Genomic DNA, 114,564 nt, shown 5'->3' on the forward strand with positions numbered 1-114,564 from the left:
AAAACGTGTATCATTAGGGTCTTTTTGTTAAAAAACAATCTCCAGTCACATCGTCCAGTCATTCTGTTTTCCTATGTCTGTTACACTGCATTTGACAGGCGCCCTCCCTCATGGCCTTTTGTAAGGGCCTGAAGACGTGGCTCTTCGAGCAGGCTTTCAACTGAGTGCTATGTTACTGGAAATGACAACCGGAATGAATTTACGACTACGAGATTGATTATGATTCCATAATATGACGCAGCGGATTTTTAGTGTAATTTAAATGTTGTGTATTAGTGATGTTAGTTTGTTGTCCTGATTGCTTTGTAAAGTGTCTTTTTTGTATTGTACACCGCCACGAGTCGCCCTAGGGCTGAGAGCGGCGGTTAATAAATGCAAGAAATAAATAAATAAAATAAATTTGCAAATGCTTGCTCAAAAAGCAGTCTTGACTTTTTTTCAGAATGTTAAAAGGAAGGGGGTTAATCTGATATCCCTGGGGATGGCATTCCATAGCTGAGGGGCCACCATTGAGAAGGCCCTGTCTCTCGTTCCTTCCAAACGTACTTGTGACAAAGGCGGTAATGAGAGCAGGGCCTCCCCAGATGATCTTAAAAGTCCTGGAAGGTTCATTGGAAGGGATCACGGGTTTAGGGTGCGGGGTCCCTTTTCTAAAAAATCCACAGAGTCCAATAGGTTCAGGTAAGGAAAGGAAGTAAGAGGGAGGGGAAAAGAAAGGGAAGGAGGGGGAGTGAAAAGAAGGAAGGAAGTGGGGGGGAAGCAAAGGAGAGGGAAAAAGAAAGGAAAGGAGAGGAGAGGGAGGAAGGAAAAAAGAAAGTAGGAGGAGGGAGGGAAGAAAGGGAGGGGAAAAGAAAGAACGAAGGAAGGAAGAGACAGGGAAAAAGAAGGAAGAAAGGAAGTGGGGAGGAATGGGATGAGGAGGGAGGGAAAAAGAAAAGGAGGGAGGGGAGGGCGGGAGGGAGGGAAAAGAAAGAAGGAAGGAAGTGGGGAGGAAAGGAAGGAAGAGGAGAGAAAAAGAAAGGGAAGGAATGAACGGAGAGGGGGAGGGAAAAAGAAAAGGAAGGAGGGGGAGGGAGGGGAAGGAAGTGAGGAGGAAAGGAAGAAAGAGGGAGGGAGGGGAAAAGAAAGGGAAGGAGGGGGGAGGTAGGGAAAAGAAAGAAGGAAGGAAGTGGGGAGGAATGGGATGAAGAGGGAGGGAAAAAGAAAAAGATGGAGGGGAGGGAGGGAAAAGAAAGAAGGAAGGAAGTGGGGAGGAAAGGAAGGAAGAGGAGGGAAAAAGAAAGGGAAGGAATGAAGGGAGAGGGGGAGGGAAAAAGAAAAGGAAGGAGGGAGAGGGAGGGGAAGGAAGGAAGGAAGTGGGGAGGAAAGGAAGGAAGAGGGAGGGAAGAAAGGGAGAGGGAGGGAGGGAAAAAGAAGAGGAAGGAGGGGGGAAGGAAAAGAAAGAAGGAAAGAAGTGGGGAGGAAAGGAAGGAAGAGGGAGGGGAAAAGAAAGGGAAGGAATGAAGGGGAGGGGGAGGGAAAAAGAAAAGGAAGGAGGGGGAGAGAGAGGAAGGAAGAGGGAGGGAAGAGAGGGAGGGAGGGGAAAAGAAGAGGAAGGAGGGGGAGGGAAGGAAAAGAAAGAAGGAAAGAAGTGGGGAGGAAAGGAAAGTAGGAGGAAGGAGGGAGGTAAGGAAGGAAAGAAGAAAGAAGGAAGGAAGGAAGGAAGAGGGAGGAAGAAGGAAGGAGGAGGGAGGGAAGGAAGAGGGAAGGAGTTGAAAAGAAGGGGGGAAGGAAGGAAGGAAGGAAGGAAGGAAGGAAGGAAGGAAGGAAGGAAGGAAGAGTGAGGAAGGGAAAGAGAAGGAAGGAGGAAGGGGAGGGAGGGAGGGGAAAAGAAAGGAAGGAGGGGAGGCAGAGGGTGTGAGGGAAAAAGCAAGAAGCAAGTAAGCCTCCCTAGAGTCCCCCTCCCTCTCTCTCTGCCCAGATCCCTGAGATCAAGCCTCGCCCTTCTATGGTTCTCCTGCTGCCCGCTGCCGCCATGTTTAGACCGGGCGGAAGTCCAGAGAGGAGGAGGAATGCTCAAGTTGGGGCGATAGGTGGCGCCGTTCCCTCTGAGGCCACTTCCGGAGGAGGAAGATGAGAGGGGAAGGAGGGAAAGAGAGGCCTTCCGGAGAGAGAGAGAGAGAGGAAGGAAAGAGGAGGAGGTATGAGTGTTGGCCTCCAGGCCCTTCTTTCCTTCCCTTTTTGGGGGGCCTCAGCAATGGCAGGGATTGGCGAGCTGGGTGCATCTTGAGCCCTCCTCCAGGTGTTTTGGACTCCAACTCCCAACATTCTGTTAGGAATGGTGGGAGTTGGAGTCCAAAACACCTGGAGGAGGGCCCAAGTTTTCTCAGTCCTGCTTTCTCCCAGTTTGGGGATTCAGGTAAGAAATCCCCCCCCCCCCCCGACCTTGCTGTATCTATTCCTATTTAGATCACCCCTCATCACCAACATATACATATACATATTTATAACATTATAATATAATACAGTACACTAATAATAGTACAATATTATAAATATATATATTATATGACATGTAGTATTGCTAATAATATTACAATATAATGGTATAGTACAATACTGTAATATATAATACTGATATTATGTGATGCTAATAATATAATATATTGTTCAATGTATTGTCGAAGGCTTTTGTGGCTGGAATCACTGGGTTGTTGTAGGTTTTTCCGGGCTATATGATCATGTTCTAGAGGCATTCTCTCCTGACGTTTTGCCTGCATCTATGGCAAGCATCCTCAGAGGTAGTGAGGTCTGTTGGAATTAGGAAAATGGGTTTATATATCTGTGGAATGGCTGGGGTGGGGCAAAGAGCTCTTCTCTGCTGGAGCTAAGTGGGAATAGGTTCTTGTGGGTTTTTTCGGGCTATATGGCCATGTTCTAGAGGCATTTCTCCTGACGTTTCACCGGCATCTATGGCAAGCATCCTCAGAGGTAGTGACGTTTCGCCTGCATCTATGGCAAGCATCCTCACTACCTCTGAGGATGCTTGCCATAGATGCAGGCGAAACGTCAGGAGAAATGCCTCTAGAACATGGCCATATAGCCCGAAAAAACCCACAAGAACCTAGTGATTCCGGCCATGAAAGCCTTCGACAATACTAAGTGGGAATGTTTCAACTGACCACCTTGATTAGCACTTGAAGGCCTGGCTGAGCCTGGGGGAATCTTTTGTTGAGAGATGTTAAGATGTGCCTGGTTGTTTCCTCTCTGCTGTTTTGCTGTTGTAATTTTAGAGTTTTTTTTAATTTTGGTAGCCAGATTTTGTTCATTTTCATGGTTTGCTCCTTTCTGTTGAAATTGTCCACATGCTTGTGGATTTCAGTGGCTTCTCTGTGTAGTCTGACATGGTGGTTGTTGGTGTGGTCCAGCATTTCTGTGTTCTCAAATCATATGCTGTGTCCAGGCTGGTTCATCAGGTGCTCTGCTATGGCTGACTTCTCTGGTTGAAGGAGTCTGCAGTGCCTTTCCTGTTCCTTGATTCATGTTTTTTAATAATAATAATAATAATAATAATAATAATTATTATTATCTCTTGTAAGCCGCTCTGAGTCCCCTTCGGGGTGAGAAGGGCAGGAAATCAATGTCGTAAATAAATAAATACAAATATATTTATTATTTATTTTTTAATTTACAACATTTGTATGCTGCCTACTCACCCTGAAGAGCGGCTTACAAGTAAAAAGTAAATACAATATATTATATTATTATCATAGCACAATATTAATATTATATATTACATTGTACTTTAACATTATACTGTAATATTATTAATAATATTGCATTTAATATAAAATATATAATTATAATATCATTTTATTAGTAGTAGTATATTGTATTACATTAGGAGCGGCTTAAGGAGCTGGGCATGTTTAGCCTGAAGAAGAGAAGGCTGAGAGGAGATATAGCCATGTATAAATATGTGAGAGGAAGCCACAGGGAAGAGGAGGGAGCAACCTTGTTTTCTGCTCCCCTGGAGACTAGGATTCAATGGGACAATGGCTTCAAACTACAAGAGAGGGGAGTCCAACTGAACATGAGGAAGAACTTCCTGACTGTGAGAGCCGTTCAGCAGTGGAACTCTCTGCCCCAGAGGGAGTGTGGTGGAGGCTCCTCCTTTGGAAGCTTTTAATCAGAGGCTGGATGGCCATCTGTCAGGGGTGATTTGAATGCAATATTCCTGCTTCTTGGCAGAATGGGGTTGGACTGGATGATGGCCCATGAGGTCTCTTCCAACTCTAGGATTCTATGATTATAATATTATCAATATTATATGTGTATACAATATATTATATTATATTATAGTATATTATAAGCACAGTGCAGGAGACAAGATGGAACTGACTTCCTGGCCCCTCTCTTCATTCTGATCGTGCTGGGGGTGGGTGGGGGGCTCCCAACCGATGACACTGGAGGCAAGATAGATGTTGGAAGTTGTGGTTGACTAATATCTAGTGACTATTGCACAGCCACCAATGATTGTTAAGGAGCAAACATGTCACACATCACCAACATGACCAAATATAAATACTGGCTTGGGTTTGGTTGGGAAATTGACCCACAGTTTTGGATGATATGGTTCATCCACACTCAAATAGCACTGTGATCCCAACTGATGATGGACCTGTCCCAAACTTGTACTGTGGGCTAAGCTGCACCGAGTCCCTTGGGAAGATGGTAGTGGTATAAATAAAGTTGTTGTTATTATTATTATTATTAAACCAAGCATGACCACCCATCCTCGTTTGGGTTCAGAGTGATCCCTGTATGTAGGTGAACTACAATTCTCCCAAATCAAAGTCTAAACTCCTCCAGTATTTTCTGTTGGTCTTGTTGGTTCTGTGTGCCAAGTTTGGAACAGATCCATCATCAGTTGGGTTGATCATGATCTTTAGATGTGGGTAAACTATAACTTCGAAAATCCAGGGCCAAGTCCCTCCATTCTCTGCAGCAGGGATTCCCAGACTCCAGTTCTCCCCGTTCTTGGCCTTCAGCTCCCAGAAGCCTCAGCTGTTTTGGATAAAGATTGGGAATTATGGGCCATTGAGTCCCCAGGAGCTGGGAGGGCAGAGCTTGGGAAGGAAGGAAGGAAGGAAGGAGGGAGGGAGGGAGGGAGGGAGGGAGGGAAGGAAGGAAGGAAGGAAGGAAGGAAGGAAGGAAGGAAGGAAGGAAGGAAGGAAGGAAGGAAAGAAAGGAGGGAAGGCCATTAAGGGCGCTCAAGAAAGAAGGATTTTATGGGGGTGGAGGGTGGCTTGAAGGAGGAAATAATAACAACAACAAGAACAAGTGACTCGGGGCAGTTTTCAGACAAAAAATGGCAAACATTCAATGCCATAGTAACAAACTGAATACACAACACAAGTCAACACTTATTTCTCATCAGATATAATTTTAGGTCATTCTTACAAAGTTTTTTGTGCTATTTATTTATCTTGTCAGAAGCAAACCAAGGGTACAGTTGTGATGTTTTTTAGAAAACACAAAATTTAAAAACTTGGCATTCTATTAAATGTCCTTTGACTTGGAGTGCCTATAAGAAGGTCCCCCATTGCGCATGTGGCAGGGCTCAGGTGGTTTTAAAAAGGTAATTTTCAGATATATTCCCAATGCCCATATGTCATGATTTACTGCCATGTTGGCCTATTTCTGCAGTAGGCCTTTGTTCACAGAAAATGCTGATTGTTTGAGAAATTAGTGCTCCAAAGAAGAAGTTACTATTCAAGGGTAACAACATATCCGGACAAAACCAGCTAGCTGTTTGCTAGATAGAACCCCCAAGTTTCCCAGTCGCTCTGAAGCCATGTTTGCAACAGACTAACAGATACGATACAGTCATGGTCAGAGAACAATGGACCATAGTTATATTATAGCTGTGCCATTGTTAGGATCCCACGTGTGCCATAATGTCAATCAAAATCACAAACAACTAATGAACAACTGCATAGCTAACTTAGACCAATGAAATGATTTGTCTTTGGGAACCAATGAGATGATTGATTTCTATGTACCAATCAAACTGTTTTAATGAAAGTCATAAATAATCAATGCAACCAACTTTAGGTTGGACAAACCCCTTTATTGCATACCCATATGCATGTTTGTCACTATTGCTTCAGCTGCGCAATAAATAGCATTTTGCAGTTTTAAAGATTCAACTTTCGTGGTATCCTTCCTCGCCCTCCTTGGGAAGGGGCAATCTGCTCTTGGATTTTGGATTTGTGGACTATCTTTTTGGTTTTTGCCCCTACATTTTCTGGAGGTTCCACCGAGATGTTGCATATTTGAGGGCGTTCTTTTTGGAAGGCACTAGCCGAGAGAGGCATTTGGGGCCTCCGGCTCAGGTGCTTATCTCTTGGCGGCAAGAGAAGGGAAGGAGTCATCTGCGTGTGTGCTTGGGCCCAGCCGCCGGATTCTCCATCTTTTGGCTTGCCGCCCAAGAGTGGGCCGAGCCTGGTTGAATTACTGCAAAAGCTTCGGGGAGGGTAAGTATGAGATGCTATGAGATGCATTGAACTGGTGACTCTGGTGGGAATTGGTGATTGTGTTGGGACCACACTCGTATAGTTAGCGGGAAGTTTCTATTAGCTGCAGTAAAAAAACATCCTTTGGACTAGAGTGTGGGGGAGAGTGAAATCGGATGCTCTGACTTCACTTCCCAGGGAAAACAAACTTTTAGTACTGGCTGGAGAAAAGCCAGACGAAATCCTATAGGAACGTGGCCACTTGTGTGTGTGTTTCCATGTGCACAAGGCTGTCTTGTCTGCACACCACCTGTCTATATGTCCTGTTTCCACACTTATGTGGGGGGATTTAAGATTGATGTGATGTCGAGTTAAAAATGACAAACTGCCTATGCTGATGTTTTTTACTAATGTTGATGTCTTAAACTTTTGTGTTGAAATGTATTGCAAATGCTGAGGTGCTGATTTGGTTGCAAAGATACTGTGTTAACTCTTGAGTGTGCATTCTGAGGCTGGAGAGGGCTTCGCCTCAGTGATTCTGGAAAGGAAAGAAATGAGAAGCTGTTTTGATGTTGTGTGTATGATTTGAATTTTCTGCAAAAAGCTTTGGATTTTAGTTACCTGTTTGAAAAGGAGAGATAGTATTTGTGTTTCCTTGAGTCAAAGATGACAGGAGCAGTGAGAATTTATAAAAGGCATGATTCTTGTATTTTTAGCCCTCTGTAGCTTTCACAAGCTCCAAAGTGGCTTCTGTCACACAGTAGCACTGGCTTCCTTTTACCATCAAAACCCCAAGGAAGTCACCTACAGACGCAGTCAGTCAGTATGGGACTTTGGACTAGAGCTGTGTGGGAGAGTGGACAGATGCCTCTGAAGAATCAATTCCCGATTTGAGAAAAAGATTTGAGAAAATTATGTGATACTCCCTGGGAATTGTCAATTGTGTGAAATTCCCTGGAAACTAGGTTCTGTGAGACCTTGTGTTGTTGGAGGTATTTGTGATGTGCACATGTGATCTTGAGTGAGTGGCAGCAAAGATTATCTATGTGTTGTAACACTGGGTTGAGATTTGTGCAAGCACCGCTGTGTAAAAAGAATGAGTACCTGATTTAGTTTTCCAAGAGTGCTGAATGAAAAGATTTTAAAGAGAAACTGAGAACTGTCTTGTGTAGATGGATTATTGTTGTTTCAAATGGGGGGACTCGTTGCTCAAGTGCTTGGGAGAAGATAGGAATGTGGAATACAATGATGTGTAAAAAGAGAGCTTTGTGTCCTGAACTTTGGCATGGAAAAAATATATAAAAAGTAAGACTGCCTGAAAAGTTGGCAGGTGATTTGGCTATTTTGTCCTTGTATGTGTGCCTAAATGATACGGGACTGAGTTTAAAATTCTGTATATTTCATTGATGAAATGAAGGCTGGGAACGAGAGACACTCAGACATGTTGAGTTGAAAAGTAAATATAGAATGTTAATTGTGGAAAATGAATCTATGTTCAAAATGTGTCTTTTTGATATTTAGCAACATACCCCTAATGCTGCAATTTGAAAAGCTGTGTTCTTAAAATGTAAGAAGAATGTGTATTATGACAAAATGGGTGATCTTTAAAAGTTTGATGTTTTCAATAATTGTTTTGAATTTTTATGTTTATGCTCTGTTTTGTGTGCTGTTTTCAAATGATGTGTGTGTGAACGAGGTTTCTCTCTCTGTGTGTGAATGTGTAAAAGTCCTAACCACTAACCACTAATCAACCTATCCTTTGCAGATTGAATGTGTGTGAATTTGGAGAATGAATATTATGCTATGTGACATTTTCTGAAATGCTTAAAATCCTGATTTGTTCTGTGTCTATGGGGAAAAATGAGTCTTGCATTATGAATTTGTATCTTTTGAAAACATGAAAATTTGCCTGCATGGGCTGTATAAATAACTGTATGGAAAAAAAAGAGCAAAAACCTGATGTCAAGGGTTTTTGTGTCAAGGGTTGTGACTGGCCAAAAGAGTTTTTCACTGAAAGAGGCCAGGGCACATCAAAATGAAAATTTGAAGACTGATAGAAACTCATTGTCTGTGTTAAAAATGTTTAAAAGCAGGCTGTTTAAAAACTGTTAAAAACTGATGTTTTACAATGCCCTGAATGTACAGTATATTATGGAGATAAGAACTTAGATTGGTACCAGCCAGGATGGAATCAAATGAAATGGACTGACTGTGTTTTAAGAGTGCATTTTTAAAACTGAAGTTCTAACTTTATTTTTGCTCAAGAACATGAAAATAATTCTTATGTTTAAGGCAACTGTATGTCATGAGAGAGTGAAATCATGTGCCGGAGTTTTAAAATGTTTTTTTAAGAGCCGTTTTAAAATGGATGCTATGTGGAGGGCTCCTGTTTTACAGAGCCAGAAGAGAGATAACAGGAAAAGAACATGGTGTTGTCTTGCCATTCTCTGGCAGAAGAGAGAACAATGGTTATGAATGGTACATTTTAAAAGTATCTAATACCGTTTTGGATTTTTTTGTGTTCAAATTTATGAATGTTTACCAGAGCTCCTTGTAGCTTTCTGGTTCAAAGGGGAAAATGTTTCATTTTGCCCTCCCCTTCTCTATGAACTGCTAATAGACATTAACTCTTTGCAGGTTGGGACATTTTGAGGCTTGTGACGAAAGGGAAAGTTACATCTGTGTGTAGACAAAAAGTTTAAAGTTTGGGTTGTTATAAGTTTTTCAGGCTGAATGGCCATGTTCCAGAAGCATTCTTTCCTGATGTTTTGCCTGCATCTATGGCAGGTATCCTCAAGTTGCCCCAGGGGCACAGTGGGTTAAAACCCTTTGCCGGCAGGACTGAGCTCCTTCTGTCAACACCAGCTCCCCATTGCGGGGACGTGGGGGAGGCCTCCCACAGGGATGATAAAAACATCAAATCATCCGGCCGTCCCCTGGGCAACGGCCTTGCAGACGGCCAATTCTCTCACACCAGAAGCGACTTGCAGTTTCTCAAGTCGTCCCTGACGAAAGTTTTATTTTGTTACCCAGCAACCTTTTCTTGGAAAGAGGCACAAGATTTGTGTCTAAAATTGTTTTGTGCCAGAAAGTTTTTGGTTAGAAAGTCTGATTTTGTCCCAGAACAACAGCTTAATAGAGGCTGTGGAATTTATAAATGCATTTTCTTTTGAAGAAGGGTCTAAGATTGAGGCATTGGTTGATGGACAGAACTCTTTACATTGTTTTTTTGTTTGATATTTAGTTCAAAAGAAACCTTATAATTGATTTTGACAGCAGAATTGATTTTTTATGTGGATACAATAACGTTGGACATGAGTTATAGTTCTTAGCCCAAAGTGACTAACTTCACAGCTTTCCTTCAAACATAGGGCAAAGTACCTCTACAAATTTTGCTACTTTGGCCCAAATTCCTCTACAAAGTTACTGAAAGAGGTAATTCTGGAACAGGACATTAGAACAGGTAGATAGGGCAGCTTGCCCAGAGATTTTTGCCAGATTTAAGAGACAATGCCTAGCAAAAGGCCCCAGAGATTTTTGCCAAATTTGAGAGACATTGCCAGTTAACAGCTCAAGAGACATTTTTACAGTTTACTGTTTTGATTAAGTTGGAAAAGCAGGTCGCAGATGGAATGGGCAACCGAGAGTGCCAGTATACATTGCTAAAGGATTGCTTACAGCAGATGGATGGAGGAACTATGAGATAAATCGTGGAGAGGAACCATGAGATGAATCGTGGGGAAAACTGTGGAGAATTGTTTAAAAAGGATAAAGATTGGTCGAGAGGACTTCAGAGTGGGAGATCGTAGAGGCCCGCCAATGGATGTAGAAGCGAAGGATGTTGATGGAGCTGACGACAGAACTGGCCAAAAAGACTACAACAGATGGGTAATCAGTATCCCCCTCCCCCTTTCCTCTCACTATCTTTCTGCTTATCTCTTTCAGCTCCTGAACTCCTGTATGGGACCCCATTCCTAAAATTGGATGAGACCCTGTTCCTAAATTGGATATCCGAAAGGCACCACTGCCATCCTGGAAAGCCAAGCCTACCCAAACCATCACCAACTGGGTAGAGCGAGATCTAAAAGGCACCACTGCCAGCTAGAAAGCCTAATGGGAGTCCAAACCACAGGAACCAAGCCCACCCAAACCAGGAGTGCAAAACGCAGGAGCCAAACCACCACCAACTGGGTAGGATGAGCTAAAGACTTGTGAGATATGAAGATTTTATTTTACAGACTTTCCTGGATACAGACTTTCTTTACACAGAGACTGACTTTAGAGACTAGATACTTTGCTAGATACGGAGACTTTTTGGACTTACAGACTTTCTTCATTTTACCTGGAATTTAATAGACTCATTTCTTCAATCAAGAAGGGGAACGCACCCCCAGTTTGACTCAGATTGCTTTTGTATGCCAGAGACTGAAAGGACATGAAAGTTGGATACATATGTGTGCAGCCACATTTGGGCCTGATGAGGACTGGATTTGATACATATGTGCATGGCCACATTTGGGCCGCTGACAGCAAGAACTGGACTTGATCAAAATTTTACTGAAGACTATATCCTTTCTCAAATTGATTGATTTATGTTGCTGAATTGTTAAAGTGGTTATTGTTACCATTTAGTTTTGATTGCTAGCTTGATAAGCTTTCATTTGTTTGTGCTGTTTCAGCCAAGTGTTTAAAATTATGTTTTGGAAAGAGACAGAGATGATGTCATTTACAGCCTGATGCCACACCCCATTACAGCAGGATGGGAGAAGGACACACTCCACCAGTTGGTAAATGCCATTGCAGAAAAATTAGAAGCACGGGACTGTTGGGTATGTTACTTGCAATCAGCCCGCTTTCCAAACACCACACAACAGACAACTGATCATACAGATGACCCCAGTTAATTCATTTTGAAGAAGGGGAGGTCTTCACCCCCCCTTGACCCTTTTGTACACCTTTGTGCACCACTTAGCTCAGCCCAAACATCACTTACAAAGACATCTTACTATGACCATGCCCCATGTCCAATTGGAACAATACCCTAGATGCGACACCACAGTACTCCTGTCAGATACACAGGACACAGACGTATACAACCAAACAGAATTTGACATGTGCAGACGATTCCGCATTACATTGCAACATGCATACAAAGTCGCTGGCAAGATTGGCCAGGACACTATTATATTTACAGAAGTTGGGCAGAAAGGAAAGATACTGCCCCAGTCTGGAATGGCACATGTGCAACTGAAATCCCTGATTCCTGCGAGATTGAGATTCTTTGATATACAACAGCCACTTGGGGCATGAGACAAAACAATATGGATGGGCCAGAGTTTAAAGGAGCACACAGTGACACATAACAATACAACATACTTGACAGAATCATTGGTGCTATCTTGTTTCCATAGATTGGGATAGCACTAACTGGCGCATTTCTGCGCAACTAGAGAAACTGGCAAACTACACAATAAAAGGTTTGGAATCCCTCCAAATAAGACACCCGAATGCAACACAGATTGGCAACAGACCACCTGTTCAGAGAAGGAGGTCTATGCAGTTTGTTGCAAAATGAGAATGTTTCCAAGATACACCAAATAGTCAACACAATCAGTTGACAATCAGTACACTGAAGACTCAGATTGGCAGGGGTGGCTCACATCATGGATGCTTGACTTGCAGTGGTTAAAAGATTTAGTTATGTCTGAAATTGCAATTATCATGATGCTGTTGATATTATTGTGCTGCTTCACTTTGATAACATGTGTTTATAGAGTTACGCTGCCCTCAGCCTTGGCCCCTAAAAAGACTGAACAGATAGAACTCTTGGATGTCAACCCAGTTAGGATGACAACAGAATATACATCCTTAGGGTAAAAGAAACATCCCAAGTGGACACAAATGATTGGTCAAAAATAAGGGGTCATTGTACAACAATAAGATTAACTGCTTTTTTGCTCTGCTTTTGTAAAACCTGCTTGATTTGCTTCGCTGAAAAGATTTCATCTCAGCAAAAGAGAAAAAGTGTGGAATGGAAGGGACGTGGTTTTAAAAAGGTAATTTTCAGATATATTCCCAATGCCCATATGTCATGATTTACTGCCATGTTGGCCTATTTCTGCAGTAGGCCTTTGTTCACAGAAAATGCTGATTGTTTGAGAAATTAGTGCTCCAAAGAAGAAGTTACTATTCAAGGGTAACAACATATCCGGACAAAACCAGCTAGCTGTTTGCTAGATAGAACCCCCAAGTTTCCCAGTCGCTCTGAAGCCATGTTTGCAACAGACTAACAGATACGATACAGTCATGGTCAGAGAACAATGGACCATAGTTATATTATAGCTGTGCCATTGTTAGGATCCCACGTGTGCCATAATGTCAATCAAAATCACAAACAACTAATGAACAACTGCATAGCTAACTTAGACCAATGAAATGATTTATCTTTGGGAACCAATGAGATGATTGATTTCTATGTACCAATCAAACTGTTTTAATGAAAGTCATAAATAATCAATGCAACCAACTTTAGGTTGGACAAACCCCTTTATTGCATACCCATATGCATGTTTGTCACTATTGCTTCAGCTGCGCAATAAATAGCATTTTGCAGTTTTAAAGATTCAACTTTCGTGGTATCCTTCCTCGCCCTCCTTGGGAAGGGGCAATCTGCTCTTGGATTTTGGATTTGTGGACTATCTTTTTGGTTTTTGCCCCTACACTCAGGAGCTGGGAGGGCAGAGCTTGGGAAGGAAGGAAGGAAGGAAGGAGGGAGGGAGGGAGGGAGGGAGGGAGGGAGGGAGGGAGGGAAGGAAGGAAGGAAGGAAGGAAGGAAGGAAGGAAGGAAGGAAGGAAGGAAAGAAAGGAGGGAAGGCCATTAAGGGCGCTCAAGAAAGAAGGATTTTATGGGGGTGGAGGGTGGCTTGAAGGAGGAAATAATAACAACAACAAGAACAAGTGACTCGGGGCAGTTTTCAGACAAAAAATGGCAAACATTCAATGCCATAGTAACAAACTGAATACACAACACAAGTCAACACTTATTTCTCATCAGATATAATTTTAGGTCATTCTTACAAAGTTTTTTGTGCTATTTATTTATCTTGTCAGAAGCAAACCAAGGGTACAGTTGTGATGTTTTTTAGAAAACACAAAATTTAAAAACTTGGCATTCTATTAAATGTCCTTTGACTTGGAGTGCCTATAAGAAGGTCCCCCATTGCGCATGTGGCAGGGCTCAGGTTGCATTGTAGTGGGTGTTCTGTGGTTTGTTCTTCTTTGTACTTGTATGTTGTGGATGCCACTTTGTGGCCTCATTTCTTAAGGTTGGCTCTGCATCTCATGGTACCACAGCGCAGCCTGTTTAGTGCCTTCCAAGACACCCAGCCTTCCAAGTCTCTCCAAGTTGCCCAGCCTTCCAAGCTTGAATCTCTCATTCGGTCTCAGCCACTGATTCAGGTTCTGGGTTTGAGCCTGCCGCTTTTGGACTCTTGCTTGCTGAGGTGTTCCTGCGAGTATCTCTGCAGATCTTAGAGAACTATTTCTTGATTCTGCTGAATGGGATGGAGATGTTGCTGCCTTGGTCCTTTCATTACTTGCTGCTCCTTCCTGGCGGATGTCCAGTGGGCAGGAGGCAATGCAATACGAAGACACCCATTATAGGGAGAATGACGAAGGGAGATGCAATATCACTCTCCAAAAGCGCAACAGAAAAGCCAAGTTTTGAGGTTCTTGAAAGTTTTTGAAGTGGGGGCTTGCCTAATCTCACTGGGCAATGCGTCCCAGAGTCAGGGGGCCACGGAGAAGAAGGTTCTCCCCCTCATTCCCATAAGTCGTGTCTGTGATAATGAAAGGGGCGAAAGGAGGGCCTCCCCTGAAGAATGAAGGGATCAGGCAGGTTTGTGGGAGGAGATACGGTCAGTCGACTATGATGGACTGCTTTTAGGATGACAATCCAAATCGGCCATTGTTTTTAATGTTTTATAATATTTAATATTGTTTTTATTATAATACGTATATGTGTTTTTGTTGTGGGCACCATGTTGTGCTTGTTGTTAGCCACCCTGAGTCTCTCTGTGGAGGTTGAGATAGGACGGGATATAAATGCCCTAAATTATAATAAAATAAATAATAATAATGAGCGAGGCAAGATTGTGTGCGGAGGTCAAGAGCGCCAGAGAGCAAGGCTGGCGGAGCAGCAAGGGCAGCAGGCAGCCTTTACCTGTGCAGAGGCTGCTTCCCCGAAGCCTCACCTGGCCTGAATGCGAGGCCCCAGGGAGGAGAGAGACAGCAAGGAGGAAAACAGAGTCTGAAGCAGGAGGAAGGAAGGCGAGCCTCATTGCAATTCTCTGAGGAAGAGCCTTGTTTTTATTCTTCCAAGCCAGAAGCAGCCACGGCACATTGGGTATTACGGAATGTTGGATAAGCGAAAGTTGGATAAGCAAGACTCTCCTGTATTACTATTAATATTGTCATCCTTATTTCTTCTGGACAAGCATCCCATACTCGTGAGGATGACCTGGGAAGTTAATAATAATAATAATAATTATTATTATTATTTTCCGGTCCCAGTTCATTTTCCGTTCATTTTCCTGTCCCAATTCAAGGTGCAGGTGCTTACCTACAAAGCCCTAAACGGTTTCGGACCTGCCTACCTGCGAGACTGCATCTCCGTTTACGAACCCGCACGCTCCCTTCGATCATCCGGAGAGGCCCTGCTCACGGTCCCACCTGCATCGCAGGCGCATTTGGTGGGGACGAGGGACAGGGCCTTCTCTGTGGTGGCCCCCTGACTCTGGAACTCTCTCCCCAGGGACATCAGACAAGCCCCAACGTTGGCTATTTTTAGGAAGAGCCTGAAGACCTGGCTATTCCAGTGTGCCTTTCCGGAATAGGAAACTCCTAGCTTAAGTCCCAAATGCACCTTATTAGAGATTCAGGAGTATCTGCACATGCACCTACCTCCAAATACCTCCTCATATTACCTGTCAAGTCCAGCACTTTTAAATTGTGTTCATTACATTTGGCCCGGCCTGGTTTTAATTGCGTCACGGTGTCATTGTTACTGTTTTACTGTTTTGCTTGATGTTTTATTATTTGTTTATGAGTCTATTGTGTACTGTGTTCTGTATTGTTGGCGGCCTTGGCCTTTGTAAGCCGCATTGAGTCCTTCGGGAGATTTTGCGGGGTATAAATAAAGTTAATAATAATAATAATAATAATAATAATAATAAATCCTTATTTGTATCCCACTTTTCTCCCACACAGGGCCCAAAACTAGGCCTGTTTGATCAAGAAAAAAATTGTTTCTAAAATCGATTTGTAATTGGGGTGTTTTTTTGTTTCGTTATTTAAAATATTTACAAAACTTTCCAAAAAAAGTTTTGTTATTTACGAAATTTCGTAAATATTTACAAAACATTTTTTAAACTCCATTTGCCTAGTTTCCAACAGACCTCTGAGGATGCCTGCCATAGATGTGGGCAAAATGTCAGGAGAGAATGCTTCTGGAACATGGTCATACATACAGCCCTGAAAACTCACACAACCGGCCTCCGCGCGCCATCCAATCGGCTCCGGCTCCTGCGCCCTCCTCCTCCTCATGCGTGCGCTCACCCTTACAACCGGCCTCCGCGCGCCATCCAATCGGCTCCGGCTCCTGCGCCCTCCTCCTCCTCCTCCTCGCGCGCGCGCTCACCCTTACAACCGGCCTCCGCGCGCCATCCAATCGGCTCCGGCTCCTGCGCCCTCCTCCTCCTCCTCCTCGCGCGCGCGCTCACCCTTACAACCGGCCTCCGCGCGCCATCCAATCGGCTCCGGCTCCTGCGCCCTCCTCCTCCTCCTCCTCCTGGCACTTCCTGCAACACAGCTGGGAGGAGGAGGAGGAGGAGGAGGGCGCAGGAGCCGGAGCCGATTGGATGGTGCGCGGAGGCCGGTTGTAAGGGTGAGCGTGCGCGCGCCATCCAATCGGCTCCGGCTCCTGCCACGGTGCACTGCTGGGGTGCTTGGGAGCGCCGGATTGGCTCCCAGGCACCAGCAGCACTCAGCAGCCTCCATCCCATTAACGACACGAGCTGAAGCTCGTAAAATATATGGGGCTGCTGTTTCGATATTTTTAAACCCTTCCGGGTTTGAAAATGTGTTTTGAAATCGCGTCGGATGTGGTAAAAATAACGAATTAATAACGAAATAACGAATTAACGAACGAAACCGCACAGTCCTACCCAAAACGGCTTACAACATATTAAAATCATGTAAGCAGCAACCCAAATACATCTATAATAAGTATAAAACACCATAAAATAAACAGTTTAAAACAACAATAATATACATTCACATTCTTGTGGCATCATGTCAGATTATATCACACTTTGTTCCAGTCCATAACATTATGGTGTTTCTTATCCCCCCAGATTAGTTTCCTTCACTAAAGGCCTGTCTAAACAGGAAAATTTTTAATGGTTCTTGAAAGAAGAATGGGAAGGAGCTGTTTTAATTTCTTTTGGGAGGGTGTTTACCAGGGTCAGGGTGCTCTCTGAAAATGCCCTCTTCCTTGTCAACATCAGTTGCATTTGCGACGGTGGTGGAAGTGAGAGTAGGGTCTCACCAGAAGATCTTAAACAGTGGGCCAGTTGAGGAGATGCAGTCAGATAAATAAGTTGGAGCTGAACCATTTAGGGCTTTAAAGGTCGAAACCAGCATCTTGAATTGGGCTCAGAAACATATTGGCTGCCAGTGCAGATGCTGTAGCAGAGGGGTTGTACGCTCTCTGGGTCCATCACCTGTAAGTAACCTGGCTGCAGCTCTTTGAACTAACTGAAGTTTCTGGGCACCCTTCAGGGCCAGCCCCATATAGAGCCTGTTACAGTAATCAAAGTGGGATGTAACCAAGGCATGGACCACCATGGCCAAGTCTGGCTTCTCAAAGGACGGGTGGAGTTGGTGCACAAGTTTTGATTGTGCAAAGGCCCTCCTGACCACCGCCAACACCTGGGCCTCCAGCGATGAGTCCAGAAGGACTCCCAAACTGCAGATCTGAGTCTTCAGGGGGAGTGTAACCCCATCCAACATAGGTTGCCACCCTGTACGCTGATCTGCCTTATGACTGCTGTTTCTGAATTGGCTACCGCTAGTCAATGTCCTTTCTAAAACTGGCTGAATTGAGCAGAACTGGACAGACCACATTTCTCCCATCCCAACCCCACATGTTGCTGGACTCCAACCCCCACTATCCCGTCTGTTTGCGTGGAAAAGGTTGAGTGTAGAAACATCTGGAGGGCAGCAGGATTCAGACTCACTCTGAGGCCGCATCCATCAGTCTCCTCTAGGCCGCTTCTCTCATGTACTGCTGCTAGACTGAATACCTTCCTTCCTGTCCTTCTGCATACCTGTCTCTGTTTTTGTGACTTAAGTATAGAATTTTGCCTCTGCCTTTGCTTTTCTCTTTGCAGTTGTTCTGCCTCTGCGTTTGTTCATACCTTTGTGGTATAGTTTTTGTAAGACTGCAACCTGTCAAGGGAGCTTTGCTGTCTGCTATGCTGTCAATATCTCCAGGTACCTTGCTTTAGAAACAGGGGGCAAGAACCATTCTGCAAGGATATAGAAGAGCAGGAACATTTTTTTCTGGCTCAAAAGAAATCCACACAAGGCAATGAAGTGTTTTTCTCCCAAGACTGATCGCATAGGTTACTCTGTTCATACAGGTGGTCACACAAGATCTGAGTTGCCAGATATCAGAGGATCTGGAGAGGAAATGCTTTTGCAACCTTATCTTCATTTTGTGCTGGCCATATTGTAAGATCTCATTTTTTTTTACAAGGGTTAAAGTGTTAACAAAGTGCAGTGCAAAAAAAAAACCACAACAAAAAACACCTTACATAGAGAATCGTGGGTGACTTTACCTTTGTATCTGAGCAGGGGTCATTCTTCATTGGGCAGGTGTTAAAATATTTCTCACCTGGCTACGAGCTCGTCTCAATTGGTCCATCTTTCTCCTGCCTTCCCCTTGGTTTACTACAGCACTGGGGTATTGTTCTTGATGTCCAATCAGATCTTTCCATGTTCAAATACTGTTTTTCCTCTCATTCATCTGGCAGGTAACCTGTGAATAAATCTTGCAAAGAACACCTTGTCAGAGCTCTGCCCTAGGGATGCTCTAAATCTAAAATGAATTGCAGGTACACAGCAATGGCAAGAACAAGAAATAAATAGAAGAAACTATATTGCAGGCTACATACTCATGTAATAAAAGGGGAAATGGAAGATTGTGCTATGAAAAGAGGGGCTTAGGAAAGAGACCAGAAGAGTACAGCAATGCAAAGACTGAGAAGAAGAAATCCTATTCTGTTAAAGAGTTTGTATCTGTGCCCTTCTAGCTAATATTTGAATCATAAATTAAGAGGAATGGAAAGCCTTCTACATCTCTATTCCACATTACACTCAGGGGAGAAGATACATAAGTGTATGGAATGTGGGAAATGTTTCACTGGGAGAAGTTATCTGACTGTACATCAACGGACCCACACTGGGGAGAAGCCCTATGAATGCATAGAATGTGGAAGGAGATTCAGTCGAAGTGATAATCTCTTTACTCATCAGAGGACCCACACTGGGGAGAAGCCATATAAATGCATGGAATGCGGGAAGAGCTTCAGTCGGAGTGATGGTCTTCATTCCCATCAAAGAAGCCACACTGGGGAGAAGCCACATAAATGCATGGAATGTGGAAAGGGCTTCTGCCGTAGTGAAGATCTGTGTTCACATCAAAGGACCCACACAGAGGAGAAGCCATATGAATGCACTGAATGTTTAAAGAGGTTCAGTTTCAGTAGCAATCTGTGTTCCCATCAAAGGACCCACACAGAGGAGAAGCCACATAAATGCATGGAATGTGGAAAGAGCTTCTCTTCTAGCAACAATCTGCATTGCCATGAAAGGACCCACACAGGGGAGAAACCACATAAATGCATGGAATGTGGAAAGAGCTTCTGTCTCAGTGGAGATCTCCGTTCACATCAAAGAATCCACACAGGAGAGAAGTCATATCAATGCATGGAATGCAAAAAGACCTTTAGTTCCAGTAGCAATCTCTGCTTGCATAAAAGGACCCACACAGGGGAGAAACCACATAAATGCATGGAATGTGGAAAGAGCTTCTGTCTCAGTGGAGATCTCCGTTCCCATCAAAGGACCCACACTGGAGAGAAGCCATATCAATGCATAGAATGTGGAAAGAGGTTCAGTAGGAGTAGCAATCTGTGTTCCCATCAGCGGATCCACACTGGGGAGAAGCCACATAAATGCATGGAATGTGAAAAGAGCTTCTATCACAGTAGAGATCTGCGTTCACACCAAAGGACCCACACTGGAGAGAAGCCATATCAATGCATAGAATGTGGAAAGAGGTTCAGTAGGAGTAGCAATCTGTGTTCCCATCAGCGGATCCACACTGGGGAGAAGCCACAAAAATGCATGGAATGTGAAAAGAGCTTCTATCACAGTAGAGATCTGCGTTCACATCAAAGGACCCACACCGGAGAGAAACCCTATCAATGCATAGAATGTGGAAAGAGCTTTGGTTCCAGTAGCAATCTGTGTTCCCATCAAAGGACCCACACAGGGGAGAAGCCATAGAAATTCATAGAATGTGGAAAGACCTTCAAGAAAAACTCACATCAACCCAGCTTCGAGAAAGTTCAAAATACACTAGACATTGAAGAACTCACACATAGCTAGAGTAGGAGGCCTGCCTTTGAGTTTCCTAGTTCTCCACAAAAGAACCTTTATATTTCCCCAGACAAGGGTCCTATCCCTCCCTAGGTGGATAAAGAATGGGAGGATGGAAGGAATGAAGAAAGCAACAACCTTACCATCTGTCATGGAATGCAGTTTGAGTATCTTAGCTTGACTACTGCTGGGGACAATTCTCCCACAGAGGAGGACTCTTCACAGTATTGTAGTACATTTGGAAATGGTTAACTTGACCTCTTCTTCCCCGGGGGAAGCATCACAGACTTCTGGGATGATCTGTGAAGGCTGGGATGATCTGTGAAGGCTTTTGATAAAAGGGCTCTGTAATAGAATAGCGCTTTGGTAGCAGATGATGTCATACCTTCATACACATGTCCTGTCCCTTAGCTCTACTGCTCCTCAGTTAGCATTCTGGAGTCTGATGTTGTTTGTATAACCCTGTTCTGGACTCTGTTGTATTCTTAATCTTTGAATATAAATTCCGGACTGACTTCCTGGCTTAATTTATGGACCTGGAGTCGGTTTGTGTGATGGATGAATGAAGGAATGAAATTTGATGATTGGGTCTGGCTGAGGCCTGTTAAGGTTGGACAAGACTGAAGACACCATCCTAAAAATAAAACCTGAAAATCCCATTATGGAGGAGATAAAGGTTTAGATGACATCTTATCAAGTTTGCAGATGACACCAAATTAGGAGGGATAGCTAATACTCCAGAGGACAGGATCAGACCTTAGCAGATTAGATACCTGGGCCAAAACAAAGGGGGAGGTTGGTGTAGGGGCAGTTTCACAAGCTCGCCTTGTAAGCACAAGGGAGAGAGCTTTTTCCTCTGTGGCCCCCCGACTCTGGAACTCATTACCTGGAGAAATTAGGAAAGCCCCTACCCTAGAAACCTTTAAAAAGAACCTTAAAACCTGGCTCTTCCACTGTGCCTTTGGTGAGTAGGTACACAACCTCATACTATTGCTTAGCCTTAACGTTTTGCAATTGGAATATACGCCCCCCCCCCTTTTTGTGGGAAAGCTTGATTCCACAACCCTCGTTTTAATGAGCCCCCCTCCGCAAATAACCTGCTTCTCCTTTATCTCACCCGAGTTTTTAGTCAGTTTTTAATTAGTTTTTCTTTTAATCATTACATGTAGCCTGTGCATTGTCACTGTGATCGTGTTTATTGTAATTTTATATCATAGAATCATAGAATCAAAGAGTTGGAAGAGACCTCATGGGCCGTCCAGTCCAACCCCCTGCCAAGAAGCAGGAATATTGCATTCAAATCACCCCTGACAGATGGCCATCCAGCCTCTGCTTAAAAGCTTCCAAAGAAGGAGCCTCCACCACACTCCGGGGCAGAGAGTTCCACTGCTGAACGGCTCTCACAGTCAGGAAGTTCTTCCTAATGTTCAGATGGAATCTCCTCTCTTGTAGTTTGAAGCCATTGTTCCGCGTCCTATTCTCCAAGGAAGCAGAAAACAAGCTTGCTCCCTCCTCCCTGTGGCTTCCTCTCACATATTTATACATGGCTATCATATCTCCTCTCAGCCTTCTCTTCTTCAGGCTAAACATGCCCAGTTCCCTAAGCCGCTCCTCATAGGGCTTGTTCTCCAGACCCTTGATCATTTTAGTCGCCCTCTGGACACATTCCAGCTTGTCAATATCTCTCTTGAATTGTGGTGCCCAGAATTGGACACAATATTCCAGATGTGGTCTAACCAAAGCAGAATAGAGGGGTAGCATTACTTCCTTATCATTACGCATTCATATGCCTTATGTAATTATGATGTTGTTTATTGTTTGCATTTTTGGTTTTATTTTGCTGTAACTTGTTGTTTGCGCTTGGCCTCATGTAAGCTGCCCCAAGTCCCCATTGGGGAGATGGTGGCTAGGTATAAATTAAGATTATCATTATTATTATTTGGTGCATGGAGCGTGGTCCTCTTAGCCTGGGGATGTGGCAGCCCACCACATTCCTAGGCTGAGAGGAGACAAACTAATAATAATAATAATAATAATCTTTATTTATACCCCGCCACCATCTCCCCAAGGGGACTCGGAGCAGCTTACATGAGGTCAAACCCAACAACACATCAGTAAAAACAACAAAGCAATAAGCAAATAAAACAATACAATTAATATAACTCACATATAGACAATAACACGCAAAGATTTAAAAACATATGGCCGGGCCAGATGTAATAGACTAATTTTGGGCATGAACAGAGGTATGATATATCTAGTAGGAGGGTTTTTAAAAGAAATGTAGGGAGAGCAACCCAACGGGTAGTTAAAGTGCTTCTGAGGACATTTTGCAGGGAATTGTTTCTTTATTGGGGAAGGCACACTGGAACAGCCACATTTTCAGGCTCCTCCTAAAGACTACCAATGTGAGAGAGCTCTTGGCAGCCACATGTCTCGGAAAGGGGGTAGAGAGGAAGAGGGAAGGGAGGAAGGGGGAAGGATGGGAAGGAAGGAGGGAGGGCGGAAGTAAGGAGGGAGGGAGGATGGGAAGGAAGGAGGGAGGAAGAAAGGGGGGAGAGGAAGGAAGGAGGAAAGAAGGAGCTAGGGAGGAAGGAAGGAGGTAGAGAGGAAGAGGGAAGGGCAGAAGTAAGGAGGGAGGAAGAATGGGAAGGAAGGAGGTAGGAAGAAAGGGGAGAGAGGAAGGAAGGAGGAAAGAAGGAGCTAGGGAGGGAGGAAGGAGGTAGAGAGGAAGAGAGAAAGGCGGAATTAAGGAGGGAGGATGGGAAGGAAGAAGGTAGGAAGAAAGGGGAGAGAGGAAGGAAGGAGGAAAGAAGGAGCTAGGGAGGAAGGAAGGAGGTAGAGAGGAAGAGGGAAGGGCGGAAGTAAGGAGGAAGGATGGGAAGGAAGGAGGTAGGAAGAAAGGGGGAGAGGAAGGAAGGAGGAAAGAAGGAGCTAGGGAGGGAGGAAGGAGGTAGAGAGGAAGAGGGAAGGGCGGAAGTAAAGAGGGAGGAAGAAAGGGGAGAGAGGAAGGAAGGAGGAAAGAAGGAGCTAGGGAGGAAGGAAGGAGGTAGAGAGGAAGAGGGAAGGGTGGAAGTAAGGAGGGAGGATGGGAAGGAAGGAGGGAGGAAGAAAGGGGGGAGAGGAAGGAAGGAGGAAAGAAGGAGCTAGGGAGGGAGGAAGGAGGTAGAGAGGAAGAGGGAAGGGCGGAAGTAAAGAGGGAGGAAGAAAGGGGAGAGAGGAAGGAAGGAGGAAAGAAGGAGCTAGGGAGGAAGGAAGGAGGTAGAGAGGAAGAGGGAAGGGTGGAAGTAAGGAGGGAGGAAGCAGGGAGGATGGGAAGGAAGGAGGTAGGAAGAAAGGGGAGAGAGGAAGGAAGGAGGAAAGAAGGAGCTAGGGAGGAAGGAAGGAGGTAGAGAGGAAGAGGGAAGGGTGGAAGTAAGGAGGGAGGATGGGAAGGAAGGAGGGAGGAAGGAAGGAGGAAAGAAGGAGCTAGGGAGGGAGGAAGGAGGTAGAGAGGAAGAGGGAAGGGCGGAAGTAAAGAGGGAGGAAGAAAGGGGAGAGAGGAAGGAAGGAGGAAAGAAGGAGCTAGGGAGGAAGGAAGGAGGTAGAGAGGAAGAGGGAAGGGTGGAAGTAAGGAGGGAGGAAGCAGGGAGGATGGGAAGGAAGGAGGTAGGAAGAAAGGGGGGAGAGGAAGGAAGGAGGAAAGAAGGAGCTAGGGGGGAAGGAAGGAGGTAGAGAGGAAGAGGGAAGGGTGGAAGTAAGGAGGGAGGATGGGAAGGAAGGAGGGAGGAAGGAAGGAGGAAAGAAGGAGCTAGGGAGGGAGGAAGGAGGTAGAGAGGAAGCGAGGGAGGAAGGGTGGAAGTAAGAAGGAAGGTGGGGAGAGAGGAAGGGAAGGAAGGGGGGAAGGATGTAGGAGGATATAAGGCACTAGGGAGGGAGAAAGGGAAGGGAGCCTCTTCGTTGGCTGGCTCACTCTCATTTTACAGTTCTTTTCACACTAAGCTTGAGGAAGTAGAGAGAGAGAGAGAGGGAAGCCTTCTCTTTCCATAGAGGCCGGAAGTGCTGCTCAGGGAGGGGAGGAGACCGTGACGCACTTCCCCCTGAGCTCACTTCCGGAGGAGGGGTGGGGGCGGAGCCAGAGTCTTTTCTCGAGAGAGGAAGAGGCAGGGGGTCAAAGGGGAGGGAGCCTGGGCTCCGGCGCCATCTTGACCAGGCCTGGCCCAGCGTGGGCCTCCCTCCTTCCCTCCCTCCTTCTCTCCGGGTGTTGAGGGCTCCGGCTCCCACCACAACCCCTCCAAGAGCCGGTGAGTGTGCCCAGGACTGATTTCTCCTCCTCTCCTTTCTCTCTGCATCTCAGCCAGGGCGCCTCCATCTTGGGACCTTTCCCCCTATTCTTATCCCAATCCCAATGGCCAACGCTGAGATCTCTTCGGCCCACATCGGGCTTCAATGTATTTCTAATTTGTCCAGATGTGTCCAGAGGGCGGCGACTAAAATGATCAAGGGTCTGGACAACAAGCCCTATGAAGAGCGGCTTAAGGAGCTGGGCATGTTGAGCCTGAAGAAGAGAAGGATGAGAGGAGATAGGATAGCCATGTATAAATATGTGAGAGGATGCCACAGGGAGGAGGGAGCTGATCAAGAGTCTGGAGAACAAGCCCTATGAGGAGCGGCTTAAAGAGCTGGGCATGTTGAGCCCGAGGAAGAGAAGGATGAGAGGAGATATGATAGCCATGTATAAATATGTGAGAGGAAGCCACAAGGAGGAGGGAGCAAGCTTGTTTTCTGCTTCCTTGGAGAATAGGACGCAAGGGAACAATGGCTTCAAACTACAAGAAAGGAGATTCCACCTGAACATGAGGAAGGACTTCCTGACTGTGAGAGCCGTTCAGCAGTGGAACTCTCTGCCCTGGAGGGAGTGTGGTGGAGGCTCCTTCTTTGGAAGTGTTTAAACATGGCCATCTGTCAGGGGTGATTTGAATGCAATTTTCCTGCTTTTTGGCAGAATGGGGTTGGACTGGATGGCCCACCAGGTCTCTTCCAACTCTAGGATTCTATAATTCTAAATTTGTTTTCAAACATTTGTATTCCATCCTTCCCAGAGGGCGGCTTACAAATGTTTTTATGTTGAATGTTTTTATATTGTGTAAATGCTATTTTAGATTGTAAGCCGCTCAGAGCACCTTGGTGGAGAGCGACTGATTAAGAAATGAGGTCAAGTGAAGAAATGGCCGCCATTAGAATCCTAGAGTTGGAAGAGACCTGGTGGGCCATCATCCAGTCCAACCCCCTTCTGCAAAGAAGCAGGGAAATCACATTCAAAGCACCCCCAACAGATGGCCATCAGGGCTCTGCTTCAAAGCTCCATAGAAGGCACCCCACCACACTCTGGGGCAGAGATTTTGTTTATTTATTTATTTGCTTTATTTCTATACCGCGTTTTTTAGCCTAATTAGGCGACTCAATGCGGTTTACACAATGCAGGTTATTACAACAATAAACAGTTAAAAACACATCATGCACAACAACAAAATCAACAATTATTATCAATTCATGACGCCTCGATAACAGAGCAAAATCCATTCTCGTAATCCTTGTGCCATTCCTATGTTCAATTTTACCGTCTTCCTGTGTTCAGTTGCACTGTTTAACCGAACGCTTGCTCGTAGAGCCAAGTCTTAACCTTCTTCCGAAACGGCAGCAGTGAAGGAGCCTGTCTGATGTCTATAGGTAGGGCATTCCATAGCCGAGGGGCCACCACCGAGAAGGCCCTGTCCCTCGTCCCCGCCAACCGTGCCTGTGACGCAGGCGGGACCGAGAGCAGGGCCTCCCCGGACGATCTTACTCACAGTCAGGAAGTTCTTCCTCATGTCCAGGTGGAATCTCCTCTCTTGTAGCTTGAAGCCATTGTTCCGTGTCCTAGTCTCCATGGAAGCAGAAAACAAGCTTGCTCCCTCCTCCTCCCTGTGGCTTCCTCTCACATATTTATACATGGCTATCATATCCCCACTCAGCCTTCTCTTCTTCAGGCTAAACATGCCCAGCTCCTTAAGCCGCTCCTCATAGGGCTTGTTCTCCAGACCCTTGATCATTTTAGTCGCCCTCCTCTGGACACATTTCAGCTTGAGATGAGTTGCAACTGTGTCTTACACAGTTGCAACCCATCTCAAGCTGAGAGAACAGATGGACAAGAAATAACAATAATAATAATTATTATTTCCAGACTTTTCTAATTGGTGACACTCTTTTTGAAACAGGTCTCTTGGAACACAGTAATTCAGTTTTACTAGGAAATTGGAGGTTAAACGAAGCCCTTCTAAGAATTACAGACAGAAACTTAAAATGAAATAATGGAACGTGTGGGAATGCATGGAAACTGTGGATACGGAGGTCTGACTACACGCTGTGATTCTTCCTTGCTTTGATTCAGAATTTTGTAGCTTGAAAGCATGCCCCATGGACCTTCCACCTCTCTAAAACCATAGGAATACTTAGGAATATTTTGAGGCACGTTCTTTTCCCTCGTTGGAGTGCACTTTCCTCAGCCCTGGTCAAAGTGAGCTGTGTGAGGATGAGGAAGAGGGCCTTCTCTTCCATGATCTCCCCCATTATGGGATGCCCTCCCCTGCAAAGTCCGCCTAGTGCAGATGTTGATGTAACTCCAGTCTCCAGGTCTTTCAGGTTGCTGTATCTCTTAAATTGTTCAACCTTTGAATCACTCAATTGTTTAATATGTTCTTAGATGCTTTACATTTTAAGTTCAAAATGCTTGAACTGATTTGATTGTATGCTACCCAGAAATCTTATGATATTCAGTGAGATGTAACTATTTTATCTTTTATTATTATAATTAATGTTAGAATCATAGACTCATTGAATTGGAAGAGACCTCATGGGCCATCCATTCCAACCCCCCACCAAAAGGCAGGAAAATCGCATTCAAAGCATCCCTGACAGATGGCCATCCAGCCCCTGCTTAAAAGCCTCCAAAGAAGGGGCTTCCATTACACTCCGAGGTAGAGAGTTCCACTGCTGAACTGCTCTTACAGTCAGGAAGTTCTTCCTCATGTTCAGATGGAATCTCCTTTCCTGTAGTTTGAAGCCATTCCTCCATTGCGTCCTTGTCTCCAGGGCAGCAGAAAGGAAGCTTACTCCCTTTTCCCTGTGACTTCCTGTCACATACTTATACATGGTCCTCTCCATGTCTCCTCTCAGCCTTCTCTTCTTCAGGCCATGCCCAGCTCTTTAAGCTGCTCTTCATAGGGCTTGTTCTCCAGACCCTTGATCTTTGAGTCGCCCTCCTCTGGACACTTTCCAGCTTGTCAACATCCCCAATTGCGGTGCCCAGAACTGGACACAGTGTGAATCCAGATGTGGTCTGACCAAGGCAGAATAGAGGGGAGCATCTAGACCAGTGGTTCTCAACCTTGGGTCCCCAGATGTTTTTGGCCTACAACTCCCAGAAATCCCAGCCAGTGTACCAGCTGTTAGGATTTCTGGGAATTGTAGGCCAAAATCACCTGGGGACCCCAGGTTGAGAACCACTGATCTAGACATTAGACTCCTATTTATGCAAACCAAAAACCCATTGGTTCCCCCCGCTGCATGACATTGCTCATGTTTATCTTCCTGTTCTCAAGGACTCCCAAGACCTTTTTCACACATACTGCTCTCGAGCCAGGCCTCATCGTCCCCCATTCTGTCTCTTTGCATTTCATTTTTTCTGCCTAAGTGGAGTGTCTTGCATTTGTCCCTGTTGAACTTCATTTTGTTAGTTTTGGCCCATCATCTCTCTAATCTGTCAAGATCATTTTGAATCCTGCTCCTGTCCTCTGGAGCCTTGGCTCTCCCTCCCAATTTGGTGTCGTCTGCAAACTTGATGATCCTGCCTTCTAGTCCTTCATCTAAGTCATTAATAAAGATGTTGAACAGGACCGGGCCCAGGACGGAACCCTGCGGCACTCCACTTGTCACTTCTTTCCAAGATGAAGAGGAAGCATTAGTGAGCACTCTCTGTGTTCGTCCACTTAACCAATTACAGATCCACCTCACCGTAGTTTTGCCTAGCCCACATTGGACTAGTTTCCTTGCCAGAAAGTCGTGGGGGACCTTGTCAAAGGAAGGCCTTCCTGAAATCCAGGTACGCTACATCCACGGCATTCCCCACATCTACCCAGCTTATAACTCTATCGAAAAAAGAGATCAGATTAGTTTGACATGACTTGTTTTTGATAAATCTGTGTTGACTGTTGATTTTATTTGTTACCAGCCTCTCTTTATGGCTTGAGATGGGATACAACACATGTATTGCTTTTATGAAAAACACAGAACAAAGCTTAAAACACCTTTATTTCTTCATTTATTTACCTTATTTATGCCCCACCGTTTTCTTCCCTGGGGCGGGGGGACCTAAGGCGGCTTACAAATGGCACCTACACAGTGCCTTAAAACATACAAAATTCACCTAAAAATGGTTTGGATTAAAATTACAATATAATAAACATGTATTTATTTATTATGTCAGGAGCAAACCAAACAGTTGTATTGCATTTTTTAACAAAAAACAAACAAACAAAACACAAAGCTTGCAGGGTTGGCATTCAATGTCCTTTGACCAGTATCTGGCCCCTTGGAGTGCCTCTGGTGTTACTATAAGAAGGTCCTCCCTTGTGCATGTGACAGGGCTCAGGCTGCATTGCAGCAGGTGGTCAGTGGTTTGCTCTTCTCCACACTCGCATGTTGTGGATTCCACTTTGTGGCCCCATTTCTTGAGGTTGGCTCTGCATCTCATGGTGCCCGAGCACAGTCTGTTCAGCGCCTTCCAAGTCGCCCAGCTTTCTGTGTGCCCAGGGGGGAGTCTCTCATTTGGTATCAGCCATTGATTGAGGTTCTGGGTTTGAGCCTGCCACTTTTGGACTCTTGCTTGCTGGGGTGTTCCAGCGAGTGTCTCTGTAGATCTTAGAAAACTATTTCTTGATTTAAGTCGTTGACCTGCTGGCTGATACCCAAACAAGGGATGGACCGGTGATGTCTCTGCCTTGATCCTTTCACTATTGGCTGCTACTTCCCGGCGGATGTCAGGTGGTGCGATACCGGCTAAACACTGTAATTTATCCAGTGGTGTACGGCGCAGACACCCCGTGATAATGCGGTATGTCTCATTAAGAGCCACATCCACTGTTTTAGCGTGGTGAGATGTGTTCCACACTAGGCATTCATACTCAGCAGTAGAGTAGCATAGTGCAAGGGCAGGTGTCTTCACTGTATCTGGTTGTGATCCCCAGGTTGTGCCAGTCAGCTTTCATATGATATTGTTTTTAGCGCCCGCTTTTTGTTTGATATTCAGGCAGTGCATCTTGTAGGTCAGAGCATGGTCCAGAGTGACTCCCAGATATTTGGGTGCGCTGCAATGCTCCAGTGGGATTCCTTCCCAGAAATCCAGGGGGACATGAGAGAAGCCTCCTCGCAGGATTGCAAAGGAGGGCTTTTGCACAACTGAGACTTGTGCACCAACTGCGACCGTACCTTGCAAAGGTTGATCTGGCCAGGGTGGTCCACGCCTTGGTCACCTCTAGATTGGACTACTGTAATGTGCTCTACGTGGGGCTGCCCTTGAAAACAGCTCGGAAATTCCAAAGGAGGAGCCTCCACCACACTCCGGGGCAGAGAGTTCCACTGCTGAACAGCTCTCACAGTCAGGAAGTTCTTCCTAGTGTTCAGATGGAATCTCCTTTCTTGTAGTTTGAAGCCATTGTTCTGTGTCCTAGTCTCCAAGGAAGCAGAAAACAAGCTTGCTCCCTCCTCCCTGTGGCTTCCTCTCACATATTTATACATAGCTATGATGTCTCCTCTCAGCCTTCTCTTCTTCAGGCTAAACATGCCCAGCTCCTTAAGCCGCTCCTCATAGGGCTTGTTCTCCAGACCCTTGATCATTTTAGTCGCCCTCCTCTGGACACATTCCAGCTTAGAGTCAATATCTCTCTTGAATTGTGGTGCCCAGAATTGGACACAATATTCCAGGTGTGGTCTAACCAAGGCAGAATAGAGAGGTAGCATGACTTCCCTGGACCTAGACACTAGGCTCCTCTTGATGCAGGCCAAAATCCCATTAGCTTCAGACATGCTTTTAATATCAATTCAGCAGGTGCTGTTGTTTTTCACTTTGAATATGATTTAATGGTTTTTAACTGGAAATGTTTAACACTGTTTATATTTCATCCTGTTTTAATGTTTGCATATTTGCATATTATAAATTGTATGCTGATGCTTTTATTTTAAGCCACTTTGATTCTCCTGCAGAAGAGATAACGCCAAGTATTTTAAAAAAATCTAATAATAATAATTCTTAATGTTCAATGAAATCTTTCTCTGTTCAACTCCTGAAGAGATTTTCCTTTTATTCATCTGGCAGGAAACCTCTAAAAAAGTTTTGCGAAGAACACCTTGTGAGAGCTTTGTCCTAGGAAAACTTTAAGACTAAAGTGACTTGAAGATACAGAAGAAGAAGAAAAAATAAGTAGTAGAAAATATTGTGCTGTAAAAGGAGAGGCTTGGGAAAAGCAGCAGAAGTCTACAGCAGTACAAAGACTGTGCTGTTCGGGAGGTTGTATCAGTGAACACCTGGCATAATATTTCAATTATAAATACAAAATAATGGCAAGTCCTCTACCTCTCTATCCCAAATCACACACAGGGGAGAAGTTACATCAGTGTTTGGAATGTGGGAAAAATTTTGGTTGGAAAAGTGCTCTTACTCTACATGAACGGACCCACACAGGGGAAAAGCCATATAAATGTATGGAATGTGGGAAAAGCTTCAGTCAGAGTGGCAGTCTACGTACTCATCAAAGGATCCACACAGGGGAGAAGTTACATAAATGTATGGAATGTGGAAAAAGCTTCAGTCGTAGTGACAGTCTGCGTTCTCATCAAAGGACCCACACAGGGGAGAAGCCATATAAATGCATGGAATGTGGAAAGAGTTTCAGTCACAATGGAGAGCTGCGTGTGCATCAAAGGACCCACACAGGGGAGAAGCCATATCATTGCATGGAATGTGGTAAAAGCTTTAGTCAGAGGAGCAGTATGAGTTCCCATCAAAGGACCCACACAGGGGAGAAGCCACATAAATGCATGAAATGTGGAAAGAGCTTCAGACGGAGTGACAGTCTACATTACCATCAAAGGACCCACACAGGGGAGAAGCCATATAAATGCATGGAATGTGGAAAGAGTTTCAGTCATACTGGAGAGCTGCGTGTCCATCAAAGGATCCACACAGGGGAGAAGCCATATCATTGCATGGAATGTGGAAAGAGCTTCAGTATCAATCAACATTTGCATTCCCATCAAAGGATCCACACAGGGGAGAAGCCACATAAATGCATGGAATGTGGAAAAAGCTTCAGTCATAGTAGCACACTGCGTTACCATCAAAGGATCCACACAGGGGAGAAGCCATATCAATGCATGGAATGTGGAAAGAGCTTCAGTCGGAGTGACAGTCTACTTTCCCATCAAAGGAGACACATACGAGATTTTAGAGATCATAACCTTTTGGAGAAAGATGGCATTCGCAACCATTTGAAAAACATAACCTTTTGTAAAACTATGATCTTCCAGAGAACATCCAAAAACTAATTTTAAGTCTTCATTGGTATATAACATGTATTTATGCAAGACAATTTGGTTTCCAGTTGTTAGACTGATGACTTAGTTGTCTCTGATCTGTTAGGAACAGAGATTTATGCCAGTGAACAAACTATAGCAATTCCTCAGAAGTATTTTGTTTCAGTTGCCCAAAAATACAGCTACTCTCCCATGAAATATCTTGTTTCTATATCATTCTCTGAAGAGACAATATTAAAGTAGACTTCATTAAAAGTAGCATCTTTGGTTTACTCACAGCTTTTGTTTATTCAGCATGCAGCTACAGATAGAAGTGGTTTCTCTGTGCAGATAACACAAGGCGTCTTTCATATAATCCAGAGCAACATGAGTTTGCTCTTAACAGTCCATAGTCTACATGGCGTCTTTTAAGTCTGAGAGTCTAAAGACTCTCAGAGAGATAATGGAGTCGGTACTCCTAAATGGAGTCTGAGCAGTCTCAGATCTGATCATGTTGTCTGCAGCCCCTCAACAATCATAGAGCAAAGGGAAAGCTGCATACCAAAACATACATATACAATACAATAAGCAACACAGAATCATATACAACCAAATTACTAGTGGAGGCTTGAAGAAGGTTGCTATTTCCTACAGGAGAGAATCTGTATACATACATGGAATGAGGAGAAAGCTTAAGTCGGAGTGACAGTCTATGTTCCCATCAAAGGGCCCACACAGAGGAGAAGACACATAAACACATGGAATGTGGAAAGAGCTTCTTTCAGAGTGGACATCTGTGTTCCCATCAAAGGACTCATACAGTGGAAAAGCCATATCAATGCATGGAATACGGAAAATTTTCAGAGAAAGTTCAGCATGCATTAGATATCAAATAACTCATCATAGAAGAGGAGCCCTGCCTTGGAGTTTCCTAGCTCTCTTGCTCTACCATCAATCACAGTTTGTGTGGCCCTGATCGACCGCTACTATGGGTCGATCATCACTCAGGGGGATTTTTCTCAGTATAGCAGCAAGCTTTGAAGGGGTTCACCTAACCTCCTCCTCACGGAAACCCATCACAGTCTTCTAGGATGATCTGTGAATGTTTGCTGAAACGAGAAGCGGCTGAGATTGCTGGATTAAGGGGTTCTGAAGAATAATAATTCTTTGTTAGCAGATACCAACATATCTTCATACTCTTGTCTCAAGCCTTGGCTGTAGAGAATTTGTGCTCTATCTTGTACCTGCAACCCTTTTCTGTTGTATCCTGGATTGTGGAATGTAAATTCTGGACTGACTTCCTGGTTTCATTTATGGACTTGGACTTTATTTGTATCCCTCACTTTCTGGGTTGAGTTGCTGCAAGTTTTCTGGACTGTATGGCCACGTTCCAGAAGCATTCTCTCTCAACCTCTGATGTGGGTGAAATGTCAGGAGAGAATGCTTCTGGAGCAAGGCCATACAGCCCAGAAAACTCTCAGCAATCCAGTGATTCCAGCCACAAAAGCCTTTGAACATTTCTGAGCTGACTTTGGAATTATGAATTCTGTTTGTACTCTTGAATTCTTGGCTGTTTTTAAATGAACTCCTGGCATGCGACTATTGGACTGTCATCGTGGGTATTGTTTAGTCTTACTCCTGACCTGGATCTGCACTATTCGACTTGTCTGCATTAACTGGACTCCAGACCTTGACCTGTGTTCATCGTTACTCCAACTGTGTTGCTGCAATTGTATTATTTTAGCCAGACTCAAGACTTTGTGGCCTTTTATGTAGTTTTGTTTTTATTGTGCAGATGTGTGTCCATGTTCTCTTTTTTTATATATTTGCTAAGTAGTTGTCTTTTTTTTTAAAAAAATACCAAAATTGTAATTTCTGTAAAATATTTTTAATACTAAAACTGTACTTTGTGTAAACATGCTTTGGTTGGTTTTTCTTTTCTTTTTTTCTCTGTGATTTTTTAAAAAAAGAGTGTGGGTTGTTGTAGGTTTTTTCGGGCTATATGGCCATGGTCTAGAGGCATTCTCTCCTGACATTTCGCCTGCATCTATGGCAAGCATCCTCAGAGGTAGTGAGGTCTGTTGGAACTAGGAAAAAGGGTTTATATATCTGTGGAATGACCAGGGTGGGACAAAGGACTCTTGTCTGCTGGAGCTAGGTGTGAATGTTTCAACTGTCCACCTTGATTAGCATTGGATGGCCTGGCAGTGCCTGGGGCAATCTTTTGTTGTGATGTGATTAGATGCCCTTGTTTGTTTCCTCTCTATTGTTGTGCTGTTGTAACTTTAGGGTTTTTCAATACTGGTAGCCAGATTTTGTTCATTTTCATGGTCTCTTCCTTTCTGTTGAAATTGTCCACATGCTTGTGGATTTCAATGGCTTCTCTGTGTAGTCTGACAATGTGGTTGTGAGAGCGGTCCAGCATTTCTGTGTTCTCAAAATAAAATGCTGTGTCCAGGTTGGTTTATCAGGTGCTCTCCTATGGCTGATTTCTCTGGTTGAAGGAGTCTGCAACCTGGACACAGCATATTATTTGAGAACAGAGAAATGATGGACCACTCTCACAACCACCATGTCAGACGACACAGAGAAGCCACTACCAGTATTAAAAAAAACCTCTAAAATTACAACAGCACAACAACAGAGAGGAAACAATCAGGGACATCTAATCACCTCTCAACAAAAGATTTCTCCAGGCACTGCCAGGCCATCCAATGCTAATCTAGGTGGTCAGTTGAAACATTCCCACCTAGCTCCAACAGACAACAGTCCTTTGTCCCACCCTGGTCATTCCACGGATATATAAACCCTTTTTCCTAGTTCCAACAGACCTCACTACCTCTGAGGATGCTTGCCATAGATGCAGGCGAAACGTCAGGAGAGAATGCCTCTAGACAATGGCCATATAGCCCGAAAAAACCTACAACAACCCAGTGATTCCGGCCATGAAAGCCTTCAACAATACATTAATAAGAGTGTGATGCAGCAGCTAAAAAAAGCCAGTGCGATTCTAGGCTGCACCAATAGGAGCATGAAGTACAACGCCCCTGCTGTCCCAGCTCCACTGGCTGCCGATTCGCTACCGGGCCCAATTTAAGGTGCTGGTGTTATCCTACAAAGCCCTAAACGGTTCCGGCCCAAAGTACCTTACAGACCGCCTCTCGGTCCCGCCTGCCTCACAGGCACGTCTGGCGGGGACGAGAGAGCGGGCCTTCTCGGTGGTGGCCCCCCGGCTGTGGAACACCCTCCCTGCTGAAGTTAGACAGGCGCCCTCCTTGATGGCCTTTCGCAGGGGCCTGAAAACATGGCTCTTCGAGCAGGCCTTCAACTGAGTGTATCGTGAAACGACTCTGGAATGAACTAGGACTATGAATCTCGGCTATGACCCCAGGACCTGACGAAGCGGATTTTTAGTATAAGTATATGTTATGTTGTATTGTCTGGTTTGTATTGTCTTCATTCACTGTACACTGTCTTTTTGTTGTTGTTCACCGCCCCGAGTCGCCCCTAGGGCTGAGAAGGGGCGGTCAATAAATGCAAGAAATAAATAAATAAATAAGTCTAGATCCGGCTAGGTTTTAGTAGACTCTATTCTATACTTATTTTATTTATTACTACTCACCGGAGCGTCATGCAGGGAGCATACCCATGTGTCAGCTCCACTGGCTGCCGATCCAGTTCCAAGCACAATTAAAAGTGCTGATCTTGACCTATAAAACCCTATACAGCTCAGGCCCAGCGTACCTGTCTGAATGTATCTCCTTCTATGTCCCACCTAGGAATTTAAGATCTTCTGGAGAGGCCCTGCTCTCGGCCCCACCCTTGTCATAAACGAGACTCACGAGGACGAGGGACAGGATCTTCTTGGTGGTGGCCCCCCGCCTGTGGAAATTAGATCATCGTCATCCCTCCTCTCTTTTAGAAAGAAATTAAAAACATGGATATGGGACCAGGCCTTTGGGTAATCTGGCAGACCGACAAGGACAATAACGACATTATTATTATTATTATTATTATTATTATTATTATTATTATCTTAATTTGTACCCCACTAGCATCTCCCGAAGGACTCGATGCGGCTTACAAAGGCCAAGGTCTCAAAACACAACATAACAATACAAAACCTAAAGCAAATTAAAAACAATTAAAGCAATATAAACAACAAGCAATAAACAATACACAAAGATGGCAAAAAAAGCCAATGGGATTTTGGCCTGCATCAAGAGGAGCCTAGTGTCTAGATCCAGGGAAGTCATGCTCCCCATGCTCTATTCTGCCTTGGTTAGACCACACCTGGAATATTGTGTCCAATTCTGGGCACCACAATTCAAGAGAGATATTGACAAGCTGGAATGTGTCCAGAGGAGGGCGACTAAAATTATCAAGGGTCTGGAGAACAAGCCCTATGAAGAGAGGCTTAAAGAGCCGGGCATGTTTAGAAGAGAAGGCTGAGAGGAGACATGATAGCCTTGTATAAATATGTGAGAGGAAGCCACAGGGAGGAGGGAGCAAGCTTGTTTTCTGCTTCCTTGGAGACTAGGACATGAAACAATGGCTTCAAACTACAAGAGAGGAGATTCCATCTGAACATGAGGAAGAACTTCCTGACTGTGAGAGCTGTTCAGCAGTGGAACTCTCTGCCCCGGAGGGAGTGTGGTGGAGGCTCCTTTGGAAGCTTTTAAACAGAAGCTGGATGGCCATCTGTCAGGGGTGCTTTGAATGCAATATTCCTGCTTCTTGGCAGGGGGTTGGACTGGATGGCCCAGGAGGTCTCTTCCAACTCTTTGATTCTATAAATTTGACATCGCACTCCAAAACTCTGGTGATCTCTCTCATGGTTTCATGTAAATGTTGAACAGCATGGGGGACAGAATTGAGCCCTCAGGGACCCCCCAGGCTGCTGGTCAAGGAGTCGAACAGGAGTCCCCCAGCACCACCTTCTGGGTCCGATCCTCCAGGAAGGACCGGAGCCACTGTAAGACAGTGCCCCCCCCCCCCAAGCCCCATCCTGGAGACATGGGCCAGAAGAAGACCATGATTGATGGCATCGAAAGCCACTGAGAGGTCAAGGAGAACCAGTAGGGAGATGCTCCCCCTGTCTAGCTCTCTTTGTAGATAATCCGTCAATGCAGCCAATACCATCTCTGTCCCGTGGCCAGGCCTGAAACCAGGCTGAGATGGATCCAGAAAATCGGTGTCTTCCAAGAACCTTTGGAGTTGTGAAGCCACCACCTTCTCCAGAACCTTGCCCTTTTAGAAAAGGTTTGATACTAGCCTATAGCTGTTAAGTTGGCTGGGATCCAGTGCCTGTTTCTTTAAGAGGGGTCATACTACTGCCCCCTTGAAAATACTTGACATTACACCTTGAGTCAAGGAGGCACTCACCGGCACCTTCACCCACCCTGCCAGTCCCCTCCGGCTGATTTTATGAGCCAAGATGGGCAAGGGTCTAGAGTAGTGTTTCTGAACCTGGTGTTCAGGACCCCTGAGGGGGTCGCGAAGGGGTGTCAGAGGGGTCGCCAAAGACCATCAGAAAACCCAGTATTTTCTGATGGTCGTGGGGATTCCATGTGGGAAGTTTGAGCCAATTCTATCATTGGTGGAGTTCAGAATGTTCTTTGATTGTAATGAACTATAAATCCCAGCAACTACAACTCCCAAAAGTCAAGGTCTATTTTCCCCAGGCTCCATCAGTGTTCACATTTGCGCATATTGAGTATTTGTGCCAAGTTTGTTCCAGATCCACTATTGCGTGAGTCCACAGTGCTCTCTGGATATAGGTGAACTATTATTATTATTATTATTATAACTTTATTTGTACCCCGCTAGCATCTCCCAAGGGATTCGATGCGGCTTACAACGGGCCGAGGCCCACACAATACAACAATACAGTACCTAGCAAATAAAATCAGTTAAGCAAAAACAATAACAAAAGCGGTACAACAAGACATTATTAAAAACTGAGCCGGCCGGAGTAGGGGTACAGGATTAAAAGTGCTGGTGTGTCGGAGGGATATGGGATTATAGTATAAGTGCGGTGTGCGGTGATCTTGGTTCTAACTAAAGTGTTTCTGGGATTTGGTACTGGGGTTCCTAGTCTGAAAAGGCACATTGGAATAGCCAGGTTTTCAAATTCTTCCTGAAGACTGCCAATGTAGGGGCTTGTCTGAGGTCTTTCGGGAGGGCGTTCCAGAGGCGGGGGGCCACCACAGAGAAGGCCCTGTCTCGTGTCCCCACCAAGCGCGCTTGTGACGCGGGCGGGATCACGAGCAGGGTCTCTCCAGATGACCGGAGTGAACGTGTGGGTTCGTAGACAACGATACGGTCACGCAGGTAGGGTGGTCCCAAACCGTTCAGGGCTTTGTAGGTAAGCACCTGCACCTTAAATTGGGCTCGGAAAATAAACGGCAGCCAGTGGAGCTCCTTAAACAGGAGGGTTGACCTCTCTCTGAAATGAGCCCCAGTTAACATCCTGGCTGCTGCCCGTTGGACCAATTGGAGTTTCCGAGCCGTTTTCAAGGGCAGCCCCACGTAGAGCGCATTGCAGTAATCCAGTCTGGAGGTGACTAAGGCGTGGACCACCCCGGCCAGATCAGCCTTAGCGAGGTACGGTTGTAGCTGGTGCACAAGTCTCAGTTGTGCAAAGGCTCTCCCGGCCACCGCCGACGCCTGAGCCTCAAGCGTGAGCGATGAGTCCAGGACGACTCCCAAGCTGCGGACCTGTGACTTCAGGGGGAGTGTAACCCCATCCAACACAGGTTGCCACCCTATACCCCGATCTGGTTTACGATCGACCAGGAGGACCTCTGTCTTGTCGGGATTGATCTTCAGCTTGTTCGTCCTCATCCAGATAGACACAGCGGCCAGGCACTCGTCTAGCACCCGAGAGACCTCCTTGGAATTAGGTGGAAAAGAGTAGTAGAGTTGTGTGTCATCTGCGTAGAGGTGGCACCCAACTCCAAAAGTCCAGATGACCTCTCCCAGCGGTTTCATGTAGATGTTAAAAAGCATGGGAGATAAAATAGAGCCTTGCGGGACCCCACAGGTCAAGGGCCAGGGGTCCGAGCAGGCATCTCCCAGCTTCACCATCTGGGTTCGTCCCTCCAGGAAGGACCAGAGCCACTCAAGGTCAATACCCACCAAACTCAAAGTCAATACCCACCAAACCCTTCCAGTGTTTTCTGTTGGTCATGGGAGTTCTGTGGCAAATTAGGTTCAAATCCATCGTTGGTGGAGTTCAGAATGCTCTTTGATTATAGGTGAACTATAAATCCCAGCAATTGCAACTCCCAAATGACAAAATCCTCCCCCAACCCCACTAGCATTTACATGTGGGTGCATTGGGTATTTGTACCCAGTTTGGTCCAGTGAATGAAAATACATCTTGCATATCTGATATTTACATTATGATTTATAACAGTAGTAAAATGAAGTAGCAACAAAAACAATGTTATGGTTGAGGGTCACCACAACATGAGGGACTGTATTAAGGTGTCACAGCATTAGGAAAGTTGAGAACCACTGTTCTAGAGAACAGGTGGTCGCCTTCATTTCTCCCAAGATCTTGTCCACGTCCTCGGGCTGCACAAGTTGAAAGAACCCAATACACAATGGCAAGCAGATGCCTCAGCCACATACACGGAGACTGCATCAACACTGACGTCTAAGTCGGAACGGATCTGAGGGACTTGTAACAGAAGACCTGTTGGATAACATGACTCCTCTTGTGAGATGTTTTGAACCATATGGAAAAGTGGCAGGCTTCAGGGTTCATTAAACAAAGGAAGGAAACGTTGACGAAGAATACAACAAAATAAGAAGGTCTTGGAGCCGGAAGAGCCATCTGGACACAAAGGGGCCAAGAGAGCAAGTGATTTAGGACTAAACTCATGTTTTACTCAGAGATGATTATGAAAAGACACAGAAAGGGGATCGCTTGTGAGGATGCCATTTGAAAGGTGAAAAGTAGGCAATGTGCAAACACACACAGAGAGAGAACATTTGTCATCATTTCTTCTTCTGCTGTGGTGTTGAATTCTTTTATTTCTGCAAAGAGATTATTTTGGAAGAGTCCAACCTTCCTCCCTTGCGAGTCTCCTGCGTGCTAGAAATCAATCCAACAGCAGTAATAATGACTGTGGGTGTTGGGTTTTTGGGGTCCCATTCCCAACAGGGTCAAGACATAATCAGTCAAGAGCTGCCATTCAAGGTGAGTGGAACACGGTCAAGCCAGGCCAGGCAGGCGATCCCTGTTCCTTTCCCGACACACATAAATTTAGGATGCCATGAGGAAGAGGGTCTTTCTTTCAGGCTTTGGGAGACTCCTTTTTCTGGGACTCCAACTCCCAGCATCTCCAACCCTGGTGCCAGGCCCTCCTGCAGGGATGATGGGAGTTGTAGTCCAAGGGGGCATTCCCTCCACTCTCTGCAGCAGGGATCCCCAGGCCCCAGCCCTCGTCCTTGCTAACCTCAACTCCCAGAAGCCTCAGCTGCCTAGAGCCAAGGTCGAGGATTCTGGGTGATGGAGTCCTAGGAGAGGGGAGGAGAGGAAGGAAGGAAAGAAGACTGGCAATTGACTAAAGTTATCGACCACATGTGCAGACTGAGTTGGACATGATTTCATCTTGACGAACTGGCTTTTATGTATTTTAGTCTATACGTATTTTAATTTATTGTTGACGTACAATGTTTTAGATTGCATTGTTAGCACTGAATCCTTGCTGTTAGCCGGTCTGAGTCCCTCTACGGAGGTAGAGAAGACCGGGATAGAAAAGTTTTAAATAAATAAATAATAAATAAGGAACAGATTAATTTAGATCTACGGAACGATGAGACGACACGACAGAAAATGATTTTATTGATGAGACGCTGAGGACTAGTGTTTGATGGTTTTTATTGTTATATTGCTTTTCTATTATCTATATTATATGTTGTGTTTTAATTATATTTTTGTGCTTTGGAGACATGGACTGCTGTCTGTAAACCGCCCCGAGTTTAAATAAATAAAGGAAGGAAGGAAGGAAAAGAGGAGGGAGGGGAGGGAAAGGGAAGGAAGGAAAAAAGGGAGAAGAGAGGGAAAGGGACAGAAGGAAGGAAAAAAGGAAGGAGGGGAAGGCAAGAAGGAAGGGAGAGAGGAGACGGGAAGGGAGGAAGAAAAAAGGAGGGAGGGGAAGGCAGGAAGGGAGAGAGGAGAAGGGAGGGAGAAAAAAGGAAGGAAGGGGGAAGGAAGGATAGAAGGAAGGAAAAAAGGGAGGGGATAAGGGAAGGGGGAAAGGAAGGAAAAAAGGAAGGAGGGAGAGAGGAAGGAAACAGGGAGGGAGGGGAAGGCAGGAAGGAAGGGAGAGGGGAAGGAAGGAGGGAAAAAAGAGAAGAGAGAGGGGAAGGGAGGAAGTAAGAAAAAAGGAGGGAGGAAGGAAACAAGGAGGGAGGGAGGGGAAGGCAGGAAAGGGGAGGGGGTGAGGAAAAAGGAAGGAGGAAGGGGGAGGGAGGGAGGAAGGAAAAAGCGAGAGGGGGGAAGGGAGGAAGGAAGGGAAATAGGAAGGAGGAAGAAAGGAAGGAAAAAAGGAAGAAGGGTGGGAGGGGAAGGCAGGAAGGAAAGGGGAAAAAGGAGGGAGGGGAGGGAAAGGGAAGGAAGAAAAAAAGGGAAGAGAGGGGAAGGAAGGAGGGAGGGGAAGGCAGGAAGGAAGGGAGAGGAGGAGAGAGGAAGAAAGGAAGGAAGGAAAAAAGGAGGGAGGAAGGGGAAGGCAGGAAGGAAGGGAAAAGGGGAAGAGAGGAGGGAGGGAGGGGAAGGCAGGAAGGAAGGGAGAGGGGGTGGGAGGAAAGAAGGAGGGAGGGAGGGGAAGGCAGGAAGGAAGGGAAGAAAGGAGGGGGGAGGGAAAGGGAAGGAAGGAAAAAAAGGGAAGAGAGGGGGGAAGGGAGGAAGGAAGGAAAAAAGGAGGGAGGGGGGAAGGAAGGGAGGGAGGGAGGAAAAAGGCCTTTTCGGTGGCTGGCTCCCTCTCCCTTCCTTGGAGATGAGAAGTTAGGGCTTGGGAGGGAGGGAGGGAGGGAGGGAGGGAAGGAAGGAAGGAAGGAAGGAAGGAAGGAAGGAAGGAAGGAAGGAAGGGAAAAAGGCAGGCGTGGCTGGCCCTCCCTTTGCATCCACTCCTCCGGAGTCCTGTCCTTTTAAGGCTAAGCCGCGCCTTCCTTGGGGCGCTTGCCCTGCGGCCGCCATCTTTAAGCCGGGCAGAAGTAGAGCGAGAAGGAGGTCTCCTCTTCCCAGAGAGGCAGGAGGAAGTGCTGGGGGGGAGGCCGTGACGCACTTCCTCCCTCCGAGCTCACTTCCGGAAGAAGGGGGAGCCACAGAGGGAGTCAACCTGTTGACGTGGCGCACTCCCTCCGCCGCCATTGTCACCTGGCTTAGGAATCCCGTGAAGCTCTCTCTCTTTGGAGCCCACCCTGGCTTGTGAGGTAAGATTAAAGGGTGAAAGGGTCTCTGGGCATGTGCAGAGTGCTCTGTGTGACATCACCCTGGGAAAACTACAGAAGGAGGGTCTCTGGGCATGTGCAGAGTGCCATTCAGTATTAGATACAGGGAGAAGCTCACCCTCTCTCCAATGCAAAGAAGTTGCCCAGGGGACGTTGCCTGGATGTGTTACCGTCTCTCATGTCATACAATCAAAATATTGCATTCAAATCACCCCTGACAGATGGCCAGCCAGCCTCTGTTTAAAAGCTTCCAAAGAAGGAGCCTCCACCACACTCCGGGGCAGAGAGTTCCACTGCTGAACGGCTCTCACAGTCAGGAAGTTCTTAGAATCCTAGAATCAAAGAGTTGGAAGAGACCTCCTGGGCCATCCAGTCCAACCCCATTCTGCCAAGAAGCAGGAATATTGCATTCAAATCACCCCTGACAGATGGCCATCCAGCCTCTGCTTAAAAGCTTCCAAAGAAGGAGCCTCCACCACACTCCCTCCGGGGCAGAGAGTTCCACTGCTGAATGGCTCTCACAGTCAGGAAGTTCTTCCTCATGTTCAGATGGAATCTCCTCTCTTGTAGTTAATGTCCCCACATGGGAAGCTAGAGCTGACAGATGGGAACTCACTCCACCTTCCAGATTCAAACCACCAACCTTTAGGTCAGCAGTCTAGCCAACAAAAGTGTTTATCCCACCGCAGCTATTATTATTATTATTATTATTATTATTATTATTATTATTAGAAACACAACTTGATGAGCCCACAGCAGACACTCTGCTGGCTGTTGTATTGGGTCACATGTCAAACACTTCCCAAGTGCCCAGGACTGTGTGATGTATTGGTGAATGATGTGTGCAGATCCCAATAAAGTGGCCTTTTGTAGCTGGCAGATGGTAATTTTGTCAGCACCAATGGTGTTTAAGTGCAGGCCAAGGTCTTCTTCGATTATCAAATGTCTCAATGTCATCAGGCTTTGTGAAAATTATTATTATTATTAGAAACACCACAAGATGTATTTATTTGTCATGTCAGGGCAACCAGTCAATTGTATTACATTTCTAACAGAACAAAGCAAACAAACAGACAAAATACAAAAATTGTGAGTTTGGTAGTTGATTAAATGTCCTTTGACCAGTATCTGAACACTTGGAGTGCCTCTGGTGTTGCCGCAAGAAGGTCCTCCATTGTACATCATGTGGCAGGGCTCAGGTTGCATTGCAATAGGTGGTCTGTGGTATGCTCTTCTCTGCACTTGCATGTCGAGGATTCCACTTTGTGGCTCCATTTCTGAAGGTTGGCTCTGCATCTCGTGGTGCCAGAGCGCAGTCTGTTCAGCGCCTTCCAAGTCGCCCAGTCTTCTGTGTGCCCAGGAGGGAGTCTCTCATTTGGTATCAGCCATTGATTGAGGTCCTGGGTTTGAGCCTGCCACTTTTGGACTCTCGCTTGCTGGGGGGTTCCAGCGAGTGTCTCTGTAGTTCTTAGAAAACTATTTCTAGATTTAAGTCTTTGACGTGCTGGCTGATACCCAAACAGGGGATGAGCTGGAGATGTCTCTCCCTTGGTCCGTTCACTATTGGCTGCTACTTCCCGGTGGATATCAGGTGGTGCAATACCGGCTAAGCAGTGTAATTTCTCCAGTGGTGTAGGGCGCAGACACCCCGTGATAATGTGGCATGTCTCATTAAGAGCCACTTCCACTGTTTTAGTGTGGTGAGATGTGTTCCACACTGGGCATGCATACTCAGCAGCAGAGTAGCATAGCGCAAGGGCAGATGTCTTCACTGTATCTGGTTGCGATCCCCAGGTTGTGCCAGTCAGCTTACGTATGATATTGTTTCTAGCACCCACTTTTTGCTTGATGTTCAGGCAGTGCTTCTTGTAGGTCAGAGCTCGGTCCAGGGTGACTCCCAGATGATGAGTCCACAGCAGACACTCTGCTGGCTGTTGAATTGGATCACACATTGGACCCTTCCCAAGTGTCTAGGACTGTGTGATGTTCGGCGAATAATGCGCGCAGATCCCAGTAAGGTGGCCTTCTGCAGCTGGCAGGTGGTAATCTTGTCAGTGCCAATTGTGTTTAAGTGGAGGCCTAGTTCTTTAGGCACTGCACCCAGTGTGCCAATCACCACTGGGACCAACTTGACTGGCTTGTGCCAGAGTCTCTGCAGTTCGATCTTTAAATCCTCGTATCGTGTCAGCTTTTCCTATTATTATTATTATTATTATTATTTGCAAACTTTTCATACTGGTGACACTTTTTAAAATTGTATCATTCAGAACACAATAATTCAGTTTTACTAGGAAATTGGAGGTTAAACCAAATCCTTCCAAGAATTACCTAAACTGAAATAGCGCAATGCATGGGAATGCAGCGTATCTCTTGGAAATCTGTGGATACAGAGGTCTGACTACACACTGATTCATAGAACCATAGAGTTGGAAGAGACCTCTTAGGTAATCAAGTCCAACCCCATTCTGCCAAGACACAGGAATATTGCATTCAAATCACCCCTGACAGATGGCCATCCAGCCTCTGCTTAAAAGCCTCCAAAGAGGGAGATTCCATCTGAACATGAGGAAGAATTTCCTGACTGTGAGAGCCGTTCAGCAGTGGAACTCTCTGCCCCAGAGTGTGGTGGAGGCTCCTTCTTTGGAAGTTTTTAAACAGAGGCTGGATGGCCATCTGTCAGGGGTGATTTGAATGCAACATTCCTGCTTCTTGGCAGAATGGGGTTGGACTGGATGGCCCATGAGGTCTCTTCCAGCTCTTTGATTCTAGGATTCTAAGGAGCCTCCACCACATTCCAGGGCAGAGAGTTCCACCGCTGAACAGCTCTCACTGTTCGGAGGTTCTTCCCAATGTTCAGGTGGAATCTCCTTTCCTGTAGTTTGTTTTTCCTTGTTTTTACTCAGAATTCTGCAGCTTTGAAGCATGTCCCATGGATCTTCCACCTGCACAAAAACCGTAGGAATATAGTCTGTGAGTAGTTAGGAATATTTAGGGACACGTTCTCTTCCCTTGTTGGAATGGACTTTCCTCATCCCCAGCCAAAGGATGTGAGGATGAGGAAGAGGGCCTTCTCTTCTGCCATCTCCCCCATTATGGGATGCCCCCCCCCCCCCGGCAAAGCCCACCTAGGGCAGATGTTGATGTAATTCCAGTCTCCAGGTCTTTCAAGTTCCTATAACTTTTTAATTATTCAACTCGATTGTTTAATATGGTCTGGGATTCTTTAAATTTCAATTTCAAAATTTATTTATCGTGTCAGTATCAACCAGACAATTGTATTACCTTTTAAACAAATTTTTAACAAACAGACAAAACACAGAGTTTGCAAACTTAGTAGTTGATTAAATGTCCTTTGACCAGTATCTGGCCCCTTGGAGTGCCTCTGGTGTTGCCGCAAGAAGGTCCTCCCTGGTGCATGTGGCAGGGCTCAGGGTGCATTGCAGCAGGTGGTCTGTGGTTTGCTCTTCTCCGCACTCGCATGTCGTGGACTCCACTTTGTGGCCCCATTTCTGAAGGTTGGCTCTGCATCTCGTGGTGCCAGAGCGCAGTCTGTTCAGCACCTTCCAAGTCTTCTGTGTGCCCAGGGGGGAGTCTCTCATTTGGTATCAGCCATTGGTTGAGGTTCTGGGTTTGGGCCTGCCACTTTTGGACTCTCGCTTGCTGAGGGGTTCCAGCGAGTGTCTCTGTAGATCTAAGAAAACTATGTCTTGATTTAAGCTGGTTGATACCCAAACAAGGGATGAGCTGGAGATGTCTCTGCCTTGGTCCTTTCACTGTTGCCCGCTCCTGCAATACCGGCTAAACAGTGCAATTGCTTCAGTGGTGTAGGGCGCAGACACCCCGTGATAGTGCGGCATGTCTCATTAAGAGCCACATCCACTGTTTTAGCGTGGTGAGATGTGTTCCACACTGGGCATGCGTACTCAGCAGCAGGACAGATGTCTTCACTGTGTCTGGTTGTGATCCCCAGGTTGTGCCAGTCAGTTTTTGTATGATATTGTTTCTAGCACCCACTTTTTGTTTGATATTCAGGCAGTGCTTCTTGTATGTCAGGGCACGGTCCAGAGTGACTCCCAGGTATTTGGGTGCACTGCAATGCTCCAGTGGGATTTCAAAATGCTTCAGATGATTTGATTGTATGCTAGCCAGAAATCTTAGGATGTTAGGGTTTGTGTGTGTGTGTGTCAGGAGTGACTTGAGAAACTGCAAGTTGCTTCTGGTGTGAGATAATTGGCCGTCTGCAAGGACATCCAGATGTTTGATGTTTTACCACAAGTCCCCACATGGGGAGCTACAGGTTACAGGCGGGAGCTCACCCTCCCGAGTGAAATTAGATCTGCTGCATCCCTCTTGACCTTCCGGAAACAAGTAAAATCCTGGCTATGGGATCAGGCCTTTATAGATTAGGCTGACTTGCTGACGTGTTGACTTATATAAAACTGATGGACTGCTTCTTGGGTGATGATTTAAACCGGTGACCGCTGATTGATTGTTTTTATATTGTTTTATACTGTTATTATATTGCCGTTAAATTGTGTATCTATGTTTTTGATGTGGGCGCCATGGGGTGCTGATTTGTTAGCCGTCCTGAGTCCCTCTGCGGAGGTTGAGATAGGACGGGATATAAAAGCCCGAAATAAATAAATAATAATCGTTCTCATAAAGCTTTTCCTTGATTTGAGTCTCCTGGGAGGAGGCTGGCAGCCATGTAGTGAATGGCTTTCACAGTGTTCAACCTTATTTCTCTCACATTTCGCAGCAACATTTAGCAGTGATTATTCTGCATGTTTCATTCAACGCTATTTATTGATTTATTTGGAGTGCTTCTACCCTGCCCTTCTCAACCCCCTAGAGGGGACTCAGGGCGGCTTACAAAAGGCACAATTCGATGCCCAACAATTTACAAAATACAGTACAATATACAATACACAAATTTACCATATAATGTCAACAGTTATAACTAATTAAAACAATCAAACTATACTAGAGGCAATAAAATCATCTTGTGGTCTAGCATCGTCATTATCCTTTCCTACTCTGGTCATCATTGGTTGTCTTTGTCCATCTGCCAGCTTACCCGAAGACCTGGTCCCACATCCAGGTTTTTAGCTTCCTTCTGAAAGCAAGGAGGGATGTTGATGACCTAATCTCCCCCGGGAGTGCATTCCACAGGCGAGGGGCCACCACCGAGAAGGCCCTGTGCCTCGTCCCCACCAGTCTCGCTTGTGATAAAGGTGGGGCTGAGAGCAGGGCCTCCCCAGCACCTGCTATGTTCACCTGCTTTGCATGGGCAGACCTATGCCAAACAGGGCAGGCATACTTAGCAGTTGAGTAGTTTTAGTTTATTCAATGCTTAGACCATAGGTCTTTCACATACAAGGCAAGGCAAATAAATAAATAAATACATGAACAGATTGTTACATACAATATAAAATACACAATAAAATCCTATAAATCATTAAAATGCTACATATATTGATGGCAAGGTACAACTTTAAAATACTACATAATGTATAGACTCACACCTGCGTAATTAAAAACCAAGTAAAAGCAAATAGATATAGCACTATTAAAACTACATAAACAGCCACTATTAGTTGAAAGCATCCCCAGCACAGTCAACTGCAATATCAGAGATTAGTTTTGCCCGGATTTTCTGTGCTGCCAGGGCAAAAAGAGACACCGTTTGAGTAACCACGGGGTTAGTGTCAGCCAAGAGATAGAAAATCTTTTCGGACACAGTGTTGATCTGAAGGAGGTGAAGAATAAACCACAGGATTTTGGTTCTCGGTTCAGAGTACAGAGGACAGAAAAGCAAATAGTGAGGTAGGTCCTCAATTTCCGGGCCTCCGCAAACACATAAGCGAAGAGCCAGAGGGGTGCCCGTATATCTGCCATCAATCACTGCTGTGGGCATACTTTGAAAACGAAGGATTGTGAAGGCTTGTCTAAGTTTCGGGAATGTGAGCCTAGTCAGGTAGATAGCCCTATCATGGTCAAGTTTATATAGTCTAAACCAGTGGGAGAATTTGGAGTTATTAATAGCCTGCCTATCATGGTGGGCACAATTGTTAAAAATATATTCCTGTACCTTCTCCCTTGAGTTCAAGATAGAAGGCTTATCAGACAGAGTGGGGTGAAATTCCAGTAGCTTTTGGTATCTAGTGTTCCAGACTTTGCATTTTACTAGCTGTTCAAAACATCCCTTGGGAAGGACCCTGACCAAGGAGTCTTTTACATTTCTCCAATAGTTAAATAGGGTAAAATGAACACGTGATCTAATGGAGGGGAGACCAACCTCCGCCCGGACCAAGGCTGCCGGGGTGCCTGGTGGGAGTCTCCGTAGTTTCTTAAGAAATGTATTCTGGAGGACCTCCAGTTTTGCTGTCTGAGACTCATCCCATCCCCAAACAGCAGCACCACACAAAATTTGGGCTATAACTTTACTCTGGAATATTTTAAGGGCTGGGACAACTAGGTGACCCCCTACAGTGTTGTGGAATCTGAGTATTGCTCCAACAGATTTCAAAGCTACTGCTTTAGTGTGTTCCATATGGGGATTCCAGGATAATCTTTCTGTGAAATGGATTCCAAGGTACTTAAATTCCTGGCATTGTTCTATTTGGTGACCCCTGATGGACCATCTGTGTTGAGAGTGTCTTCTTCCAAACACCATTACCTTTGTTTTATTATAGTTGATGTTCAGCTTTTCTTTATAGCAGTACGCCCCAAGCTTAGAGAGCAGTCTTCTCAGGCCAATTTGGGGGAGTGAAATTAGAACCATGTCATCTGCATATAATAGGATGGAGATTTTCTTGGATCCTACTGCAGGTGGAAAAAAATTTGGCCCCGAGAGTGCAGGTATTATATCATTCAAGTAAAGATTAAAGAGTATTGGTGCCAGTAGACACCCTTGTTTTACTCCTTGATTAGTATGAATGAGGTCAGTCAATGAGCCAGAAATACCAACTCTTATTCTAGCTGTGGTGTTAGAGTAAAGTGCCTTGATTAGGAACAGTAGGCGCTTATCCATATTGGTGCTGGCCAACTTATTCCACAACAGATTTCTATCAATGGAATCAAAAGCTGCTGCTAAGTCAACAAAGGCAACAAATAGGTGTTTGGTAGGTCCAGCAGTTGCTTGTTGGGCTAAGAAATACAAGGTCAGACAGTGGTCAATCGTACTCTGTCCTTTTCTGAAGCCAGCCTGTTCTGGGTGAATGATTTGGTTATTGAATTCCCAGTCCTCTAATTTGTTTAGCAGGTGTTTACTATATAATTTAGAGTCAATATCTAAGAGACTAATAGGGCGATAGTTGTTGGGATCTTGTTTATCACCCTTCTTGTAAATGGGGACAACTATGCTCTGTTTCCAGCCCTCTGGGATTATGCCTGTGTTATTGATTTGTGAGAACACTTTGGCTAATATTGGAGCCCACCATTCTGAAAAATGTTTAAATATTTCTGGGGGCATCATATTTTCCCCTGGGGCTAGCAGTTGAGTAAGACAAGGCCAGGGCTCATGTTCTTATTAATTTTGGGTCTGCACGCCATGTGCTGACGGTAAGTTTACACAGGATGTTATTGTGTGCAGCTACTTTGTACTTGATGTTCAAGCAGTGTTTCCTATATGCTAGTGTTCGATCTAAGGTGACACCGAGATATTTAGGATGGAAACAGTGTTCAAGCTCTTGACCTTCCCAGGTGACTTTCAATTTCCTCTTGGCTTCACGGTTAGGCCAAGATTATCAGCACACATAAAGCTCTTTGTAAGTGGTGGTTGTGGCTAATCGTTACTAGAGATATTAAGCAAGAACGCTGCCTTGGGGTAAGCCATTCTGTTGCCTCCTCCATCTACTTTTCCTGCCCTGAAACTCCACATAGAAGCTACGGTTTTCTAGGAGAATCTGAATAGTTTTTGTGAAATCACAGTCTTGGGCAATATGGTAGACTTTCTGCAGCATTTTCCTATGTTGCACCGTGCCATAGTGTAAGCTATGTGTAAACTAAGTGTAAGCCAGATATTGTAAAGTTGGAACAATTAAAAATATTGTTAAAAAAAGAGAACAACAAAGAGGGCCTTCCCTTCTGCGATCTCCCCATGATGCGATGCCCTCCTCTTCAAAGTCCACCTAGTGCAGAGGTTGACGTAATTCCAGTCTCCGGGTCTGCATTATCATGCCTTTCTTTTAAGGAGGCTGTCGAGGTCCTGAACCGTTGCTTGGCCGCTGTGACGGTCTGGATGAGGGCGAACAAATTGAAATTGAATCCAGACAAGACAGAGGTACTCCTGGTTAGTCGCAAGGCCGAACAGGGTATAGGGTTACAGCCTGTGTTGGATGGGGTCGCACTCCCCCTGAAGACGCAGGTTCGCAGCTTGGGTGTGATCCTGGACTCATCGCTGAGCATGGAAACCCAGGTTGCGGCAGTGACCAGGGGAGCATTTGCACAGTTAAATCTTGTGCGCCAGCTGCACCCATACCTTGGGAAATCTGACTTGGCCACGGTAGTCCATGCTCTGGTTACATCCCGTTTAGACTACTGCAACGTTCTCTACGTGGGGTTGCCTTTGAAGACGGCTCGGAAGCTCCAATTAGTCCAGCGTTCGGCAGCCATGATACTAACAGGAGCGGAGCGCAGGGAGCATACAACTCCTTTGCTGCAAGAGCTCCACTGACTGCCGATTTGCTACCGGGCTCAATTCAAAGTGCTGGCATTGGCCTATAAAGCCCTAAACGGTTCTGGTCCAAGTTACCTATCCGAATGTATCTCTGCCTATGAACCCACCAGGACTCTAAGATCTTCTGGGGAGGCCCTGCTCTCGATCCCGCCTGCATCACAGGCACGGCTGGCGGGGACAAGGGACAGGGCCTTCTCTGTGGTGGCCCCTCGGCTGTGGAGCGCCCTTCCCATGGACATTAGATCAGCCCCTTCGCTAATGGTGTTTCGAAGAAAACTAAAAACCTGGCTGCTTGAACAGGCGTTCGGATAAATAGTGCAATGAGCACGATGAATATAGGAAACGGAATTATGGATGACGAATTGGATCACGATTTTAGTTACGAGACGTTAATGTGTTGTTATTGAGATGTCATTAGTTTGTATTTTATACTGTTAATGGTTTTAATATTGTATGTTGTTGGATTGTCTTTTGCTCTTGTTGTGAACCGCGTTGAGTCGCCTACGGGCTGAGAAACTGCGGTATACAAGCAAAGTAAGTAAATAAATAAATAATAAAGTAAATTACAACTCAGGAACCATTGATAAGAGAAGGTTAAAATAGTAAAACGTAAACAACGGGCGGTGGCCAGGTTGTTAACTGGTGCTCCTTACAGGGAGCGGTCAACCCTTCTGTTTAAGGAGCTCCACTGGCTGCCATTCATTTTCCAGTCCCAATTCAAGGTGCAGGTTCTTACCCACAAAGCCCTAAACGGTTTGGGACCCGCCTACCTGCGTGACCGCATCTCTTTTATCATCCGGAGGGGCCCTGCTCGTGCTCCCACATCCATCGCAGGTGCGATTGGTGGGGATGAGGGAGAGGGCTTTCTCTGTGGTGGCCCCTCGACTCTGGAACTCACTCCCCAAGGACATCAGGCATGCCCGAACTCTGGCAGTCTTTAGGAGGAGCCTGAAAACGTGGTTGTTCCAGTGTGCCTTCCCAGAATAAGGAAACTCCCAGCAATATGTCCTTAAATGGGTTGTCTGCACGCCCTATCCCTCTCCGAAAACTCTATCCTAGTCATATTTCACCTGTTCATGCTCAGCATTATCTTTAAAGTTTTAATTATTACATGTGGCCCAGACATAGGTTTTTTAAACGTCGTCGTGTTACTGTTAATGTTTATTGCTTATTTTTTTTGTTATGAGTTTTATTTTATTGCTTGTATTGTTGTTGTTATTGTTTGTATTACTGATGTATTGTGGGCTCGGCCTCATGTAAGCCGCACCGAGTCCCTTGGGGAGATGGTAGCGGGGTATAAATAAAGTTTTATTTTTATTATTATTAATTGTGTTTTGGGAACACAAGCTAATGTTGTAAAAAAACACACACACATACAGGAGCTGGAGGAAATATGTGAAGCCCTGGGTGGCTGCAACACATCCACTGCTCTCCAGTAATGACCAAAGGAAGGCTGAGATCAGGAGGAAGAGGAGGGCAGAAGGTCCTATTAAGAAAGGAGAGGAGAATGAATGGAAGGATGAAGGAGAAGGCTGAAAAAGCTACACAGGACTTCCGAATGGTTAGCTTCTGGCCTTCCAAGCAGGGTTTTATTTATTGTGACAGGCAACCGAATAGTTGTATTACATTTTTGACAGAACAAACAAACAAACATACATACAAAAGACACAGAGTTTACAAGTTTGGTAGTTGATTAGATTTCCTTTGACCAGTATCTGCCCCTTGGAGTGCCTCTGGTGTTGCCGCAAGGAGGTCCTCCTTTGTGCATGTGGCAGGGCTCAGGGTGCATTGCAGCAGGTGGTCAGTGGTTTGCTCTTCTCCACACTCGCATGTCGTGGACTCCACTTTGTGGCCCCATTTCTTGAGGTTGGCTCTGCATCTCGTGGTGCCAGAGCACAATCTGTTCAGCGCCTTCCAAGTCGTCCCGTCTTCTGTGTGCCCAGGGGGGAGTCTCTCATTTGGTATCAGCCATTGGTTGAGGTTCTGGGTTTGAGCCTGCCACTTTGGGACTCTCGCTTGCTGAGGTGTTCCAGCGAGTGTCTCTGTAGATCTAAGAAAACTATTTCTTGATTGAAGTCGTTGACGTGCTGGCTGATACCCAAACAAGGGATGGGCTGGAGATGTCTCTGCCTTGGTCCTTTCACTATTGGCTGCTACTTCCCGGTGGATTTCAGGTGGTGCAAAACCGGCTAGACAGTGTAATTTCTCCAGTGGTGTAGGGTGCAGACACCCCGTGATAATGCGACATGTCTCCACTGTTTTAGCGTGGTGAGATGTGTTCCACACTGGGCATGCGTACTCAGCAGCAGAGTAGCATAGCGCAAGGGCAAATGTCTTCACTGTGTCTGGTTGTGACCCCCAGGTTGTGCCAGTCAGCTTTTGTATGATATTGTTTCTAGCAACCACTTTTTGCTTGATGTTCAGGCAGTGCTTCTTGTAGGTCAGAGCATGGTCCAGAGTGACTCCCAGGTATTTGGGTGCGCTGCAATGCTCCAGTGGGATTTCTTCCCAGGTGTTCCTCAGAGCTCAGGATGCTTGTCTTTTCTTAAGGTGAAAGGCACATGTCTGTGTTTTAGATGGATTAGGGATCAGCTGGTTTTCCCTGTAATAGGCAGTAAAAGCATCTAGAGCTTTGGAGAGCTTCTGTTCAATCATCTCAAAGCTCACTCCTTTGGCGGTGATGGCACGATCATTAGCATAGATGAAGCTCTCTGTCCCTTCTGGCAGTGGCTGGTCATTTGTGTAGATGTTGAGTAAGAGCACCTAGAGCTTCAGAGAGCTTCTGTTCAACCATCTCAATGCTCCCTGCTTGAGCAGTAAAAAGCAGGAAAAGAGTGTGCTTCTCCTTTAAAATCCTGGGCTCCTTCCTGCAGGATTCAAGAGTTTGTAGTTTAGGGAGGCCCAGAATCCCCTGTCAGATCATTATTAATAATAATAATAATAATAATAATAATAATAATAATCTTTATTTATACCTCACCACCATCTCCCCAAGGGATGCGGAGCGGCTTACACGAGGCCAAGCGCAATAACACATCAGAACAGAAAAGCGATAACAAACAATACAAATCAATACAAAATAATATAAATCACATATAACAATAACACACAAGATTTAAAAGCTTATGCCCAGGCCAGATGTAATGATTTAAAATTTTAAAAAATAATGCTGGGTATGACAAGATAGGATATGTCTCGTAGGAGGGTTTTTAAAAAGTGAGGGGTACAATTCAATGCAATCCAATGGTTAAAGTGCATTTGTAAGGACATTTTGCTGGGAGTTATTCCTTTATTCCGGGAAGGCACACTGGAATAGCCACATTTTCAGGCTCCTCTTAAAGACTGCCAGTGTTGGGGCATGCCTGATATCCTTAGGAAGTGAGTTCCAGAGTCGGGGGGCCACCACCAAGAAGGCCCTCTCCCTCGTCCCCACCAATCGTGTCTGCGATGGAGCTGGGAACACTACGTTTTCAGGCTCCTCTTAAATACTGCCAATGTTGGGGCATGCCCGATATCCTTAGGAAGTGAGTTCCAGAGTCGGGGGGCCACCACCGAGAAGGCCCTCTCCCTCGTTCCCACCAATCGTGCCTGCGAGGGAGGCGGGAGCACGAGCAGGACCCCTCCGTAAACACATTGCAGTGTAAGAAATCACATAAACAGAATCTTCTGGCCCTCTGCCCTTTGTATCTGAGGAGGGATTGTTCGTTGTTGGGCAGATGTTAAAAGATTTGCCACAGGACAACAGGCACCTTCCCTCCTACCCTGGCTTGCTACGGCACTAGGCTACGGTTCTGTTTGGCTGACCGCATCCCCTTGCACGAACCTGCCCAGGCCCCGAGACCTTCAGGAGAGGCCCTTCTCTTGGTCCCACCTCCATCCCAAGCTTGGTTGGTGGATACGAGAGAGCAGGCCTTCTTGGTGGCTGCTCCTTGACTCGGGAACTTTCTTCCCAGTTAAGCCAGAATAGCCCCCTCCCTGTTGTCCTTCCGTCCGCACGCTAAAACCTTTTTATTCAGACAGGCTCTTAAAGATAAAGGTTTCAAAGATCAATTCAGCAGGTGCTGTGGCTTTTAACTCGAATATGTTTTAATGGTGTTTAATTGGGAACTTTTTAACAGATTTCATTATTTATTTAATGTTTGCCTATTTGCATATTATGTATTATATGCTGATGCTTTCATGTTAAGCCGCCTTGAGTCTCCTGCAGGAGAGATAAAGCGGGGTATAAATATATATAATAACAATAATTCACATTCAGTGAGATCTTTCTCTGTTCGACTCCTGAAGAGATTTTCCTCTCATTCATCTGACAGATAACCTGTGAACAAGTCTTGTGAAGAACACCTCGTGAGAGCGTTGCCCTAGGAATCCTGTAAGCCTAAAGTGACTTGAAGATACACAACAATAACAAGAAGAAAAAATGAGTAGTACAAAATCTGTTTCAAGCTATATACCTCGGGCTGAGAGGGGCGGTCAATAAATGCAAATAAATAAATAAATAAATACCTGTATAGATTGTGCTATAAAAAGAGAGTCTTGGGAAAGCCAACAGAAGTCTACAGCAGTACAAAGACGGAGCTGTTCAGGAGGTTGTATCTGTAAACATCTGGCATAATATTTGAATTATAAATATAAAAGAATGGCAAGTCCTCTACCTACCTATCCCAAATCAAGCACAGGGGTGAAGTTACATCAGTGTGTGGAATGTGGGAAAAAATTTTGTTGGAAAGGTTCTCTTACTGTACATGAACGGACCCACACAGGGAAGAAGCCATATAAATGCATGGAATGTGGAGAAAGCTTCAATGAGAGTGGCACTTTACGTGTCCATCAAAGGACCCACACAGGGGAGAAGCCCTATAAATGCATGAAATGTGGAAAGAGCTTCAGTCACAGTTCAAGTCTGCATATCCATCAAAGGACCCACACAGGGGAGAAGCCATATAAATGCTTGGAGTGTGGAGAAAGCTTCAGTCATAGTCACTCTCTGCTTTCCCATCAAAGGACCCACACAGGGGTGAAGCCATATAAATGCATGGAATGTGGAAAGAGCTTCGGTCAGCGTGGAACGCTGCGTTCCCATCAAAGGACTCACACAGGGGAGAGGCCATATAAATGCATGGAATGTGGAGAAAGCTTCAGTCAGAAAAACAGCCTACGTTCCCATCAAAGGACCCACACAGGGGAGAGGCCATATAAATGCATGGAATGTGGAGAAAGCTTCAGTCAGAAAAACAGCCTACGTTCCCATCAAAGGACCCACACAGGGGAGAAGCCATATAAATGTATAGAATGTGGAAAAAGCTTCAGTCAGAGTGCGGGTCTGAGTGCCCATCGAAGGACCCACACAGGGGAGAAATCACATAAATGCATGGAATATGGAAAGAGCTTCAGTCACAGTTCAAGTCTGCATATCCATCATAAGACCCACACGGGGGAGAATCCACATAAATGCCTGGAATGTGGAAAAAGCTTCAGTCACAGTAGCAGTCTACGCTCCCATCAAAGGACCCACACAGGGGAGAAGCCACATAAATGCATGGACTGTGGAGAAAGCTTCAGTCAGATTGGCCATCTACGTACCCATCAAAGGACTCACAAAGGGGAGAAGCCATATAAATGCTTGGAATGTGGAAGGAGCTTCATTCGCAATGACAGTCTACGTTCCCATCAAAGAACCCACACAGGGGAGAAGCCATATGAATGCATGGAATGTGGAAAGAGCTTCAGTCACAGTGCGGGTCTGAGTGCCCATCGAAGGACCCACACAGGGGAGAAGCCATATAAATGCCTAGAATGTGGAGAAAGCTTCAGTCGGAGATACCATCTACGTTCCCATCAAAGTACCCACACAGGGGAGAAGCCACATAAATGCACAGAGTGTGGAAAGAGCTTCAGTCGGAAATACCATCTACATTCTCATCAAAGGACCCACACAGGGGAGAAGCCATATAAATGCATGGGATGTGGAAAAAGTTTCAGTCAGAGTGGCAGTCTACGTTCCCATCAAAGGACGCACACAGGGGAGAAGCCATATAAATGCATAGAATGTGGAAAGAGCTTCAGTCAGAGTAGAAGTCTGCGTTCCCATCAAATGAGGCACATAAGAGAAGCCACATAAATGCACATAATGTGGAAAGAGCTTTAGAAAAGGTTCAGCATGCAATAGACATCAAAAAACCCATGCAAGGCTAGAGGAGACCTGCCTTTGAATTTCCGAAATCTCTTTAAAAGAACAATGAGTCACAAAGAAAATTTTGATTCAACAGATATGAAAAATTATAAACCAATTTCTCTTCTGAATCTTGACTACAATATTTTTACCAATGTACTGGCACAAAGTCTAAAATTATTTTTAAATGAATGGATCATAAAAGATCAAATGCCTTTATCCCCATTGTTATTTATAATGGCTCTTGAAGTATTGTTAAATAATATAAGAGAAGATAAACAGTTATTGGGAATGAAAATAAGAAAAGAGACATAGAAAGCAAGAGCCTTTGCGGACAATTTGGTTTGTACAGTAGAAAATCCAAGCGAAAATATTCAGAATTGTAAAATAGAAGAATTTGAAAAACTAGATTTAAATTAAAGAGATCTAAAACATAAATCCTAACAAAATATATGTCAAAAAAGAATCAAGAACTTCACAAAAAGACTGGCTTACAAATGGAGAAGAAAATAAAGTATTTAGGTATTTATTTAACACCAAAAAAAAAATCACATCTGTTGAAGAACAATTATGAAGCAAAATAGAATGAAAGTCGCCTTCGGGTTGATATGAGCGGGATAGAAATAGCGTAAATAAATAAATAAAATTAATAAAAAAGACTTAGGCAATTGGAAACATATGAATTTGTCCTTTCTTGGAAGAATTGCTCTAATAAAAATCAATGTTCTACCGAAAATTTTATATTTGTTCCAGATGATATCAATGTTAAGAAATATGCAGATATTTCAACTATGGAACAAAGAAATAAGAAGATTTATCTGGCAAGACAAAAAAAAAAAAAACCAAGAATGAAGTTTCCCAATTTGATAGACCAAAAGAAGAGAGGTGGCTTGGGTTCATCAGATCTCCAGCTATACTGTGAGGCATGTAGTTAAGAACACATCATGCGATGTGCGGGGCTTGATGAATGCAAGGCTGGGGTGAAAATTTCTGGAAGAAACATTAACAACCTCAGATATGCAGATGACACCACTCTGACGGCCGAAAGCGAGGAGGAGCTGAGGAGCCTTCTAATCAAGGTGAAAGAAGAAAGCGCAAAAGCCGGGTTGCAGCTAAACATCAAAAAGACCAAGATTATGGCAACAAGAATGATTGACAACTGGAAAATAGAGGGAGAAAACGTGGAGGCCGCGACAGACTTTGTATTTCTAGGTGCAAAGATGACTGCAGATGCAGACTGTGGCCAGGAAATCAGAAGACGCGTCCTTCTTGGGAGGAGAGCAAGGACCTATCTCAATGAAATAGTAAAGAGCAGAGACATCAGACTGGCAAGAAAGATCCATTGCATAGTCAAAGCCATGGTATTCCCTGTAGTAACGTACGGATGTGAGAGCTGGACCTTAGGGAAGGCTGAGCGAAGGAAGAGAGATGCTTTTGAGCTGTGGTGTTGGAGGAAAGTGCTGAGAGTGCCTTGGACTGAGAGAAGATCCAACCAGTCCATCCTCCAGGAAATAAAGCCCGACTGCTCACTGGAGGGAAGGAGACTAGAGTTAAAGTGAAAGTCCTTTGGCCACATCATGAGGAGACAACAAAGCCTAGAGAAGGGAATGATGCTGGGGAAAGTGGAAGGCAAAAGGACGAGGGGCCGACCAAGGGCAAGATGGATGGAAGTGACTGGCTTGACCTTGAAGGAGCTGGGGGTGGTGACGGCTGACAGGGAGCTCTGGCGTGGGCTGGTCCATGAGGTCACGAAGAGTCGGAGATGACTGAACGAATGAACAACAACAACAGTTAAGTTGTATAAAAAATATGGTCAACTTTAAAAAGCACAAAAATTCTGGCACTTCAACCTTAGGTTTGGCACTCATACTTGTGGTATGAAAAAAAAAAGTAGAAAAGAATTTTGGAAATCACTTCATTAGATTGGATCTCACAGCTGCATTTGACACCGTGGACCATGACTTGCTGATTCATCGATTGGCTCTGTCTGGTGTACGAGGAGGTTTAGCCCTGATATGGTTCAATTCGTTCCTCGGGACCGGAGACAGAGGGTGGAGTGGTCAGGCCAAAGCTCTGAGAGCTCCTGCCTTTGCTGTGGAGTGAGTTCCCCAGGGTGCCATCCTCTCGCCCGTGTTATTTAACATCTACATCCGACCACTTGCTGGACTGGTGCGGAGCTTTGGCATAGAGTGCTACCAGTATGCAGATGATACCCAGCTACTCTTGCGTCTCAAACCTGGGACAACCGCGATTCCTGAGAACTTTTGGAAGCAGTGATGAGTTGGCTACGAGCGAGGAGACTCAAAGTGAATCCTGCAAAAACAGAGATCCTCTGGCTTGGCCAGATGCCAGAATTAACCCAGTCTCTGCCTGATTTCGATGGGGAAGCTCTGCTTCCGCCTGTCACTGTTAAAAGCCTTGGGGTTGTGTTGGACTCCTTGCTGACGATGGAGGCCCAGATCACTGCCGTAAGGAAGCAGGACTTTTTTCATCTTCCCCAGGCAAGGAAATTGGCATCCTACCTTTCCACGCAACAGTCACCACGAGGTTGGACTATTGCAACGCCTTATATGCCGACCTTTCGAAGTCAACAACCCAGAAGATTGGGATGGTCCAAAATGCGGCGGACAGGCTGCTAGCGGGATCATCTCTAAGATCCCATATCATACCGATTCTGCAACAACTGCATTGACTATCAATAGAAAGAACATCGGATCTCCTACAAGATCCTGATCCTGACATTTAGAGCTCAAAATGGCCAAGGACCTTTATATGTTAGGGACCGCCTCATTCCTTTTCTCCATCAGTGGTCACCTCGATCCACCCAGGAAAATCTCCTCTACATACCGGGCCCGAGGGAGGTACACCTGGAAGCTACAAGGCATCGTAGAGCTTTTTCGACCTCTGCTCCAATTCTGTGGAACTCATTGCCTCCATACATTAGAGCAATGTCGGAGTTGCAACCTTTTGTACAGGCACTCAAGATTTGGCTGTTTGGTTGTGCATTTAAGTAGTCAGATCTAATTTGCCAAATAGTCACTGTTGAATGTTTTTATGTTGAATGTTTTTATATTGTGTAAATGCTATTTTAGATTGTAAGTTGCTCAGAGCACCTTGGTGGAGAGCCACTAATGAAGAAATAAAGTGAAGTGAAGTAGATCAGTTTTGGGCGTATCAGGTATTTGTGCCAAATTTGGTCCAGTGAATGAAAATACATCCTGCATATCGGATATTTACATTACGATTCATAACAGGAGCAAAATTACAGTTATGAAGTAGCAACGAAAATAATGTTATGGTTGGGGGTCACCACAACATGAGGAACGGTATTAAGGGGTCACGGCATTAGGAAGGTTGAGAAACACTGGCGTATATGTTGTTAGCATCATTATGTGAGGCCGCCCAGAGTCCCGCTTGTGGGGAGAAGAGCGGGATAGAAATGTACGGAATAAATAAATAAATACCCTTCTCCTAATAAGATTATATTAATAACTAGCTGTACCCGCCACACGTTGCTGTGGCCAACCTCCCCTCTTTCTCTCATTCTTTCCTTCCTTCCTTCCTTCCTTCCTTCCTTCCTTCCTTCTTTCCTGCCTTTCCTGTCTTCTCTTCTTCCTTCCTTCTCTATCTCTTTCCTTCCTTCCCCTTTTTCTTTCTCTTCTGCTGTCTCTCTTTTCTTCTCTCTTTCCTTCCCTCCCTCTTTCTCTACGTCTTCCCCTCTTCCTTCGCTCCCTCTTTCCTTCTTTCCCTTTTTTCTTTCTTTCTCTCCTTCCTTCCTTCTCTAAGTTTCCTTCCTTCCCCCTTTTTCTTTCTCTCCTTTCTTCCTCCTATATCTCTTTCCTTCCTTCCCCTGTTTCTTTCTCTTCTGCTGTCTCTCTTTTCTTCTCTCTTTCCTTCTTTCTTTCCCTCCCTCTTTCTCTATGTCTTCCCCCTTCCTTCGTTCCCTCTTTCCTTCCTTCTTTCCCTTTTTTCTTTATTTCTCTCCTTCCTTCCTTCTCTAAGTTTCCTTCCTTCCCCCTTTTTCTTTCCCTCCCTTTTTCTCTCCTTTCTTCCTCCCCTATCTCTTTCCTTCCTTCCCCTTTTTCTTTCTCTTCTGCTGTCCCTCTTTCCTTCTCTTTCCTTCCCTCCCTCTTTCTCTACCTCCCCCTTCCTTCGCTCCCTCTTTCCTTCCTTCTTTCCCTTTTTTCTTTCTTTCTCTCCTTCCTTCTCTAAGTTTCCTTTTCCCCCTTTTTCTTTCCCTCCCTCTTTCTCTCCTTTCTTCCTCCTCTATCTCTTTCCTTCCTTCCCCTTTTTCTTTCTCTTCTGCTGTCTCTCTTTTCTTCTCTCTTTCCTTCTTTCCTTCCCTCCCTCTTTCTCTACATCTCCCCTTTCCTTCGCTCCCTCTTTCCTTCCTTCTTTCCCTTTTTTCTTTCTTTCTCTCCTTCCTTCCTTCTCTAAGTTTCCTTCCTTCCCCCTTTTCCTTTCCCTCCCTCTTTCTCTCCTTTCTTCCTTCTCTTCCTCTCTCCTTCCTTTCTTCTCTCTTTGCTTCCATACTTCCTTATCCCTTTCCTTCTTTCTTTCTTTCCCTCCCTCCCTCTTTTTTTTTTGTTTGTATGTTTCTCCCCTTCCCTCCCTCTTTCTTCCCTTTTTTCTGTATTGTTGTTTAGCTTTTCGTCATTTAGCTTTTTGGAGCTTTTTAAGTCCCTTCTGCTGGGTTTTTCAGTGTTTTTATGAGTGAAGGACATACATTGGGTTGTTAGGTGTCTTGTGTCCAAATTTGGTGTCAATTCGTCCAGTGGTTTTTGAGTTCTGTGAATACCACAAACGAACATTAAATTTTTATTGATATAGATTGACATGGTTCCGTTGCATACAATTAGAACAATGGTTCAAAAACTGGGCAAAAAATAAAAATAAAAATGGAAGTAAGCGTAATCATTTCGAACAAATAATGCAATAGGAAGGGATATAGAAAAGCACGAAAATTTGGAAGGAATACCTAGTAAAGTATGTAAGATAATAATTGAAATAAACAAAGGAAAAATAAAGAACAACACCCTCACGGAAGTTTGAGGAGAAGATTTAGGGATGAAAATAAATCAGTTATGGAGACAAAGCCATCTGAAAAATTATAAATATGGGTTAAAGAAAATTACTATAAGTTAATATGGAAATAGTACCTAACACCAATAAGAATCTTATATATAAATAAAAATGTAATGCTCGTTTGTGGGATTAACAGAACTCAAAAACCACTGGACGAATTGACACCAAATTTGGACACAAGACACCTAACAACCCAATGTATGTCCTTCACTCAAAAAAATTGATTTTGTCATTTGGGAGTTGTAGTTCCTGGGATTTATAGTTCACCTACAATCAAAGAGCATTCTGAAGTCCACCAACGATGGAATTGAACCAAACTTGGCACACAGTTCTCCCATGACCAACAGAAAATACTGGAAGGGTTTGGTGGGCAGTGTCCTTTGGTTTGGGAGTTGTAGTTCACCTACATCCAGAGATCACTGTGGACTCAAACAATAATGGATCTGGACCAAACTCTACACAAATACTTAATATGCCCAAATGTGAACACTGGTGGAGTTTGGGGGAAATAGAATCTTGACATTTGGGAGTTTTAGTTGCTGGGATTTATAGTTCACCTACAATCACAGAGCATTCTGAACCCCACCAACGATGGAATTGAACCAAACTTGGCACACGGTTCTCCCATGACCAACATAAAATACTGGAAAGATTTGGTGGGCAGTGTCCTTTGGTTTTGGAGTTGTAGTTCACCTACATCCAGAGATCACTGTGGACTCAAACAATGATGGATCTGGACCAAACTCTACATGAATACTCAATATGCCCAAATGTGAACACTGTTGGAGTTTGGGGAAAATAGAATCTTGACATTTGGGAGTTGTAGTTGCTGGGATTTATAGTTCACCTACAATCACAGAGCATTCTAACCCCACCAATGATAGAATTGGGCCAAACCTCCCACACAGAACCCCCATGTGGGCCACAGCAACACGTGGCAGGGGACGGCTAGTAGCAGATATAAAACTGTTCAAAACATTGCTGGAGAGGATGCCAACAATCAAGAACATATATACATATGTGGTGGCAATGTAAATATGTAAGTAATTTTGGAGGGGGGAAAGTATTTAGAGAAATAGAGGATATAATGAACATTAAAATCGAAATAAGTCCTAGTATTATTAAATAATAATACAACTGAAAAGAGGATAAAGATGCGATAACAAACTTATTAACAATAGCTTATAGCAAGAAATTGGAAAAGCAAAATAAAAATACAAATAGAGGAATGGTATAAGGAAATATAGAAATTGGCAATAAATGATAAGTTGACATGTATATTAAAAGTTAAAAGAGGTATATGGAAACAAAGTGATTTTGATGATGTATGGAGAAAATTTATTGGAAAAGGATTTAAAAAGAAAGAGGGAAAGTTATCTCCACAAGAAGAATTGTATTGAATATTATGCGCCTGTTGTAAAAGAAACGATCTATAGCAAATGTATTGTATTATGATAAAATTAATAAAAAAAGAAAAAGATACCTTTTGGTACAGATTATTATTTATTTATTTATTTGTCATGTCAGGGCAACCAGTCAATTGTATTGCATTTCTAACAGAACAAAACAAACAGACAGACAGACAAAACAAAAATTTGCAATTTTGGTAGTTGATTAAATGTCCTTTGAGCAGTATCTGACCATTTGAATGCCTCTGGTGTTGCCGCAAGGAGATCCTCCATTGTGCATGTGGCAGGGCTCAGGGTACATTGCAGCAGGTGGTCAGTGGTTTGCTCTTCTCCACACTCGCATGTTGTGGATTCCACTTTGTGGCCCCATTTCTTGAGGTTGGCTCTGCATCTCGTGGGGCCAGAGCACAGTCTGTTCAGCGCCTTCCAAGTCGCCCAGTCTTCTGTGTGCCCAGGGGGGAGTCTCTCATCTGGTATCAGCCATTGGTTGCCATCAGCCATCAGCCAAGGAGCCCCCGGTGGCGCAGTGGGTTAAAGCACTGTGCCGGCAGGACTGAAGACCGACAGGTCGCAGGTTCAAATCTGGGGAGAGGCGGATGAGCTCCCTCTATTAGCTCTAGCTCCTCATGTGGGGACATGAGAGAAGCCTCCCACAGGGATGATAAAACATCAAAAATCGTCCAGGCGTCCCCTGGGCAATGTCCTTGCAGACAGCCAATTCTCTCACAACAGGAGCGGTTGCTCCTGACACGACAAAAAAAAGCCATTGGTTGAGGCTCTGGGTTTGAGCCTGCCACTTTTGGACTCTCGCTTGCTGAGGTGTTCCAGCGAGTGTCTCTGTAGATCTTAGAAAACTATTTCTAGATTTAAGTCGTTGACGTGCTGGCTGATACCCAAACAGGGGATGAGCTGGAGATGTCTCTGCCTTGGTCCTTTCACTATTGGCTGCTAATTCCCGGCGGATGTCAGGTGGTGCAATACTGGCTAAGCAGTGTAATTTCTCCAGTGGTGTAGGGCGCAGGCACCCCGTGATAATGCGGCATGTCTCATTAAGAGCCACATCTACTGTTTTAGTGTGGTGAGATGTGTTCCACACTGGGCATGCATACTCAGCAGCAGAGTAGCATAGCGCAAGGGCAGATGTCTTCACTGTGTCTGGTTGTGATCCCCAGGTTGTGCCAGTCAGCTTTCGTATGATATTATTTTTAGCGCCCACTTTTTGCTTGATGTTCAGGCAGTGCTTCTTGTAGGTCAGAGCATGGTCCAGAGTGGCTTCTGGGTGAAGTCCAATAAATCCTGGAGGAATGGAGTTTGGGAATCCCTTCTCCAGAGAGTGAAGGGAATGCCTCTCTTGGCCTACAACTCCCATCATCCCAGCAGAAAGGCTTCCCAGAAGGGTTGGAAGACCCTGGGAGTTGTAGTCCGAAACGAATAGGTCTCCTATGATCTTGAAAGTAAAGGCTTTATTCCTCATGGGATCACTTGTGTTTATGTTCTGTATGGCTAACTGCATCCCCTTGCGCAAACCTGCCCAAGCCCTGAGATCTTCAGGAGAGGCCCTTCTCTTGGTCCCACCTCCATCTCAAGCTGGGTTGGTGGAAAAGAGAGAGCGGGCCTTCTCGGTGGCTGCTCCTTGACTCCAGAACTCCCTGCCCAATTAAGCCAGAATGGCCCCCTCCCTGTTGTCCTTCCAGCAGCAGGCTAAAACCCTTTTATTCAGACAGACTTTTAAAGATGAAGTCTTTAAGATCAATTCAGGGGGTGCTATGGTTTTTAACTTGGAATATGTTTTAATGGATTTTAAATTGGAATTTTTAACACTGTTTTTGTTTCATCCTGTTTTAATGTTTTAATATTTGTGTATTATAAATTGTATGCTGATGCTTTTATGTTAAGCCGCTTTGACTCTCCTGAATGAGAGATAAAGCGGGGTATAAATAAATATTATAATAAACACATTTTTTTCATTTTCCTTGAGCTCTTTCTCTTTTAAACTCCTGAAGAGATTTTCCTCTCATTCGTCTGGCAGGTAACCACTGAACAAGTCTTGTGAAGAACACCTAGTGAGAGCTTTGCACTAGGAATCCTGTTAAGTCTAAAGTGACTTGAAGATACACAACAATAAGAAGAAGAAAAATAAATAATAGAAAAATATATTACAAGCTGCACAGGTATGTAGCAGGATAGTGCTTTAAAAAGATAGGCTTGGGAAAACCAGCAGAAGTCTACAGCAGTACAAAGTCGGAGCTGTTCAGGAGGTTATATCTGTGAACCCCTGGCATAATATTTGAATTATAAATATAAAAGAATGGCAAGTCCTCTACCTCCGTATCCCAAATCACAGACAGGGGAGAAGTTACATCAGTGTATTGAATGTGGGAAAAAATTTGGTAGGAAAAGTCATCTTGAGGTACATGAGCGGACCCACACAGGGGAGAAGCCATATAAATGTATAGAATGTGGAAAAAGCTTCAGTCAGAGTGGACATTTGTTTTCCCATCAAAGGATCCACACAAGGGAGAAATCACATAAATGCATGGAATGTGGAGAAAACTTCAGTCGGAGTGAAAGTCTGCATTCCCATCAAAGGACCCACACAGGGGGGAAGCCACATAAATGCATGGAATGCGGAGAAAACTTCAGTCACAGTAGAAGTCTTCGTGTCCATCAAAGGACCCACACAGGGGAGAAACCATATAAATGCATGGAATGTGGAAAAAATTTCCGTCAGAGTGCACATCTGCATTACCATGAAATGGCCCACAGAGGGGAGAAGCCATATAAATGCATGGAATGTGGAGAAAGCTTCCGTCAGAGTAGCAGTCTGTATGTCCATCAAAGGACCCACACAGGGGAGAATCCATATAAATGCATGGAATGTGGAGAAAGCTTCAGTCAGAGTAGAAATCTGCGTGTCCATCAAAGGACCCACACAGGGGAGAAGCCATATAAATGCCTGGAATGTGGAGAAAACTTCAGTCGGAGTGACAATATGCGTTCCCATCAAAGGACCCACACAGGGGAGAAGCCATTTAAATGCATGGCATGTGGAGAAAGCTTCAGTCAGAATAGCAGTCTGCGTGTCCATCAAAGGACCCACACAGGGGAGAAGCCATATAAATGCATGGAGTGTGGAGAAAGCTTCAGTCATAGTAGCACTCTGCTTTCCCATCAAAGGACCCACACAGGGGAGAAGCCCTATAAATGCATGGAATGTGGAAAGAGCTTCTGTCGGAGTAACAATCTGCGTGTCCATCAAAGGACCCACACAGGGGAGAAGCCATATAAATACATAGAATGTGGAAAGAGTTTCAACTGGAGTGATAAACTACATTCACATGAAAGGATCCAAACAGGATCGAATCAATATATGGATGGAATGTGGAAAGAGCTTCTTTCAGAGTGGACACCTGCATTCCCATCAAAAGACTCATATAGTGGAGAAGCCATATGAATGCATTCAGTGAGGAAAGAACTTCAGTCAGAGTGACGTACTGAGTTCCCATGAAATCACCCACACCGGAGAGAAGTGACGTAAATGCATGGACTGTGGGGAAAAAAACTTCAGAAAAAGTTCAGCATGTATTAGACATCAAAGAAATCATGAGTGGGTAGAGGAGAAGACCTGTCTTTGAGTTTCCTAGTTCTCTTTAAAGAACATTGGAAGGAAAGAGAAAGGACCCACTTTGCTCTCCCTGTAACATGAACTGCAGTTTGTGTGACCTTGATTGATGGCTAGTGGGGACAGGTCTCACTCAGTAAAGGCAGGTCTCATTCAGTATAGCAGCAAGCTTTGAAGAGTTCTCCACATGGAAACCCATCACAGGCTTCTAGGATGATCTGTGAAGGTTTGCTGAAATAAGCAGCAGCTGAGATCTCTGGACAAAAGTTTTCTGAAAAAGAATAGTTGTTTGGCAGCAGATAATATATTCATACTCTTTTCTTAGGCCTTGACTGTATTGTTCCTCAATTAAAATTGAGGCTCTGGCCTTATACCTGCAACCCTTTTCTGTTGTATCTTGAATTGTTGACTCTAAAGTGTGGACTGACCTCTTGGTTTCAGTTATGGACTTGGACTTTATTTGTATCCCTGACTTTCTGGCTTGACTTTGGGATTCGGAATTCAGTCTGTACTCTTGATTTCTTGGTTGTTCTTTTATCAGTTCTGTTGAATGAACTCCTGGCACGTGACTATTGGACTTTAATCATGGCTATTGTTTATTCTTGCTCAGACCTGGATCTGTAGTACTCGACTTATCTGCATTCATTGAACTCCTGAGCTTTGATTGTGTTCATTGTTACTCCAACTGTGTTAAGTAAATATGGCCTTGCCTTATTTTGTGTTTGTTTAATAGACCTCAGACTTTATACTGGGAAAGCCCAGGGACCATCACTTTTGCTTTGTGGGTACTTATCCCTCCACAGCGTGAACCTGTAACACATTAGCTTATCTTACAGGGTTGGTGTACAGGCAGTAAGCAGGCCTGGCTTGGAAAGGTCAAGGGGAGCAAGGGGGAGGAGCAATCAGGCACCTTCATAGCTGGAGCAGACTGATTGGCTGATGAAATTGGAGGGAGTTGCTTAGCAGCCGGAGATGGCCAGAGCCAGAGGGAAAGAAAAGGGAGCTAATGCAGCTAGAGTTCAGTTCAGTTTGGAGTTTGAAGAGTTAGTTAGAAGATCTGAAGGGGAAGAAAGGAAACGTTTTGCGAACTGTTATTTAGTAAGATTCCTCTTTGGGGAAAGTAATAAGCCTTCAGGGAGAAGGAATAAGAAGTATTAGCGAGCCTCTATAGTTTTAGAGTGCTGGTGTGGAAAGAGGGTTCAAAAGGTTCAAAATAACCTGTTTGTATTCCTGTGTGTGGAACATTGCTTTTAAGAAATTCAAGTTATAGAACCAATTTCTGTACAAGTAAAGCCTGACAGTTTATTGAAACCACTATGCATTTTTACTGTTCAAGAACAAAATAAGCATATTCTTGTTTTATTTCACCCGAAGAGTTCATGTGTCTTTGTGAACATTCTAGCAAGGAGGTGGCCTATGGATCAATAAATGGTGGCAGCTAAAGGAACCTTAATAAATAATTGGTGGCAGCAAAGTAATATATAATACATAATTCTCTATTTTTATTTTATTTTATTTTTTGTAATTGGTGGGCAGTGTCAGGATCCAAATAACAAACTGATCCAGTGGCTGGAGGCAGAACGTGAGAGGGAACAAAGAGAAGCAGAACAAAGGGAGTGAGAACGTGACAGAGAAAGAGAAATTAAGCAGGCTAGGATGGCCCATGAAGAAAAGATGTTTCAGTTAAAATGAGGGAAATGGAGATAAGGGGAAGGGGACCCAATCCATCTTCACCAGCCAAATTTAACACAGGACTTAAAACAGTTCCCAAAATACCAAAAAAGGGATAATGTGGAGGCTTTTCTTGCTAGTTTCAAAAGGACTTGGGAGTGTCTAAGGCAGTGGTTCTCAACCTTGCTAATGGTGTGACCCCTTAATGCAGTTCCATATGTTGTGGTGACCCCCAACCATAATATTGTTTTCGTTGCTACTTGATACCTGTCATTTTAATACTGTTATAAATCGCAATGTAAATATCCGATAAGCAGGATGTATTTTCATTCACTGGACTAAATTGAGCACAAATACCCAATATGCCCAAATGTGAATGCTGGTGGGGTTGGGGGGGGGGGATTGATTTTGTAATTTTGGAGTTGTAGTTGCTGGGATTTATAGTTCACCTATAATCAAAGAGCATTCTGAACTCCACCAGCGATGGATTTGAACCAAACTTGGCACACAGAACTCCCATGACCAACTGAAAACACTGAAAGGGTTTGGTGGGCATTTGGGGAGTTGTAGTTCACCTACAACTCCAGCAAAGGATCACCGCCTTGTCGGGGCGCTGGAGCTTGAGCACCTCAATGATGTCATGAGCGAAACCGTGAAGGGCCACCCAAGACGGGACGGTTGTGGCAGAGAGGTCAGACCAAGCGTGATCCCTGGGGAAGGCAATGGCAAACCACTCCAGTATCCTTGCCAAGAAAACTAAATGGACCAGTACAACCAGAGATATGTCGGTATGCCATGGAAGATGGGACTCCCAGGTCGGAAGATGGCCAAAATGCTACTGGGGAGGAGCAGAGGATAAGTTCAACTAGCCCCAGATGTGATGACGCAGCTAGCTCAAAGCCGAAAGGAAGGCTAGCGGCCGACGGTACTGGAGGCGAACGACGAATCCGATGCTCTAAAGATCAACACACCATAGGAACCTGGAATGTAAGATCTATGAGCCAGGGCAAATTGGATGTTGTTATTGGTGAGATGTCAAGACTAAAGATAGACATTCTGGGGGTCAGCGAACTGAAATGGACTGGAATGGGCCACTTCACATCAGATGACCACCAGATCTACTACTGCGGACAAGAGGAACATCGAAGAAATGGAGTAGCCTTCATAATTAATAAGAAATTCGCTAAAGCGGTGCTTGGATACAACCCAAAAAATGACAGAATGATCTCAATTCGAGTGCAAGGAAAGCCTTTCAACATCACAGTGATCCAAATATACGCCCCAACCACAGCTGCTGAAGAAGCAGAAGTAGATCAGTTCTATGAGGATCTGCAGGACCTCCTGGACAATACACCAAAAAGAGACATTATTTTCATTACAGGAGACTGGAATGCCAAGGTGGGAAGTCAAATGACAACTGGGATCACAGGCAAGCATGGTCTGGGAGAACAAAATGAAGCGGGACGCAGGCTGATAGAATTCTGCCAGGAAAACTCGCTGTGTATAACGAATACTCTCTTCCAACAACCTAAAAGACGGCTTTATACATGGACCTCACCAGATGGTCAACACCGAAATCAAATTGACTACATCCTTTGCAGCCAAAGGTGGCGGACATCCATCCAGTCGGTGAAAACAAGACCTGGGGCTGACTGTAGCTCAGATCACGAACTTCTTATTGCCCAATTTAGAATAAAACTAAAGAGATCAGGGAAAATACACAGACCAGTTAGATATGATCTCACTAACATTCCTAGCGAATATACAGTGGAAGTGAAGAACAGATTTGAAGGACTAGATTTAGTAAACAGAGTCCCAGAAGAACTATGGACAGAAGTCCGCGACATTGTTCAGGAGGCGGCAACAAAGTACGTTCCAAAGAAAAAGAAAATGAAGAAGGCAAAATGGTTGTCTGCTGAGACACTGGAAGTAGCCCAAGAAAGGAGGAAAGCAAAAGGAAACAGGGATAATAAGGGGAGATATGCCCAGTTAAATGCGCAATTCCAGAGGTTAGCCAGAAGAGATAAGGAAGTATTTTTAAATAAGCAATGCATGGAAGTGGAAGAAGACAACAGAATAGGAAGGACAAGAGACCTCTTCCAGAAAATTAGAAACATTGGAGGTAAATTTCAGGCAAAAATTGGTATGATAAGAAACAAAGATGGCAGGGACCTAACAGAAGCTGAAGAGATCAAGAGAAGGTGGCGAGACTATACAGAAGATCTGTATAGGAAGGATAACAATATCGAGGATAGCTTTGACGGTGTGGTGAATGAATTAGAACCAGACATCCTGAGGAGTGAGGTTGAATGGGCCTTAAGAAGCATTGCTAACAACAAGGCAGCAGGAGACGACGGGATCCCAGCTGAACTGTTTAAAATCTTAAAAGATGATGCTGTCAAGTTGATGCATGCCATTTGCCAGCAAATATGGAAAACACAAGAATGGCCATCAGACTGGAAAAAATCAACTTATATCCCCATACCAAAAAAGGGAAATGCGAAAGACTGCTCAAACTTCCGTACAGTGGCCCTTATTTCTCATGCCAGTAAGGTAATGCTCAAGATCCTGCAAGGAAGACTCCAGCAATACATGGAGCAAGAGTTGCCAGATGTTCAAGCTGGGTTTAGAAAAGGCAGAGGAACGAGAGACCAGATTGCCAATATCCGGATACTGGATAATGGAGAAAGGCAGGGAGTTTCAGAAAAACATCTACTTCTGCTTCATTGACTATTCTAAAGCCTTTGACTGTGTGGATCATAATAAATTGTGGCAAGTTCTTGGTGGGATGGGGATACCAAGCCACCTTGTCTCTCTCCTGAGGAATCTGTACAAGGGCCAAGTAGCAACAGTCAGAACTGACCACGGAACAACAGACTGGTTCAAGATTGGGAAAGGCGTACGGCAAGGCTGCATACTCTCACCCAACCTTTTTAACTTGTATGCAGAACACATCATGCGAGGATGTGCGGGGCTGGATGAATGCAAAGCTGGGGTGAAAATTGCTGGAAGAAACATTAACAACCTCAGATATGCAGATGACACCACTCTGATGGCCGAAAGCGAGGAGGAGCTGAGGAGCCTTCTAATCAAGGTGAAAGAAGAAAGCGCAAAAGCCGGGTTGCAGCTAAACGTCAAAAAAACCTAGATTATGGCAACAAGAATGATTGACAACTGGAAAATAGAGGGAGAAACCGTGGAGGCCGTGACAGACTTTGTATTTCTAGGTGCAAAGATTACTGCAGACGCAGACTGTGGCCAGGAAATCAGAAGACGCTTACTTCTTGGGAGGAGAGCAATGTCCAGTCTCGATAAAATAGTGAAGAGTAGAGACATCACACTGGCAACAAAGATCCGCATAGTCAAAGCCATGGTATTCCCTGTAGTCACCTACGGATGTGAGAGCTGGACCTTAGGGAAGGCTGAGCGAAGGAAGATCGATGCTTTTGAGCTGTGGTGCTGGAGGAAAGTGCTGAGAGTGCCTTGGACTGCGAGAAGATCCAACCAGTCCATCCTCCAGGAAATAAACCCCGACTGCTCACTGGAGGGAAAGATACTAGAGACAAAGCTGAAGTACTTTGGCCACATCATGAGGAGACAGGAAAGCCTAGAGAAGACAATTATGCTGGGGAAAGTGGAAGGCAAAAGGAAGAGGGGCCGACCAAGGGCAAGATGGATGGATGGCATCCTTGAAGTGACTGGACTGACCTTGAGGGAGCTGGGGGTGGTAACGGCCAACAGGGAGCTCTGGCGTAGGCTGGTCCATGAGGTCACGAAGAGTCGGAGACGACTGAACGAATGAACAACAACAAAGTTCACCTATATCCAGAGGAGTGTTGTGGATTCATGCAATGATGGATCTGGACCAAACTTGGCACAAATACTCAATATGCCCCAATGTGAACACTGGTGGAGTCTGGAGGAAAATAGACCTTGACATTTGGGAGTTGTAGTTCTTGGGGTTTATAGTTAACCTACAAAGAGCATTCTGAACTCAACCAACATTAGAATTGGGTCAACTTCCCACACAGAATCCCAATGACCAACAGAAAATACTATGTTTTCTGATGGTCTTTGGCAACCCCTCTGGCACCCCCTCACGACCCCCTCAGGGGTCCCGACCCCCAGGTTGAGAAACACTGGTCTAAGGCAAGGAAAATGGTGCATTTGAGACCATTGCTATGTGGTGAATTAAGAGAAATCTATGGCCACCTGAGAGAAGAGGAGAGCTCTGATTATAATTTGTTTAAAGAAAGAGTGAAACTAAGGTTTGGGCTAACCGCCGAACAAAGCTGAAAAGCCTTCAGAGAAATAAAATGTAAGGCAGGTGAAACATATTTACAATTAGGCTGTCAGTTAGTTAAAGCATTGGATAGGTGGACTGAAGGAAGTAAAGTGAGGAGTTAAAGCAACTGGTTAGTTTGGTACAATTTTACAAATGAGATGGTACATAAAAGATAAACAAAGTAAACCATATCAGGAGTTGCCACCATGTTAGACAAACTTGAAGGAGATTTTGAAGGAGGACATTTCATGTTTCGGTCTCTACAACCGCGGTTCTCAACTTGGGGGTCGCGACCCCCAGAGGGGTCGTTTGGCAATTTTTGAGGGGTCACAAGGCCACCTCGTTTGGCCCCGCCCCTTTTGCATCCCCACAGGTCCCTTCCAATTTTAGGATCCTATTATTATTATTATTATTATTATTATTATTATTAGCAGAGGTTGAATGGCCATCTGTTGTGGGGTCTTTGATTGTGCTTTTCCTGCATGAAAGCAGAAGGGGGTTGGACCAGATGGCCTTTGGAGGTCTCTTGCAAGTCTAGGATCCAATTACTATTAAATCACTGTTAATTCTTCCCAGATCCCTCCAGTATTTTCTGTTGGTCATGGAAGTTATGTGTGCCAAGTTTGGTCTCGATCTGCTATTTGTTTGGTCTGTGCAAGTCAAAGCTGGATCAGTTGAACGTAACGCATTATGTTTAATTTCTAACAATGAAAATCCATTTTGCACATCAGATATTTAGATTACGATTCATAACAGTAGCAAAATTACAGTTATGAAATGGCAATTAATTTAATTTTATGGTTGGGGGTCACCACAACGTGAGGAACTGTATTAAGGGCTAGTGCCCTATTAAATATTTTCACCATAGTGGGGTTCCCTAAAGAGATTGTTAGGGTCTGCTTTGATGTCGCAGTTAATGCAGGAACTATTTACAGTGGTCCACACTCTTGTTACATTCCAATTAGACTACTGCAATGCGCTCTGCGTGGGGTTGCCTTTGAGGACTGCCCGAAAACTTTAATTCAATGGCCAGCAGCCAGGTTGCTCACCAGAGTGGCGTATGGGGAGCATACAACTCCTCTGTTACACCAGCTCCACTGGTTGCCGATCTGCTACCGAGCACAATTCAAAGTGCTGGTTGTAACCTTTAAAGCTCTAAACGGTTCTGGCCCAGACTACATGTCCGATCGTATCTCCAACTACAAATCATCACAAAGTTTAAGATCATCTGGAGAGGTCCTGCTCAATACCACGCGGTTGGTAGAGACGAGAGGCAGGGCCTTCTCAACAGTGGCCCCCACCTGTGGAATTCCCTCCCCAAAGACATCAGATTGGCCACCTCCCTCCTGTCCTTGAGAAGGAAACTCAAGACTTGGCTGCGGGACCTTGCGTTTGACCATTGAATAGCGGCTTGTATGAAGAAGACATAATTTCGAAGTGACAATGAATAGACCCGGACCCGGATTTTAATTGGCGTGTTTTAACAACTGTTTATTTAATGTTTTGTTTTAATGAATTTGTTGACTGTTCTTACCATTTTGATGGCACTGAATGGTGTTTGCTATGAGACCGCCCTGAGTCCCCTTCGGGGGTGAGAAGGGCAGGGTACAAGTATATGAAACAAACAAATAATATTTAGAACATGTGGCATAAAGCATTTGACTACAACCCCATACCACCCGCAATCAAATGGCTTAACCGAGAAATTGAATTGCACACTGAACCACACGATAAAGACATATAGAATCATAGAATCATAGAGTTGGAAGAGACCTCATGGGCCATCCAGTCCAACCCCATTCTGCCAAGAAGCAGGAATGTTGCATTCAAATCACCTCTGACAGATGGCCATCCAGCCTCTGTTTAAAAGCCTCCAAAGAAGGAGCCTCCACCACACTCCGGGGCAGAGAGTTCCACTGCTGAATATGTCCAAAATCACCCAAACAACGGGAACCAACAATTGCAGCACTTGCAGTTTGCCTATAGCGAAGTCCCACAAGAGAGCGCCGGATTCAGTCCATTTGAGCTGTCATTTGGAAGGAAGCCCAAGGGACATCCTGAAGGAGGCTTGGACCGGGCAAGAAAGCATCCCAGAAAAGGACATGGTTAGTTGTGTGGAGGACTTGCAACGCCATCTTAATCCCGTCTGTGATGTCACAATGGTGAATCTGAAGTCAGCTCAACAGCAACAGAAACAGCAGAGTGATTCCAGAGCAAGGCATCGGACTTCTCAAGATGGAGGTCAGGTCTTGGTGTTGCGGCCTCGACCGAAGACAAGACTGGAAGTAGCTTGGGAAGGCCCTTAGACTTTGTTCGCCAAGGTGTCAGGTGTACATTACCTTGTCACCTGGATGCCGATGGGGGAGGTGTAGGAAATTACATATTAATGTGTTGAATCTATACCATTCTAGAAGTAATCTTGTGTTAAAAGCCATACAAGATTGGCCAAGGCCCCAAACCAAGAAGCAAATTAGATCTTTTCTTGGTGTGGTAGCATTTTGATCAAAGGTTCATTCCAAATTTTAGTTCTCAAGCAGATCATTTGATTGATTGCAGAGATGGGCCAAATGAATTTCAATGGAGACAAATGCAAGAGGCAGGAAAAAAATGAAATGCAAAGAGACAGAATGGAGGACGCTTGGCTCGAGAACCAACAATGTGATGCGGCGGAAAAAAAGGCCAATGGGATTTTGGCCTGCATCGATATTTATTTATTATTTATTTATTTACTTTATTTGTATACCGCTGTTCTCAGCCCTTAGGCGACTCACAGTGGTTAACAACAAGAACAACAAGGAGAATAGTGTCTGGATCCAGGGAAGTCATGCTCCCCATGCCCTATTCTGCCTTGGTCAGACCACACCTGGAATCACACTGTGTCCAATTCTGGGCACCACAGTTGAAGAGAGATATAGATAAGCTGGAATGTGTCCAGAAGAGAAGGTGTCCTAAAATGATCAAGGGTCTGGAGAACAAGCCCTATGAGGAGCGACTTAAATGGATGAACCCAGAGGGTGATTCTCCTCAAGGCTTTCTCTTTATCCTGGAAAGAAGTGACAAGTGGAGTGCCGCAGGGCTCCGTCCTGGGCCCGGTCCTGTTCAACATCTTTATTAATGACTTAGATGAAGGGCTAGAAGGCATGATCATCAAGTTTGCAGACGACACCAAATTGGGAGGGAGAGCCAATACTCCAGAGGAAAGAAGCAGAATTCAAAACGATCTTGACAGATTAGAGAGATGGGCCAAAACTAACAAAATGAAGTTCAACGGGGACAAATGCAAGATGCTCCACTTTGGCAGGAAAAACAAAATGCAAAGATACAGAATGGGGGACGATGCCTGGCTCGAGAGCAGTACGTGTGAAAAAGATCTTGGAGTCCTCGTGGACAACAAGTTAAACATGAGCCAACAATGTGATGTGGCGGCAAAAAAAGCCAATGGGATTTTGGCCTGCATCAAGAGGAGCATAGTGTCTAGATCTAAGGAAGTAATACTCCACATGCTCTATTCTGCTTTGGTTTGACCACATCTGGAATATTGTGTCCAGTTCTGGGCACCACAATTCAAGAGAGATATTGACTCTAAGCTGGAATGTGTCCAGAGGAGGCCGACTCAAATGATCAAGGGTCTGGAGAACAAGCCCTATGAGGAGCGGCCTAAGGAACTGGGCATGTTTAGCCTGAAGAAGAGAAGGCTGAGAGGAGATATCATAGCCATGCATAAATATGTGAGAGGAAGCCACAGGGAGGAGGAGGGAGCAAGCTTGTTTTCTGCTTCCTTGGAGACTAGGACAAGGAACAATGGCTTCAAACTACAAGAAAGGAGATTCTATCTGAACATGAGGAAGAACTTCCTGACTGTGAGAGCTGTTCAGCAGTGGAACTCTCTGCCCCGGAGCATGGTGGAGGCTCCTTCTTTGGAAGCTTTTAAACAAGAGGCTGGGTGGCCATCTGTCAGGGGTGCTTTGAATGCAATATCCCTGCTTCTTAGCAGAATGGGGTTGGACTGGATGATGGCCCATGAGGTCTCTTCCAACTCTTTGATTCTATGATTCTATGTATGTTTAGCCTGAAGAAGAGAAGGCTGAGAGGAGACATGATGATGGCCATGTATAAATATGTGAGAGGAAGCCACAGGGAGGAGGAGGGAGCAAGCTTGTTTTCTGCTTCCCTGGAGACTAGGACGCAATGGAACCATGGCTTCAAACTACAAGAGAAGAGATTCCAACTGAACATGAGGAAGAACTTCCTGACTGTGAGAGAGAGCTGTTCAGCAGTGGAACTCTCTGGCTCAGAGTGTGGTGGAGGCAGAGGCGGCCCTAGGTAATTTTCAATGGTAAGCAACAGTATATTGGTGCCCCCCCCCCCCCAACCAATCATTGATATGGAGCAGGAACGAGAGGGGCTAGTCGAGGCTCAAGGGCGCAGCCCCTTCGGGAAGAGGATCACCCGGCAGCGAGGCAAGAAAGCCGCCCCCCCCCCCCCCGGACTGCTAGGGCTGTTGTGAGCCAAGGGGACGCTCCTCAAGTGGCGGCTGAGGGGCATTTACAGAGGCGCCTCTGCGCCCCTGGCCAAAAAAGTGTACTGCAACCGCTTACTTTGCGTAATGGACGAACCCTCCCTGGGTGGAGGCTTCTTTTTTGGAGGCTTTGAAGCAGAGGTTGGATGGTCATCTGTCGGGGGTGCTTTGAATGTGATTTTCCTGCTTCTTGGCAGAATGGGGTTGGATTGGATGGTGTCCCACAAGGTCTCTTCCAACTCTAGGATTCTATGAAATGTAGGAGCTCCCGGTGGCGCAGTGTGCTAAACCACTGAGCCGGTTGACCGAAAGGTCGCAGGTTTGAATCCGGGGAGCGGTGTGAGCTTCTTCTGTCAGCCGCAGCTTCTGCCAACCATGCAAATGTGAGTAGATTAATAGGGGAAGGTAACGGTGCTCCATGTAGTCATGCTGGCCACATGACCTTGGAAGTGTCTAAGGACAACGCCGGCTCTTCAGCTTAGAAGTGGAGATGAGCACCAGAGTGCCAGAGTCGGACACGACTGGACTTCATGTCAGGGGAAAACCCTAACCCTAACCTTAGAATCCTAGAATCAAAGAGTTGGGCCATCATCCAGTCTAACCCCATTCTGCCAAGAAGCAGGAAAATTGCAATCAAAGCACCCGTGACAGATGGCCATCCAGCCTCTGTTTAAAAGCTTCCAAAGAAGGAGCCTCCACCACACTCCCTCCGGGGCAGAGAGTTCCACTGCTGAACGGCTCTCACAGGAAGTTCTTCCTCATGTTCAGATGGAATCTCCTCTCTTGTAGTTTGAAGCCATTGTTCCATTGCGTCCTAGTCTCCAGGGAAGCAGAAAACAAGCTTGCTCCCTCCTCCCTGTGGCTTCCTCTCACATATTTCTACATAGCTATCATATCTCATCTTTCTCTTCTTCAGGCTAAACATGCCCAGCTCCTTAAGCCGCTTCTCGTAGGGCTTGTTCTCCATACCCTTGATCATTTTAGTCGCCCTCCTCAGTCTGTCCAGTCCTCACACACCCTGGCCAGCCCTGGCCCTCCCCTTGGGCCTCACCGCCGCCCACCACCATGGCTAGCCCTCCCTCCCTCCCTGGGGTTCCCTGCCAAGCCTGGCCTCCCCGCAGGGATTTCCAGGCTGTCTCTCAAACCCAGCACCTCCATCAATGGCTGATACCAAATGAGAAACTCCCCCCTGAGCTCACAGAAGACGGGCCAATTGGAAGGCGCTGAACAGACTGCGCTCTGGCACCACGAGATGCAGGGCCAACCTTCAGAAATGGGGCTACAAAGTGGAATCCTCGACATGCGAGTGGGGAGAGGAGCAAACCACAGACCACCTGCTGCAATGCATTCTGAGCCTTGCCACATGCACAATGGAGGACCTCTTTGCGGCAACACCAGAGGCCCTCCAAGGGGCCAGCTACTGGTCAAAGGACATTTAATCAACTACCAAGCTTGCAAACTGTGTGTTTTGTTTGTTTGTTAAAAAAATAAAACATGAGGAAGAACTTCCTGACTGTGAGAGCCGTTCAGCAGTGGAACTCTCTGCCCCGGAGTGTGGTGGAGGCTCCTTCTTTGGAAGCTTTTAAACAGAGGCTTGATGGCCATCTGTCAGGAGTGATTTGAATGCAATATTCCTGCTTTTTGGCAAAATGGGGTTGGACTGGATGGTGCAGGAGGTGTCTTCCAACTCTTTGATTCTATGATTCTATGAAATGCAACACAACTGTTTGGTCTGCTCCCGACACAATAAATAAATAAATAGCTTGCTCTCTCTCTCCCTCTCCTTCCTGTAGTATCTATCTATCTAATCTATCTATCTATCTTATCTGTCTATCTTATCTATCTAATCTATCTATCTGTCTGTCTATCTAGCTGTCTGTCTGTCTATCTAATGTATCTACCGCTGGGAGAGGTCATCCGCTGGGAGAGGTCATCCGGAGTTTTGGAGTTGGGTGCCATCTCTATGCGGATGACACACAACTCTACTACTCCTTTCCACCTAATTCCAAGGAGGCTTCTCGGGTGCTGGACGAGTGCCTGGCCGCTGTGTCGTTCTGGATGAGGAAGAACAAGCTGAAGATCAATCCCGACAAGACAGAGGTCCTCCTGGTCGATCGTAAACCGGATCGGGGTATAGGGTGGCAACCTGTGTTGGACGGGGTTACACTCCCCCTGAAGCCACAGGTCCGCAGTTTGGGTGTCCTCTTGGATTCTTCGCTTACACTTGAGGCTCAGGTGTCGGCGGTATCCGGGAGGGCCTTTGCACAACTGAGACTTGTGCGCCAGCTGCGACCGTACCTCGTGAAGGCGGATCTGGCCGGGGTGGTCCACGCCTTGGTCACCTCTAGAATGGATTACTGCAATGCGCTCTACGTGGGGCTGCCCTTGAAGACGGCTCGGAAACTACAATTGGTCCAGCGGGCAGCAGCCAGGATGCTAACTGGAGCTCATTATCAAGAGAGGTCAACCCTCTTGTTCAAGGAGCTCCACTGGCTGCCATTTATTTTCCGAGCCCAATTCAAGGTGCAGGTGCTCACCTACAAAGCCCTGAACGGTTTGGGACCACCCTACCTGCGTGACCGTATCTCCATCTACGAACCCACACGCTCGCTCCGGTCATCTGGGGAGGCCCTGCTCGTGATCCCACCTATGTCGCAAGCGCGCTTGGTGGGGACGCGGGACAGGGCCTTCTCTGTGGCAGCCCCCCGACTTTGGAATGCCCTTCCAAAAGAGCTTCGTCAGGCCCCTACTCTGGCAGTTTTCAGAAGGAACCTAAAAACTTGGCTGTTCCGATGTGCCTTCGCAGATTAGGAATCCCCATCCCAAGTCCTAGATGCACTTTAGCACAACTAACATTGCTGCACACCACACTTTAATCCTACGTTCCTCCTGCCATCTCAGCACTTTTAACCCTGTACCCCATTGCGCTGGCCGAACCAGTTTTAATAGTGTCTTGATGTATTGTCATTGTGGTTATTTTGCTTAATTATTGATTTGCTTTGTTTATCGCTGTGTTATGTTTTCTATTGTATTGTGTTTTGTGGCTTCGGCCCGTGTAAGCCGCATCGAGTCCTTTGGGAGATGCTAGCGGGGTACAAATAAAGTTAATAATAATAATAATAATATCTATTATCTATCTAATCTATCTATGTAATCTATCTTTCTAATCTTTCTATCTAATCTATCTATCTATCTAATCTATCTATCTAATCTATCTATGTAATCTATCTAATCTATCTATTTTATCTATCTATCTAATCTGTCTATCTGTCTGTCTATCTGTCTGTCTGTCTATCTAATCTATCTAATCTATCTATTATCTATCTAATTTATCTAAACTATCTCTTTATCTCTCTATCTCTATCTATCTATCTATCTATCTATCTATCTATCTATCTATCTATCTATCTATCGTGTCCGGGGCAGACGAAACAGTTGCATTGCATTTTTTAGCAAAACAAACAAAAAACACAAAGTTTGCAAGCATGGTGGTGGATTAAATGTCCTGCAGTACTGCTCCTTTAAGGCGAAGCCCCGCCTCTCTTTGGGCGCCTGCGCACGCCCGCCATGACAGCACAGGGCGGAAGTCGGCCTCCAGGGTGACGTCACGGCCAGGACTTTGGAGACAGAGGGAAGGGCGGAAGTGAGCAGCGCTTCCGGTTGGGCTAAGCCGAGGGAGAGACAGCACCGCTCTCCGGGCTGAGTGGAAGATTCCCGCGGGTGAGTGGAGGGAGGCAGGAGGCGAGGGTGGAGGCACCGCAGCCCCCTCGCAGCCCCCACCTGGGGGAGAGGGGGAGCCAATTGGGAATCCCCCACCCAGAAAGACACAAACACACCTGGAGGCAGACAAACAGATAAGACAGAGAAATGGGTGTGTGTGTGTCAAGGAAACTCAGGGCGCGTGGGTGGGGATGGGCACACGCTAGGGTTTGAAAGGTGCTCCTTTCCTCCTTCACAGGTGTGCTTGAGGGATGCCAGCTGCCCTGGGAGGGAGGCTTGTGCTGTTTGTGTCATTGGCACCTCCCTCCCTCTCCTCCCTCCTTCCTCATTTCATCCCCGCCTTCCTCTCTTCCTTCCACTCTTGCTTCCTTGCTCCCTTCCTTCACCCCTTTCTTCCCTTCTCTCCCTCCCTCCCTTTCTTCCCTCCCTCCCTCCCTCCTTACTTCATTCCTCCCTTCATCCCTTCCTTCCTCTCTCCCTTCCCTGCTCCCTTCCTTCATCCCTTCCTTCCTTCTCTCCCTCCTTCCTCATTTCATACCTGCCTTTCTCTCTTCCTTCCACTCTTCCTTCCTTGCTCCCTTCCTTCACCCCTTTCTTCCCTTCTCTCCCTCCCTCCTTACTTCTTTCCTCCCTTCATCCCTTCCTTCCTCTCTTCCTTCCGCTCTTGCTTCCTTGCTCCCTTCCTTCACCCCTTTCTTCCCTTCTCTCCCTCCCTCCCTTTCTTCCCTCCCTCCCTCCCTCCTTACTTCATTCCTCCCTTCATCCCTTCCTTCCTCTCTCCCTTCCCTGCTCCCTTCCTTCATCCCTTCCTTCCTTCTCTCCCTCCTTCCTCATTTCATACCTGCCTTCCTCTCTTCCTTCCACTCTTCCTTCCTTGCTCCCTTCCTTCACCCCTTTCTTCCCTTCTCTCCCTCCCTCCTTACTTCTTTCCTCCCTTCATCCCTTCCTTCCTCTCTTCCTTCCGCTCTTGCTTCCTTGCTCCCTTCCTTCACCCCTTTCTTCCCTTCTCTCCCTCCCTCCTTACTTCTTTCCTCCCTTCATCCCTTCCTTCCTCTCTTCCTTCCACTCTTGCTTCCTTGCTCCCTTCCTTCACCCCTTTCTTCCCTTCTCTCCCTCCCTCCCTTTCTTCCCTCCCTCCCTCCCTCCTTACTTCATTCCTCCCTTCATCCCTTCCTTCCTCTCTCCCTTCCCTGCTCCCTTCCTTCATCCCTTCCTTCCTTCTCTCCCTCCTTCCTCATTTCATACCTGCCTTCCTCTCTTCCTTCCACTCTTCCTTCCTTGCTCCCTTCCTTCACCCCTTTCTTCCCTTCTCTCCCTCCCTCCTTACTTCTTTCCTCCCTTCATCCCTTCCTTCCTCTCTTCCTTCCGCTCTTGCTTCCTTGCTCCCTTCCTTCACCCCTTTCTTCCCTTCTCTCCCTCCCTCCTTACTTCATTCCTCCCTTCATCCCTTCCTTCCTCTCTCCCTTCCCTGCTCCCTTCCTTCATCCCTTCCTTCCTTCTCTCCCTCCTTCCTCATTTCATACCTGCCTTTCTCTCTTCCTTCCACTCTTCCTTCCTTGCTCCCTTCCTTCACCCCTTTCTTCCCTTCTCTCCCTCCCTCCTTACTTCTTTCCTCCCTTCATCCCTTCCTTCCTCTCTTCCTTCCGCTCTTGCTTCCTTGCTCCCTTCCTTCACCCCTTTCTTCCCTTCTCTCCCTCCCTCCCTTTCTTCCCTCCCTCCCTCCCTCCTTACTTCATTCCTCCCTTCATCCCTTCCTTCCTCTCTCCCTTCCCTGCTCCCTTCCTTCATCCCTTCCTTCCTTCTCTCCCTCCTTCCTCATTTCATACCTGCCTTTCTCTCTTCCTTCCACTCTTCCTTCCTTGCTCCCTTCCTTCACCCCTTTCTTCCCTTCTCTCCCTCCCTCCTTACTTCTTTCCTCCCTTCATCCCTTCCTTCCTCTCTTCCTTCCGCTCTTGCTTCCTTGCTCCCTTCCTTCACCCCTTTCTTCCCTTCTCTCCCTCCCTCCTTACTTCATTCCTCCCTTCATCCCTTCCTTCCTCTCTCCCTTCCCTGCTCCCTTCCTTCATCCCTTCCTTCCTTCTCTCCCTCCTTCCTCATTTCATACCTGCCTTCCTCTCTTCCATCCACTCTTCCTTCCTTGCTCCCTTCCTTCACCCCTTTCTTCCCTTCTCTCCCTCCCTCCTTACTTCTTTCCTCCCTTCATCCCTTCCTTCCTCTCTCCCTTCCGCTCTTGCTTCCTTGCTCCCTTCCTTCACCCCTTTCTTCCCTTCTCTCCCTCCCTCCTTACTTCTTTCCTCCCTTCATCCCTTCCTTCCTCTCTTCCTTCCGCTCTTGCTTCCTTGCTCCCTTCCTTCACCCCTTTCTTCCCTTCTATCCCTCCCTCCTTACTTCTTTCCTCCCTTCATCCCTTCCTTCCTCTCTTCCTTCCGCTCTTGCTTCCTTGCTCCCTTCCTTCACCCCTTTCTTCCCTTCTCTCCCTCCCTCCCTTTCTTCCTTTCCTCACTCCGTACTTACTTCATTCCTCCCTTCATCCCTTCCTCCCTCTCTTCCTTCCACTCTTCCTTCCTTGCTCCCTTCCTTCCTCCCTCCCTCCCTTCCTTCTCTCCCTCCCTCCTTACTTCATTCCTCCCTTCATCCCTTCCTTCCTCTCTTCCTTCCGCTCTTGCTTCCTTGCTCCCTTCCTTCACCCCTTTCTTCCCTTCTCTCCCTCCCTCCCTTTCTTCCCTCCCTCCCTCCTTACTTCATTCCTCCCTTCATCCCTTCCTTCCTCTCTCCCTTCCCTGCTCCCTTCCTTCATCCCTTCCTTCCTTCTCTCCCTCCTTCCTCATTTCATACCTGCCTTCCTCTCTTCCTTCCACTCTTCCTTCCTTGCTCCCTTCCTTCATCCCTTTCTTCCTTCTCTCCCTCCCTCCTTACTTCATTCCTCCCTTCATACCTTTCTTCCTCTCTTCCTTCCGCTCTTCCTTCCTTCCTTCCTCCCTTCCTCCCTCCCTTTCTTCCCTTCTCTCCCTCCCTCCTTACTTCATTCCTCCCTTCATCCCTTCCTTCCTCTCTTCCATCCACTCTTCCTTCCTTGCTCCCTTCCTTCACCCCTTTCTTCCCTTCTCTCCCTCCCTCCTTACTTCTTTCCCCCCTTCATCCCTTCCTTCCTCTCTTCCTTCCGCTCTTGCTTCCTTGCTCCCTTCCTTCATCCCTTTCTTCCCTTCTCTTCCTCCCTCCCTTTCTTCCTTCTCTCCCTCCTTACTTCATTCTTCCCTTCTTTATTAATGACTTAGATGAAGGGCTAGAAGGCAGGATCATCAAGTTTGCAGACGACACCAAATTGGGAGGGAGAGCCAAGACTCCAGAGGAAAGAAGCAGAATTCAAAACGATCTTGACAGATTAGAGAGATGAATGGCCAAAACTAACAAAATGAAGTTCAACAGGGACAAATGCAAGATACTCCACTTTGGCAGAAAAAACGAAATGCAAAGATACAGAATGGGGGACGATGCCTGGCTTGAGAGCAGTACGTGTGAAAAAGATCTTGGAGTCCTCGTGGACAACAAGTTAAACATGAGCCAACAATGTGATGTGGCGGCAAAAAAAGCCAATGGGATTTTGGCCTGCATCAAGAGGAGCCTAGTGTCTAGATCTAGGGAAGTCCTGCTCCCCATGCTCTATTCTGTTTTGGTTAGACCACATCTGGAATATTGTGTCCAATTCTGGGCGCCACAGTTCAAAAGAGATATTGACAAGTTGGAATGTGTCCAGAGGAGGGCGACTAAAATGATCAAGGGTCTGGAGAACAAGCCCTATGAGGAGCGGCTTAAGGAGCTGGGCATGTTTAGCCTGAAGAAGACAAGGCTGAGAGGAGATATGATAGCCATGTATAAATATGTGAGAGGAAGCCACAGGGAGGAGGAGGGAGCAAGCTTCCTTTCTGCTTCCCTGGAGACTAGGACGCAATGGAACAATGGCTTCAAACTACAAGAGAGGAGATTCCACCTGAACATGAGGAAGAACTTCCTGACTGAGAGAGCCGTTCAGCAGTGGAACTCTCTGCCCCGGAGTGTGGTGGAGGCTCCTTCTTTGGAAGCTTTTAAACAGGGGCTGGATGGCCATCTGTCAGGGGTGATTTGAATGCAATATTCCTGCTTCTTGGCAGAATGGGGTTGGACTGGATGGCCCAAGAGGTCTCTTCCAACTCTTTGATTCTAGGATTCTATGATTCCTTTCTTCCTTCCTTGCTCCCTTCCTTCATCCCTTTCTTCCTTTTCTCACTCCGTACTTACTTCATTCCTCCCTTCATCCCTTCCTCCCTCTCTTCCTTCCACTCTTGCTTCCTTGCTCCCTTCCTTCATCCCTTTCTTCCCTTCTCTCCCTCCCTCCTTACTTCATTCCTCCCTTCATCCCTTCCTTCCTCTCTTCCTTCCGCTCTTGCTTCCTTGCTCCCTTCCTTCATCCCTTTCTTCCCTTCTCTCCCTCCCTCCCTTTCTTCCTTCTCTCCCTCCCTCCTTACTTCATTCCTCCCTTCCTTCCTCTCTTCCGCTCTTGCTTCCTTGCTCCCTTCCTTCATCCCTTTCTTCCCTTCTCTCCCTCCCTCCCTTTCTTCCTTCTCTCCCTCCCTCCCTTTCTTCCTTCTCTCCCTCCCTCCTTACTTCATTCCTCCCTTCATCCCTTCCTTCCTCTCTTCCTTCTGCTCTTGCTTTCTTGCTCCTTTCCTTCATCCCTTTCTTCCCTTCTTTCCCTCCCTCCCTTTCTTCCTTCTCTCCTTCCCTCCTTACTTCATTCCTCCCTTCATCCCTTCCTCCCTCTCTTCCTTCCACTCTTCCTTCCTTGCTCCCTTCCTCCCTCCCTCCCTTTCTTCCTTCTCTCCCTCCTTCCTTGCTTCATTCCTCCCTTCATCCCTTCTCCCAACCCATGGGATACAAGACCTAAAATAAGGTCCGCGACCGAGGGTGCGTGCTGCCTTTGGAGGAGAGAGAGAGAGAAGGAGGGAGAGAGGAGGAAGGAAGGCTGGAAGGAAGGAGTCCAGCTCCATTGCCCTCGCCCTCTCGTGGCTTCCCTGGCACCGTTGGAGGACAACGAGAGACAGGAGAGTTCCCTAGTAGTAGTAGTTGTCGTTATTAGCACCCATTGCCAAACACAAGAGTTGTAATGGGAAAGCAGCCCTTTGTAAGACCCTGTTTAGTCCTCCAAAGTATTATTATTATTATTATTATTATTATTATTATTATTTTACTTACACAAAAGCATAATATGTCACAGCAAACGAGATCTATATGCTGGATTTCGTATCAAAAAAGCACTAGTCAAACACTTCCCACTGTGTGGTGTATTTCCAAATGATGCACACAGATCCAAGTCAGGTGGCCTTTTGCAGCTGACAGATCGTGATTTTGTCAATGTTTATTGTTTCCGAATGCCTGGTGAGATGTTTTGGCACGGCACCCAGTGTGACGATGACCACTGGGACCACCTGTACTTGTTCTGGAACGGCTGTTCCAGGGGCTCCAGTTTTGTGTTTTGCACTGAGTGTTTGTTCATAGTCCTAAGTTGCAGGGACTTTGCAGATAGGTGGCTCCTTTGGCTGCATTCATAGGGCAAGCCACCTGCCAATAATAGTTAGGATCCCTGGTCCCGCCCCTCTCTGGTTTTTTGGAGGGAAGGGGCCATTTTTCATTTAGTCTCAGCAAAGGAAGTCTATGCAGAGGATGTATACAGACGTCCTCCTGTGCAAAGCAGCTAAGTGATTACAAGCCTTTTGATAGGTTCGCTCGGCGTTGAGACGTAGTTCAGCCCGGTAGTGAATCCACATCAATAACGTTTAGGTTCACAGCAGCCTGGGAGGAGTTAGAAAGGGGAATTTTCCTTTAAACAAGCTTTTTTGAAGATAGTGCCTGTTCCCTGTGAACAAGATTGCAAGAGCCAAGAGACTGTTAAGAAAGTTTAACAATTCCTGTTTGTTCATCAATAAAAGACTGTTATATTTAAGCTCAAGCCTCATAAAGACTGTTTAATAAGGGAAATTTCTTTAAAGGCTTCTTTTCGGGGTCCTGGCTTCCCGCTGGATCCAAGCCATACATCCTCTCTTAAAGGTCCAGCGGCGACAGAACAGTACTGGTTTATGCCAGTTCGATTTTGAGGTCCTGATAATGGCTGAGTTTTTCCTGTTGTTTTTCTTCAATGTGACTGTCACCCAATATGGTGACATCAATAATCCAGACTTTTTTCTTTTCCACAATAATGATGTCTGGTGTATTGTGTTCCAAAACTTTGTCAATCTGGATTCAAAAGTCCCACAGTATTTTTGCATGTTTATTTTCCACGACCTTTGTGGGCTTATGTTCCCAGCAATTCTTTACTGCTGGCAGGTGGTACTTCTGACATAAGTTCCAGTGAATCATCTGGGCCACAGAGTTGTGTCTTTGTTTGTAGTCCGTCTGTGCGATTTTCTTGCAACAGCTGAGGAGATGGTCCATGGTTTCATCCGCTTCCTTGCACAGTCTGCATTTTGGGTCATCCGCTGATTTTCCAATCCTGGCCATAATTGCGTTGGTTCTGATGGCTTGCTCCTGGGCTGCAAGAACCAGGCCTTGTTCTGTCTCCTTCTTCAGGGTTCCACTCGTGAGCCATCACCAACTCTTCTCCCTGTCAACTTTTCCTTCAATTTTGTCAAGGAACTGCCCATGCAAGGCTTTGTTATGTCAGCTGTCAGCTCTGGTTTGTAGTGCAGTTTTCTTGTACTGACTCTTTGTCTGCTGTGCTTTGAGAAGTTTCCAATTACTGAATTCAATTAAAGCAGGTTCTTGGCTTTCCTTGACATATTCTGCCAGGGCATTGTGTTGTTCTTCTTCAACTTCTTGTTTTACTTGTAAAAATCCTCTGCCACCAGACTTTCTAGGCAGATAGAGCCAGTCAACTTCACTGCGAGGATGTAGTGAAGGATGAATGGTCATGAGTTTTCTTGTTTTTCTGTCCAAATTGTCCAGTCCTGCCTGCGTCCAGTTTATCTGTATCTTAGGACAGGTATGACCCAGGGGTTTATGGCCTTGATGGTATTGCCTCCATTAAGCTTGCTTTTGAGAATTTTTCTGACCCTTTGAATGTATTCTTTGCTGACCACAGTTTTCACATGTTCATGTTTGATGTTGTCCAGCTGTAGTATGTCCAGATATTTATAGGCCTCTGGTTGGTAACACTTTATCGCTTGGCCATTGGGTGTATTTATGCCCTCACTTTCAATTATTTTTCTATTCTTCAGTGCCACTGTCGAACATTTGTCCAAACCAAACTCCATGTTGATATCAGTGCTAAAGATTCGGACAGTGTTAGTCAGAGACTGGATTTCAGTTTCGGTTTTCCCATACAGCTTCAGGTCATCCATGTACAGCAGGTGTGAAATTTTGTGAGATTTCTTAGATGTTTGATAGTCCAGGTCTGTCTTTTGTAAGGTTGTTGACAGAGAGATCATGGCAATGATGAAAAGCAGTGGGAACAATGAGTCTCCCTGGAAGATTTCTCTCCTGATGTTGACAAGTCCGTAGTTTTCATTTCCAACAAACAATTCAGTTTTCCAGTGCTTCATCATATTGTCAATAAAAGTGCCAACGTTTTTACAAATGCCGATGGTGTCTAGGCACTTGATGATCCAACTGTGTGGGAGTGAGTCAAAGGCTTTTTTGTAGTCCATCCACGTCATGTGAAAATTAGTTTTTTGGCGTTTGCAGATCTCCAGAATCATTTTGTCAATTAATAACTGGTCTTTTGTAGCCCTGCTTTTCCGTTTGTTGCCTTTCTGTTCATCTGGCAAGATGTTTTTTTCTTCAAGATAATGTTGAATTCTGTCAGCTATGATGCCGGTCAATAGTTTAAACATAGTGGGCAGACATGTTATTGGCCTGTAGTTTCCTGGTGCTGTTCCTTTTGCTGGATCCTTTTGTATCAGATACGTTCTTCCAGTTGTTAATCATTTCTGCAGCCTCAGAAAACTTAGCGGAGAAGAATGTACTTCCCCTTTGAAATCCTGTGGCTGTTTCCCGCAGGATTATAGAGTTTGTAGTTGAGAGGCCCAGGACCTCTCTGGCTGAGAATTATAAAGGCCCCTCCCTGAACGCCTTGCACACACACAGAGTATCTTTGAGCACCATCCCCCTTGTACCTGCGGAGGAATTGTTCTTTGTTGGGCAAGTGTTAAAGTATTTGTCACCAGGCAATGGGCACCTTCCCTCTTCCCCTGGGTTTGCTATAGCACTAGACTTGTTCTTCGTGTTTCATGAGATCTTTCTCCTTTTAAGTCCTGAAGAGATGTTCTTCTCATTTGTCTGGCAGGTAAATTCTGAACAAGTTCTGAGAAGAACACCTTGTGAGAGCTTTGCCCGAGGAGTGCTGTGCGTCTAAAGTTACGTCAAGATACACAGCAATAACAACAAGGGAAAAAACTGCTGTTAAGGTGGGGAAATAAGAGAGGCTTGGGAAAGCGAGCAGAAGGCTACAGCAATACAAAAACACTGCTGTTCAGGAGGTTATATCTATGATCCCCTGGCATAATATTTGAATTACAAGTGTAAAAGAATGGCTACTTCCCTACCTCCCTATCCTAGATCACACACAGGAGAGAAGTTACATCAGTGTATGGAATGTGGAAAACAATTTGATATAAAAAGTTCTCTTACAGTCCATGAACAGACCCACACAGGGGAGAAGCCATATAAATACACAACATGTGGAAAGAGCTTCGATTGCAGTGACAAACTACATTCCCATCAAAGGACCCACATGGGGGAGAAGCCTTATAAATGCATGGAATGTGGAGAAAGCTTCAGTCAGAATGGCACTCTATGTTCCCATCAAAGGACCCACACAGGGGAGAAGCCTTATATATGCATGGAATGTGGAGAAAGCTTCAGTCAGAATGGCACTCTACGTTCCCATCAAAGGACCCACACAGGGGAGAAGCCTTATACATGCATGGAATGCGGAAAGAGCTTCAGACAGAGTGGCAGTCTACGTTCTCATCAAAGGACCCACACAGGGGAGAAGCCGTATAAATGCATGGAATGTGGAGAAAGCTTCCGTCATAGTGGACATCTGCGTTCCCATCACAAGACCCACACAGGGGAGAAGCCATATAAATGCATGGAATGTGGAGAAAGCTTCAGTCGGAGTAACAATCTACATACTCATCAAAGGACTCATACAGGGGAGAAGCCACATAAATGCATAGAATGTGGAAAGAGCTTCAGTCACAGTAACAATCTACGTATTCATCAAAGGACACACACAGGGGAGAAGCCACATAAATGCATGGAATGTGGAAAGAGCTTCAGTCACAGTAACAATCTGCGTACCCATGAAAGGACCCACACGGGGGAGAAGCCATATAAATGCATGGAATGTGGAAAGAGCTTTAGTCACAGTGGCAGTCTATGTTCCCATCATAGGACCCACACAGGGGAAAAGCCACATAAATGCATGGAATGCGGAAAAAGCTTCAGTCGCAGTGACAAACTACATTTCCATGAAATGACCCACACAGGGGAGAAGCCACATAAATGCATGGAATGTGGAAAAAGCTTCAGTCGGAGTGATAGGCTACGTTCCCATCAAAGGACCCACACAGGGGAGAAGCCATATAAATGCATGGAATGGGAAAAGAGCTTCAGTTTGTGTGGCCTTGATCATCAGCTACTGGGAGCAGGTCTCACTCAGAGGGGCACTTTTCTCAGTATTGCCCCAAGCTTTGAAGGGATTCACCTAACCCTCCTCCACAAGGAAATCCCTCACAGCCTTCTAGATTGAAGGTTTGCTGAAATGAGCAGCAGCTGATATCTTTGGATAAAACGGTTCTGAAAAAGAATAGCTCTTTGGTAGCAGATAATGTCATATCATCATACTTTTGACTCATGTCTTGGCTCTCCTCCCCCTCAGTTAGAATTTTGGGCTCCAGCCATGTACCGGGAACCATATTCTGGACTTTGTTGTACCCTGAATGGTTGACTCTAAATTCTGAACTGACTTCCTGGTTTCATTTATGAACCAGGACTTTGTTTGTATCCCTGAATTTCTGGCTTGAATTTGGGACTCTGAATTTGGTTTATACTCTTGATTTTCTGCTTGTTATTTTATCAACTCCGTAGAATGAACTCCTGGCATATGACTATTGGACTGTAACCTTGGCTTTTGTTTCTTCTTGCTCCTGTCCTGGATCTGCAGTACTCGACTTGTCTGCATCAACTGGACTCTTGACCTTGACTTGTGTTCATTGTTCCTCCGACTGTGTTGCTGCAATTGTATTATTTTAAGCGGACTCAAGACTTTAGCTTTCTTATAAGTACATATTGTCTTGGCCTAGCTTGTGTTCCTCAGACTTTATACTGGGAGAGCCCTGGTACATGAGACCATCGGTCTTGCTTTCTGTGTACTTATCCCTGCGTAGAGTGAACCCATATCCGTATTTGAGACTGTTTAATCACCACCTTTGCCAAAGGGTCCATTAGGATACACAGCATATCTCCCTAACTGCAGAGAATGGAAGACAAAGAATGATGACATTGGCTGGTGAATATTAATAATAATTTATTTGTCACCCCCCCCCCCCTTTTCTCGCCGAGGGGACTCAGGGTGGTTTCCCGCAAGTAACAAGATGGCAAATATTCCATGCCACAAATGAACAAACGATAAATCAAGTCAAAAACCATAGATAAAACAATCTCGATATAAAGCTATGAACTCAACCAAAAAAATAACCAAATATTAAAACTGAAATAAGCATAATTTAAAATATCACACACATTTACCATGATTAACTCCCCCCATGTAAGAATTTAGATTAAGAAGAAATTAAAAGCATAATGTAGTTTACAGCTTCCAAGGAGCTGAGGTAGGTGTCCAATATCTGGCCGAGGGTATGTACGTGGGGGTGCTGATAAGTCTTTGGCTTTACCCAGAAAAAAAACGAGATAGGAAGATGAAACTTTACATTTATTCCACACTCCACTGATATCAGCACACTTCTTACATACATATTCCAAGTTCTGTAAGCCTTACTAAAAAAAGAATTTTGGTTGTGCCTCAGACAAGTCATCTGTAGCAGCTATGGCATCAGAAATGCTGTGAAATTTGGTACCCTTGAGGTGTTTCTTCAGGTTTGGAAACAGATGATAGTCAGAGGGAGCTAGATCCGGTGAATAAGGTGGGTGGTCAACCAGCTGGAAGCCTAGCTCCACCGGTTTTGCAATGGTCACTTGTGCAGTGTGAGCGGAGGCGTTGTCTTGCAGGAACAAGATTCCTTTGGACAACTTGCCACACCTTTTGGCCTTCAGAACTGCCTTCAATTGGTCCAAAAGTTCAATGTAATATCTTGCATTGATGGTGGAACCATTTTGAAGGTAGTCCACTAGCAGAATGCCCTCCTTATCCCAGAATTATTTATTTATTTTATTTAAGAGTTTTGTATCCCAGCCTTCTCACCTCTCTTGAGGGACTCAGACCGGTTTCCAACCCTAATATCACATACAATCAATAAAACATCATAATACATATTACAGTAAAACATTAAAACAGCAATTATAATCAATAACTATAATGGTCAGTCGTCACACTAAAATCGTTGCTCATCATCCTCCATCCCTATCTCAGAGTGTTGGCTCACTTGTCGAATGCCTGTCTCCATAACCAAGTCTTCACCTGTTTCCTAAATGTCAGGATAGACAGGGCGGTTCTGATCTCCAGTGGGAGAGAGTTCCAGAGTCAAGGGGCCACCACCGAGAAGGCCCTGTCCCTCGTCCCCACCAGACGCGCTTGCGAGGCTGGTGGGACCGAGAGCAGGGCCTCTCCAGACGATCTTAATAATCTTGATGGTTCATAGACACCATCTCTTTAGTTGCTGATTTTTGTACCCTGATCTTCTTTGAATGAGGAGAACCACTGTGCCTCCATTCTTTTGACTGCTTCTTGGTTTCAGACAAATAAATCCAGGTCTCATCCATAGTGACCAGTTGATCCAGGAAGTTCTTATCAGTCTGGAAACGCTGACAAATGGACCAGAAAGTTTTCACTCGCATGCTTTTCTGATCTGTTGTCAAACATTTGGGGACCCACCTTGCAGAGAGCTTCTCCATGTTCAAATGTTCACGGATAATGACATGAACACCTTCACGAGAAATCCCCATGATGTCTGCTATTCCTTTCACTGAAATTTGCCGATTCTCCAGTATGAGGTTGTGCACAGCATCAACAATCTCCGGAACAACCACCACTCTCGGTCGTCCAGGACGTTCCTCATCATTGGTGCTGAAGTGGCCCGTTTTAAATTTGGCAACCCAGTTCTTAAATGTAGAATTTGAAAGGCGTTGATCCCTTAACGTCTGCAACATATCACCATGAATATCCTTTGAGGACTTTCCTTGCAGAAACAAGAATTTTATCACTCCTCTGCTCTCATTTGCTGTGAATATCGCCTTAGACGCCGCCATTTTGTTTCCCCGCATGCCTAGATCACTGTTGCCATGAGCTACAAACAAAAAAATTTGAAAACATATATGAGACACATAAGGCTTTTATGTGATGTAACATTCGTTACCATAGAAACAAAAAAGAACACAAAGGCAAAGACTTATCAGCAGCCCCTCCTATAAAGATGTACTAGTCCTCCTCCTCTCCATAAGCTAAAGTGCATAAATGGGTTTTCGTATTTTAGAAAGGGAGTTCCAGAGGCAGGGGGCGATCACGGAGATGCCGCCCCCCATCTCGTCCCCACCAGCCTTGCTTGGGATCGGGGTGGGACCGAGAGGATGGCCTCCTCCGCAGAGTGCAGTGCTCGTGCTGGTTTGTGTACGGAGATGCGGTTTCTCAAACAGTCTGGGCTTGAACCATTTAGGGCTCTATAGGTAATCTCCAGCACTTTGCATGTAGTCCAGAAGCAGACCAGCAGCCAGTGGAGCTGCCGTAATGTGGGAGAGGTTCTCTCCCTTTATGGTGGTCCATTAATTAACCTGGCTGCTGATCTCTGAACCAGTTGAAGCTTCCAAACTATCTGCAAAGGCAGCCCCACTTAGAGAGCGTTGCAGTAGTCCAAGCAAGATGTAACTGGTCTCATGAATCAGTTGAGATGGACACATTAACTGAATGGATGAAGTATAGAACAGCGTTTAAAGGAAATAGTCAATAGAGATAAAAATCAGAGGGAGTGAGAGGCTTATAGACTAGAGCAGTGGTTCTCAACCTTTCTAATGCTGTGACCCCTAAATACAGTTCCTCATATTGTGGTGACCCCCCAAACATAAAATTATTTTTGTTGCTACTTTTGCTACTGATATGAATTGTAATGTAAATATCTGATATGCAGGATGTATTTTTATTGTTACAAATTGAACATACTTAAAGCATAGTGATTCATCACAAAACAATATGCTTGGGGGAGTATGATGGGGTTTGCAATACCTTCAACTGATTCAGATCTGACTTCCACATACCACAGAGACCCCCCACGAATTATAGACCTGGACCAAAGTTGGAACAGAGAACCCCCCCCCCCCCCAATGACCAACGGAAAATACAGGAGGGGGTTGGGAGGAATTGACAGTGATTTAGGGGAGATGTAGTTTACCTACATCCGGAGAGCAAACACAAATAGCAAACAGATTCGCCTCCCCACCGGGCCTGGGCCTTCCTGCGTTGCCCCCGGGGGCCAGGCAGCCATTGCAAGGTGGCGGAGGGGGCGGGGCCAAAGGAGGTGGCGTCACGACCCCTCGGAAATGGCCAATCGACCCCTCTGGGGGTCGCGACCCCCAGGTTGAGAACCGCTGGACTAGAGTTTGTTGTCCGTTACTTTTGTTGTTGTTGTGCAAGGTGTGTGTCCTTGTTCGCTCTATGTTTGTTAAGTAGTTCTTTTGAAAATGTGCCGAAATTATATCTTTTGAAAAAGAATACCAAAATTGTAATTATACAAACTATCATTTGTATAAACATGCTTTGTTTTGTTTTTGGTTTTTGTCTTTGAATAACAATTGCTTTTTATATATATATAAAGTGTGATACATCAGCTTAAAAAGCCAATGTAATTCTAGGCTGTTCCAATGGGATCATGAGGTCTAAATCCGGGTGAGATAAGCGGTATATAAATACTGTAAATAAAGAAATAAATAAGTATTAGTGGACTCTTTTCTAGACTTGGGTCAGGCCTCCCCTGGAATCAACCTGCGTCCAGTTCTGGGGAGCACAATTCAAACAAGATTTTGAGATGCCTGGAATGTCTCCAGAGAAGGGCGATAGGGAATGACTGAGGGAGCTGGGGATGTTTAGTTTGGAGGGAAAAGGCTGAGTGGACAGGAGAGCTGATATTTGGAAGGATGTCCCATTGAGGAGAAAAGGGGAAGTTCTTCCTTCTTTTCTGGAGACTAAAATATAAAGCAGTGGATTTGAATTGCAGGAAAGCAATTCCTGATGCTGTGAGCTGTTCAGCCATGGAAGCATTGTTACTTCTCAGGAGCCTCTCTTCCCAAGCCCTGGACTTCCACTTCCAGGGGACTCCATGTCCCAGAATCCCTGATCTTGATCCAAGGCAGTTGATGCTTCTGGGTGTTGAAGCTCAAGAAATCCTGGAGGAATAGTTCAGGAATCCCTGCTCCAAAGATTGGAGGGAATGTCTCTCTTGGACTACAACTCCCATCATCCCAGCAAAAAGGCCTCACATTAAATGGTTGGAGAACCCTCGGTGTTGTAGTCCAAACAAATATGTCTCCCAAGATCTTGAAAGTAAAGGCTTTCTTCATCATGGGATCGCTTATTTATTTACTTACTTACTTACTTTACTTATATACCGCTGTTCTCAGCCCGAAGGCAACTCACAGCGGTTCACAACAAATAAGAACAGCAAAAATTCAATGCTACAGTGTAAAAACAGTTAACGACCTAACATATTACATAATTAATAAACAATTGCTACAATAACCATTCACTATTCACTATCGTCTCATCATCAAAAACATGATCCAGATTCGTCATCCATTATTCCGTTCCAATGTTCATTAACCAATCATTGCACTAATTATTCGAACGCCTGTCAAACAGCCAGGTCTTCACTTTCCTGCGGAATACCATTAGAGATGGTGCTAGTCTAATGTCCGTAGGAAGGGCGTTCCACAGCCGAGGAGCCACCACCGAGAAGGCCCTATCTCTCGTCCCCGCCAGCCGTGCTTGAGAAGCAGGCGGGATTGAGAGCGGGGCCTCCCCGGAACATCTCAAAGTCCTGGTGGGTTCATAGGCAGAGATGCGGTCGGATAGGTAGCTTGGGCCGGAACCGTTTAGGGCTTTATAGGCCAACGCCAGCACTTTGAATTCAGCCCGGTAGCAAATCGGTAGCCAGTGGAGTTGGCGCAGCAGGGGGGGTTGTATGCTCCCTGCGCTCCGCTCCTGATAAAATCATGGCTGCCGAGCGTTGGACTAGTTGGAGCTTCTGAGCCGTCTTCAAAGGTAACCCCACGTAGAGAGCGTTGCAGTAGTCTAAACGCGATGTAACCAGAACGTGGACTACTGTGGCCAAGTCAGACTTCCCAAGGTACGGGCGCAGCTGGTGCAAAAGCTTTAGCTGTGCAAATGCTCCCCTGGTCACGGCCGAAACCTGGGGTTCTAGGCTCAGCGATGAGTCCAGGATTACTCCCAAGCTGCGAACCTGCGTCAGGGGGAGTGTCACCCCATGCAACACAGGCTGTAACCCTATGTCCTGTTCGGCTTTGCGACTGACCAGCAGTACCTCTGTCTTGTCTGGATTCATGTTAATGTGTTGAAGCCTCAGGAGTCTTGGAGGAAGGCCAGATAATGGGAGACCTGGTTGTTTACAGATTTGAGGAATTTGGGCCTTGGGCCTCCTGAAGAGGGGTGTCCTTTTCCTGGGACTCCCACTTCCCCTCCTTTTGTAGTGAACTCAGTAGAAACCAAATATAGTGGGTACGTAATAATAACTTTTTTTGTACCCTACCTCCATCTCCCCAAAGGGACTTGGGGTGACTTACATACGGCACAATGTGCCTGGAACAACACAATACAATAAAAGAGAAAACCACAAGCATATAAAATAATTATTTATACTTAAAATAGTGCCCAATAACCTAAGTTACCTGGTGAGGTTCCACTAAATCAGATCGGCCAGGACAGGGAACAAAGTTATTTGAGTTTGAAGGCAAACAAGACAGAGGTCCTCCTGGTCAGTCGCAAAGCTGAACAGGGCATACATAGGGTTACAGCCTGTGTCGGATGGGGTTCCACTCCCCCTGAAGACGCAGGTTCGCAGCTTGGGAGTGATCCTGGACTCATCGCTGAGCCTGGAAGCCCAGGTCTCGGTGGTGGCCGGGAGAGCTTTTGAACAATTAAAACATGTGCACCAGCTGCGCCCGTACCTTGGGAAGTCGGATCTGGCCACGGTGGTCCAGGCTCTTGTTACATCCCGATTAGATTACTGCAACACACTCTACGTGGGGTTGCCTTTGAAGACTGTTCGGAAACTCCAACTAGTCCAGCGGGAGGCAGCCAGACTGCTCACCAGAGCGTCATACAGGGAGCATACCACCCCCCTGTTACGTCAGCTCCACTGGCTGCCGATCCAGTTCCGAGCAAAATTCAAAGTGCTGGTTTTGACCTACAAAACCCTATACGGTTCCGGCCCAGTGTATTTGTCTGAACTGATCTCCCTCTACGTCCCACTCCGGAGTCTAAGATCTTCTGGGGAGGCCCTGCTCTCGACCCCGCCTCTATCACAAGTGAGTTTGGTGGGGACAAGGAGCAGGGCCTTCTCGGTGGTGGCCCCCCACCTGTGGAATTCACTCCCCGGGGAAATTAGATCTGCAACATCGCTCCTTTCCTTTAGGAAAAAACTGAAAACATGGATTTGGGACCAGGCATTCGGATAATCGGGCAGATAAAGAAAGGACTTGACAATGATTAGGAAATGATTAATGGAATAGAACTATGGAACTCTGAAAGACGAAGTGCTGAGCATGAGAATAGTTTTTATAGTTTTTTATATGACATGTTATGTACTGATTGTTTTGATTGTTTTTAACTGTGATAATTGTTTTAGCTATGGTTTTGTATAATATGTGTAATTTGTATAGGCATCGAGTTGTGCCTTCTTTGTAAGCTGCCCTGAGTCCCCCCTTGGGGGTTGAGAAGGGTGGGGTAAAAGTACCCGAAATAAATAAATAAATAAATAAACTCATCACAATTTGGCCAAAATGGATGCCAGGCCTAAGTTACCACTCGAAGATGTACAAGCATACCTTCACAGAGAAAATCATGACCTTCAATACACTTTCACAGCTATTCAGACCCCCCCCCCCCCATGCCTCCCTCCTGATTGCACTGTTCAACAGAGAAAAAGTTGCGGGCCTGAAAATAGTTGTTCTTTTATGATTTTGGGGTGCTGAAAATGAAAATGGCATTTAGAAATGTATATTGGCTCTAGTTTTTATGATATAAGCAATCACGTGATCATGTATGGTTGAAAAAATGCATGTTGCGACTTACACTATGGAAGATTCTAGAATACTCCAGAAAGTTTGATGACGCAGTATTAGTGCCGTGTGCAAAAGCTAGAAAGCCCTTTATAAGGCCAGACTTTTGAACGGTGAGGGTCAGTCAGTTGAAGACTGAGACAGTATCGTTAAACATCGTTTTACATTGTTCTTTTTGCTGTAGTTATGTCTCCTCGCATGTGTGTAAATAAAGCATTATGGAAAAAAGAGATCAAAGCCAATGGACTCCGTCAATGCTGTCAGACTCCTGCTGAGGGAATCCTTTCCTTGAATACAAAAGAAAAGTCAAGAGAAGCAAACAGGATATAAACTAAAGTCACGATTAAAGCGACATTGAAACTTTCAGACTTTTCAACTGCATTCGGCCTACTAATAGAGTTTCTTGCCGCACAAACATAAACAATAGACTAATTAAATAAATATTTCTCATGTATAAACTATTGCCAATATATTTTGACTAAAATTTAGTAAATATTCACGGTTTATATACATGCGGTAAGGTTAGGCGCATTATCATAATATTAACGAATTACCTATTGTGGAGAAAATTGAAATAGCTGTTGCATAAAAACCAGAGCCAATTAACACATTTAATTATTATATTTGAATTCAACATGTTAAATTTATTAAGAAACGGCACATTTCGTTTCCGCAACTGAGAAAAACTGAAAAATTGTAGGTGTTGGCTGTGACATGAGCCAGCACCATGGTGGGTAACGAGCCCCCGGTGGTGCAGTGGGTTAAACCCCTGTGCCAGCAGGACAGAAGACCGACAGGTCGCAGGTTCGAATCCGGGGAGAGGCGGATGAGCTCCCTCTATTAGCTCCAGCTCCTCATGCGGGGTCATGAGAGAAGCCTCCCACAAGGATGATAAAAACATCAAATCATCCAGGCGTCCCCTGGGCAACGTCCTTGCAGATGGCCAATTCTCTCACACCAGAAGCGACTTGCTCCTGACACGACCAAAAAAAAAACCCATGGTGGGTGGGGGTTCCGTTTACGTCACAGATGGAAGGAGAGGTTCCCCATGGCAGGAAGAAGAGCCTATTTATTTTATTTATTGTGTCATCAACAACCATTGTATTCCAATTTTAACAGAGCAAAACAAACACACAGATTAAAAAGAAAAAGGAGGAAAAAAAACACAGATTTTGCAAATTTGGTATTTGGTTAAATGTCCTTTGACCAGTATCTGGCCCCTTGGAGTGACTCTGGTGTTGCCGCAAGAAGGTCCTCCCTTGTGCATGTGGCAGGGCTCAGGTTGCATTGCAGCAGGTGGTCAATGGTTTGCTCCTCTCCACACTCACATGCCGAAGATTCCACTTTGTGGCCCCATTTCTGAAGGTTGGCTCTGCATCTCGTGGTGCCAGAGCGCAGTCTGTTCAGCGCCTTCCAAGTCGCCCAGTCTTCTGAGTGCCCAGGAGGGAGTCTCTCATCTGGTATCACCCATGAATTGAGGTGCTGGGTTTGGGCCTGCCACTTTTGGACTCTCGCTTGCTGAGGTGTTCCAGCGAGTGTCTCTGTAGATCTAAGAAAACTATGTCTTGATTTAAGTCGTTGACGTGCTGGCTGATACCCAAACAGGGGATGAGCTGGAGATGTCTCTGCCTTGGTCCTTTCACTATTGGCTGCTACTTCCCGGCAGATGTCAGGTGGTGCAATACCAGCTAAGCAGTGTAATTTCTCCAGTGGTGTAGGGCGCAGACAGCCCGTGATAATGCGGCATGTCTCATTAAGAGCCACACGCACTGTTTGAGTGGTGAGATGTGTTCCACACTGGGCATGCATACTCAGCAGCAGAGTAACACAGCGCGAGGGCAGATGTCTTCATGTGTCTGGTTGTGATCCCCAGGTTGTGCCAGTCAGCTTTCGTATGATATTGTTTCTGGCACCCACTTTTTGCTTGATGTTCAGGCAGTGCTTCTTGTAGGTCAGAGCACGGTCCAGAGTGACTCCCAGGTATTTGGGTGTGCTGCAATGCTCCAGTGGGATTCCTTCCCAGGTAATCCTCAGAGAAGGTAATCCTGCCTGCCTGCCTCCCGTCCTCCTTCCTGCAGTCCGGCTCCTTTAAAACGAAGCTCCGCCCCTCTTTGGGCGCCTGCCCGCGCCCGCCATAACAACGCCGGGCGGAAGTAGGGCTTCTGGGTGACGTCACGGCCAGGCCGTTGGGGGCGCTTCCGGTTGGGCCTAGCTGAGGGAGAGACAGCCACGCTTCTTCCCGGGAGCAGTGTGTGAGTGGAAGGTGAGGGAAGGAAGGCCTCGGGAGTGTGGGAGTGTGAGAAGCGGGGAGCAGGATGGGCCTCCTTCTGGCCTCCCCTCAGGCCCGGCTCGTTTCTTCCTTCATCCGTCCCTTCATCCCTTCCCTCCTCTCTCTCTTCCTTCCTTATTCCCTTTCTTCATCCCTTTCTTCCTTCTCTCCCTCCTCTCTTCCTTCATTCCTCCCTTCATCCCTTCCTTCCTCTCTTCTTTCCTTGCTCCCTTTCTTCCTTCTCTCCCTCCTCTCTTCCTTCATTCCTCCCTTCATCCCTTCCTTCCTCTCTTCTTTCCTTGCTCCCTTTCTTCCTTCTCTCCCTCCTCTCTTCCTTCATTCCTCCCTTCATCCCTTCCTTCCTCTCTTCTTTCCTTGCTCCCTTTCTTCCTTCTCTCCCTCCTCTCTTCCTTCATTCCTCCCTTCATCCCTTCCTTCCTCTCTTCTTTCCTTGCTCCCTTTCTTCCTTCTCTCCCTCCTCTCTTCCTTCATTCCTCCCTTCATCCCTTCCTTCCTCTCTTCTTTCCTTGCTCCCTTTCTTCCTTCTCTCCCTCCTCTCTTCCTTCATTCCTCCCTTCATCCCTTCCTTCCTCTCTTCTTTCCTTGCTCCCTTTCTTCCTTCTCTCCCTCCTCTCTTCCTTCATTCCTCCCTTCATCCCTTCCTTCCTCTCTTCTTTCCTTGCTCCCTTTCTTCCTTCTCTCCCTCCTCTCTTCCTTCATTCCTCCCTTCATCCCTTCCTTCCTCTCTTCTTTCCTTGCTCCCTTTCTTCCTTCTCTCCCTCCTCTCTTCCTTCATTCCTCCCTTCATCCCTTCCTTCCTCTCTTCTTTCCTTGCTCCCTTTCTTCCTTCTCTCCCTCCTCTCTTCCTTCATTCCTCCCTTCATCCCTTCCTTCCTCTCTTCTTTCCTTGCTCCCTTTCTTCCTTCTCTCCCTCCTCTCTTCCTTCATTCCTCCCTTCATCCCTTCCTTCCTCTCTTCTTTCCTTGCTCCCTTTCTTCCTTCTCTCCCTCCTCTCTTCCTTCATTCCTCCCTTCATCCCTTCCTTCCTCTCTTCTTTCCTTGCTCCCTTTCTTCCTTCTCTCCCTCCTCTCTTCCTTCATTCCTCCCTTCATCCCTTCCTTCCTCTCTTCTTTCCTTGCTCCCTTTCTTCCTTCTCTCCCTCCTCTCTTCCTTCATTCCTCCCTTCAGCCCTTCCTTCCTCTCTTCTTTCCTTGCTCCCTTTCTTCCTTCTCTCCCTCCTCTCTTCCTTCATTCCTCCCTTCATCCCTTCCTTCCTCTCTTCTTTCCTTGCTCCCTTTCTTCCTTCTCTCCCTCCTCTCTTCCTTCATTCCTCCCTTCATCCCTTCCTTCCTCTCTTCTTTCCTTGCTCCCTTTCTTCCTTCTCTCCCTCCTCTCTTCCTTCATTCCTCCCTTCAGCCCTTCCTTCCTCTCTTCTTTCCTTGCTCCCTTTCTTCCTTCTCTCCCTCCTCTCTTCCTTCATTCCTCCCTTCATCCCTTCCTTCCTCTCTTCTTTCCTTGCTCCCTTTCTTCCTTCTCTCCCTCCTCTCTTCCTTCATTCCTCCCTTCATCCCTTCCTTCCTCTCTTCTTTCCTTGCTCCCTTTCTTCCTTCTCTCCCTCCTCTCTTCCTTCATTCCTCCCTTCATCCCTTCCTTCCTCTCTTCTTTCCTTGCTCCCTTTCTTCCTTCTCTCCCTCCTCTCTTCCTTCATTCCTCCCTTCATCCCTTCCTTCCTCTCTTCTTTCCTTGCTCCCTTTCTTCCTTCTCTCCCTCCTCTCTTCCTTCATTCCTCCCTTCATCCCTTCCTTCCTCTCTTCTTTCCTTGCTCCCTTTCTTCCTTCTCTCCCTCCTCTCTTCCTTCATTCCTCCCTTCATCCCTTCCTTCCTCCCTTCTTTCCTTGCTCCCTTTCTTCCTTCTCTCCCTCCTCTCTTCCTTCATTCCTCCCTTCATCCCTTCCTTCCTCCCTTCTTTCCTTGCTCCCTTTCTTCCTTCTCTCCCTCCTCTCTTCCTTCATTCCTCCCTTCATCCCTTCCTTCCTCCCTTCTTTCCTTGCTCCCTTTCTTCCTTCTCTCCCTCCTCTCTTCCTTCATTCCTCCCTTCATCCCTTCCTTCCTCCCTTCTTTCCTTGCTCCCTTTCTTCCTTCTCTCCCTCCTCTCTTCCTTCATTCCTCCCTTCATCCCTTCCTTCCTCCCTTCTTTCCTTGCTCCCTTTCTTCCTTCTCTCCCTCCTCTCTTCCTTCATTCCTCCCTTCATCCCTTCCTTCCTCTCTTCTTTCCTTGCTCCCTTTCTTCCTTCTCTCCCTCCTCTCTTCCTTCATTCCTCCCTTCATCCCTTCCTTCCTCTCTTCTTTCCTTGCTCCCTTTCTTCCTTCTCTCCCTCCTCTCTTCCTTCATTCCTCCCTTCATCCCTTCCTTCCTCTCTTCTTTCCTTGCTCCCTTTCTTCCTTCTCTCCCTCCTCTCTTCCTTCATTCCTCCCTTCATCCCTTCCTTCCTCTCTTCTTTCCTTGCTCCCTTTCTTCCTTCTCTCCCTCCTCTCTTCCTTCATTCCTCCCTTCATCCCTTCCTTCCTCTCTTCTTTCCTTGCTCCCTTTCTTCCTTCTCTCCCTCCTCTCTTCCTTCATTCCTCCCTTCATCCCTTCCTTCCTCTCTTCTTTCCTTGCTCCCTTTCTTCCTTCTCTCCCTCCTCTCTTCCTTCATTCCTCCCTTCATCCCTTCCTTCCTCTCTTCTTTCCTTGCTCCCTTTCTTCCTTCTCTCCCTCCTCTCTTCCTTCATTCCTCCCTTCATCCCTTCCTTCCTCTCTTCTTTCCTTGCTCCCTTTCTTCCTTCTCTCCCTCCTCTCTTCCTTCATTCCTCCCTTCATCCCTTCCTTCCTCTCTTCTTTCCTTGCTCCCTTTCTTCCTTCTCTCCCTCCTCTCTTCCTTCATTCCTCCCTTCATCCCTTCCTTCCTCTCTTCTTTCCTTGCTCCCTTTCTTCCTTCTCTCCCTCCTCTCTTCCTTCATTCCTCCCTTCATCCCTTCCTTCCTCTCTTCTTTCCTTGCTCCCTTTCTTCCTTCTCTCCCTCCTCTCTTCCTTCATTCCTCCCTTCATCCCTTCCTTCCTCTCTTCTTTCCTTGCTCCCTTTCTTCCTTCTCTCCCTCCTCTCTTCCTTCATTCCTCCCTTCATCCCTTCCTTCCTCTCTTCTTTCCTTGCTCCCTTTCTTCCTTCTCTCCCTCCTCTCTTCCTTCATTCCTCCCTTCATCCCTTCCTTCCTCCCTTCTTTCCTTGCTCCCTTTCTTCCTTCTCTCCCTCCTCTCTTCCTTCATTCCTCCCTTCATCCCTTCCTTCCTCCCTTCTTTCCTTGCTCCCTTTCTTCCTTCTCTCCCTCCTCTCTTCCTTCATTCCTCCCTTCATCCCTTCCTTCCTCTCTTCTTTCCTTGCTCCCTTTCTTCCTTCTCTCCCTCCTCTCTTCCTTCATTCCTCCCTTCATCCCTTCCTTCCTCTCTTCTTTCCTTGCTCCCTTTCTTCCTTCTCTCCCTCCTCTCTTCCTTCATTCCTCCCTTCATCCCTTCCTTCCTCTCTTCTTTCCTTGCTCCCTTTCTTCCTTCTCTCCCTCCTCTCTTCCTTCATTCCTCCCTTCATCCCTTCCTTCCTCTCTTCTTTCCTTGCTCCCTTTCTTCCTTCTCTCCCTCCTCTCTTCCTTCATTCCTCCCTTCATCCCTTCCTTCCTCTCTTCTTTCCTTGCTCCCTTTCTTCCTTCTCTCCCTCCTCTCTTCCTTCATTCCTCCCTTCATCCCTTCCTTCCTCTCTTCTTTCCTTGCTCCCTTTCTTCCTTCTCTCCCTCCTCTCTTCCTTCATTCCTCCCTTCATCCCTTCCTTCCTCTCTTCTTTCCTTGCTCCCTTTCTTCCTTCTCTCCCTCCTCTCTTCCTTCATTCCTCCCTTCATCCCTTCCTTCCTCTCTTCTTTCCTTGCTCCCTTTCTTCCTTCTCTCCCTCCTCTCTTCCTTCATTCCTCCCTTCATCCCTTCCTTCCTCTCTTCTTTCCTTGCTCCCTTTCTTCCTTCTCTCCCTCCTCTCTTCCTTCATTCCTCCCTTCATCCCTTCCTTCCTCTCTTCTTTCCTTGCTCCCTTTCTTCCTTCTCTCCCTCCTCTCTTCCTTCATTCCTCCCTTCATCCCTTCCTTCCTCTCTTCTTTCCTTGCTCCCTTTCTTCCTTCTCTCCCTCCTCTCTTCCTTCATTCCTCCCTTCATCCCTTCCTTCCTCTCTTCTTTCCTTGCTCCCTTTCTTCCTTCTCTCCCTCCTCTCTTCCTTCATTCCTCCCTTCATCCCTTCCTTCCTCTCTTCTTTCCTTGCTCCCTTTCTTCCTTCTCTCCCTCCTCTCTTCCTTCATTCCTCCCTTCATCCCTTCCTTCCTCTCTTCTTTCCTTGCTCCCTTTCTTCCTTCTCTCCCTCCTCTCTTCCTTCATTCCTCCCTTCATCCCTTCCTTCCTCTCTTCTTTCCTTGCTCCCTTTCTTCCTTCTCTCCCTCCTCTCTTCCTTCATTCCTCCCTTCATCCCTTCCTTCCTCTCTTCCTTCCTTGCTCCCTTTCTTCCTTCTCTCCCTCCTCTCTTCCTTCATTCCTCCCTTCATCCCTTCCTTCCTCTCTCTATTCCTTCCTTATTCCCTTCCTTCATCCCTTTCTTCCTTCTCTCACCCCTTCCTTACCTCATTCCTCCCTTCATCCCTTCCTTCCTCTCTTCCTTCCTTACTCCCTTTCTTCATCCCTTTCTTCCTTCTCTCCCTCCTTCCTTACTTCATTCCTCCCTTCATCCCTTCCTTCCTTGTTCCCTCCCTCCCTCCCTTTCTTCCTTCTCTCCCTCCTTTCTTCCTTCTTCCCTTTCTACATCCCTTTCTTCCTTCTCTCCCTCCTTTCTTCCTTCATTCCTCCCTTCATCACTTCCTTCCTCTCTCTCTCTCTTCCTTCCTTATTCCCTTCCTTCATCCCTTTCTTCCTTCTCTCACCCCTTCCTTACCTCATTCCTCCCTTCATCCCTTCCTTCCTCTCTTCCTTCCTTACTCCCTTTCTTCATCCCTTTCTTCCTTCTCTCCCTCCTTCCTTACTTCATTCCTCCCTTCATCCCTTCCTTCCTTGTTCCCTCCCTCCCTCCCTTTCTTCCTTCTCTCCCTCCTTTCTTCCTTCATTCCTCCCTTCATCCCTTTCTTCCTTCTCTCCCTGCTTTCTTCCTTCATTCCTCCCTTCATCCCTTCTTTCCTCTCTTCCTTCCTTGCTCCCTTTCTTCCTTCTCCCCCTCCTTTCTTCCTTCATCCCTTCCTCTCTCTATTCCTTCCTTATTCCCTTTCTTCAACCCTTTCTTCCTTCTCTCCCTCCTTTCTTCCTTCATTCCTCCCTTCATCCCTTCCTTCCTCTCTTCCTTCCTTGCTCCCTTTCTTCCTTCTCTCCCTCCTCTCTTCCTTCATTCCTCCCTTCATCCCTTCCTTCCTCTCTCTATTCCTTCCTTATTCCCTTCCTTCATCCCTTTCTTCCTTCTCTCACCCCTTCCTTACTTCATTCCTCCCTTCATCCCTTCCTTCCTCTCTTCTTTCCTTGCTCCCTTTCTTACTCCACTTTGGCAGAAAAAACGAAATGCAAAGATACAGAATGGGGGACAATGAGGCCTGGCTCGAGAACAGTACGTGTGAAAAAGATCTTGGAGTCCTCGTGGACAACAAGTTAACCATGAGCCAGGAATGTGATGTGGCGGCAAAAAAAGCCAATGGGATTTTGGCCTGCATCAATAGGAGCATAGTGTCTAGATCTAAGGAAGTAATGCTACCCCTCTATTCCGCTTTGGTTAGACCACACCTGGAATATTGTGTCCAATTCTGGGCACCACAATTCAAGAGAGATATTGACAAGCTGGAATGTGTCCAGAGGAGGGCGACTCAAATGATCAAGGGTCTGGAGAACAAGCCCTATGAGGAGCGGCTTAAGGAGCTGGACATGTTTAGCCTGAAGAAAAGAAGGCTGAGAGGGGATATGATAGCCATGTATAAATATGTTGGAGGAAGCCACAGGGAGGAGGGAGCAAGCTTGTTTTCTGCTTCCCTGGAGACTAGGATGCAATGGAACAATGGCTTCAAACTACAAGAGGAGATTCCATCTGAACATTAGGAAGAACTTCCTGACTGTGAGAGCCGTTCAGCAGTGGAACTCTCTGCCCCGGAGTGTGATGGAGGCTCCTTCTTTGGAAGCTTTTAAACAGAGGCTGGATGGCCATCTGTCAGGGGTGATTTGAATGCAATGTTTCTGCTTCTTGGCAGAATGGGGTTGGACTGGATGGCCCATGAGGTCTCTTCCAACTCTTTGATTTTATGATTCTCTCCCTCCTTCCTTCCTTCATCCCTTCCTTCATCCCTTCCTTCCTTATTCCCTTCATCCCTTTCTTCATTTCTCTCCTTCCTTCCCTACTTCATGCCTCCCTTCATCCCTTCCATCCTCTCTTCCTTCTGCTCTTCCTTCTTTGTTCCCTTCCTTCCTCCCTTTCTTCCCTCCCTCCCTTCCTCCCTTTCTTCCTTCTTCATCCCTTCCTTACTTCATTCCTTGGCTCGGCTTCTTGAGAGGGGACATTCCAGAGCCATCGTGTCTATTGCCCTGGGTAGTTAATGATTTAGTCATTGTGGATCTTAATCTTTTTGAATGGTGTCTTCAAAATTATTAACTCTCATTCATTCATTCTTTCATTCAATTCCATTCAAACCATATATCATATCAAATCTGCACATTGTATTTCTTGTGACAAGCGGATGGTGAATCCTGGGTGGCATATGTTGTTCTGTGTCAGAAAGTAGAGCTGAGGTGTTCTCTCCAGTGCAGTTTTCTGAATCAACACCCCAAATAACCAAACCAAATCTAATGTTGACCAAAAACTGATTCGTAACCCTTTGGGTCCTAATGTTGGAGAGGGGTCCCTGGCCAAAGTGGCCCCTGGTCCCAAAAAAGGTTGGGAGCCACGGCACTAGACAGACGGCACAAGGGATTGCAAATGGAAGCCTAGGCAAGCCATGGGAAAGTCAAACAGGGACCCCGCAGAGATGCCCGCTCTCTCTTCTTCTGTTTATATGAGATCTTAAAGTATTGTTTAGGGACATAAGAGGTGAGGAAAAGATTTCTGAAATAAGAATTGAAAAGGAAAATACAATTTAATATGAGAAAAGAGTTCATACAGAGAGTTCTAGAGGGTGAAGTATATGATTTTAGCTTTCTTTGTGACTAAATTGGAAGAGACCGGAGGTCACCTATCTTCCCCCCTATTTTTCTTTTTCCCTCCCCGCCTTCTCTTCTGCCGTCTCCCCGTTATGTAACGTCCTCCTCTCCAAAGCCCGCCTGGTGCAGAGGTTGATGCAATCCCAGTCTCCAGGTCTGCATTATCAGGCCTTTCCTTTCAAGTAAATTACAAGTTCTAAACCATTAATGAAACAGACACACAACACTGCAGAGATGGAGGTAATATGTGAAGCCTGGGTTGGCTGCAACACACCCACCGCTCCCCATTCATGAGCAAAGGAAGGGCGGGAAGGATGTCAGTGCCTTCGGGAGGCAGGAAGAGGAGGGCAGGGGGGCCTGCAAAGAAAGGAGGGGAGGGTGGACTCAAAAGGAGAAGGCCCAAAAAGCCACGCGGAGGAAGAATCCCTGCAGCCTATTATTATTATTATTATTATTATTATTATTATTATCTTTATTTATACCCTGCAAAATCTCCCGAAGGACTCGATGGGGCTTACAATGGCCAAGGCCGCCAAGAAACAACAACATACAAATATAACCGTAAAACTCATAAGCAAATAATAAAACATCAAGCAAACAATAAAACTCTAAAAACAATGACACCATGACGCATTTAAAAACCTAAAGGCCGGGCCAAGTGTAATGGATAAAATTTTAAAAGGGCTGAACTTGACATGAGGTATGTAGAGGTTTTTGGAGGTAGGTGCAATGTGCAGACAATCCTAGTCTCTCACAAAGTGCATTTGGGACATGATGCCGGGAGTTTCCTAATCTGGAAAGGCACACTGGAACAGCCAGGTCTTCAGGCTCTTCCTAAAGATTGCCAACGTTGGGGCTTGTCTGATGTCCTTGGGGAGGGAGTTCCAGAGTTGGGGGGCCACCACAGAGAAGGCCCTGTCCCTTACAATAACAACCCAACAAAAAACGTTTTTCTTGGTTTTTTGGCCTGTTCCTGGGGTTATTTGGGGTGCTGATTCAGAAAATTGCATTATATAGACCACATCAGCTCTAGATTAATAAGTATGGCTTTCTGTGGGCAAACAGATGGTGACTACTGGATGGCATATGTTCTATCTTCCATCGTGGAATATGTTGACTCCATCTCAGTTTCCTGGTCAGATGTTGATTCTTCATGATGGGTGTTAGCCTTGTGTTGACTTCCTTCTTAACATTGTAAAAAAAATCTCTTATCATTGTCACAGTTCTTATCACAGTTTGTTTTTTCAATTCCCATTAGCAGGTTTTAATTATAATCCAGCAAGCAGGTAGTTAATGATTTAGTCATTGCGGGATGCAGGTGGGACCGTGAGCAGGGCCTCTCCAGATGGGAACGTGTGGGTTCATATATGGAAAGTTAGCGTCTGGCCTTCCAAGTAGGAGAAGAGCGTGCTTCCCATTTGAAATTCTGTGTTTGTTTCCTGCAGAGTTTGTAGTTGAGCGAGGCCCAGGACGTTTCCGGGTGAGAATTATAAAGACCCCTCCCTAAACACCTTCCACACACAGAATCTTTGGGCACCGTCCCCTTTGTACCTGAGGAGGGATTGTTCATAGTTGGGCAAGTGTCAAAGTATTTGTCACCTTCCCTCTTCCTCTTGGTTTGCTACAGCAATAGACTTGTTCTTTGTGTTCCATGAGATCTTTCTCTGTTCAGCTCCTGAAGAGATTTTCCTCTCATTTGTCTGACAGGTAACTTCCGAACAAGTTCTGCAAAGAACACCTTGTGAGATTTTTGCCCGAGGAGTGCTGCAAGTCTATAGTGACTTCAAGTACACAGCAATGACAACAAGAAAAAATAAGTACGAGAAAAATATATTTGAAGCTACATACCTGTGCTGTTAAGGGGGGAAATAAGATTGTGCTGTAGAAAGAGAGGTCTGGGAAACCAAGCAGAAGGCTACAGCAATACAAAAACTGTCCTGTTCAGGAGGTTATATCTGTGAACCCCTGGCATCATATTTGAATTATAAATGTAAAAGAATGGCAAGCCCTCTACCTCCCAATCCTAGATCAGACACAGGGGAGAAGTTACATCAGTGTATGCAATGTGTAAAACAATTTGATAGGGAAAGTTCTTTTACTATACATGAACGGACCCACACAGGGGAGAAGCCATATCAATGCATGGAATGTGGAAAATGTTTCAGTCGCAGGGACAATCTACGGTCCCATCTAAGGATCCACACAGGGGAGAAGCCACATAAATGCATGGAATGTGGAGAAAGCTTCAGTCGCAGTGGCAATCTACGGTCCCATCAAAGGAAGCACACAGGGGAGAAGCCATATAAATGTATGGAATGTGGAAAGAGCTTCAGTGAGAGTGGCACTCTACGTTCCCATCTATGGACGCACACAGGGGAGAAGCCACATAAATGCATGGAATGTGGAGAAAGCTTCAGTCGCAGTGGCAATTTACGTTCCCATCTAAGGACCCACACAGGGGAGAAGCCATATCTATGCATGGAATGTGGAAAATGCTTCAGTCGCAGGGGCATCCTACATTCCCATCAAAGGACGCACACAGGGGAGAAGCCACATAAATGCATGGAATGCGGAGAAAGCTTCAGTCGCAGTGGCAATTTACGTTCCCATCTAATGACCCACACACGGGAGAAACCACATAAATGCATAGAATGTGGGAAAAGCTTCAGTTGGAGTGGCAGTCTACGTTCCCATCAAAGGACGCACACAGGGGAGAAGCCATATAAATGCATGGAATGTGGAGAAAGCTTCAGTCAGAGTGGCCATCTACGGTCCCATCAAAGGATCCACACAGGGGAGAAACCACATAAATGCATAGAATGTGGAGAAAGCTTCAGTTGCAGTGGCACTCTACATTCCCATCAAAGGAGCCACACAGGGGAGAAGCCACATAAATGCATGGAATGTGGAAAGTGCTTCAGTCAGAATAGCAATCTGTGTGCCCATAAAAGGATCCACACAGGGGAGAAGCCATATAAATGTATGGAATGTGGAGAAAGCTTCAGTCAGAGTGGCCATCTACGGTCCCATCAAAGGATCCACACTGGGGAAAAACCACACAAATGCATGGAATGTGGAGAAAGCTTCAGTCGGAGTGGCCATCTGCGTTCCCATCAAAGGATCCACACAGGGGAGAAACCACATAAATGCATGGAATGTGGAGAAAGCTTCAGTCGGAGTGGCCATCTACGGTCCCATCAAAGGATCCACACAGGGGAGAAGCCATATAAATGCATTGAATGTGGAAAAAGCTTCAGTCAGAGTGGCAATCTACGTTCCCATCAAAGGATCCACACAGGGGAGAAGCCACATAATTGCATGGAATGTGGAAAAAGCTTCAGTCAGAGTGGCTCTCTACGTTCCCATCAAAGGACTCACACAGGGGAGAAGCCATATAAATGCATGGAATGTGGAAAGAGCTTCAGTCAGAGTTGCCATCTACGGTCCCATCAAAGGACTCACACAGGGGAGAAGCCATAGAAATGCATGGAACGTGGAAAGAGCTTCAGTCGTGGTGACAGATTACATTCCCATCTAAGAACCCACACAGGGGAGAAGCCACATCAATGCAAAGAACTCAGAGCAATATTCAGTTGCAGTGGACATTAGCGCTCCCTCAGAGGACCCACACAGGGGAGAAGCATGATCTCCAGACCTTTAAAAATTAGAATAGATCCCGCATTAGAAATAAAGCTATTGACTCTACTCTTTATTCCCATTTCAGTGAGAAATCCTACTCATACACTAGCTTCAGATTCTGCGCATTAGAAAAGGTAACCACACAACCCCATCAATACTGACTTCAGAGAGCGGCTTTTTGGATGTTCATGTTACATACCGTTTCCCCAGATGGGTTAAACGATAGAGTAGATCTCTCTTGTTTTCTGCAATTGACCTGTATCTTTACAAGGGGAGGCTTCTCCATGGGTTTTTGCTCGCACTTGAAAAACCTGCAGACTCACGGCTATGGAAAGTCCTTGAGCAGAGCCATTCACTCCTCTGGAGAAAGTAATAAGTAACAGGAACAATGATTGTTGAATCGAGTTAGTTAATTCCTTAGAAGAGATCAACTTAAATTGACTATAAATATGTGAAAGGAAGCCACAGGGAGGAGGGAGCAAGCTTGTTTTCTGCTTCCTTGGAGACTAGGACGCGGAACAATGGCTTCAAACTTCAAGAGAGGAGATCCCATCTGAACATTAGGAAGAACTTCCTGACTGTGAGAGCCGTTCAGCAGTGGAACTCTCTGCCCCGGAGTGTGGTGAAGGCTCCTTCTTTGGAAGCTTTTAAGCAGAGGCTGGATGGCCATTTGTCAGGGGTGATTTGAATGCAATATTCCTGCTTCTTAGCAGAATGGGGTTGGACTGGATGGCCCATGAGGTCTCTTCCAACTCTTTGATTCTATGATTCTATGATGAAATAGCAAAGAAGTGATAGCTTTCCAAAAAAAAAGTGAGGAACTGTTGAGGAACTGTTGAGAACTCAGCATGTTGTGAATGAGAACTTATTTTTTAGTGTTTATTATGGATGTTTTTCTTGATTGAATAATTGATATTTATATAGATTATGCCCATGGTGTTGAGACAATAATAATCTTACTGTATATATGTTGAAGCTGTTTGCAATTTATAATGTAGATTTCAAAGTATGTATGTATGTTTAAAATTCAGTAGCTATGTGTCAAGTAATGTATTGTCTGTATTCGTTGTCTGTCAAACTGGCATTGAATGTTTGCCATATATGTGGATACTGTAATCCGCCCTGAGTCCCCTGCGGGGTGAGAAGGGCGGAATATAAAAACTGTAAATAAATAAATAAATAAAATAAAATAAATATTCCTGTGTGGAAAGAGTTAACTGAACCATGGAAGGAACAGCATTCCTAGAGAGGTCATAAATCAAGTGTGTACAACAAATGTATGCAGCGTCGTACGTCACTCTGGAATGCAAGAGGTGTGGACTAATACTGATAACAGTTTGAGAGTTTACAATGTTACGACCGGACGGAAAAGAAGCAAGTTTACGATGTGCTGAGTGTTAAGTAGCTTCCAATGTATATAGCTGTAAAATAAAGTAGTTTATAGCCTAGGTGGCTGTGATTGATCTGTTCCTGCCTTGCTGTGCTGCCGATGATGCCGACAGTTGGGTTATGGGCCCAGTCAACGCTTCATCGCAGTGCCTGATCTACGATGATTGATGGCGTGAAGGAGATAAGCTGCCACAGTAACCAGACCAGTTCGAGGATGCTGCAAGAAGTGAGTGACTGCTGTGTACCTGCTTTGGAGTAAGTGTTTGGCCTGGTTGCAAACTCGGATTCGAGGGTCACCACATGCAGAAGTTCCTGAGGGTCGGTTGCAGATCTACGTTTGCAGTGGGCCCTGTGTGGGCTGAGGAGAGCAGAGAGAGATGGCTGGTTTAAATCCCCTAAGTGTGATGAAGAAGCTGAAGGACACCAACTACTCTCAGTGGAGTGTGTTTATGGAAAACCTGCTAGCCAGGGAAGGGCTGCAGAATACTATTCGGAAACCGAGCAAGATGCTGAAAAAGTCCAGAGGAGTAAATCAATCATCCTGTGTTTTGACAGTCCTCAACCGATCCATATAAGAGGTAAAAACACAGCAAATGATGTTTGGGACTCTTTGAAAGCAGTGCATCAGAAGGGAGTCTTGTTTGTCAAGGATGATATGGACAAAAAGGCTTTATGGTGCCACACTGCAGCAAGGTGAGGTTGTAAAGAAGCACCTTGATTTGATGAAGAGTTTGTTTGTGGAGAATGCAACGAGGGGGGTGGAGTTCTCACAAGAGCATCAGGCTTACATTTTGATTTCAAGCCTGTTGCCTGATTGGGACAATTTGGTGCATTTAATGCAAAATTTGAGACCACAAGATTTGAGTTTTGATCTGATGTGCAGCAAAATTCTAGAAGAAATCTATAGGAGAAAGTTTGAGGAGCAGCAGAGAAGCAAGTGCCAGCCAGAGGGGGCGCTACAACCGGTCGACGATCCTGGTGGCAAGCCTGGGAACCAGGAGATTGCAGGTGTGTTCCAAGCCACAACACGGCTTCGTTATGGCTGTGGAAAACCAGGACATCTGCTTAGAGCTTGTCCAACTTCCAAACAACGGCCTAGAGGGGGTGCCAAAGGCTT

At 45.7% G+C, this 114,564-nt stretch overlaps 5 protein-coding genes, 1 long non-coding RNA gene and 1 pseudogene across 8 annotated transcripts; all 7 read left to right on the forward strand.

Annotated features, from left to right (window-relative positions):
- Nucleotides 1-2,060: 2,060 nt before the first annotated feature.
- LOC137096002 (uncharacterized) lies at nt 2,061-13,124 on the forward strand. The gene is made up of 2 exons (XR_010909120.1): nt 2,061-2,180; nt 10,443-13,124. It is a non-coding gene; the product is annotated as an uncharacterized lncRNA (long non-coding RNA).
- A 5,456-nt stretch (nt 13,125-18,580) lies between these two features.
- Nucleotides 18,581-19,802, forward strand: LOC137096001 (zinc finger protein 239-like; annotated as a pseudogene).
- A 10,814-nt stretch (nt 19,803-30,616) lies between these two features.
- LOC137095999 (zinc finger protein ZFP2-like) lies at nt 30,617-32,744 on the forward strand. Its single transcript, XM_067463286.1, has one exon. It carries the CDS (start codon nt 30,855-30,857, stop codon nt 31,839-31,841), a length of 987 nt encoding a protein of 328 aa, XP_067319387.1. The 5' UTR covers nt 30,617-30,854; the 3' UTR covers nt 31,842-32,744.
- Nucleotides 32,745-42,197: 9,453 nt separating this feature from the next.
- On the forward strand, nt 42,198-91,973 carry LOC132766291 (zinc finger and SCAN domain-containing protein 2-like). Of its 3 annotated transcripts, none has more exons than XM_067463278.1 (2): nt 42,198-42,254; nt 89,750-91,973. In XM_067463278.1, the coding sequence occupies exon 2, from the start codon at nt 89,993-89,995 to the stop codon at nt 91,217-91,219; it is 1,227 nt and encodes a 408-aa protein (XP_067319379.1). In that variant the 5' UTR covers nt 42,198-42,254; nt 89,750-89,992; the 3' UTR covers nt 91,220-91,973. The 3 variants fall into 3 exon arrangements, with proteins under 3 accessions (XP_067319379.1, XP_060616667.2, XP_060616669.2); XM_060760684.2 differs by lacking the exon at nt 42,198-42,254 and adding an exon at nt 65,514-65,789; XM_060760686.2 differs by lacking the exon at nt 42,198-42,254 and adding an exon at nt 81,321-81,435.
- LOC137095991 (zinc finger protein 665-like) lies at nt 42,202-113,506 on the forward strand. The gene is made up of 2 exons (XM_067463272.1): nt 42,202-42,254; nt 110,127-113,506. Exon 2 carries the CDS (start codon nt 110,418-110,420, stop codon nt 111,897-111,899), a length of 1,482 nt encoding a protein of 493 aa, XP_067319373.1. The 5' UTR covers nt 42,202-42,254; nt 110,127-110,417; the 3' UTR covers nt 111,900-113,506.
- On the forward strand, nt 55,461-60,283 carry LOC132766252 (zinc finger protein 709-like). The gene has a single exon (XM_060760637.2). It carries the CDS (start codon nt 55,592-55,594, stop codon nt 57,071-57,073), a length of 1,482 nt encoding a protein of 493 aa, XP_060616620.2. The 5' UTR covers nt 55,461-55,591; the 3' UTR covers nt 57,074-60,283.
- LOC132766288 (zinc finger and SCAN domain-containing protein 2-like) lies at nt 65,786-69,247 on the forward strand. Its single transcript, XM_060760681.2, has one exon. The coding sequence runs from the start codon at nt 65,927-65,929 to the stop codon at nt 67,070-67,072; it is 1,146 nt and encodes a 381-aa protein (XP_060616664.2). The 5' UTR covers nt 65,786-65,926; the 3' UTR covers nt 67,073-69,247.
- Nucleotides 113,507-114,564: the final 1,058 nt, after the last annotated feature.

This window comes from Anolis sagrei, chromosome 2 (assembly GCF_037176765.1).
Source record: "Anolis sagrei isolate rAnoSag1 chromosome 2, rAnoSag1.mat, whole genome shotgun sequence".
In the NCBI taxonomy this organism is placed as follows: domain Eukaryota; kingdom Metazoa; phylum Chordata; class Lepidosauria; order Squamata; family Dactyloidae; genus Anolis; species Anolis sagrei.

Coding starts and splice junctions, on each gene's coding strand:
- LOC137095999 (XM_067463286.1), top strand. CDS start 30,855: ATGGCAAGTCCTCTACCTCTCTATCCCAAATCACACACAGGGGAGAAG.
- LOC132766288 (XM_060760681.2), top strand. CDS start 65,927: ATGGCAAGTCCTCTACCTCCGTATCCCAAATCACAGACAGGGGAGAAG.
- LOC132766291 (XM_067463278.1), top strand. CDS start 89,993: ATGGCTACTTCCCTACCTCCCTATCCTAGATCACACACAGGAGAGAAG.
- LOC137095991 (XM_067463272.1), top strand. CDS start 110,418: ATGGCAAGCCCTCTACCTCCCAATCCTAGATCAGACACAGGGGAGAAG.
- LOC132766252 (XM_060760637.2), top strand. CDS start 55,592: ATGGCAAGTCCTCTACCTACCTATCCCAAATCAAGCACAGGGGTGAAG.